General features: G+C 28.6%; 1 protein-coding gene across 1 annotated transcript; it reads right to left on the bottom strand.

Moving 5' to 3' along the window:
- Positions 1-7488: 7488 nt before the first annotated feature.
- LOC148227150 (chaoptin) lies at positions 7489-80731 on the bottom strand. Its single transcript, XM_088201457.1, has 7 exons — positions 80522-80731; positions 63358-63719; positions 28512-28666; positions 18264-18411; positions 17893-18003; positions 12877-15869; positions 7489-8832 (listed from the first exon to the last, which is right to left on the bottom strand). The coding sequence occupies exons 3-7, from the start codon at positions 28654-28656 to the stop codon at positions 8540-8542; spliced, it is 3690 nt and encodes a 1229-aa protein (XP_088057583.1). The 5' UTR covers positions 28657-28666; positions 63358-63719; positions 80522-80731; the 3' UTR covers positions 7489-8539.
- Between the last annotated feature and the right edge of the window lie 23746 nt (positions 80732-104477).

The following is a 104477-nucleotide window of genomic DNA, read 5'->3' on the forward strand; positions in this document are numbered from 1 at the left end:
AACAAAAATAACTTTAACTCGGTCCGGTAAAGGTTAACGTCTTGCTTTTATTTGGCGTTTATGCCCGAAGTCCCGAGTTAGAGCGGTTACTATCAGGTATAATTTTTTCATAGTTCCATAGTTGCATAGTTCCGGTCGTCAGCTATGTTAGTGGGTACGACGGAGAAATTTCTTTTGTGTTTTCTGTTCGACAGTCCCGACTTATCTAATTTATGGCAATGAACAATATGAAATATCAACAAAAAAAAATTTTAGGTTTTATGACTATGCAGTTGTAGCGTAAAGTGTTGTCAATTGTTTATACTGATCCCTCAGCTTAAAATATAAATCAAAACAATTGTGTGTTTTTAAGGCATTTAACGTAAAGTCAGTTCTTTGCGAACAGTTTAGCTCCAGAGTGAAAGGGATTCACCCAAATACATCTTCGAAGGATATAGATTTAAATTCTTCGCATTAATCAGAAGGAGTAGAATATTGTATATTGTTAAGAAAAAAAATCTATTCAAGAAGAATTACAAAATGCTATTTTGTCAATAGTCGCAGGAAATAAGAGAAAAGCAGAGATGGGAAGGAAAGAAGAGAACATAAGTGCAAAAAATTTTATATCTATAAAAAGCGAACAGATATAAATTAGAAGCCTTATCCAACGCGTTAATGACAATAAGACCAACATCAACAGCAACGGAAAGGGTTTTTTCCATAACGGTAATAATAAAACCAAAGGTTAGCAGTAATATTAAATTCGAGACACTTTTTGCATTATTGTTTTTAAAAAGTATGTTTGTGAAGTTAAAATAATTGTAAAAATGAACATACTAAGTATTTTATTTATTTATTTATATGTGCACGAATTTGAATAATAGCTATTTTGGTACATTTGGTAATTACTCGGAAGTACTCGAGTACTCGAGTATTTTAAAATTTTAATATTCGATACTCGAGTAGTTGATGGTTCGAGTAATTGGAGACTCTAGTCGTGATGAATATATTGATTTCAATTGTGTCGAACTATTAACCTCGTTGTAGTTTATTGCTATAACGCCTGTCATATCAACGAAATATTTACAATAAAGAATTTATATTATTGCCACCTCTTTTCAAGTCCATGTTTATGTTTATAAAATAAATAAATAATATTTTTTATCAAACGTGACTTAAAGTAGAAAACGGTTCTATTGTTTGAAAGGGTTAGCGTAAAAAGCACATATTTATATTTGGATTAGAGTGTTATTTGGTTTGTTTATATATATAAATACAATTTTTTTTTAGAGTAAACCTTTGTATTCCCGTTTAATTATATTGAATCAGAAAAAACAAATATGAATAGATGGCGAAGTACATAATTATACATTCATATTTTATGTATAATGTGAATACTATTTTTTTACATTTAATTTCTGTACGCAGCCATATTTTAACCGGCCGAAATGAAAATTTCATTTAAAAAGAAATACCTGTACATTTTCGTGAATTATATATTTTTTTCACCGCCCTGAATTATGAATACATAACGAAATAACTCACGCGTCAGCCGCAATTTAATACGGCGGCATTACCATTTTCGAGCACTTACATCAGATCCTATATAAGCGTTATGATCCATTTTATGTTTTACTACTCCCAATATCTTCAGCCAACGAACGGCGTACATCTTTACGCGTCGATTTATCGCCGCGTTTATTATTTACAGCTCTTATCGAACGGCGACGATAATATTTTCAAGCGATTTTACAAACACAATGCTTTTCTGCCATATAGAAGAAAAATAGATATATCCTTATATTTTTGTAAATCAATACCAATGCAATATTATACACACATATGTGTGGATTAAAGATTCACTGATATTAACTTGTTCAAAGATCATGTTAATAAAACTAAATGACTTAGATTGTTAAACAGAAAGGAAGCTGCATAATTATTTGAAAACAGTAACGCGAATAATATATAACTCTTTTTCATTAGTAAAAGTCAATCAATGGCATCATAACTTTATATCAGGTTTCGATCGGTCGGTCTTTGAAGTTATTCGCCACCGGCCGACATGCCTGAAAATGCTTTTAGTAGCCGCCCGAAACGGATTAATTTACTTAGTCCTTATATTATAGTATGACGCGGAATGAAAATTACGATTACGCTCAGCTAGAAACTATTTGATAAAAATTATATAGCAATATCAATAAATTATTATTTCCGCAATAACCCAGAAAGCAAAATTAGCGTAGATGAAATTTTGAAGTGCAAAATAATTTTCGCGATTCGTTTCTCGCCGCGGAAATTTTTTATCCTGTGTGAAATCTCTCCAGCGTATCCCGGGCCGACGTGAATAAGTTATGAGACGCGATCCTGTCTCGCTCTTTTTGCCTCACGAACCGTTAGATAAATAATGAATTTTCGCACTATATCAAGTATTAATTTTATGACCACTCGCCACGGTATATATAGGTGTATGTATATATACATATTTTAACCCAACCACTAGCAATAGTATCAAACGAGCTTTTTGTTTGATTCGAATCCAGTATTTTTAATGTGAAAAATCGGTAAACTAGCTCCTCTCCTCGTGAATATTTATATATGTGTGTGTCTATCTGTCTATGTTTGCAGACGTGCAGGTAAATATTTAACAAGTTGCATGCTAAATCGTAAAATGTAAATTTGCATTATGCTGTTACATAATAAATATTTTATGTTATGTATTTATTGCATATGAGAATGTGTTTGAATAATAAACATAAAAAATAAACTAAAAACTTTATATTTCATATCTCAACAAGTATAAATTAGTATCAGTAAAGTAACCTCAATTTTTTGATAAACGTTGCAGCATTAAATTCTCGTAAAATCAGACCAAGCAAAAATTAAGATGATGGTTAAATTTTGCACAAAAAATCGCCAAATTGCCATTAGAACTATGGTAATTGCATGTTGTGATGTAAAATATTTTTTAGATCAATAACCTATATTCCTAAAAAATAAAAACTGTGTTCTATTAGAAATGATTTTATCAAATCAAAGATAAAAACTTTAGACGGCTCACAAAATATTTCTGAGGGTTTAAAGCAACATTTTTTTTGTTTTCGAGAATTTTTTTTCGCCCTTTTTTGCTCAATCGTTTCCTTTTTATTATACTTGGTCTACAGTATTGACCTTCAAGAAAATTCTTAATGGTCAGTACTGAAGATATGGCTTCAAAAAGTACTTCTGGGCCTTATTTGGCTATTGATTTGATTTTGAAGGGTTGCAGTCAGTCTCGCTGCTTTTCTAAAACATATTTTTTATCCAATACTCAAGAAGTAATTTTCTGATCTTTTGAAATGCACAAAATTCACACCTATTCATAAAAAAATAATATTTATATTGAAAAATGGAATACTAGTAACAGTAGAAATCTGTGGATTATGGAAATTAAAAACATTTTTAGATTAGTGCAGATCTGTCTAGGATGCAATATTATTTTTCTATTTATAAAATCTCACTTTTTGTCTACTTGAATAATCTATCTTAATTTTAAAGATCATTTAAATATATTTTGTTACAATTAAATTACAGATTCGCTTGACCAAATAATGATTATTTGTATTGTACCAAGTCTTAAATGCATATATTAATTATTGAGTATTCGATTAATTGAAATATTGCTATTAAATTTTGCAAAGTCAGGAAGCATCCTGATATATTTTCCTAAAATATTATGTTAAAAAGCATATTTACCTTTTATAAAAGTTTAGTAGCCTAATTTATAATATTATAACGATTTAATAATACATACAATGATATAGTTATAACGATTTAATAATACATACAAATTTTTAACGTTTGTTCGACAAATTATTTTTTTCATAATATCTTTCTAAATTTTAAGTGCATACATAATTTCTTTCGTGGTTTTCAATTTTAGGATGAAAAATAATGGGGTGCTCTTTAAGTGGTCTTTTAATTTTTTTATACATGTTTTTATTCTTACCTCTTACGTTTTTAAATCATATAATAAGCTTTAGTTCTAAAATCATAGTTAATTTTTGAACCTCATATGTGTATTCCATACATATCAATTTTAACTCATTGATATATGGTTTTTATCGATTTTTGAAATACTGTTACAATATATTTTTTATAATATAATTTCCCAAAAATGGGTGCTTTATTACGTAATATTGAAAAATTAGATTTAATAATACAAAAAGAAAAATATTTTTAATAACAAATCATAGTAAACTTATAAGTATCAGAAATAGTATAGGTGTGTGCATATTTATTAAAGTAAATTAAAATAATAAAAAATACTCAAATCTTATTTTTTTAAAAGCAGATTTTTTTATTCCGTCTAAGAAGCCATAAAAGCTAATGCATAATTTTTATCTATGCACGCGCATTTAAGCAACGTCTTTTATGTTTATATTGGGAAAAAATGTGAAAAAAAAAAAAATTTAAGATAATAATAAGTCTTTTTCTGAAAAATTACCATTAAAAGACATTTAGGATATATTGCCCTTGTAATAACGAATAAATTTGCGATGAAAAAATATCACTCGAACGCAATGATACTTAATGCTTACGAAGAAGATAACTTACTGTCTGATTTTGAAAAATACACCAACATCATTCTCAAGTCAGACCAATATATTTTTTTATAAATATTCATGATTCGATTATTTTTTAATGAATTCATTAACTGTATCTTATTATTATTTAGTCTTTATCAATATTACTTTATATCTTGCTACACTTTATATTTATATAATTTAATATTTAATAAATAATCAGAGAGCAGTGTATTATTGTCATGTACAACATGTACAAGGGTGCGATCGGGCAAAAATAGAATTCTGGGCAGTGTTCCAGCGGTCGTCATACACTTACAAGGAGGAAACTTCTAAAGCAATTCTTATCAGGTAACGAATTCAGAGTGCTCCTCTTGACTCGAACCGGTTCGGAAAACATAAGTAATTCATCCTGTCGGAGCAGGGGTCTTCCCCGGAGACGTAACCTGAATAGCAGGGCCTCGATACTTGAAAAACTTCAAACTGTGATCAAAAACCATAAATCATAAGTTTCGGGAGATAAGTCTTTCGGTGGACGTTTATTATGGCCACGTTCATCTTCTTGGAGTCTCGTTTTTTCGCTTTATTTTTTGTGGCGCTTTCGATAATCGCGTTAATTTATGGGAAACTCTTGTAAAGATAATTGTTTTAATATAGCCATTTTATAGATATAATCAAGTTCAAATAAGCCACTTTTAATATATAGTAGAATTCTTAGCATTATAATTTTTGATTACATTAGAGTCAGGACATTTATCTGGTTTGACTTTAGTGATAAAAAAATATTATTTATATAAATTTTATTATAAAATTACTACAAATAGTTAAATATAAACATCATGTGAATCTAATCCACGGTCACATATGGCCCTCGTTGCCTACTGTTGTGAACCACAAATTCTGGCACAAACTATTTTCTTTTTTTAATCCAGGACGTATTAATATTGTATATTGTACATGTGATTCCTCAAATCAGTGCCTGATAACATTTTCATGCACGATAAAACAGTGTATAAACATAGAAGAAAAAGCAGATATTAGTACTACACTATGGCCAGAAAACAGTATAGATATGAAACAACTAAGGAACAATATTAGAAAATAATTAAAAATATAATACCACGTAGATGAAAAATTAAATAAAAAGTAATTAAGTCAAATTGTATCTTAATATTATAAAGCCAATATGTAAATATTTTAAATAAAATTATTACTGATATGATACTAATTTAATGAACGTGTAGTTTGAGCTTAATAATTATTTTAATTTAACATTACACACTGAATAAAATATTTTTCGAGTGTCTTCTTTTAAGGATATGTATATATTACACAATATTTATTGTTTCTTATTACTTATATTTCCTCAAAATTAATTATATTTTTTTAAATGAGATCATTTGAAATCATTTTGTCGCCAGCTGCCGTTGAATCATCACGACGCAGTTGGTTTTATTTTATAGATTGATCAGTCAATATACTGTTCTTTAAATATTTATTTTGCCCCATTGAAAAAAATTGAAAAGACAAAATTTGCGGTATTTCGTACTGTTTGATAAAAAGCAAAAATAGTTACGCAGACTGTGAAATTTATAGACATGAGTGCTTTTTATTAAATTAAAAGTGGTGATATTGAAGGACAATATTACGTCAGAAAGACCCTTGAAATTAGATTATCGGATTTTGAAGTCTCTAGTCGAATTAAAATAATTTAAAAATTATCTATTATCTATTGTAGTCTTGGGATACTGTAAAATATTATTTATATAAAAGACTAGAAAAAACAGTAACAAGAAATTTGGATTTAGCACAAACTTTTCTTGGCAGCTATTAATAAATTTATTGAATGTAAAAATAACGTTTTCTTCGCTATACCATAATATAAAAATCATAAATATTATCAATAAAATAGTTTTTTGGTTTTGTAAAGCATTTAAATAAAAAATCAATAATATTTTAATTAGAATAATCTCTGTAGCATAAACAATTAAAAAAAAGCAAAAACCAGATCGACTATATTTTAAAAATTAAATCTTTTATTAATTATTGAAGTAGAACTATTACTTGAACTCGTAGTTATATTTTACATATTTAATATGCTCTTTATTGAAAACAATATTGTAAATTTGTTGTAGCTTTTAATACAAACCCTTATTCAATTCATTATAAAATCATATATGCATCCATATTTAATATTTTAATACACATTTCATGAATTAAAAATTAATTGCTCCTCCAATTTGTATCAAGTAAAATTTTAGTATGAGCTTTATTTAAATGTATGTATGTAAAACAACTCAAATATATATTTAACATTTATAAGAGAATAATAAAGATTTTTTTTACTATTAAGTACATTCTATCATACTAAATGAATGTGTTATATATGTTTGCATTAAAGTAAGTTATAATATATTTTAATCGACCTTTTCATGTATTCTATTTTATTTGCATGAGGTATGTATGATGTACATATATCATGTTTCAAATTAACTTAATGTAAAAATATCACAAAGTTCAACATATTATGTAAATTATTCACGTGGGCAATATAAACATTAACGTTGCTAAAAACCGAGAAAATTAATGAAGGTACTGCGTATGTTTCTAAAATCCCACATAATACGATAACAATAACAATTTCGTCTCCTTAAAAGCCTGCCGGTAATGGTTACGTCGAATAGCTTGTTTTCGGATGCCACCGTTTCGGATTTGATCTCACAATTTGAAATTCCATTAACGTTTGACATATATTGTACACATGCTAGTCTCTTGTTTCATGCCACATTTACGAAAAGAGCAAAGGGTGAAATTTGTTAAATAAATGTTTAAAAAAACTTGATTATAAAAATTGTAAAGTGTTGTCTATTATTATTATTTTTAGATTACATAATTAAAATAAATAAATATTTAGTTAAGAACGGGATGAAATAAAATTCGTTGGTTTATTTAGGTATTTTTTTTATTTTCTACTTATCTTTTATGCTTCATCACGAGTTTTTAAAAACATTTCTTTTCTAAAATATCTTTGGCTTCTTACAAATATATATGATATGCTTGAAAAGGACATCCTACAATAATCTCAATTAATTTAACACTATATCGGATTAGATTCGTTAAAAAGTGATGTACAAAAAAACTATTAAATATTCACGTTTTTAGACCGATCATCACAATCATACACTTAACCGCGTGAACCGCACGTAATATACTCACAAATTCACAACAATTGTCACTTTGTTTTTAAAATCACTAATTGTGGTGTGATTTCGATTCCAAAAATATAATTTACAATATCTACAATATTTTATTTTTATTTTCTTAATAACAAAATATGACTGATAAAACATATATGAAATAATTCAACGACATTAATAATTGTGCATACTTTATTTACAAAACATGTATTTCATACATAGAAAAAAGTTACTTTAATATATGTATTTACAATATGGCTATAATAGGGGTTTTATAAGCTCGTTGAAATAAACTTCACTCAAATCATAAATTTCACACTTAGAATTGACATTGGGGTTTTATATATTAAATATAATATAATACAAATTTCGATGATCGTGTTATTATGTATACAAAGAAAATCTTATATATCACAAATGAGCTTTCATTGAAAATGATTACTTTGGCAGCTTAGAATATAAAGAATACCTTAAGTACGGATGAAGGGCGGAAAAATTGGCCGGCGAAAATCCTGTTTAAAAATTGTATGGTCTCCTTTGTGCCGTAAAAATATTTTCATGGACATATAAAAACGAAACGAAAAGATTAAACGGAAATTTACATATAGTACATACACATATAACTGGAATTGTATTATATAAAACACGCACGCACGTTTTTTTATTAATCACAAAAAATCGCGGAAGAACTAAATCTTATATTTAAATCACTTTGTTTCGATCACAAATCATAATCAAGTGTTCACAAAATACAATATAATTATTTTACCGTGTTTGGTTCAGACTTTTTTCATATATTTAATGTATTAAAAGTGTCGTTAGAAGGTAGGGGGCAGCCATCAGAGCCAAGGCTGCCACTGTTGGTGCTGGGGCTGGAGCTGCTGCTGCCAAAGCGCTGGCATGGCAGCGAAGATCTTCGGGATAGAGACCGAGAAGATTAGACGTTCTTCCCGAACCGTGCCACATGCAACTGACCGGGGGACAGTTTACACCGACGCTGCCAGCTTCCCGCAGCCATCTCCGGACCCATCTCCCCAACCAAGCGACTGCACAATCGCAAACCAAGGGATTGTCTGACATGGATAAACCTCCTGTAAAAATAAAAAAAGTAGTAAATACACGAATAAGATGACCTTTAAAGTTCGTGTTTGTTACATAAGATATAACGTAGCTATATATCTGTTGAGTTGGGTATAACTTTATGTTAGTTTCATGAGTTGAAACTCAAATCAAAAGGTACAGACGCATATAATAAAATAGGAAAAAAAATACAAACTCATTTATTTTTTATTTTATTCACCATAATTTTTTTTTTAAATAATAAATAGATTCCAAAAATAAAACATAATCTGCAGATCTCTAATGAACAAGCATGTTTTACTTATGAAAAAAAAAGAAAGAGGTTAGAGAAAAATCTAGATTTTATTTAGCAAATGATGGTTTATAAATTAAGCCAAATATTCAATTCATCTCAGAAACGAATACATGTTTAAAAAATAGATTCCGCACGGTAAATTTTTTTTGTAAAAAAAATATTCCACTATTTTTAAACTGTAAAGTGTTCGATGGCGATTTGTTCTTTCAACAAGAATATCAAACTTTTACGACAAATACACAATACAGAGTCATTTATAATTCATCCCTGAGCAATTATGATTTTTGTTTAGGGGACTGCAGGCAATATTTTCTCTAAAGATTATATGCAACTAGAACGTGTAAATACTGCATTATTAATAAAAAAAATATGAAATATATCGTTGTAACAAAACAAGCGTGACCCCAATGCATTACAACGGGGTAAATCTGTACCATTTAAGTAATCAGATATAATGAATATTATAATAGTATTTACCACTAGACTGGGAATCATTGACAGCTATATTAAAAATCATAAATTAATATATGTAATAAAATTTATAACTGGGTAGAGCCTGTTTTTTAATAATAGCGCATTTTTTATAAATTAAAATTTGAGTACCGCTGCCGTGGCTCGAGCCCGCAACTTTAGAATTACTAGTCTGAGACGTTACGCACCCGCTATTTCATCCCTAAACTTACTTTAAAATATGCCAAATCAGAGAATATTTTTTAATAGTGCAAGGTAATGCAACACACATAAAAAAAAGTTTGTGTACTAATATAAAATAATTCACTTCTTCCTTCATATTTTACTGATATTTTTCAACGAACTGTGGCTTTTAAATTGGCGATAGATAATCTCATAGGAAATAGACAAAAGCAGACGTCGATAAATTTCTCGTCTCGAAAGGAAGTTTTATAAAAACGGTATCTATAAACTTTTATCTCAATTGGAACGAGTTATAGAATGTGATTTTATTGACTAAAGCTTATTGTTAACAATTCTTGTCTTATTTTATTTTCAACAAAACTTTTTTATTATCTGATATAATATTGTTTTATAATTCTATAATTCAATTTTTAAAAGTATATATGAGATAAATTTTATTTAGTAAACGAGAGTATAAATATAAGAGGTCAAGTGTATATGTATTGCAGAAATAAATTAATAGAAATAAATTAGTATATTTTAAGGAGAAAGTATTAGTGTTGCAAAAAGCAAAATTATTATTATTTAATAATTATTGTAACGATTTATAAAATAAAGCTTAATTTTTTGTATAGATCAGTGTTTATTATGTAATTTAAAATTAAAATATTAAATCATTTTATTAAGTTGTTACTAGATAATATACCTACATTAAATGTATAACTATTAATTATAATTAATTGTCAAATTTTAATTATTTAAAGGTGTCGGTATTTTTGATAATAAATTGGATATTTGTGTTATAATAAAATATGTAATTGTTATGAAATATGAAACTAATAATTTTAAACATCCAACCGTTACAAAAATTCAATCATATTTTCAGAACTAGTATACCTATTTTTTTTACATACTCTTAATGTTAACATTCTAATTTGTTCATTTATATTTATTTTGTTAGACATTTGCAAATCATATGCATTAATATATGGAAATATATTACTTTATTATTACATCATAAATATATTTTTAAATTTCCATAAAAAAATATTAAAAATAGTTCTTTTTTCTATATTGCAAAAATATATTATATATAAAACTTGTTTAATGAAGCAGATAATACAATAATACACAAATTGCAAAATTTATCAATTAGGGTAGTAATAAACATAAAAAGTAGGGAAAATGTGATTGAACGTTTGGAATTTTTAAATGTGAGAGAAATATTATTAAAGTATATTTTCGTATGTAATTATATTAAAAATAGAGATAATTAAAGCGTTGCTTTAATTAAGGCTTAGATAATAGTGTAAAGACATGCATGTTACTGTTTTAGAATCCTAGGATAATCCACCAAAATAAACATTTTGTTTTTGTAAGAGAATAATTAAGCACCTGATTGATATAATATATCTAAATATAAATTATATTCTCTTGTAATAAATTGAATATATATATTTGCTATTATTAAAGTATAAATATATGAATAAGCTTCTAGTTAATATATATAAATAAATTTTAATAAATTACATATGTATCATTTATAGCTATGTAACATATAAAACCGAAAATGTATGTATTTATAATCATATATATTACAATAACTCCTCTTAAACGGTGAACAGTACCAACGTGACATTTGTACATATCATTCTAGCCGCTATATCTAGGTCAACTGCCCTATTTTAATCTTTTACGTTTAAGTTTACTACGTGACGACAAGAAACTAAAAATATTGTATATAGCCAAGTATTAAAATAAATTTGTTATATTAGGATGAATAAAATTAAATATAATCAATGAATAATTAGTTTTAATATATTCCAAATAGGGATTATGTGTTTTTTTTAAGCCCCAGAAATTAAAAAAATAGCTTAAAAATCCAGACTTGTGATATTTATATAATATTTCGTACATCTTCAACGCGTTTCTGGAATATCTATCACGAAAATAATAATGATTTATTGTTAAAAGCTGGATGTTATTTAATTATACCAACATTTTTTATTTTATAAATAAAATAAATGTTTTTCTAAAATACAAAAAAAAATACAAAAAGATATAAGTGAAAATTCTTATAATGAAATTAACGCAAATAACTATTAAGATTTAATAAAGATTTATTATTTATTACATCAAGCAACACTTCTGGGTATCTAAACGATGTGTAAATCGAAGTATCCATCCCATCACAAATCTATATGGATAAAGCTTTAAATGCTCTTGATTTGAGAAATATATAAACGACGAGTAATATTGCTATTCTAAGAAATAGTCTACAGTGAAGATTTCTATGGAAGCATAGATGCAATGACGTGTCTGCAAAATAATTGTAAAGTTTTCAATGAAAAAGTTTAATAATACGTATATTATTACCAGTAGAATTTAAAAAAAAAAGTCGAAAATAAAAATAATGAAATAAAGTGATATTTTATTACTTTTTATATATGCTTCATATAACAAATACTGTTATTAAAAATATCTAAATAAAAAAAATAATATATAATTAACATCTACAAATGAAAAAATTGCCCAGATAGATTTTCAATAAAATCACAGAATCAGGAAATTGGGATTTAAAAAAGTACTGAGAATCATAATTCAATAGTAAGATATTATTTAATGTTTTAGTATTATTCTATAAAAATGACTACACTCTATGGATCTAGAATAATTTAGCTTAGGTCGTAGAAAAAATTATAAAAAATTCTGAAATAAAAATAGTTGTATTTAACGACGGTCTTAAAATAAATATAGAAAGTTGTAATAAATGTATAAGATACATATAAATTACTTCGTATAAATAATTAATAATTAGCATTTTTTGTGTCATTGTTATTGTAAATAATAGTTCTTAATACAAATTGTATTATAAATAATAATATAGTTTTTCTACTACAGCGTATTCAGCCATTTATATATTTACAAAAAAATTTGTATATACACCAACTTAACTCTAATGACTTTATAAATTGATCTATTACTTCGATAACAACTGAAATTTAAATGCAAAACTTCGTCTAGTAAATACCACAATTTCAATATTGAATGTTTCGATTGTTGTATAAAATCCACACGAACTTTTAGGTCATCTAGCTACTCGTAAATAATAAAGTTTCCAACTCACCAGCGACCAACTTTGTAGCCAGCCTCTCCCAGGACGTCGTGTTTGGATATAGCGTAGCCGGACTCAGCGCCATGAAGCGATTTCTGCTAAAATCCAATGATAGCTGAGGCACTTGACCTAAATTTCCCAGAAGTCCCGGCGGTAGCTCTCTCACGTTGGTATCTCGCACTTGCACGCCGAATTCGTAGAGCACTTCAGCGCCTTCGAAAGCCTCCGCGGATATCTTCTTCAAACCCCCTCCAGATATTTCCAAATGCTTCAACTTAGGCACAAACACACCGCTCAACTGATCACTTAACACCTCGTCATTAACGTGTACGTGCAGCTTTCTCAACCCTGGCACTTCAGACACAATATCGCCCAACTGATAGTCTTTCACGTGCTTCATAGTCTCAGTCCGCAGAAACGCTAAGCTTTTCAACGGCGCTAACGTGTCTTGATCAAAGTTGCTCAACTTATGTAGATTGTTCAAATCCAAATGAAACAAACTCTCTAAGCCGTAAAAGCTCTGCTTGGTTAAGTACTGTATCGGATTTTTGGACAGATCGAGCACTTTTAAGTTTTTAGTGTGTTGCCACACATGAGAAGGGACCGATGTGAACGAATTTCCTTTCATGTACAAATACCGCAAATTTCCCAGATCCTTAACGGCGTTTTCCTTCACATTGTCGATTTGATTAAACGTTAAATTCAATGTGGTGAGATTCCTCAACGGTACGTTGGGGAACGTTTTTAAACCGATGTTCGAAAGACTCAGCGTTCGAGTAATTGGCAAATAATGAAGTAACTCTTTGAAATTCGCCCGGACTGGATTCGAGCTGAGATCTAATTCTTGCAAATTGGCTATGCTGTTAAACAAATTATCCGATAGAATAGATAATCTGTTGCTACTTAAGTCCAAACTTAGAAGGAACGGAATCTCTTGAAACATCGTGCTATCGATGCTCTCGATGCTATTGTGACTCATGTCTAAGTATCTTAGTGTAAATCCTATTTGAGAGAACGCCATAACTGGCAGTATAACGAACTCGTTTATGCTCATATCGAGATGCTCCAGCATCGTGTTTTTAAACACGTCTCTCGGTAGCGATCGTATGTGATTTCTTCTTAAGTTTAAGAATCTTAAATTATGCAAATTCGAAAATTGCTCTACGGATAACTGCTCTATACGATTGTGCGACAAATCGAGAATCTGCAATTGGTTTAGGCCTAAGAACGCTCTTCTCCTCACCGAGCTTATGTAGTTATTATCTAAATTTAATATTTCTAATACGTCCAAATTTACAAAAGAATTCGTATCTAAGTGTCCGATTTCGTTATAAGACAGCACTAATTTTTTAAGTCTTTTGGCTATTCTCGACAAGAACACTGTTGGAGTGTCGGCCAAGCGGTTGTGCGAAGTATCAAAAGTCTCAACGTACACGTCTCCTCCGCTTCCGTCTAGCCAAATTATTTGATTCCTACTTATATTTAACAACAATGGCATTTCTATGTCAGACACGTTTTGAAACGCCTTCGCCGAAAAGTCCTTCAGTTGATTGTTCTGCAGATCGATCTTAAGCAAGTTGGGTAAGTCCGCAAAGGCGCCTTCCCCCACGTCAGTCAAAAGATTTTCGTTTAACGCTAAATGTAGCAGCTTTTGTATGTTTTTAAACGCTCCGCTGGATATATTTTTTATTCTGTTATCTGACAAGTCTAAGACTTGCAACTCGGCCAGATTCGCAAAAGTATCGCCCTCTATAACTTCTAAGAGGTTATACGAGAATTTTATCTCTTTTACGTCAGCTAGCGCCGTCGTGTCGAAGAAATCCGGCGGTATAGCAGTTATCCTATTGAATTCTAAACTTAAATATTGTATCTTTTGCAAACTTCTCAATGACGAAGACGTTAAAGATTGTATGTTGTTATTATCTAGTGCGATCCACTCGAGACCGTTCAAATGTCTCAAAACATCTTCGGGAAAATCGTCCCTATACATCGAAAATGACATCTCGAGAATTTTCAAGTTTTGAGACATGTTTTGAAACACTTCTGGGTGCACATAGTGGATGTCGTTGAAACTCAAACTCAGTTCTTTGAGATTAGGCAGCGAAGAAAACACTCCGGAATCCAGTCGCGTTATTTTGTTGCTCCTCAAATACAAAGTCCTTACAGATTCTCCCCACCCGTCAAAATCACCTTCTTCGATGTAAGCTATGAGATTGTATCCTATGTCTAAATGCGTCAGACTACAGTTTTTGAGGGCCTCCTTTGGAACGGCAGTCAGCATGTTTCCGTTGAGCGACAATATTTTTATATGTTGCGGAACGAAATCAATAACAGCTATCTTATTGGACGGTAAGAATAAATGCTTTAGTCTTTTCAGAGACAAAATGGCTCTCGGAATGGTAAACAGCTGATTGTGCTCCAAATCCAACTGCTCCAACGTGTGCTCTAATCCTTCGAACGCCTCGTCTTGTATAACTTCTATTTTGTTATAAGACAACACTAATTTGAAGACGTTCATCCCTTTGAAAGCGTATGCGGGTATATCCCTCAAATAATTGAGCTCTAAACTCAAATGCCGTACAACTAAGGTATCATTAAACATATTACTATGCCAGACCTCGAGACCGTTATCTCCCAGCTCCAACTTTTCCAAGTTCTTGTGGTGCTTGAACGTAATGTGCGGTATTCGTTGTATGAGATTACCTCTGAGGTTGAGCGTTTGTAGATGATGGAGGGATACGACCAACTCGAACGGAAACACATCCAAAAGGTTGTTGGCCAAATTGAGCGATTGCAAACTTTGCGGCAACGTCTTTTTGGCTATTGTGTGTATCTTGTTGTTGTCCAAATCGAGTTTCACTAAGTGTTTCAGCTGTGCCAGCGAGCCTGTTGAGCCGATGCCGGGACCCGGTGTTAATTCTACTATGCTGTTCCCACTTAATACCATACTGGTTAAAGAGTCTTTCATGCTGCCCCAGTCACCGATGAGAGAAACGATGTTGTTGCTAAACAAATAAAAAAAATATATTAAATTGTAATATTTAATAATAATAATATATTGCATCAAACAGTTGTATTAAAAAATAATGAGATACATTTTCTGGATATTGATTGTAAATAATTTTAATATTTATTTATCGCCCTAACTCTTAATAAACATGTATGAGTGGGTCTTATGAAAATCAGTGACAATATTTTTTTATGTAAAAGTTGGCAGGACCAATCGTAATCGTTACGTCATAAGTAGAGTCTTCAATTCGAGTAATCGAGTACTCGATACTCGAGTATTTTTGTCTATTTTTCAAGTACTTGATAATCGAGTATTTTTAAAATTACTCGATTAATACTCAAAATTAAAAAATTTTGAAATATTTCAGAAACAAAAATAACTTAACTAACCGGTAAAGGTTAACGTCTTGCTTTTATTTGGCGTTTATGCCCGAAGTTCCGAGTTAGAGCGGTTACTATCAGGTATAATTTTTTCATAGTTCCATAGTTGCATAGTTCCGGTCGTCGGCTATGTTAGTGGGTACGACGGAGAAATTTCTTTTGTGTTTTCTGTTCGACAGTCCCGACTTATCTAATTTATGGCAATGAACAATATGAAATATCAACAAAAAAAAATTTTAGGTTTTATGACTATGCAGTTGTAGCGTAAAGTGTTGTGAATTGTTTATACTGATCCCTCAGCTTAAAATATAAATCAAAACAATTGTGTGTTTTTAAGGCATTTAAAGTAAAGTCAGTTCTTTGCGAACCGTTTAGCTCTAGAGTGAAAGGGATTCACCCAAATACATCTTCGAAGGATATAGATTTAAATTCTTCGCATTAATTAGAAGAAGTAGAATATTGTATATTGTTAAGAAAAAAAATCTATTCAAGAAGAATTACAAAATGTTATTTTGTCAATAGTCGAAGGAAATACGAGAAAAGCAGAGAAGGGAATGAAAGAAGAGAACATAAAAAGAGAGTTCAAAAAATTTTATATCTATAAAAAGCGAACAGATATAAATTAGAAGCCTTATCCAACGCGTAAATGACAATAAGACCAACATCAACAGCAACGGAAAGGGTTTTTTCCATAACGGGAATAATAAAACCAAAGGTTAGCAGTAATATTAAATTCGAGACACTTTTTGCATTATTGTTTTTAAAAAGTATGTTCGTGAAGTTAAAATAATTGTAAAAATTAACATACTAAGTATATTATTTATTTATTTATATGTGCACGAATTTGAATAATAGCTATTTTGGTACGTTTGGTAAATACTCGAAAGTACTCGAGTACTCGAGTATTTTAAAATTTAAATATTCGATACTCGAGTAGTTGATGGTTCGAGTAATTGGAGACTCTAGTCATAAGTAAATTCAAAACACTAGATAAAATGTATCTGCGTCTCCTGATTTTTTTAAGAAACAATGTTTTTTATTGTCAACGTAAATAAATAATATTGCGTATCTAAACAAACGTCCATCAAATCGTTTTAATACTTTAACAAATGCACAAAGAAATGTATGGTAAATGCTTAGGAATCAAAGCCCATTATGCAGGTAAATTGTCCAATAAGATCTTTATTAGACAAAAACAAAGAGTTTGGAAGGGCGAGGACTGGAAGTGACGTTCCTCTCCCCTTATGTATGTATGTTAACTAGAATATGAACCTACTACAATCAATCATGTACGATTTACTTTAGTCTGAAATTTCATCTAGAGTTTATTTTATTAATTAAGCTTAAGATTAAAAATTAAATTAAATGTAATAAAAAAATTACATTTATTTATCAATAAATTATTTAGTTGCATCTCAAAAATATTTTTTAGACTTCATTAATTTATAATAAAAACACAATTACTTCAACATGCTTATGCAGTAGAATAAAAATTTATAAAAATGTAAATTTATGAGAAAATAATTGCTTTAATCAAATATAATTATAAATATCATACATAAGCTAATGGCTAATTTTCAATTGATATGTTAATATATCAGTCATTATTTTCCAATATTACCCATTAAAAATACTCACTTTTGAAGATTAAGCCAATTTAATATCTTGAGAGCTTTCAACGGATAGAAAGGTATTTCTGAAAAGTCGTTATAGCCTAGATCCAGCGACGACAAAGTGTTCGACATCGAGCTGCAACAACACAAATAAAATAATACATATTAAACAGCCACAACAATAAAAAATGGGAAAATACCGGAATTTTATTGCCCACCGCCTTTCCGCATGATTTATGTGAAATCCGCCGGTTTTCCGACAATATCCATAGATCTTTGCGTTCCGGCGTGTTCAACAATTCCGGTTTCCTTTATAACGAGCGTGAAATGCATAAAGCGAAGAAGCGTAAAAATTCGCGTTTTCGCCGCCGAGAGAGAACACAAGTGTTAAATTACCTGAAAGCTTTGTCTGGTAGTCGGTATAAGCGGTTTTCTGGTAACGTGAGGGATTGTAGTCTTAATGCGTCTAATGCTCCTCCGTCTAGTCCGAGAAGACCAGCGCCAGTGATCTCCAGATGAACAAGACCTGAAGTGGCACTCATTTCTGTCAAAATAAAAATAGCAATTATTATTTAAGAAATACTTTAAAGTAACTAAAAACTATTTTTAGAAGTTTATTTTTAAAATAATATTTTTCTGGAATTTTTTATATTAGTATTTAAATATTGTTTCTGAACCACTCTGTTTAAATCATATACTCTTAGAAACAGCATAGAAGCAAATATTCTCTCTTGTCTATCTATTATTTTGATATCAATTAATTACCTTAAATAAATAAACACATATCATAAACACAATCATTATAATCAAATAATTTAATCATTTATTTTGGCAAAATGTAAATATAACTTTTTTTATATATTCCGTAACAGTTCAATGTCAAGGTTACGATCGTGAAATATTTGAGTGATGGGATAATTTAAGGCCTCGACCGATTTATTATGGAAGATTTATTACCTCAGAATTTGCTTCAATCAATCCGAGTAAATCTGTTTTGATAGACGTATAGCCCGCAATGTTACATTTTGTAGAAATATAATAATAATATCGTATACATGAAAATATATATAAACATCAGTATTGTATGCAATAAAATAAAATTATGTACTGAATACATTTTTGATCGTTAAATTTTATTTTTAATGAAGTTATTATTTATGAACAGCGCTTCGATGATAATTTAGTTTATTCCGTGCAAACGAAGAAAGTTTCACTGAAATATATTTGTATTTTTATTGTAAAGCCAGAAAAGAATAGAGTAATGGACTTCAAATGGCAAAATTTTAAAGCAGAGTGGGGTGTAAATTATAATATTTTTAGGTCAATATTCACAATAAATTTTAAGGATAGGTAATGACGAACTTCGAACCCCAATTTGATATAATGTTATTAAAAAAATCATAATTAACGCTTCGTGGGAAGTCATCTAAGCAACTATTTTAACTTATGAAAAAGAAATAACAACTCATTTTTACAAAATGCTTAATAACAATAAGAGAAAACCTAATACCACGATTTATTTTAAAAACTTCATTTTTGTACGAAAATGATGCAGTAGACAACGCATCACTAAACCGTCTATAAAGTAGCGTAAAAACCATTATTGTAATTTACATCTTGCAATAAATAACTTTGAAATCGTTCTATCTTGCAATTTCACTTTTAAAAGCGTGAAATCCTAAAGCGATGCAATTGGATCACGAACATTTTCATATGTGATTCGAAAGAGGCATTTCAAATAAAAAGCGTAAAAGTCTGTCACATCTACTTACGACCAAGCCATTCAAATGATTTGAGATTTTTAGTCGATTTGAGACCACAGACAACCAGACCGAGACCGAGAACAAAGAACAACAAATTCGAGCGAACTCAGCGAATCATACAGAGAACATCACTTCTCCACCAGCACTCAGTCAACAAAATATGTACAACTCCACACTATATATCTGTGATAAATTAAACGCAATAACAATAAACTGCTTCCAGCTTTTTCTAGCGTCTATATTAGCTACAAATTTACATCCTTCGGCCTAAAAACCCGAAAACTTATTACTATAGACACGAATTTTGAGAAGTTTCTGATAGATAGCAATATTAATATTTGATTTAAGTGAATGTCAAAATCATGAAATATGCAAATAAAAACATGAAAGCCAGATTACGGTTTTTTATTTGGTTTTAATGCTGTTTTCTGGCCCACCAAACTGACTGATTTAGATTATTGTTACAAACTTTTTATCTTTATTTTCCGAATAGCTCTTGTATAATCATACTTGAAATTATGTAGTGTTTGCTTTAAGATTATATTATCTTGCACTACTAAGCATAAAATGCAATTATAATAATTAAGACAAACTAGCAATAAAAATATTTTATGAGTGCTTCAGCACAACTATCACGGGAACAGTTTACTATCCATTTTAACACGTTAATCATACTAAATATGTAACGGTTTATAGCTCCAAAGCCTCCACCTTCGCTCTGACTATAAACCACGATTCAACCTTAATACCCTTTGAGAGTTCATTGACATTATCTACTATTATAATATTATTAGGAAAATCCCAATTGTCTCTAGCGCCGGCCATTAATACCGATTCCGCATTCTCTTCTTAATCACCGCATCTTCTCAGATTAACCACGGCGAAATTATTTCTTCGCGTTCACGGATCAATTTTCCAATGTCTATGATTAATGTTTTAAATTTTGGTTATACACAATTTATTGTTGGATATTTAAGGAACGGCTGTCGGTGTTTAATTGCAGCTTACCACTAGCTAACCGCACATTTCAAATTAAGTCGTCGCTGTAATTAAGCGAGGCCGAAAAGGTCAACTTTGCGGCGCGTACAAACGTGTGTGGTCTGCTTATAAATTAATGGTAGATTAGTATGTTTGTTCGTTTATATTAATGTGCGTATTTATTAATTTGAGCGATGGTGGTTTGTGGCCGAGTATTTAAAATTTCATAGCTCGTATAACGAAAACATAAATGAAATGCAATAATTTAGAGCTTATCAAAATTATTCTAAAATAGAGATATTATAATGAATGAAAACAGTAAAAATGTAAATTACCACTTAATTAAACTGTTCAAAATTTGTAATATTTAACAAAATCCAAAAATTGAATTATTTATATTGCGATCAAATATAGAAACAATTTGTACTTGTTTTCAAGAAATATTGTCAGTTATTTGTAATAAATTATTTATTCGCATTTCGCTCTACGCTCAACAATAAAACTTATTTTATTATTTAAATACAATTAACTATCTGAGAATTGAAATTTTATGTCAAGTCGCAGGATCGTTAAATCATATTTCCTGTATAATATCAAAACTATCGCTAAATGAGATTATATCACGAAACTTTGCTTTAGAAATAGTTTATTGCTTTCTATGAAATTGTGCCTTAAAAATATTAACAACTTATTGCTGAGGTTTTAATACAATAACAATTCATAAATAACTTGTTGTTATAAAAAATATATATAAAGAACAAAGTAGCAAAATTTTTGGTCATGAGCTCTTTAAACTTTATCAAAGTTCATGCATAATGGAAAATAATATTTGATAAGTAAAAAGCTCTGATTTTTTTTAAAAAATACTATATTCTCGAGGCGACCGGTGATAAAACATTAAGCATATTTTTACTGCTAGATGCACACGGATAATTTCACTCCCTTTGAAAGAAGTTCAAAGAGCATTACTACAGCCATGGATAATTTAAAAAATAAAGTCTTAATGATACTTATCTTAAAAAAATTAAAGAAGACAATTAAACGTAATTTTTATTGAAATTCTGCATATTTATATTTGGGTTAGAGCTCGGCAATATTGTGCAGCTGGGTAAATATAGACCTTGCTCTTCAAAAAAGTCGGAATAGTGTGGACCATAAGGTCTAGACTAGTAACCCAAATGCCGCGGAATCCAGCCACGGCAGTAGACTCAAATTTTTATTTATAAAACTGCGCTACAAAGTAATATATAATAAATATAAATTATAATACACATAATACCTCATAATTAATTATAATGCTGTGACCGATTCTTTTACGTATTAATTGTGTCTGATTGACTTATCCAGTTAGTACAGATTTACACCGTTGTAACACATTGGGTTTACGCTGTTTGCACAAAAGATATTCTCACAAACCGATGCAATCTTTCTGACCAATTAATGCCTCTATTTCAAAACATAATATGATTAGGAAAAAACTATTATATAGCATTCATCATATATGACATATCTTTCTGAGACTATGCTTCTTCATAAACAAGATAAAACCTTGTTAATTATCGTACTAAAAACGACTCAATCATGTGGACTATGCTCAAAACTGTTCTTGACAGTTTTGTCATAATTTTGGCGTATGTAGACCTATTCTCAGTCCAGAAGCAATTTCTTAGCATGTGTTTTAATGGCATGACAATAGCACTCTACAGTTTATTGACAAATATCAACGGATTATTAACGCCACATACCATTTAAGAAATGTTTAGAATATTTTTAATTGTATATCAATGTTCTTATCAAAACAATCATGCCCTGTACTCATTCTAGTACTTTGCTTCGCTTTGATTCCATGGTGCTACATACTAGCGCATCATATAAAACTATTTGCGCTCCGTGTAATGAAATTAATCTTTATTGCAAACTTTGCTCGATGTTAATTATAAGAGGATTTTACTATGGCATTATAATGTATTTGGCGATGCTTAAAGGTAGCCGGTTGTCAGTGAACCACCTCCACGTCGACTCTGAGTCCTTTTGCGGTGACAGCGACGGTGAAACACTTTAAGTTCGTCAGCATATAATTAATATTCTGAGTTCTCAGTGGCCACATGTATATCATAGATTGACACCGCAGATTATTTTAGAATACGATTTCGCTACCGAGCTTAAACTTAAGACCTTTCATAATATAAAATATATCCACTGAGCTGTAGCGTAATACTGTTAATTTAAATTCTGTCTTAAACAGTCTTACCTTACATGTTGAGCTCTATCCTCTAGTCAGTCAATATTTTTGGCACACAGAACCACCTAATCAAACTGCTACGTCTCAGCTCATAATTCTGAGCAAACGTCATACGCCTCTAATATTCCCGCACACGTCTTTCGCATCCGTATAATCGCACATAAATTAACATGTCACAAAATCCACTCCGGATTCGCGTGTCTATCTATCTGCAAAGGATTCGCCCATGCTACACATATAGTACGCGTTCATAGAGGAATACATGAATAAATTTACTACGTTCGGATATCCGTCTTGCCGGTGCTGACGAATAAAATAAAATAAAACGCAGCAAGAACACGCGTCTAATCCATTAAACCGCAACGAGGTGATAAAAAGAGATTTGTTATTTTTACGGTTATTGCTGTGTAATATATTATTATATGGACGAGGGGCGTTTGAATAGTGTGAGACTTAAATAGACGATAATTACTTTGTAGCAATGCATCCTACGATAAATTTCAAACCATTTATACTATGAATAAATTAAAAAATATAATTCATAAATAGTTAAAATATGATAGCATACTAGAAAATATCGTGGAATTGTAGTGATGTGCCATATATAAAATTGAAACTTAGTTCAAGTGCCTTACTTTGAGGCATATTAAGTCAAAATCTCTTTTGAAAAATATATTAAAAACAAAACTACGTCACAGGCTATATAAATAGAAAGGATAGTAAAAACCTCGCCACTAAGTAAATCACCTAGCATTAATACTACAAAAAATATGAACGCAAAAAAATATTAATTGCATATTTTTGCAACATAAATAGTCCACAAAATACGTGACTATTACATTAGAATAATATGTAAAATTATGCATCAATAGAAAAGAAGTTATTTATACTTTTTAAATATTTTTCTGTGACTAGTTTATGTGATTTTAATATCCTTAATAAATATTTTGTAGCAATTCATACATAAAAGTAGTCAAGATACACGGTACATGCGCGTCTGAAGTCTTGTGAGCGGTGCCCGTGGACCTAGCATTCATCTATATAGCTATATGCCTTACGCACACAAGGGTATATATACCGCGGCACAAAACCAAACTAGACACACTCAACCTACACTACTATTTCACATACATCTCCAGAACACGCGATCAAGAATAAGTACCAACAACTTCAAGAACGACCTACAGACGCAACCATAGATCTACTGTCTACGCGACTAAATAAAGAGGGCAGAAACGTAAAATGGAAAACCAGCGTTAAATATCTGTGTTTACACCTGGACTCATAGCTTAAATTTATTAAACATATTTTAGAACTTTGCTTTAAAAAGCTTGCTGTCATTGCGGCCCTTAGACCGAGATTGAATAAAAAAAAAGCGCGATAACCATAAAAAATATAATTTTAATTTATAAAATATCAAGAAGACCCATTTTAACATATACTACATTAAAGTTAATTCTAAGAATGAATATTTTGCTTTTCAATTAAATGTGTTAGCTTAGCATATTCAATATATTCAACACACGTTTGTATTTTAAAAGCATGTTCATTGTCTATATATTAATAAAAAGTTTTACCTAATTTAAATTCCATATCTAATTTATATTTTAACTGCCATATTTATTTGACACATAACTAATGTAAAAGTGCATAAAAAAATCTTTAAGAATTTAATAATATATATAAAAAAAATAGTTATTAATATTAACCTTTTACGATCTTTTTGTGAGTTTTTGAATACCGCTCAAATAAAAACTTTATGGTTGAAAATAAAAGAAATATTGACTCTAGTCTTATTATCGCCGTATTTTTTCCCCCTATAAATACTTTTGTAGGGAAATAAAGTAACGTAAAAGTTAGGAGGAGCCTGGGCTTTTTAATTGATTAAATTTTTTATAACGGCTGGTAATAAATTTTCAGTTAAGAATTAGAAAAAACATTTTTAACTACTATATACATCAATAATATTTATCCCATACGCATAAAAAATAGTTGTGTTAAAAATTTTAATAAACTTTAAAAGTTGCCAATTTTCTACATGTTACTCCTTTCTTTTAGGTCTTCATATTTTAAACCGGTTGATATTTAAGAATAACTCAAAATAAATACATAATTAGAATTAACACGTATTGTTATTATATTATTTCAAGAAAAAGAAACATAAATCTTTAGCTCTATATTTTTGCAGTGAAATTAACATAACAAATATTAAATAAAACTATTTTTTATTTAAATATAAATAAATATTAATAATAAAAAGTACTGTAATATTTTACATGTAAATATTTCTATTGTATGTAAAAATGTTTAAAACAAAAATATGTAAATATGATTAAAAATTTTATTTTATATTTTTTAAATAAATTTCAATGTATTGTAAAATTTTTATAAGATTAAAAAATCATAAATCAAAAATTAAAAACCCCAAGACTCAAAAATATTCATTCATAATATTGTATAGCTTAAAATAATAAAAGCGTTTCTGTAATATTATTGTGAATTATTTAAAAAGTAGGTATTTAGAAAATAGTACTAAAAAATCAGACAAAAAATTGATATATGTATCTGTGTATATAAAAAGCTTCTTCAGCTTACTGATCAAGCAATAATAGAACTGACAGCTTATTTAAATGATTAAACATGCACTTTCAAGAAAAAATTAAATAAGCAATATTGTAAAAAGATAAGTAACTGACGATGTAGCGATAAAAAATTGTATCTAAAATGTGTACTTTTAATATTGTAAATATCAAAATATAATATGCATAAGTATTATTTGTGTTGATATAAGATATTAATATTTCATTAAACACAAAATAAACTTTTTCCTACGAAATCAATACGATGTATTAAATTTTTTTATTATTGACAGATACGATCATAAAAAAAACAGTTAAAGTTTAGTTTAGCTTTGTATTTTTATAATTAAAAAAATATTTCAAGAAATTGTCTCTAGAATTAATTACAGGAAATGTATATTGAACGTGAATTTGAATCATAAGTCTCACTTTATTAATATGTTCATATTATGTTTAATTTCTATAAGACAATGGACTGAACCAGAGCCGTGAGCTCAATGGCTGTAGCTGAAACAATTTTTTTATTAAATACACCGTTATTAAAATAATAGCCTTAATCGCATGGTGACATTTAATATTCGTAAGCTTTTAATTAGTAACATAGATCTAGATTTCCTGATGTTTAGTCACAAATTATTAAATTTGTGAGGTCAAATTAAAACCTACAGCAGCAAAAAACTTACATTAAAATAAATATATAACCTAAAGCTGTTTTTTTATTAATTATAAATTAATAAACGTTAGATTTTATTAACTCTTTATAAGTTCATTGTATCTAATAAAACATTTTTCAATCATAATCGTTTAATTATTTAAAATACTTTTTTTTATAAAATAAGTAGAATGAAGCCAAAGCAGTTAATGCAAAATTAATTGAGCTACAAACTCCTCAAACAGCCCTCCTTTTCTATATACGTTTTTCAAGGCTTGGCTAGCGTGGTTTAAGGCCGTTTGGCTGAGCCTGGAAAAAGCTCAGGGACAATTAACGAGGTAGGCAAGCAGGCATTATACGAGTATAGGTGGCGATGGGGGCCGACGCCTTGCGACTCTGCCCTCCTTTATGCACTTTATATGAAGCGCCTTAATTGCACCTGGCACGGGGCGCCTCTGTGCGTGATGCTGTCTCGAGATGCGCTCAAAACGAGCCGCACACTGCAGCTTTAATGGAGTGACGCTATTCGATGAAAGCTCTCGCGGGAGGAAAGCTCTCGCCTAGCAGTGTAATTAACGCTTTCGATTACGATATTAAGCAAAACCCCATATAGGTGACATAATATCGTCGTATTACATAATTTAAGCCCTATTATTTTTTAACTAATCATTTTCTATTTTGCTAATTAACACTGGTAATCTTTGCATTTTTTAAATATGTATGTAGACAAAACAACCTGTAGATACACACAAACGACCAGTATAGACACGAAATGTGTTTATGGCTTAAAAAAGATAACCACTCTGGCAATCGGTAACAAAAGTGTAGAAAACAATAGTACTTTGCGCAGGGTAGAACGCTTTGTCTATTGATTTGTCTACGTAATATGTTCAATTATTAACGCAATTGTTTAATCACGATATCTATCTTTCATTGTAGTTAAAAATACACCCTAACTTTCGATACATGTTTTAATGTGTTTGAAATGATTGTTAAATTACGTCTAAATTATAATAAATTGTGCAAGTTGTTTAACTAATCACATTTTTGTCTATATTTAATGCAAAAAGAAACATTTTAGAGCATTTTAGACTTATTATTTTCTAGATTTTCTAGGCTTTAATTTTAATATTTTTCATTTTCAATGTGTATTTTATTTCCTTTTTTACGATCGTGTTATTACTCAACATCAACTTTAAATGATAAACTTGACTTTCTTATTCATTTAACTCAAGGCTGAGAAGTGGACCCGCAGTGTGTACTTAACACACTTTACCCAACCAAGGTTTGACATTTGTCTATACCCACATAAAGAGCTCAAAATTTATGATAGTATGGAAATTTTGACTTAACCCTCACAGAATCATAACATGAAATATCAATTTCTCATTTTGATAAGATTATATATCCAGAAAATTTTCAATTGCCACGTATCATATACTAATATATTAATAAAATAATCATAATATCTTGATTAAAGGATAAAAAAACAATTTGCTTTTCGCGAACATCATTTGCCTAAACAGCATCAACCAAACAGACTAACAAAGCACATATCTGCCAATTTTAATATGAAATAATGTTCTGGTTTTAATATTGCTATAATATTTGATATTGCTAGACATTTTATGGTTTGATCTGAAGATTTAAATTTATGTTGTTTCAATAAATAATACATTTTAAATACCGGGTAAAATACCAGCTTGTGTACTACAGAGAAGTATACTCTTCATTCTATATACTAATGATATTCCAATTTAAAAAATACCAAACTATCAATGACGCTGACAACACTGCAATCTTAATAAATTCTTATAGTCTTAACCTATTGCAGTTTAACTACATAAATCTCTTGAAAATTTAAAACAATATTATATTAAATAGAGAGTTTCAATGAATCAAGACAAAACAGAACCAATAATATTTACAAAACGTGGACAACCCTTGCCTGCACTCATTAAGAGTGAACAATGGCATACCATGGAATGAAAAGAAAAAGCTTAATACCAGTGTGTATACTTGGACTCAAGACTTAAATTCAACAAACATATATAAAGTTGAATAAAATTAGCTATTCGACTCATTCAAAGCGTTTTGAATAAATCGATACTCATTTTATTAGGATAGAATATTAGTTTAATTTAACTAATTTTACTTCACCCCAGTTGACGCCAAATTTAGCAATTAAACCGTAACTGGATTATAATATCACATCTCAGGCGTCAATTAGTCAATTAATTAACCTATATAATGCCCTTATTCCATCACATACATTCCGTCCCCGAAAAGCAATATAAAACTGAGTGGTTCTGTTTGAAGATAAGAATATTTTTTTATTATTATAATTTATAAAGTTAAAATTATACTTAATAACAAAATCATAAGATTCTGACTCAAAAAAACGTGGTAAATCGATTTTATGCTCCTCACCTGGTAATTTGTGGAGGGGCACTGCTACGCAGGATATCTCTCTGGGACGACACCAACACAGGGAGTTGAAAGTGCAGGGCCGCTGCGCATGCGCACTCGCACACAACAGCGCCGCCCAGCACAACAGCGCCGTCCAGCGACGCATGCCCCCACTTCTGTAATAAAACATAAAATTTATTTTATTTTTATTTTATTAGCACATCTAGAAGATCTTGCGCACGATCCGATATAAATTGTTCTAGCTCTTTATATCAACCGTCGAAAACATCATTGTGTCTGGCAAGCTTTTGGGTAAAATGAGCATTCTCGAGTGTTGACATTCTTGCCGCAATGGTTAAGAATAAGGGACGCAATCGCAACTTTTTAAGACAAGCATCAAACCTCAGCAATTTCAATAAATGTTTAAGTAAATACACGCTACGTTTAAAATGCAAATAATTTCTTTCTAACGCGTTAAACAAAAAAGTCACTAAGATACAAATGCAGATATGATCCATACTTTATTTTGTAGATGTATAAGATAAATTTTTTCTGAATTTTTTTAACTACAAGAAATATTTTGTTACACTGTGATTTCAAAAAATGGAGCTACAAACTGAATGAAAAATTAAACGCGCTATGCAATACAAATCTGAACATCATTGATGTTTTTTTAACTTTAGCGATGTGCTTACTATATCTACATCCTTACTTAAATGTCCCTCCTAAGTTCTTGACAGAATTATTTATATTTTAATCACATCCGCCTAATTTAAAAAATATTCACCCAGGCAATAAAATTTGAAGTAATTGCATTTCACAAAAAATTTGATGTATTTTTTGTATTTTTATAAAACAGTAAATCCGCATTTGTGGAAATATTTTAAAATACTTTTATAATAAATATTTTGCATTAAAGCCGTAATATTTTAAAAACTTAAGATCAGAAAAAAACATTTTTCCATACAGCGTTGAAAAAATGTTTAAGTGCAAATTTACATTTGAGATATTTTACTAACAAACTTCTGTCTATTAATAAAATACCTTGGTTTAATTAACCACACAAAAATAATGATGTTTATTAGAATTTTTTAATTGATTATTTACTCAATTTAATGACAAACTATAAATTGAAATTGTCACAGTATAAGCTTTAATTTATTTTAGTGGTCAGCAACATATTTTATTGGCATATATAGATGTCACATTGAAAAATGGATAAAAATAAAAGAGCCACATAATAATTTAGAAAAAAAATTGCTTGAAATTTATTCAGAGCAAGAAATAATAAAATTAAAAGCACGTTAAATTTATCAATTCAAAAGATTCTTTTAATGTTTTATTGGTTTGTATGTCAATTAATTCCAGCTGCTAATAATCAGAAAGTTTTTTATAAAAAAATTATAAAGTGCTTTGATTTAATGGATTCTAAAGATACTTTTATCAACATTTTTTACTTTTCAAAAAATACCTTTAAAAATGAAAAATTATAAAGTTTCTCATCTATTGTGTTACTTTTTAATAATTAAAATGTTTTATTTTAAAAGCTTTACCTTTTGAAAAGGTTTTATCAAATAATTTTTTTTATCTTTGAATCTTACATGTAATTATTATTCACAATATACAAATACTACACATGTATAAATTTGTCTGGTGTGAGCAAATACATGAGCTCAACGCTATGTGTGTGCTTTAGATGGCTAATACGGCACGCAGCTTTAATATCAATAGATAGGACAAACAACCAGAGTAACATAAATTATAGAACGAAAAATATAGTGGTATGAATAGATATGAGCAGATAATCTGTCATTATCTACAAGTATTTTTCCATTATAATTTTTAAATATTTTATATTTTCAGACATTAGATTAACGATAAAATATATTCATAAAATTATAAAAATCGAGACACAGTTTATTTAATACATAATTAAATGTTTTTAAAAAATAAAACAAAATAATAAATAAAGTAGTTTTTATGTAATGTAATATTTTTTTATGCACACGCTGAATTGTTTAAACCATAATTAAAAATTAGACAACTTTTGAATGCACTAATATTGACAAATGTTTAGACTTAAAACATTCTTAAACCCTTTTTGTCAATCCAGCAAATAAATGCAGAAACTACAAAAAATGTAAATGATTTTTTCAGAAAAATTAGAAATATAAATTTTACATTTCTACCTTAAGCATTAGTCTACAAACTACAAAATGTGATTGAACTGATACGTTTTAACCCTTCTGGTCGTCGATTACGAATCTTGAAAGACAACACAATTTATAATAATATACTGCAATTTTTACTTATTAAAAAATATAATAGGACCAGATTTTTTGTTTAAAGATTGCCATCTAAGAACCAAGCTTATTAAACGCTACAATATGTTGTTTTTTATACTGAGGTAATGTTTTTTATTGTGCATGTTAAACAAAATTTTATTAGAACCATACCAAAAATGGACATGTAAATAAATAATAATCAAAAAATATCGGTCAGCTCATTTAACCCGTTGAGTGCCATAGAAGCGTTAACAAGCAGCAACCCTCATCGTGTCGAAAGCTCGTTTATTTTTATTTTTTAACTGGGCACAAACATTTATCGCACTCGTCGAGCCGAGTATATTCTGACATCTATGTTGCTTCCACAAACGTAAAATGTTTCATGAAAAATTTGACGTGGATGTGCCATATTTTCAACGGTACAGTGACCACAAAAATAAATGAATACACTCTGACACAAAGACAGAAAGATGTAGATACAATATATACATTTATTGATTAATAAAATTATAATTTGGGAAAAATCTTACGGTTTATTTTGATATTTTGGCAAGCAAGCAGGTCAACAATATTTAAAAATACAAAACTTGAATGCGCTATTGAATCCTCAAAGCGTGTATTTTCAGACACTTCAATAAAAAATGTGTCTTACGTAATAAGTCTTAACTTTGCATGATTAGACCAAGATTAAAAATAAGTGTTTTTCAGAATTCACTATTAGACACCTATTTTTAATATTTTAATTTAAATTATAATATGTACGGATAACTTCAATTTCTTGCATATTAGTCACTATGTTTTATATGCTGTTTTTGCTGCAACTTGACATGCCAAAATATTTTTCAGAGTAACAGTAAGGAACCGTCTTCTGATTAATTGAAACATTAGAGAGCATTCTCATCGGTTTGTAAAACTTCTTTGCTGAAATTTGATACGCCACTGTTGTGTCAAGTCTTCTGACTTTGTTATCAATCGCTTATATGTTAGCAAATGTTTTCTAATTTATGTGCTTATTATCTTTATGTTGCACCCACTATTCTGTATCACATCCGCACATCTTGCGGTCTCTGATATAACCATTTTCTTATTGCACTCTGAATTATCGATCTTAAAGATATAACTTTAACAGCAACTATATGCCTCCGGGGGTGATTTGATAAGTTCAAAGCTTAGCTCAAACGTGTCAAACTTTACCAAAAGCTTGTGCCATGTACAGAAAGTGGCGCAGACGTTCTATTTGAGCTTTATCGATGTCATTGTTTATCCTATGCACCTGGTTAATCATAGTGTCACTCTAATATGAGAGTGACAGTTTTTCATTTGCAATTATGGATTTTAGTCATTAAACTCTTTTTACTAAAATTAATTAATTAATTAAGTTATTATTATTAAATTTAAAAATAAAAAATATTTTACCATACTCTACCTACATCCACATAGATATTCCTTTGCCGCAACTTCCGTGAAATGTGAACTAGTATGAAATTTTATTTGATGCAAATTTATGTGCGACGAACGGAAAAAACGAGTTTTTCTACTTGCAAATTTCAGCCCTGCATATATCATGTCAAACTTACTATTTATGAATTCAATGTTATTTTTAAAATATATTGTACATAAATATAATATACTAAGCTTATATTTTACGGAAATTATTAAAACCACTCTTATTTATTTATGTATATAAAAAATCTACAAAATAATATAAAAGATGTGTACAAAAAAATTTAGCCTATAACCCATAAGATGCGTAAACATGCGTATACACAAATCTGGATTGCTTCTAACCTGTTGCATAAGGTTTGGGTTAATGTTCCCCGTTTTAACCCTCATACAAAATGATGGGGAAAGTGTAACATCTGATCATTTGCATCAGATCAAAGTTCAAGCATAAGAACATGTAGAATGTAGTGAAATATTCTAAAATATTTTTACTTATTTAATATATTATGAATTATAAAAAAAAAATTTTATAATAAACCCCTTTGACGAGCGTCACTTTAGAAGCTGTTTACTTCCGTTTTGAACTCTCGAAATAAAAGAAAAGGGAGGTGTATGTATATGTGCATAAATTTTAACGAACGACAAACATTCTTCAGAAGTGAAAAGAGATTTAAACAAGCCGCGGAGCTTTTCGTTCACAGCAGAGCGGACACGAGCGCCTCTGAGTGGAATTAAGTCTACGAAAGCTCTGTATATTTCGTTAAACGGAGAAAAAAGCCGACAATACGCCTAAACACACGGCTCGAGTCCTTTTCAGTATCGCAAGTTTAATCGATTTCACGGAAGATTAAGAACGAACCCGATATACTCAACCTTCTAAATATATTAATTATAAGATTTATTTATTGACCAATATTTTTATTTAATTAAAAAAAATCAAAGAAAATGAGAATTTATTACACGATTGTTATGTATAACATATCTTAGCCAAACAAGTATTGTTTTATGTCTAGTATTGTACCAAATTTTATATATTATACTTTTACTTAAAATATAAACAAAAAAATAATTACCAAAGTGAATTTCCACGTCCAAAGCCTAAGACTATTTATACACTAGTTCGTGCGTGTTTCACTCACAGCCCGCGAGTATTATGATAATATTTTATTTTTATATATGTACATGTAACGAAGGCACAAGTAAGGAAATATGATGAATGGAGAGTGTAGGACTAAGTACAATGGAGTCATTGCTCGAATAACGATGTCCATGAATATGCAAATTGATTTTCGAGATATGAATTCTTACATCAGCTGCAAATCGAAATATTAATGTGAAGCTGAAGAACAAAGACGCGACTGTCTGCTAGACATATTACGATTCGCCAGTCCTCAGAAGATCAAACTGATTTTAGTAAAAGTAGCTTATTTCATCAAATCACACTATGAAAAAAATTAACCCAAATATATTTTTGAACTTTAAAATATTACTTTTTGTGTGACTTTAAGTAAAAAATCATCCGCCTCCAAAGCTGTTTTAAACAGTGACAGATTCAAATTGAAACTATAATTATAAGTCGCAATAATTTGATTTACTTTAAATATTATCTAAAAATAGAAATGTATATATCACATAAGCAAATCTCTACAAATGCAAATTAAATCACAAAAATTCTTATTTGTAAATTTTTAATAAAAATACAAAATAAACATTAAAAATAGTAGATAAGTTAAACATTAACCAAATAATAACTTTATAACTTTAACATATAAAAATATTATTATTTTAATAACTTTACTTCCCTAACTCGTCATAGACATATATTTTTCTTTCCTAAATTAATATTAAAACTTTAAAAATATTTCAATAAATGTAATTTTTATTATTTCTAAAAACGCTTTCATAAATTTTATGTTACGTAAATTGTGGTTTTTGTTTGGTAATTATAAACTTTTAATATGCTGGAATATTATAAACTAACACATTGTATGTGTTAGATTAATAATATTATTTGATTTTATTTACGATTAATAAATGAAATAATATATTATATTAACTAATGTATCTTTGTAGCAATTCGTTGCTCATTATACCGAAACTATTGCAAACTTCAAAGCTCAAAAGCTTTCAAAGCGTAATTAAATATTTACAACGTTGCCCCAATTACATGGAAGCTAACGAAACTTCTTCAGATTCCTTCGGGCTAGTCCCACAACAAGATAATATAAGAAATTTATAAATTTTCCTAATAGGATTTTTGCTTTTGAAATATCAATAAAATATATATGTAATATATATACACATATTATTATTATTATTATTTAATACATGCATTATCATTTTAACTCAAGAAAAATATTATATTTATTTAACAACTTTCAGTAAGCTATGCTATCTAGTTGTAAAGCAAATATTTCACGACATAATTCTAATTTAGTTATTCAATTTAATAAAAAAAAAACATGATTTTGTCATTAATCGATTGATTAAAGTAAATTATACAGTCATGCGAAATTTAAACCTAAAAAAATACACTTTTAACTACTTCATAATTTAATTATTCTATAAATCATAACAACCTGAAATAAAGTGTTGGATCTTCAAATATAATTTAAAATAAATAAATATTCCTTAATTTAAATGACGCTTTTGTGATTCTTCCCAATAATATTATTACGATCAATATTTTAAAATAGATTTTTTCTATAAATAATTTATTTTTATCAGCTAATATTTTTTTTATGCTTCACTCGTATTATTGTGACATAAAATTAACGATGTGAAAATCATTAAAATTGAACGATTGTTTATCATCATATCAAAGACATACAAAAATTTTTTTTTAAACCACTGGATGGGAAAAAATTAAATTCTTAATTATCGCCTTTAAACGTGGCAGTTAATTATATGAACAATGAATAATGATTAAAGATCAATATTATAGACCGTCTCTATAACTAAGTATACTGAAATTAATAATCAAGATTAGCATAGTAACAATTTGAAACAAGATTTCGACCGGTTGGCGTATAAAGTAATTTTTCACCGGCCAATTTTTTATTGGAAACAGCATGATATACGACTATTTTCAGCTGTCAAATTTTAAACGATAGATAATACGACTATTTTAAGTAATATTCCAATTAAGTCACAACATAGATAAATATAATGTTGATCTCAGACACAAATTTTACTGCAAAAATCTCTTTAAAAATTCGTAATTAATATATACATCATACTGAACACAGCAATCTAACTAAGAGTCGGAGTCGGAGTCGTAAAAAATGAGCGACTCCGAGCATTTTTTAAATTATGAAATTTATGAATTTTTAATTGCGTAATAATGAATGTGTATAGCGTATGAATATTAAACGTGTAGAAAAACACCAAAAATACCTGATAAAATTAAAAAATTTTGAGTTGGAGTCGAAGTCGGAGTCGGAGTCGGAGTGGAGTCGTGTTGTTGGTAAATATCGAAATCGGAGTCGGAGTCGGAGTCGTGTTTTTTTTTAAAGACTCCACAGCCCTGTCAAATAGGCTTAATTCACGGCCATATATAGCCCTCAAAAACACATGATTAAAGAAATCCAAGACCGAGAACTCTTCAAAAAACAGATTCTTTGCCGGAGGATACATTTTTTCTTTTAAAGGTCGCTAACCTACAAAATAATCTTACAGTTTCAACAGAAAATCCTACGTACTGGCCAAAGAATCGAATAAAAAAACATTATCTTATAGACTTCTGCATAGTAAAAAAAATATGAACTAAAAATAACAGAGCTGGATTATGTTTTAATAGTTCACCCTAATAGTCTCCAATTTTTGTCACAATAGACAGTAACGTTATAGTAAAATAAAAAACACAACTCTAATACAACAACAAAAATAAACTTCAAACGAACGTTAAACGAAAGAATAAGTTGTTCACCAAAAACTATTAAAGGTACATAAATTGCAATTTATAATGTTAATAAAATTATACAAGATGCAGCATTGAGAGCGATAACAAAAAAAAATAAACTGCGCCAAAAATATTTAAAACAAAACCTTCGAAAAGAAAAGGCTTAAAAAATGTCTGAATAATCAATCATCTCACGACAAAGCCAAATTAAAGCAATCAATGAAAAAACTAAATACTAAAGTAAAAATCGAGGCAATCCTATACTATATTAAAAACCAAACTGCTACAGAATCCACCTGATACTTGCTTTGGAAGATAACAAAGAATAAGAAACCCTTAAAAAATATTTTTCACAATCTGATTTAATAACGGAAAATGAGTGAAAATGTGAAAATTCAATATATGATTTTTTAAATGCATCTCTTCAATTCGATAACAATTTTTTTTAATCTCAATGAAAAAAATAACCAGTTACCAGTAATATCAAAAAAAAATATAAAATATTACTAATAAAAAAAAAAATTCAGGTAAAGAGGAGCTTAAAAATAACCACCTGTTTGGACTTAGAAATAAACACTTTACAATAGAGCAAGTGTTTATAATAATAATTATTTTTCATTTTCTGTTTATGTTATATATTATATATATGTTTAGTTTAAATTTGTTTGATATAAAAATTATCTATTGAGCTAAATAAATTAACAAAATAAATATTAAATATATCTTTTGGTGTGCCCCAAAAGAGCGTTCTTGGACCGATGCTATTTTGTTATTTCACGATAACACAACAAGAATTGTTATATTTACCGGCGATACTACAGTAATGGCGTTTGATGCTGGCTCAAAAATAGCATGGAAAAGACTGCAAGAAATCTATTAAAAGTCTGGCTCTCTAAATGACGAATCAGAGCTAATGAAACTAAGTCCATGTTACATTTACACTGAACAAATGTACTTGTCTTTTGGTATCCCTAAACAGAAAATGAATACTACAAAGAAAACCCGAAAAATATCATGGAATTCATCTCGACGGAAAAACTGGTCTGGAAAATTTAAATTTAGAACAAAAAGGAACATCTGGGACTTCAACTTTTCAGGCTTATCGTTGAAAAACAAAATGATAATACATAACTTTGTCATAAAACCAGCGTGGTTTTATGGAGCTTATATTTGGGGTGTGACCATAATATTTAATATCAATTTACTTGAGAGATATTAAAATAAATTCCTGATTTGTTCCTAACAATTATATATGAAAAGACTGCAACTGGTTAAATTTCATTAACCCACCTTTACACGCTAGCAAGTAATCTGCTAAAAGATAATGCTATAACTAAACGTATACTTAAGCATGTAAATATGTTCGAACTAATAAATAGATTTAATTAACATAATAAATATCACGACTACCAACAAAAATGCAACTAATTAACTTATAATGAGATATATAATAACCTAATTAAACATACTATAATTATATAGTAATTTAAAAAAACCTATACTGGAAGACTTCCTACGCGTTATTTTTATTTTTTCTCCTAACCACCTACTTGCTGGAAGATATCAAGTAGACAGACTGCATTTTGATAAAATAAAAATAAATATATATATATATATATATATATATATATAAATAAACTATTATAATACATCAACCCGAGGCGCTTCTGTATTTAAATGTTAATAGTAATTTCACACTACACACCCGATATCCACATTACCAAACTAGTTTGTTTCATAGACAATACATAATAATCGTCATTGTAAGCACATAATACTCGAGCGTGTGCGCAGAGAAAGACACGTTTTGTGCCATTTTATTATCTGGTTTAAATTTCCCGGATAAGCCCGGGGGGCATAGTGTATATGTACGTTAGAATAAATTTATATAGTACGCCCCGGTATACGTACCCGGTATAAATTCGAGTTGCGTAACGCTCTTTGCACGTGAACGCTCCGTCGTGTGTTCGGTTCTACCCCAATTAACATCGGGCCCAGTAATCGATGGTCGTTCTACATAAACGAATTTGGGACCCCGGAATTGGTTCCACCGACGACGAGGACCCACTAAAAGCGAAATGTACACACGCGCCCATACGAAATTTATATAACATGCTCGCACGAGTATGTCTCGAAGACAGGGACGTAGTCAAAATTATGCCAAGGTAAGGGCTTCAACATATTATATCAGCTATTTAGTATGTATCTTGACACGTGTATATAATTTACACATTAAATATGAAGTGTAAGTTTTATACATTTTAAAAATAGCATCTCATATTACGAACTAAATGTGCCACACTACTCATAACAGTGAATATGGTAATGCTTGGCAATCGAATATTCGATTATGAACCTTACTTTTGATGCTCTACCGATGACTAAATGTCACGTATTTTTTATCGATCGTTGGAGTAAGCTGTGACGAATCGCTGACAATGATAATTGAGAAGCCATAAAAACGGCTATTACGACAGTCATAGAACCGAGAGGTTCGAAGAATAAAAACGTCTCATCTCCAACGTTTTAATTTTTATAGTTGCAGTGATTAATAATGGATTTTGAAACTTTGTGGTTATTGTGCAATACTGGGTGCTCTGCATTGTTGTGCAATACTGGGTGTAAAACAGTTTATTATCATTCGCGTAATGTATAAATTCCTTATTTTATTTTTAAAAGTAATTTGTCGTTACTGAGCTTTCTAAATTATTGATTAAATCTCTCAACAGTAGCATTAATAAAAGGTAAAAATATTACCAAAGCAAGATTTGATCTTTAAGGATTTTTTTCAATGAAATTATAGCAAAAAAATAAATCATTGGTATATGAAAATTGAAAAATATTGTATAATGTTCAACTCCTTGTAGATAATACACATCCATCTGATTAGATAAACAGAACATATTCTTTGCTACTGAACTCGATAAACGAAAACAATGCCTCTGATCAATTTGCTATCATATGATATGATTTAAAGCATATTTTTTTAATATGATCAATTTGATATACTGTGCATGAGATTTGTACTTGTAACATTTTATACAAAAACGGATCCACGATTAGATTTAATAATCGTTTCAGCATACAATGTGATATTGAATAAGGTATTAACATAAATTTAATAAAATAGTCAATAGAAATACGATACTAAACTCGTATACTTAGTAATACTTTACAGCTCAATGGCTTCATTACGAACTAAAGTTTGATGTAACAATCTATTTAGTAATGAATAAAATGCCATCAATAAAATATAGACATATAAAAAATGTGCTCTCAAAAGTAAAGAGCATATTGAATGTTAATTAATATTTTTTAATTACCATACAGACACAACAGAAACATTAATACTATAACGGTTTCAAGTATGAATATTTTACCAAAAAGCTTATTTAACTACAACCCTGACTGAGATGTCGTTTCCACGCATTATTATACATATTGTTATTGGCCTTTTGAACGGTGGAAAATCATGTTATTTGACAGAGATCGATTTGCGGCATAATGTGTGCTACAAATTCAGCATTGTAACAATCTGATGCATAATTTTCGCGTGTCAGATTTAATGCGGCGAGCGATTGACTGACGTTAGATTGATTAATAAATTGAGTAGTGCGGTGAATTTGATTATCGAATTCTAGGAGCTTATAACATAATTACAATTAATAGTTACATACATTAATGTAATGTGTAATATTATGCTTGACTGAGTTTGAACTATGTGCCCTTAGTAGTAATGTTTTTACCATTAAATAATTTTATTCAATATAAATCTATTTTCGCAGTAAGGAAGGCATATTTTTAATTACACTTTAAAAGTACAGGGATTTTAATTGTAATACTAAAGTTTATTTTAAAAATGCTTATTTACTATTCATAAAGTGTTTATATAAAACAAATTTAATAATAAAAAACAGGATATTTATATTAGTATTTGCTCATAATATATATTAAAATTTATGTAGTACAATAGAAAGCATGTTGAGAAATAAATTATGTCGAAATTTAATCGACTTACAAAACTGAACAAAATGAAATCATTTGCGTCACGCGATTATAATTTAAGTTTGAAACTATATAAAAATAAATAATATAAGTTTCAAAGAGTTTATATTATATTATAATGAGCGGCTCTCGCATTTCTTCAGCAGCCATCTATTTGCGCTTTCACATCCAGGGTTTCGCGTGGTGAAATTATTATATAACGTTTAACATTAACAGTGAAATTAATGGTAAAGGGTGACATATCTGCTCTTAATGACTACACCCCGCCCAAACACTTGATACAAATAAATTTAATCTCTAAGTATTAAAATTCGTTGAAGTCGAGTATAAATAAATTTATTTTATAATAATGTATAATAATATTGATAAATATAAAAAGACATACAAGGAAAAAATCACATGGCATATCCCTTTCGGGGGTTTCATAAGTATCTAATAGGCCCTGTGCTCTTTAAGTAATTTATTACTGACAACAGCAGTTACACGTTTAGGTTTTCTAATGATTTAAAATTCGAGTTTAGTTGTTATTGATGTCTTTTATCTTTTATATGTTTACAATGTTTTTTTATCATTATCGCTTACACGTATTTTTCTATCATCATCGTTACAAATTTAAATTTTTAAAGTAACTAAAAACAAGGCAAACCTTATAGTGTTTTTGTTTGTTCGAAAATGACCTCCAATTTATATAAAATTGTGCAGATGAAACCTTCACAGACTAAACTATTTTTTCTTTATTTCCCTCGACTTTCGGACGTTCGACTTTCGCACAATTCGCTATTTCGCACATTTAAAAAAAACAATTTTTTTAAATTATATTTTTATTTTAAAAAAAAAAAAAATATAAACACGAGTGAGAAACGGATAAACTTGTGTTAATACGAACAAAAATAAATCAAGGACTCATAAACTTCACACGATTCAAGACAAAGATGGAAATTATTAGACGTTCTGATAGCGGTGAATCTTTTGCTTCAATCGGACGTTCGTATGATACAAACAGGTCTACGATATGTTCAATTTTGCGAAATAAAAATATAATTTTAAAAATATGTTTCCAAAAAAACACAGCAAAAAAATCATAGATGAAATGGGAAATCTTTGTCATCGTGGATCGATGACCAACATCAAAAAGATGTCCCTTTGAGTATTTCAATTATTCAAGCAAAAGCTCTTAGTCTGCACAAAGATTGGAAGGATAGATTAAAAAAAGATTTTAACACGGTTTTTCAAGCAAGTAACGGTTGATTTTACAATTTTAAAATGAGGTATTCTTTTCATACTATTAAATTTACAGAAGAATCGGCTGATGCGGATAAAGACGCTGCAAAAGAATTTATTTCCTAATTATCCAAAATTATTGAAGATGGAGAATATTCCTCTAGCCAAATATTTAATGTATATGAGACAGATTTATTTTGGAAAACTCTTTAACAATATTAAATATGAGTGAAGCCTTCACGCACCTTGACAATTTTTTAAATATTATGGAAGATTGTGATCCCAATGGAGAACGCATATCTCAAGTGCGTAGGGCGATCAATAAAAACATAGCATGTTATAAAATACTATATGAAGAAAAGAAAAAGAATAGTGAAAAACAGTTAACTCTTGATAACTTTTCAAAGGAAACACCCGCAAACCCCACTTAAACGTGTCTCTTAAACACCTCTTAAACATCTTACATTTACTTGATAAATAAATATTTTAAAATACACACAATATCAATTTTTTACTTCCCTCGACTTTCGTACATTCAACATTCGCACACATTTTTAGGAACCAATTATGTGCGAAAGTTGAGGGCCGCCTGTACAATAATTTACAAATTTAAATTACTCGAACTTAAGACTATGTATAACTATTTACCTAACTATAGACCTAAAGCTTCTATAAAAATAATTTATGCCTTTAGAGACATAGCAAGATGTCATTATTCTAAAGCTTAGAACAATTATATATAAGATATGAGTTAATATGATCTCGCGTAATATTTTAATTGTATTTTTGGTATACTGATAAAAATGTTTTAAATTTTAAAGGTTACAAATACGTGTTATATATATTTTTTTGCTTTATTTATTATTTAATACTAGTGTTACGTATCGTATGCTATAAATGTATGTATGTTTTTCTTAGTAATGCACTTTTCTTAGTAAAGCAGATGTCGCAGCAAGACTGACCTAAGTTTTGCTAAATGTTTAATGAATATAATTAAGTTTGGAGTCGAAATATTCTAATACGTTATATATTTATTTTTATAAAAAAAAACGCAGATAAAACATAATGCATTTTTTTATAAAAATAAATATATAACGTATTAGAATATTTCGACTCCAATCTTATTTATATTCATTAAACATTTTGTGAAACTTAGGTTAGGGCTTGCTGCCACAACAAAATGGATTATATTTTACCTGCATTTTGTTCTTAGTTATATTATATAGTAATCAACATGTTTTTTGTAAAAATATTTTTAACTGCAAAAGTGTGTTGAATACATTGCAGGATAATATTGCAACTGAGAGTAGCATTCATCTCTCAAAGTATTTTCTAATGTATTGAAAGACTGTTCTTGTGATTTATTCCCTGTCACTGATATAAAGCGAATAGGGAATTGAAAGGCAAAGTGTTATGAATCAATGGAAATCTGGATATATTGTTCACCAAAATAGTGATTTGATCATATGTGTTTAATGCCTTTACAACTAATACACAGTTTCTGAGAATCCAAATACTTTTAAACGTAGGAATAAAATTTTTTAACTTCCAGGAATCGAAACACTCACTTTTGCGAATCTCGAGAAGATCTGAGATTTGTATATCTTTTATTTCATATTTTATTTATAATTAGGTATTATTAGTTTATGTTTGTAAAACCCAATACTTAATCAATAACAAATATTTAATTGACAGACATTCTTTCTGTTGTAGTGATGTATTATACTATGTAGTGAAATTTTTGGCTTTCCTGTTTTAAATATAATACAATGCCATTATTCATGGTATTGCATGCAAACCGTTTAAAAGCTCGTGGAGAATTTTAAAAGAGAATTTCGAGCGCTCTCGAGACAATAGGCCGTGCTTCGCAGTAATATCATATAATTACACACAATGGGTGTTCCTCGAATGAAAAAAAGAGAAGCAGCGTCGAGAAGTGGTCAAATATGGTCGCTCACCATTTTACATAATGGCGCCGAAAGTGTTTGGAGGGAGCCATTAAAATTTTTCCCGTCCGGATTTGTTTGCGAGAAAATTCGGGCGAAAGTTGCGCCGGGAGCTTTTAGCAACGGTTAAAGAGCGAAACTTTGGCAACAAAGAGCTTTCGATTGATATATTATACGGCAGTTGTTAAGACAAAACAATAAACTTTAAGGCTGTGTGTATATTTTCAAGCCTTGTTAAGAAGTTTCATCCGCGCGCGCGCGCATTTTCACTCATACGCGAGAGATTTTCTTTTGTTGTTTTGGTAAAGTTTCGAGCGTTAGTCGTTTTCGCATTGCCGAGACATAATTCATATGCATATTTTGGAACGCTTATCATACAAAGGCGCCAAATAAGTGTGTGCATATATTAGCAAGTTTGCCCGTTTGACGCGCTCTCATATGAATTCATTCGTTTATATCATCATCTTTATATCACCACTTTCTATTCCTATGTACATATATAATATGCTTGAATTTTGCTTCGTAGCCTTTCGTGTCGGTTGTGGTTTACATTTTACAAACAGAATAAACACGATAAAAAGCGATAACGCAAACAAAGTGAGTGTTATAAATAATTATAATATATTATTTGTTTTAAATAAAATTTAAAGACCTTTTCTGAACTACACTTAGATATACTAAATATATAGAATAATTCAACAAAAAAATAAATGTGTTATTGACAATAACGTATAGCTGTACAGAAACCTTTAAAAAATACTCTAAAAATAATTTAGACTTGATGATAAAAAATACATAAAGCCAAACCCACAAGACATAAAAAAAAACGTCGATATCTAGTGACCTACTAATACAACATTAAAAGAAAGTTCATTTCAAGCCCTTTTTACATGTAACCCGTTTTGAAAAACTATGTTACAACAAATAAAAACACGCTCTGCTTTTAGCCCTAACTGATACTAAATTATATATAAATACATATAAGTTATGTATTGTTTCTAATATATATTTTTTTAATATTTTATTTAATTAAAATGACCTAGTTATATGTTTAATAATCTAACATATACACAAGATTCAGATATATATTATATTATTATATATACAGATATTATGCGCTTATACACTTATTATACACTTGATTACGTATTTATCGGACGTAGAATTTTTTGTAAATATTTGTTTTCCTAATAGTTTCTAAGCAGTGGCGTAGCTATGGGGGGGGCGGGCCCCGGGCGGCACTTGCTTGGGGGCGGCATATTCGCGATGGGATCATCTAGTGTGGTTCTTAACCCTGAATGCACTAAAACATATATAAATCCACGAATAACAAGAGCTTAATAATAACCAATTTATTATTTTAAGAAATGCTGATTTTATGACTCTGCAAAAAATGTATGAGGGGGGCGGCAATTTTAAGCACATATCCTAGCTACGCCACTGTTTCTAAGCCATAAATTTGCGTAAACTGCTAGTGGTTTCATATCTCGGCTACTCTCTGGTGACTCGAATGGCTTTTCTAAAGCAAAGTTTCATATTTTTTTTTGTAAAACCTTAGCCATCAGAAGAGGAACAGCTTGTCTCTTTAATCAAGTTGATCTCCCACTATTTAGAGCTGATGAGGCGTTAATTAAATTTGCAACGAAATTTTGTAGCGACTAGCTTGTAAAAATAGGGTCGTAAAAACTCCTACGCACGTGCTAATAAAACATCGTTTTAGCGGCCTGTCCAAAAGTAACGAAGCACAAAGGATCAGAAATAAATATTGTCCGAAAACAATTAACGCAAATACGTGATACATCGTGAACGACAAAAGTAATGAAATATTTTTAATATAACCGCAGCAAAAATAGCCAAATTCTAAATGACTAGAACAGTGAACGTCACTACTTCCACTTTTTATCTAAAACACACGTACGCTGAACTAACACTATCATACTGTGATATGTATTTTGTGCGAAATGGGCCGAAATATTTATTTCTATTAGGATGTGACACAGACGAAAAATTTTAAAATAAGCATTGCCGCTTCAACAAGAACAAGCGAGACAATGAATATTCTTACGCGCGTGTATCGCTTCTCCCTCGCATACATCTATGTATGTAATTTATATCACTACATAAAAATAATAATAAATGTTTTTAAATGCATTTTTGTTACATTGTTATCGACCTCTGCTAAACTCGCTAAAGTATACCGATACGCTGCAGTAATAACCGTTATTGAAGCGCATGTAGAAACAAAAACAACACAATCTAGCTAAAAAGAGATACAAAATATGATATTTATTTAAATCTATTAAATATATACTAGAGAAAAATATTTTTATTATAAGCAGAAAAAATACAATTTTTATTTATGTAAATATTTCTATATCAATATGCCCAAAAATAAATTTCACGGTTAAATTTCTAACTGAAACACAATATCGCGGATTTTCTCCCGAGACGCGCTTTTGAATCCGCTGAAAGATGGAAGTACTCGCGTTTATTAAAACACGCAACGCTATAAAAGTGTATATGTACCATGTACGTATAACGCACACATATCGGATACGAAAGAAAAACACGAGAAGAAAACCTTTTGCATTATTCGGCGAAAGACTTTTTCGGAGGAAACTCAATTGTAGGCTTACACACGGGCCATCTGTTTTACCGACAGTGGCTGTTTGTAAACTCGGGTCTGAGAGGCAGAGAAAAAAAGCTCCGCGGAAAATCCTCGGGCGAAAAAATATTTTAGTGCCCGCTCTTCTTTTATAAGAGCACGTATTTGAATCTTTTCATATTTTTTTCGTTCGACAATATTACGCCAATATACACATATCATACGTTTGTATAGATGTGGCTCTGTTTTAAAAGGTATCGGAATAACTTATACTTTTATTGTATCTGGATTCAATGTTTCCTTGGTATTCACTTATGACTATAATATCTATAAATAGACATTAGTTTTTTTCGAAATAGATATGGTATATATATATATATACAATATAAGCTTTTAGAAAAAAGTCTTGACATGTCAAATTTTTAGCTAGCTCTTGAAAGTTAAATTTATCATATTCATAATGTGAAAAAAAATAAAACATAAAAAATTAAACCATTATGTTATGCAAACATCGATTGGCTGACCAGGCAATCCGGTAGGCAATAAAGCTTTCAGCTGCGCCTTGAGAACTTGCAGACGTTAACAAATCACATAAGTCTATATTAGTAAGCACACTTCTTACAATAAACCTTCCCATCTCTATATTGTTGCTAGGTAAATAAAATAAAATATTATCTAAAATTATTAAATATATATTTAATAAAATAGTTATTAGGTTTCAACTCTGTATATTAGTAAAACAAAAATATTAACGTCTTATAGTACAAATAACATCACAAGTAATAAACAATGAATTTTATTAAAAAATCATATATTATTAGCATTGTTTATTTTGTACTCTAAAAGCGTTTTTTTAATAATTTATTAATATATATGACATTTAATATAAGAACCCTTCAGAAAAATAAGTTATGAACGCTCAAGATTGATGAATTCGTAATTGGCGTACAAGCTGTCGTATTTTATAATATAAACACATAAACACAAAATAAATACTTAATGTTTTCACCAGCGGAGAAAAATATAAACTCCAGATGTTTTTTTATGGTTTAATAACATGTGCTATATTAAAATACTGTCCAGGCAGAAAATATAAAAACAATGTTGTTTGTTTGTTTAAATAAACACGTTAAAAAACATTGTTTTCTAAAAAACGGATATTGCATTTTAAAGTTTATATACATAATATATATATATATATATATATATATATATATATATATATATATATATATATATATATATATATATATATATATATATATATATATATATATATATATATATATGCTAAAAAACACGAGCTTTTCCGCATAAAGTTGATTTAAACCCTTTGAGTTTAAACTGACGTGTACATACGATGTGCGCTTTATTTAGCTTTATGGCAAATTATATATGGTTCCTCGTTATATTTCAAGGAAACTAATTTCACAACATAATATGTACTTTGAACTTTTGTACTTTCAACAATGGTTTAACTGAGTTATTTATTACATTTGATGTTATACCTGATTCATTTAAATGATACGAGTGAAACTAAATTTAACCAATTATACAAGCTTTGTTTTAATTGTATTTAACACATTGTATAATTAATTAATCATATAATTTAATTATTATTATATAATAAAATAAATAATAATAAAGATTTTTAATATGCTTTTTTTTGTTAATAATCTGATTTTACTGTTTTAGTTTGTTTTTATCTAAAGTGACCTAACGAAAGTTTAATTATCAAACCACCTAAATTTTTACCAAAATTTTAAACATTTCACAAAATCTTATAAAGTTTTTAAAACTAAATGAGTAAACATCTAAGAAAATAGCTGAACAAATATATTTTTCTTCTAGCGCTTTTTTTATTAAATCAGTGATGCGATGCACCTGATCGATTGTAGAATATGAAAATCAAAATCACTGCTGAATAATCAGAACTCAGCTCAAGGCTTTACTATATCTAGGTAGCTGTTTGCCACCTTTCTGAAAATAAATAAATCAAGGAGGTCTGTCATTTTTTTGGCCACTGGTCCAATAGTTTGATTTACCAGTTGTATGAAAATCACATTTTAATTCCCTCGAAATGCCGCATCGGGTGATACTTTAAGTCTAAAAATAAAAAGCAAAATCTCATGGATCAATTATTACTATACTGACGGGTCAAATGCCGATCCATACATTGGATGGCTCTCTTGGGGATTACGGTATGATTTACAGTATCGGTTATTTTTTTCGGGCGGCGAAATATGAAAAACCAATTTTCGCGTGTTCGGCATAAAACGAGAATTAGCAATATATTTTTATTTATTACTGTGGGTGGCGCTGCCACTGGAAATAATTGAAATAAACGGCGGATTTGCGGCCATTACGAAAATTGTCAATCGTTTACCAACGAAGCTTTCGCCTAGGAAAACAGATTTATGAATCACGAGAACGAGAAATGCTTATTGGATACCCGAATGCATAATGTATGATAAGCGTGCGTGATTCATTATTTAAAATGGAGCCGTATTACAAATTTACGTGATAATTTTCATTCCTGTTTTAGAAATGGAAATGCTTTTTAAGCTTAAACCTTGTAAGTTATATAATATAAACTCAAAAATATGAGTATTTAAGTATGCGTTACTTATTGCAATAGCCTTTAATCTGTAAAATTCAATATAATTCCTAATAGCAATTTTACTACAATAGTTTTATTTTAATAGATATATTCTGATATTGATCATCAAAACGGAAAAAAATCTGTAAGTTTCAAAATGTTATCAGTTTTGAAAAGGGTGAATACATAACATTAACTAAATGCGTTTTTAAACCGCTACAGACAAATTGCCCTTTGATTATATTGAAGATTAGTTAGTAATTCTTCTAAAACTAAGAGTTCTGAAAGGCTCTATAACTTCCTAAGTCTACATGTATTCTAAATTTTGTAATATATATTTATATTAAAAGTTGTGCGATAAACCAAAATCGATTCGATGCATGAAGTTATACTCTATTATAACAAAATACAACAAAAATTCTGCAATGCTTTTTACCATTTTTTTTATGAAAAAAAAAGAGTTGTAAACATTTTTTTTATGAAAAAATGTTTATTACACTTATTATTAAAAGTTGTTTTTTAGTTATATTTTATATAATATATATATATATATATAATTAGTATCTTTATAAGACCATAACATATTTTATTAAAAAAAATTGTCAGACCTCGGTTATTTGGATGATTTAACTCGGCTATTACCGAATTATTTGAGCAATCGTAGACAATTTGTGACCTATGGCAATTGATTTTTGAAAGAGTATTTTATCTAAACTTGGCCCTCTGCTCTTAACGTTATTTATTAATAACATAAATACGGCAATTATTAATTCAAGTTTTCTTCTGTATGCAGATGATTTTAAATTATTAAATGCATTAAATTTTCTGCGGATTCCGTCTCTTTATAAAGTGATTTAGATTTTGTATGGAGATGTGCTTCCGATAACCGTCTGCACTTCTGCAACTGTTGAAAATTGCCATACTGTGTCATTTTCTCAATCCCATTCGCCATCAGTTTATTTTTACGATCTCGGTGGGAACATTTTGCATAGAGAAACTTCCACTAATGATCTCAGAATCACTTTTGAGAGCAAGTTCGAAAGACACTGAATATATGATTCATTGTATTTCACTACATTAATGGTTTTGTGAAATTTTACTGGTTAAAAAGATAGCAAGTATATATTATTCATATCGCTGGAAGGATTGAATAGTTGGTTAAAAAAATATAACTCAAACATTGTGGGCTAAAAGGTTTTTTTAATAACTTTACAATTATAATTGGGTATTGACTAAACATTAACAGTCGAGTTAGACTTTTTGGACTATTAAAAATACATTTAATTGTAGAGTAAATTAATTTCATATAAAAACAACCAGTGATCAATATATTTTAAAAAAAATTAACGATAATATATCCAAGACAAATAGCATTTGCTTTATTTATTTGACTGAAAAATAAATACAAGTCATTCCTTTCAAACAGACACTTTAAAGCAGAATATGCGAAAAATACTTTTATACAAGAAAATGTGGAATTTTATCGCTAGTAATAAGTTGTTTTTAAATGCTTTAACTGTAATAAGTTTACATAGCTTTTACAGACACAAAAAAAATATTTTTTATATAATAAAACCTACAATAATATATACATTACTTATAATCGCTAAAACTATTTTTTCAACGAGCATTGAATTAAGATATATTGAATTACTATAATTTGGTTTTAACCTATTTATTATATTTTTATGGTTTAATAATTTGTTGTCATTTGTATGATACAATCTTACAAAAAAAGCCTAAAGTAAAATACGAACAAAAATATTTATATGTAATTTAATAAAAAGGCTAACCTAAATCATAAATCATTGTATGAGTTAAAAAATTAACAAAACGTAAATAAAAGTTTTATAAATTAACTTCTATTTTTATTATATTTTATTATTCGTAGAAAACAATATTTATTTGTAATACACAAAAAAAATTAAATAATAAATAAAATTATCTATGAGCTGCTCGAATATATTGTTGTATATTTTTTTGTGTTGTGTATTTTAAAAAATCAGACAATATGATATATCAATTAACAAAAAAATATTAGAATAGTACATAAATAATTGTAAATCTATTTATAATATATATTATTATACTAAATGTAATTACTTTGTAACATTATTGTTACTATGTGATTGATATTTTCTATTCTTTTTTTTAACTATAAAAAATATTATTTCCAAATGCCGTTTAATCTAAAATACAATTCGCTATAGTAAAAAAATCATATCGTTGAACTCATAATATAATGGTCTTTAGAACATGAAGATATTTGGTATAAGTTTTAGTTGTATTAAAATTTGATATTACTTCTAAATGACATTCAATTAAAACAATCAATAGTATAGCTTTTGTTACTCCACACCGAGCAACAGTATTCGAAAATGGATCTGATTTATTATTAGTATAATAAAATTTAAAAGTTTTTATAATAAGCGCGCTTCTTAATAAATATCAGACAGCAAACCCTTTAGAGCAAATTACTATTTTTCGTATATCCTGTACTTAAACAGAAACAATTATTATCAAGAATGTACATTTAATTTTTGACAGGTCAAGTTATTTCTTAAAGTTTTTTAAATAGATTTTTTTATCTATTGATGATAAAAATATATTTTTTTTAGGTGTAAGCTTTAATATCTTTGGTAAAGTTGGCCAATTTACATTTCTTCATCCATCAATTTGATGCTTTATACTTTTTTCTATTAAGGAAAATTATCTTAACTACACGCAAATAGCCATAATATTTCACCCAATGTATATCCTTCAATATAAGCGATAAAAAATATAAATTTACGGCACGTCCTTTAAATTTATTTTTATAAAAGAAATCATCTATTGAGTGCGAGTGGCTCGTACGGATGTGTGTATGTGTGAAATCTTAATTCAATTGAAAATTGCTTGGTATCGCGAAACCCTTGGGCGTCGAAATGGCGCGTTATACGTGTATATGGGGGCCTTAGCTTGCGTTATGTCGATGGGAGAGTGCGCCCAAGAAAGGAGCGAATGCTATTATAAAAATTTATAAGGGTCAAAGGCTGAAAATTGGGTGCGGATCGGGTGAGCCTTGATCCTGATTTGTAATACCGCTCGCAGGGATGCATCTGCCCAGATGATCGAGAGGATCCGATCCATAAATCGAATCGCTTCTGCGAAATAGGATTAGGGGATGATTAATCGGTTGAATATATTGGCGATGTTCGCCTAGAACTGTAAATAATTTAACATTAAGTTAAACATATTTATACCCTTCAGAAATTATTTAAATGATTATATACAAATTTATTAAAAGAATTTTCCATACATGAGTTTGCCTTTATTACTACATTTTGACCGACCTATTTTCAGACACTCCTAAACCATTAAAAATATAATATTTTTCCCTTTTATTTCTCGTTCCCTTGATCTAGATTTTTATCAATCAAACGTCTTCTTAAGCTGTCAAATTATAAAGATTGTAAGGCCGAAATCGAAATTAATCATGCGTCAAAAAATTCAAACAGAAGCTATGACTTAATCTTGTCAGAATGATATATCACGGCTGCGTAAAAAACTCATTTTTATTTTTATGGATCATAAAGCGTCAAATGATAAATAAAAAGCGCAGACAATGGTAAGCAAATAACAAATGGGTGATACAGCTCTTATGCAAATAGGTGATGTCGTATTGAGCCGTTAATAAATTGTTCACATCGCTGAAGAGTTATCGCCTTTTTTCCGTATGGATAAATATCTGGATGCTGATACACAATTCAGGCGTTCCTTGCTATTCCGCGAATATATCAAGCGCCGCGATGTTTACGGACGACATTTTTCTTTCTAGTAACACATAGGGTTGATAATAAAAAAATAATAATATAAATAAACGTCACAACATGGTATATTTTTATCCATCCCGTACGAAAGTAATTGTTTCTGCAAACGTGTCTAATTTATACGACAAATACGGGTGCGAATAATTTACTTGTACCGGGCACACAACGTACTACGTGCTCATGTATTGAATAAAACATTTCGCGCGAAATGGCCGTCCGTGTCACGTGCCGAATAATCTCGGACGACTTCGGTCGCTGTCGGTTTCGGTGAAGTTCTTTAATTGTGCAGACTATACCAGTGCTCTTTGAACTTTATATGTGATGTTATTAAAGATTATTAAAAATAATAAAATCTGAGCTAACTCAACCAATAAATAACAATAAAAATATCTAGTTAAGAAATACTTTTTAATCCCATTATAACACACAGCTACACGTTGGTTTAAAATATTAGTTTACTAATTAAATACTAAAACTATATTAAAAAATATATATAATTCAAGAAATTTATCGTCCTTTATTCTCACACTCACTAGCTACGGTACCTCACGACAGTGAGAAACTGACAGATACTAAATTATAAATATAAGTCTTGTATTATACATATGTATATAGAAATGTTTGAGGACTACGTTTTGAAATTTCATTTTTAATTATCTGCTATAAGCAGATGTATAAAGCTTTTTTTAAAAGTTGAGAAATGTGAGAAGTGCTTTAATTTATAAGAAGAAAGAATTTCGTTAATAATTGGACATGAGATAATCAACTCCCTTTGAGTAATGAAAAGCACCAAAAATGATTGTGTTTAATGATAAATAAAAGTTGTCTTGATAACAATGATTTTATGAGAAGTTTTTTTAGTATCAATGATTTTGATAATTATTTATAAACATTGTTAATGTTTATATTGCAAAGGTGTATCCTTTGAAAACATTATTTTGTATAATTGAATTGTTTGCTTATTAAAAATGATTTTAAAACTGAAGAATAATTTTTTTCGTAAATTTGTTTTACGTTGAATTCTACTAAATTTGTTAATTGTGTGTGTAAGAAAGACTTTTTTGAAGAATAATAATTACTAAAAGACTTTTCTTATATGCATAAGTGATTATTGTTTAATTGTAACAGAATAATAATATTTAATAAATAAAAAAGTCTCACTAGTAGCGACTACATTTTTTTTTAATTATTACCATATTTTTTAAATGTTTATCAACTACTATTGATTTACTACTTATAGGAAAAGCACTGCTCCAAAACAGTCCCCTAAATGTATACCGTTGAGAAATTTTTAATTTGGCAATGTGTTCAAACCAGTGGCGCGGCTATGGTGGGGCGGAGGGGGCGGGTCGCCCCGGGCGGCACTTGCTTGGGGGCGGCATATTCGCGATGGGATCGTCTAGTGTGGTTCTTAACCTTGAATAACAAGATCTAAATAATAACCAATTTATTACATTAAGAAATGCTGATTTTATGACCCTGCAAAAAATGTATGGTGGGGGGGTGGCAATGGGTGGCAATTGGTGGTATCGCCCTGGGCGGCAGATACCCTAGCTACGCCACTGGTTCAAACGACTTGTATTGAACATATTGATGACGATTTTAAAAGTATGTTGTAAAAATTATATTGTGGTATCATACTGATTTGACGCAAAGTTTTAAGCTAAAAATAGAAAAATTCCGCTTACTCTATTTTTCCATCATCCAAGTAACCAATTACGATTAATAAAAATAATATGGTCGTCAAAAAATATTATTTTATGATCTATTCTAGATCAAAATCACCAATTAATTTTGATGATAAAATAAATATCGCACAAAAGTGGTAACAGAAAACACAATCCATAAAGCTTCTATGATCTTTGGATTTGTCTTGCGATAAATAAAAATCTCATGGCTACTGTGTATCTTGTATAATAAATGAGTGCGCAATACACTCAAGCAATCCTCTCTAGTCTGATTGCCAAACAATGCAACCGACTCATTTTTTAATAGATAATAGATAAGTGACCACAATGGTTTTATTTATAAGGTGGCACTTGAGAGACATATTCCTGCTTCATAAGAAAGCGGACGTTAAATAGGACGTTAATTGATAATACAGCGCTATTTCTATTTTTATGTTTTTTTTCCATTCAATCAAGCTTATGTTTAATATCAAATTATATGATTGACACTTGCTCACTCGAAGAGAAAGATTTAAACACACACTTTTAAGGTACTTTTACATCACTACTGCAATGATTTTTCTACTTTTTGCACTACTCTGCCACTACATTGATTATTTGCTTTATCTATAATATAATATATCAGATCCATCCGCCTGCTATAACATTTATGAACAACCTTGAATATTTCGCATTTGACACTGCCGCCCGATACTGATACCCGAATTACTTTCATATAATGCAGCGTTTCACTATTTAATAAATTGACACAACTCGAAAATGAAACCGAAAACTTAATTTTAAGTAATTAAAATAAAATAAATATTTTTGTCCCTGTAAATGAGGCATATATTAGGTAAGCTATTTTACATGTAATGCCACAGAAATGTATAAAAATAATATAAATTTAACACTCATACATAAGTTATTATCCTTTTAGATATATAAGAATCGACTCGCTTGACCCCTAGGGAACGCATACCCTAATTTAGAGACCACTGCTCTAAACCACACTTTTATCGGTCATCTCATAATTTTCGGTACTTCCTTCAACGGTAAAGTAAAATTTAATATTATGCTGCTGATGTTGAATTATTTAATTAATAGTATGCATATCGTGGTAATTAGGGATATGCTGAGACAACTGTACAGGGAATTGAAAATCAATGGAGCGGTTGCTACCAGTGGCGGTTTGCATTGAGAGCTGTGGCGCTTTATACTCAAAAGAGTATAAATTACAAATATGTATATATAAATTGATTACGATAAAGAAATAAAAACAATTTTAAATTAAAGTTACTCTACTAAAGAAATAGCAAGATTTTTGTTTTGATTTCTAATACCAAAAATGTAATTAAACCTATAATTAAAACCTAAAATTAAATTCAGTATTGAATCCAGAACTTAGCTTTAAAGGCATCTAATATATACTATAAATAATATTACAAAATATGTTTTCAAATTATTTTGCTTAAGCTTAAAAAAGTCTATCTGAATTAATTTACTTAATGTTTTTAATGAAAATGTAAAATTAGTTGCGGAGTTAATTAGATATGTAAATCACTTTGGTTTACTTATCAGTTTATTGAATTACTATCGTAACTATTTTAAATCAGCGGTTTATCTAACATAACCAAATCTGAACTATCATAACAACAATTAACAATATATAATACTTATGGGAAAAAATAATAATACCTAATACAACAAAGATAATTAATATAAAACATTACACACACAATACAGTTTAAGCTATACGACAATAAAACGTGTACGTAAATGTAAAATAAAAACTTTTTTTATAGTTCACCGTAAAGATAGTTGTATTCACATATGTACATATGCGTCCAGCCAAATATGGAATATGTATATATATTTGCCAAGTGTTAACACAACATAATCGCATGTTTATCAAAACAACAGTAACATTAAGCCATTATTTTGGCTATACTACTTTTTTGTATGAAATTTTAAACACTTTTTATCAATTTGTAAAATGTTTTCAATCTCGCATTCTAACACTCAGGAAATGAGTCATTATAAAGCCATAAAATTCGTTGAGTGTAGGAAATAAAATATGTAAATTATGTAGGAACTGGGTGTCGAACTAAATACTTGTAATAACAAATTTCAAAGTTATGGCTATTTATACATCCACTAAATTATTTCTAGGATAACGGTATATATTTCGTGGGGAAAATTGAAGAACAGATTCTTTTTTTTTATTTTCATATATGTATATATTTTTTTGGATCATTAAACTTTTTAAAGATATTATTTACATAAACTTTTAATTAGAATACTAATAATTTATAAAAATAAATTAAGTAAACTTTGCTTATTTATAAATATTTTCTATCTAGTTTAAAAAAATAAATTTAAGTTAACACAGACAGTAATATTAACATAATATAAATTAAAGAGAAAGATAAATAACCTTTCACAAAAGGAAATAAATATATTAAAAAAATGCTCTGTAATTATTTTTCATGATTAATTTAAAGACTAGTTGAACTATTTACTTAACTAAGGACAGGAACTATTAACACGTAGCTTTTAAGCAAGATGTGCTTTTATGACACATTTTATGTTTATACTTTATTTCAAGCTCTTCTTTAATTTACATCAGGCAAGCGTTTTTTTACTACTTAGTGTATTTTTTCTCTTACATATCGGTTCTATGACCGCAATGGCAGCAAGCCTTTTGGACCCAAGATCTGTGATATGTTAAGTGAAAAGCTTGAAACTTTGGCTTTTGTTCATCGAAGTTTTTTTATGATTTTAATATCGTTTAAATATGACTATTAATATCATAGAAAAAATACCTGACATTTAAAATACATACTTAAACTTCCTTAAAAATATTTAAACACGTGAAAGCTTAAGCTACATTTTACAATGAATAAAATATATATTGTTGTACAAGACTACATTTTAAAATAGAAAAAATAAATAGCGAATCTATATGTATTTTTTTGCCATAGAAAAAATTTTAACCTTTGTCGCTTAACCTTCAAAGTGTTCAATACATAAGCTTTCACACGAAAATTTTAAATTATATATATATATTTATTAAGTCATCGTTGAAAACACACAAATGTGTACGTTTGCCACAAGTTTACCTCATTCATACGTGCCTACGTATATCAATATACACCATCGCATTTTAATACTTTCGTTCACATTATGTTTTAGCTAGATAAAATATTTCGACACAGCACGCCACAGCACGAAAATAAATTTTGGTTGACCGCGACTGTACCACTCTAGATCGAATGTGATACGCGATTACATATTAATATTAAATTCCATGACTTTTTTTAATCTTATGCGTGTATAAAAACACACTAAGGGCGGTTTTTCCAGAACCGTATAAAAGTAGCAATGAAAACACATTTTCCTTTTACTAGACACACGAGAACAGTTAAATTATAATTATTAAAAGCATTTATCATGGACTGCACGAACAAATTACATTACCTTACATGTTGTTTTTATTTAGTTTTTTTATATATATATATATATATATATATATATATATATATATATATATATATATATATATATATATATATATATATATATATATATATATATATATATATATATATATATACATATAATACATGTGTAGATTTACTCACACAATTAAATGAAAAAACATGTGATTTATTTTAAGATCGATTCTTAAAAAGCTCTTCAAACTTTTTTACGTTCCCTCATCTAGAAAGTTTGTAACGACATTCGCGTTTAACTAGTGACGTTCAAGTTACAAGCTTCTCATACTAATAAAGCTTTCTTTACAAGTTTCGAGAAGCCACTTTGTGTATATTTTCAATTCCGAAGAGCAGCTACTCCCAAACTTGAAATCGATGGAATCCAATTTAAATCTACCAATTACTATGCTAATTAATAAATTTAAATAAATTTAAAACCAATACATATATAAAAACTACAAGAGCTTGTATTTTACTAAGTTTAGCCTATTAGGACTTGCATGGAATGCGACCAAAATAAAAAAATCAGTGATATTTCTTTCACAAAGAGTACCTAATTTCGCATTGTATCCTAATATATGTATACTTTTTTTGTGCTAGAATTATAAATGAATTATTTATTTTGTAAACAGTTATTCCATTAAGTTTAGTATTGATTTAAAATTATTAGATAAAAAAAAATTATCACGACAACGCCCGCCCATACAGTAACTTTGCTTGCGCTTAAAATATTTATTACATTCCCCATATTCAATGTACTTGACCTTTTTTATTTTTTTCTAGTTATTGATTGTTTTTTTTTTCTTTCAATTTATAATATTTTCATTTTATGATTATTTGCTTCCAAGCTGGAGAAACTATATAAAAATAAAATTAATTATAAAAGTCATTATGAAACTCAAGAACAATAAGTCGCCTGGTAGCGAAGGGATTCTAGCACTACGAATAATACTCCTTCACAATGCGGTTAAGTACCAATGCAGATTTGCGGGGTTGATCAAATATTATTTTTGCGACAGATCCTCTTAAATGCAAATGAGCTCAACAAAAGACGCATATAATATTGTCGTTGATTTTAAGCCGGCTTATATAAAAAAACTTAAATTAATGAAAACTAGTCAACATAACAATGAAAAAAGTAGATTCTGCATATAAATATAACTCTCAGTTGAATTATATTTTAATACTTTTAACGGGCTTAGACAAAAGTATGCTTTCGCAAATTTGATTTGTATTGATATAGTCCTTGAAAAGATTTTCTAGTATCCTAAAATAATTAGTAATTCAGGTCAGAATAACGTAATCCTTAAGGTCTCAGACTGGTAACCCAAAGTCCAAGGGTTCTATCCACGGCAGTAGACTTGATTTTTTATTTGTAAAAATGCGCTAATAATAAAAACAATCTTCCGCTTTAAAGTGACATATATTGATAACAAATTATATTACACATTCAAATTGATGTCACTGATGCCCCAACTTTCAGTTTTTTGCTTAACTTACTTACAGGTATTTATTATGTCTGACTGACAGATTAAACTTGTTGCAACGGAAGATTAAAAAATACGCCGTTATAAAGACATTTAAGAAGCTACAGCGTGCTATGAAATCAATAGAACTACATATGAATACGAATGTTTGAATACACGTCATCAGCAACTGGCGCTGCGTGGCCAAAGGTCACCCCAGAATGTAGCTAATAATTTTATTTTATTGCAGAACTATCAATTATATACATTGTAAGTGTTGAAAAGTAGAACGATGATATACTGTATATTGTATAGTGCAATAAATACTGAAAGATGGATGTCGGGAAAAATAAATTGGATAAGTGTGCAAGAAACTGTGAAATTAAATATATGTTACGTGCATACTTTTGAGTAGGATTATAGCTTGATACCAATTATTTTTTTATTAAATATTTAATATGTAAAACATTAAAAATTAAACAAATATTAGAATGAGGAAGACAAAAAAGTCAGTGAATTTGCCGACACATAAAAAATAATTCTACTCAAGAGTACTATTTTATGAATAGTTTCTCCAGTAGACCTTGTACTTTTTCTGTTTTATACTAAATCATTAACTGCGTGTACTCATCTAATGCGTACTTTTTCAGAAAACATACCCTATTAATATAAAGTAGTATAATAAAACAGTCTTCGAGAAAGTTAAAAGCATCAGAGATGTTCACATTCGTTCCAGATTTACCCTGTATATAGTATACCGTAAAAAAGGGGTAAGCATTTCGAAAGCCATAATCCCGATGTTCCGGTTCATATCTTTGATTGCGGCCAACGACCTTGAACTGCGGGCGCAATCTTTGAGAGAGCTCCAACTTTCTCCGGCGAGAAATAATTTTATGTATCGAGTTTCGAAATCTTGTGCGAGCCAAAGAGGGAGAAACTCATTGTGTAATTAAGTTAGGGGCGGTAAGCGAATCGAATAAAATAAACACGCTTATTGTGTGTTGTTATTGCGAGCTCGCTTTTTGGTGTTTCTCAGAACGTTTTTTGATTGAAACGTTTGTTTGGATGATTGATTATTCGACGTCGTTCAAAAATCAAGGTTATGTCGCCTACGAGCGATTACGTATTTTTTATTTAATATATAATAAATTGATTCTTTAGATTTGCGCATAAAGCCTTCGAAGAAGGAAATAATGGTGCTACAAGAAAAATGTAAATAGCATATTTCATTGTATTACGGTCAAAGTAATACAGCTTAAATTTAATTAATCCCTTTAAACAAACATCAATTTATAACAATTACAACTTATCAGTTAATCAAGTCACTTGCATATTTTAAGCGACTCTCTTTGACTAGAACTACCCTAAAACATTATTGTATATATCGTTATTCTTGACTTTTATTCGTAAGAATATGAAAAGTATTAAAATCTATGCTAATTATTAAAACCAAGATATAGGCAAATGTAAAAAAATTTATTGATGAATACCTTTGATTTAATTTACTAGGAATAATATTTTTTAACAGGTTTGTTATGATATTTATTTTAATTAAATTAAGACCAAATGTTTAAAAATATCTATGCTTTCTCGGAAGCTTCTAATAGAGTTCGAAAGAATTTGAATGGCGAAAAGTTGTTTCCAATTTTCACAATTATAATTTTAATCAGCTTTATATTTGCTTTGGTAATCCAAAAATTAGCTAAACAAACAGATAAGAAGAAACCGCTCGACATGAAAATCGGCAGATTGCAAAAATCTATGGGGCTTTACACAAATCACCACAAAATTTGCTTATCAGTTAAAATAAACCTCGTTTTTATCAATAATCTAAATAAGTTTTTCATCTTTATCTTGTTCGAAATATGTAAAATGTGAAATATCAACAGCTGTTATTAATATTTTTTTTGCGATTTATAATTACGATTACGATTATCATGAAGATATCTACTAAATAATATTTTTTTATAATATAATAATCATATACTATAACATATATTTTTTATTTATCAAAATTTTCCGGTAAAATCAAGAAGTGAAAATGGGAACTTTCATTTCTCGACAAATGAAAAACATCGAGAAACTAAAATGTCTAAATAGGCTGTTTTGATGCTATTAACAAAGTTAATTATTTTTTATACATTTACATTTTATACACAATATTTCCAAAATACATTCCTGAAATACTGTGTACTATTAGTACAGAGAAATTTGATTTCTATGTACTAATTTGAGAGTAAACATATGCTCTATAATGCTACTAAGAAATTTAGATCCAGTTGCTACAAAAAAACACAATACTAACTGACAAATTAAAATTCAAGTTATTAAATATTAAAATTTCTACCGTTTTGCCATGTTTTTAAAACTGATTTAATTTTCTATACATTTCTTTTTGACTATGACAATAAATAAGTAAAATATTTTTATAAGATATGACTTGATAAGATTGAAGCATCTAAAATGTCTTATATGTTTTGTCAGATGAAAATAATTAAACAATAGACATCGTCAATGATAAAGCCAGAAACAAAATCTACTATATTATATGAATAATAAAATAATGCTCCTTCAAAGAAAGACGACAGGATACAGCGAATGTAAATCGTTTCATTACACTTCCAGGAAAAACGTAATAAGTCTTTGAAAATATTGTATAATAGAGAAACGACAAGAATTATCGCGCTTCTGTGAACAACAAGAATGTGACTCTTCTTTTCCTTTACATCTTTAAGTAATAGAAAATTGATTCGATTTTTTGATGTTAGTGAGAATACTTATTGGAAATAAAGTTGTAGTCAATTTTTTTTAATAAGGTCAAACATACATATAAGAACAATTAAAAAATAATACATCATGGTCTAATTCTTATTCCAGTACATAATCAATCATTCCTACAAACGTTAATTAAGTTAATTATGCGTATAAAATTATGAATTCATAAACGACTTTCAATTTTTTTAGATTGATTGATTGTTATTATAGGTACTACAATTAACCCCTAATATCCATTACTCAACATTCGTTCGATGTATTATATGTTTAAGTATTATCGTAACATTAAATATAAAAAAATATATAAATTGCCCGTTAAGCTATAAAACATTTTACATTTCAATTAAACATATGGTTAACGATGTTAGTAAATTATAATCACAAGTAGCTAGTAAAAGTAATTGATTTTTTTTATTAGACTAACAAAATATTTATTGCGTATAAAATATAGATTTTTTAGACGATGACCATTAATTTATATGTGTATTATAAATATATATTTTGAAGATTATTGCATAAGCAAACTGAAACACAATAATTTAAGATCATACAATAAATTACTTGCGATATGTAGACGACATAGTACTCCTGAAGGAATCTATGAAAGATCTTTAGGTTCAATTGAAGCAAAACATAAAAGATTTGTAATACACGTTACCGCTCGGTAACTTCGGCAGTTTCATTAGCAAAGAATTACTATCTGATTTAGTTATCAGAGAGCAGATTAATATGGCTTAAGCCCAATTATTGTTCTAAATATTTACATTTTATTTAACATAAAAGAATTGAAGCTTTAGAACTGTGGTGCAATTGCTGAATCGTTAGAGTGTCTTAAATTAAGCACACAATCAACAAATTCGTCGTTTCTTATAAATGGAAGAATTATGATCCTTATGCGCGTTATAAAAAATATAAAAAATGTTCTATATCATATTTTATGAGCAGTTTGAAGTTAAAGATCTCAAAAAATATTAGGAAATACAAAATTGAGGTACTATATCGCGTCCTACAAACAGAAAAAAAGATTCTCGTGGGTAATGAAAAATAAAAACCTTTCTTTTGTGCAAAGAGATATGCTACCTAAAGCTTTACGAATATAATATAAAAGCAATACAAGTCATGTATGACCTTGTCTCTTCCTAGAAGCAAAATTTCACTTAAATGAATTTTCATATCACAAAGAATTTATACCAACGGAATGATTAGTGTGTTAAATAATATTATCATACTCAGATACAAATTCGACTATATATTGTCACTATTTTTAGACTCTTTCTGTGACTATAGAATAACTGCCATTATCATACTCATCAGGATGAATTCCGATATTAAAATAATATTAATACTCGCCATATAAATATATATTGTGTTCACAAAAAATAATATTAAACATTGTCAAAGTGCACTTGTACAGAAAAATATAGGGTCCCTAAACTAAAACCTTACAATTGAATAGTAACCTATTAATTATGTAAATATTTATTTTATCATATTAATATGAATATTTTAAACCTTTAATCAATTGATACAGTCAACTACGGTTGGAATCTGGCCCTTGTGGCACTCGAAGACAAGCTTTCCTTGGGTTGGGTGTATATGTTCGTAGTATATATAATATAATATAAATTTGTGCAAATGTATCACTGACCTTTTTGTTTGTTTGTTTCATAACACCCTACAGCATCAGCAGCTGGTCCTCCTCTATTATCCGGACGATAATCGGCCGCTCGGCATATTACTTTTCACATGGCTCGAATCCCAAATGTGCAACTTTACTCTGAACACACAACAACCGACACAGTCCCCCACAATTTATTCCTTTTAACGCTTCAAGTCCTCCCAGAAGCGGCGCCGATATTAGCACAACACATTATTATTAGGCATATATATTATTATTATTATTATTAATTCAGTTAATTGCGAACACTCTGTTGCTGCCTTCTGGTTTATACTTTGGTTAAATTTTCAGCTTTGGCAGATTTTCAGATTACAGCAGCATTTCGGCACGATCTGAAATTCAAATAAATACATTCGTTTTAGCGTTGTACAAAGCGTAATATACAATTAACTGATTAACTTATGGCACGCATACATAAAATCAAAATGAATTTAAATACTGGCAAAGTATAGAACTACAGAATAATAACAATTTCTTTGCAAAGTAATTTATATTATCCATTGAAATTATCTTTTTTCAGAATGATTTAATTGAATACTACCATATTATAACCGTCACTATAGAAGTCATAGAATACGAGTTATTAAGGTATTTTTTTAAAGAAATAATAACACAGGTCTTTATGTGATTTTATGTAGACGTCGTATATACGGATTTTGAGAAAGCCTTTGACAAGGTGTCGTGGGTTATTACTTAAAAAAATTCAAACCTCAGTAGCTGGAATGATTTAATTTTTTTTACGTTTATTCGAATTATTAAAGTGATCGTAGACAGTTTGTAACTCATTGCTGCTGATTTTCGTATAAAAATTTCACAAGGATTGCTCAAGAGTCCAATCTGAGCCCTCTGCTCTTTGGGATATTTATTACTGAAATAAATACGGAAGTCACAAATCGATCGATTTGCGCAGGTTTGCTATTAGAGGTTTTAAAATGGATGCAAAAAAAACCCTTGTCCAGATGTGAAATTCTGATGTCGTGAAGTTACGGCTGAAAATCACGACCTTATACAACTGCAGGTCAAAGGTTGAACCAGTGACATCACCAATGGAACGAGTCCACTTTTTTTCCTCTTGAGTACAGGAAGATTATAGACTATTCAAGCTGTCATTACGGCCATGATCAGTATCTATTTGAACACACGTTATAGCGACTACTAATTTGTAGAGGACAAAAGATACAAGTTTTAAGAGCACTGCCACATCTTAGGCATTTGAGAGATTCTGCGAGGCTCACAAGATCTGCTCTTTTGCTTTTGCACAAATTTTACTTAATACACACTCTAATCAGAAATTTTCTGAGATCTCACGAGCTCTCCTTTTGGTTTGAGGAACCCTTGTTTTAGATTTCATTACGATTATTTATCTTTCTTAGTGGGTGTGGAACGCGACTGTGTGCGGCCGCTGCTGTCGTTTACAACAACCCAAGTAGGAGGTCAGGTCTAACATCGATCTACATGTAACACGGAATACTCTTTGCCCATAATTTGTTTTTAACTATATGATATATTACAACTTTACCAAAGATGTTTTTTTTTTTAAAACATTGACTATGAGAAAGACGTTAATTTTTGTGAGCAAACTAGTACTAAAAGACTAGATAGATAATCAATAAAATACTAATAATATACCCATTCTCTATTTTTAATGTCACTATGATCTTTGCCTCTGCCACATAAATATTTCATTATTGACCAACCTCATTTAAGTGCCCAGTTCCAATAACACATCTAGATATCAATGCTGTGACAATCTGTATTGTTTCAGTGTATCAAAAACGCAAATAAATTATTTTTGACTTATTATTCGTCCATTATTTTGAAAATTAAGCACATAAAACGTTTTGCAACTGACATAATTTAATCTAAAAAATTAAAAACAATAAAAATTTGTGATTTTAAAATTTATCACTCAATTATTGTTAGTTTAATAGTTAATTAAGTAATAATACTCCAAAAGTAATCATTGATTTAAAAATTTGCAGTGACCTTCTATAAAAAATCATAAAGTTTCACTCGCAAGTTTTAATAATGCAAAAAAATCAGTTTAGATAGGATATTTTAAAATAACACTAATCACTATAGTATAAAAAATATAAAGATAATATATAAAAATACTGAAGCATACAGCATTAAAAATAAATATTTTTGTCTGATTAATATATGATAATATTCAAGGAGCTTAACTAAATTATTTAACGCCTATAACGTCGTATATGTATCAAAGTATATAGGTTATACAAAATAAACTTATAAATAATTTTAATAATATTTTATAAAATCATTTCATCAAAAGTCATAAAAAATAAATGTCTACCCCATTTCCATTACTCAAATATGGATTTAGACTCTTTAATATATTTATAAAAAAAAATCTATACAAATGGGTTTTTTTCACTGGTGTCATGATTTTAAAAATTTTAACCAGCACTATAGACAAGTGGTACTAATCTCTGACTATTGACCTGAACGGTTCGATTTGATTTCTATATGAACCTCAGAATTTTTTTTAATTCTATCATGTCGGGGAGATCGGAATTACTGATTATTATATAATTAAAATTCCGATCGGTCATCACAGATGAAGTTAATTTGATTTTTTCTTATCTCACGGTTGAATATCGTGACGATTAATGAAAATCGATCAAGGTCCTATATTATTAAAAGTTATTTAATAATAACTTCTTCAACTCATAAAAAATATATTGTATGTATTTAAAATCAAAAAAAATCTTATTGTGAGATCGTTGTCGTCATTGTTATATTTCATTTACTTTGTACATAATTAGATTATAATATCTGATTACTATATTGCAGCTAAGAAACGCTTTGCTTTGATTTTTCATACGAGTAATTTACCATTAAATATATCAAATAAATCTTTATACTGACATATAAAATGTTGAACGGCAATTTATTTTACTTTTTATATATATGCTGCTATCACACATTGATAACGTTTTATCAGGATCGGAAAGTCTTCGTTAAAAATGAATGATTTGAGAACAAAGCAACAGTATGGTATTATTGTAAATCAATGTTAATAATCACAAAGTGAAATTTTTGTAAAAACAATATAATATATTTCTAATATCGTTTTTAATGATAACTTTTTAATATTATCTGTAATAATTTACCATAATAAAAAATTCAGTTCTTTAACAATAAAATCTTTAAGATTATGCTATTAAAAAAATATAGTCTTAATATAAAATATTTTTTGCTTAATATTTTTTTACTCAATAATTTATTAAATTTCTACAAAATATATCAAAACAGCGTCAATGTTTTTAAAAATAATAAATAAATTTAAATTGCAAAACAGTACATAGGTTTCCTATATTTTTGTTTTTAAATTGGATATAATTTAAAAAAACTTTGCTGAATGAAAACTTTTCATGTGTAAACTTATAAAGAACGAACAATTTTCTTTCGTGCAAATTCACAATATGTGAACACAATATAAGATATATATATAGGTGAAAAGAATACACATTCTGCCAACTCTTGCTAAAGACATTTTGAAATGCAAATAAGTATATATTTTAATAATAATATAAATGCTAGAGAATATATTAATTTACTAATATTATATATATAATAATTTATCAACTATTTTTTTCTATAGAAATATTACATAACACAATGAAAATGAATGTGATTCAAGGTTTAATTAAACAATTTAATTAAAAATTTCAATTTTCTAATTAATTTTAATTGTAAGTAAAAGACAAAGATCAATTATCAACCTTATTAAGATCAAAGAAAAGTTTTTTAATAACAATATTATTATTATTTTATTTTAATTAAAATTATATCTCAAAAATATTTGTCATAAAAAAATAATCCCATTTAAGTAAGATTGTTGTAATTTAAATGTAAATCATTTGTTATAATTAACGAAAAATATTTTACGAATATGAGATATGAAATGCTTATACGTATTAAATTGTCGTTGAATCGCAAATTGAATTATTAAAACGCTTACACAAACGATGAGATGAGCTTTTATGTCGAAACTCGATTTGCTTATTTAATTTACCGAATTTAATCGGTTAATTGACAATTCTATTACGGGATGACAAACAAAACGGAGCACCGAATTTCGTTAAGCGAAACGCGAATAAAAAACATACCTACGCAAATCGAAAGCGGCATTGTTTTAATCATATCCAGAAGCGGTTGAGCGGTAAATTCGCTTTCGCAACATTAGCACTCAAACTGACACGGTTTTAATTAACCGGTTATTGATTGTATTTTCGGGTGAATTTATTTCAAATATAAAATACCCTATAGAAATGGTAAACGCTTAAATTGAACTCAACCAAATGTGTAATGATTTTAGATATATATAGACATTTCGATTTTAAAATTACAATATGGTTTCGATTGCTAATCCAAAAAATTGTAATATATTATGTAAGGTACATCAGGGACCACTGGCAACTGACAGCAAGTTCAAACCAATAATTAAAATTATTATGTGTTAAAAGCGCCATAAACCAATGCTAATAGTTTTTAAAACACGGCGGCAAGTTGCGAAATCTTTGTGCGACAAGTGCCATTATGCATCGTACACGTATCAGTAAAAAATTCTATGAGTTTTAGTAAATGCATCATATTCATTCATTTAAAAATTTGCACAAATACTATTATATATTATGGACACAATATGGCACTTTGTGATGCAAAAAACAAAGCAAAAGGTTGCCAAATCTTCAACTTTTTTAAAGTAATTAACGTTCACACAACACAAAAAAAATTAGAATGGGAAACAGGCAATAACAAAAGCAATTTCACCTCGCAAATATTTGTAATTTGCCATTGCAGCAAAAAGTGGGCGAGCACTAAATCTCTCTTAGATGTACCAAGCTAATACAAATCTGATATATCAACATTCTTATTTGAAACTCGCTTTCGCAAACACACATTATTTAGAATTTTTATATGAGCATGAACACAAAACGGAGCCAGTAGAGTCGATCATTTAAATAGAGAGACCGATAAAGCAGCCGCTTCCCTCTTTATGTCAACTTTCGTAACCCAAACTTCTTAGGTAACTGGGTCGTTCAAAAGTAAACAAGGCTATGATAACTTCATACATACATACCAATAATATTATATAGACTTTACCATATAATTTTTTTTTAAAAAGTGCTCCCAAATTTAGTACGATATTTTTTTAAATATATATATATATATATATATATATATATATATATATATATATATATATATATATATATATATATATATATATATATATATATATATATATATATATATATATATATATATATATATACTTTAAAAACCTAATGTATGTTTTACATTTAAATACAGAAATCTTTTGACTAATATATAAGAGAATAGCAGCTACTTCAACATAAATATTATTTTTACACGTATAATTTCGACTTAGCATATACTTTTTAAAACACCCTATATAATATAGACACGTAGACAAATAGATTAGTTAATTGGTTAGCGTGTCGTTCTGGTAAAGTGACAGGTCATATTACATAGCGGCTGGAATTTCGCGACACAGAACGAACATGATATTTATTTTTTAGACAAATATATTTTTGCGTGTCGAAAGGATAAAAAAGGAAGCTTCAATAACTATGTCACGTAAGCGATGCGAGATGACGGTAATAGCTATTTGTACAAATGCGACACAAAAAATTTCTTATAAACGTTAAGATACGTGAGAATTTGTTTTAATTTCAATTTTCTATCTGTAAACATTCTTTAATGTGCTGTACATGCTTTAGCAACTTGATTTTTTTTCTGTTTAATAGCTTTATTCATGGATTTTTAATTATCAGTTCAAGAGCCAGTAATACACTCAAGTATACAAAATACATAATTAGTAAGTTAAGATAAAAAAAACAGACTAATCCAAGTCATTTTTTTATTTGATAATTCCGATAACATTGATAAACAGAAGTTTTACTCTTGCGCTACTTAATAAAATTAACCAAAACTTCTAAGCCTTATAAAGATACTAAAGAAGAGCTGGCTGGTCATGGTTTCAGACTCATATTCAACTCAAACTTATACAATATATTTTTATAAATATTTTCAACTTCAATCTGACTATTAATAGAAATACTACTTTAAACATTTTTAGCATTTCACGAAAATTTTTGACTCTATTGAGAAAGTATGCAATATTAAATTATACAAAATTCAATATTTTATATTCTATTCTGCCCTAAATTAAGCTCAGTCAATAAATTTAGAATCCTTTACAGGTTTCAATCCTCATATGCGAGTGGTTTGTACACTCAACGTTTTGTATTATAAATTTTATTAAAATGTAAAAATAATTTTCAATTTGTGTTACATATAATGTTCGTATTTTTCCATTATTGGTTTACAAGAGGGTGCCTAAAAAGTATCGATTTACCAGCTTGCAGAAACATTCCTTGAAAACATTTCGTTTAAAATGTCAATTGCGTTATTATAATATATTGGCTGGATGGTGAAAGAAAAATGTTTTGTGCGCGAAGAAACGCGTGTGTTTCGTTTTTTATTCAATTGAACACGGGAGAATTGTATGGGGAAATGATGAAAATTCTTCCCTTGCAATAAAAGAAGTTCGCATGCCGAGGGCCGTTTCGCTTCAAATTTGATTAATTCGCTTCCGTCGGCGGCTAAACATTTTTTTCGATACATTTTTAATAGGTCCCGCGGGCGAAAGCTCTGTTTAACGCAGGCCATAAGGCGAACTTTGGAAGCTCGTAAAAACTATATGTGTCGATCGATAGTTGACGTATTCAAAACGGCGGTGAAATTATCGAAATGCGCCCTAAGGCATATTTAACCTTTTTAAAATACGCGGCTGAATACATTAATTTATTACGAGAATGAGCTTTTAGTGGGCCTTTAAAAATCAAGCTATTAAAATTATTTAGATTTACACTGATATACTTAACGACATATAGAGTGCCATATTTAGTATTACTATGCTAATTATTATTACTGCATTTTTATAAACACATAAATTTACTAACCTAAGGATTATTTTTTATGGTGCATTGCGTTTATTTTTAACACATTTTCATAAATAAATACATATTGTTATTTTAAATAATCGAGAAATCAGTTTTGTTAAGGGATAAGTAAGTGACAAAGTTTAATTATAACAACGTTATGCCTGCAATGTGTACTGAAAACAGCCGTTTAATAATTGTTCAATATGAAGAAAACTAAAAGAAACAGCGCGCATGTGTACCGAAAAAGAGAGCAGGTAACTGCAGAATTAAAAAACTTCTTTTTAGGCTGATAAGATAAATTAATCTCCATGATAAATACGCTAAAAATAAATATTTTTAATTTATTTTTATTTTTCTGTACATTAAAAAAGATCTAAAAAATCAAGATAAATAGTTGGGAAGACGAAATATCCTTACGTAACAAACTAAATTTATTTAAACCAATTATATTTGTATCGTTATGCTAAAGTTTGTCAAAACATAAGGGTGAATTGTGGTGTTGTGAACTGCATATAAGTAGGTTAGTTTAATACATATGCTAGATTTTACTTAGATCAGTATAATGCTATAAAATTTTAAAGAATTCATCTCTATGCGATCCTTAAACATACGTATATTATGTTAGTAGTCTATACTAGGCTACTTAATATTTTTATACGCGTAAGCTATTTTATTGTTAATCAACTTACGTTAAATATTGTTAAAAAAAACATTATCATGAGCAAAAATATTCAATATTGCATTTACCAATTAATCATTGAATTCAAAAACATACTTACTAAGATAAGTAATGTTTGTGCAATTATTTTATGAGATAATCTTAAACGCTACGAAAAGTAAAAACTGATTTTTGGTTTTATTAACGTGAAAAATTTAAATATTTTAATTGAAATAAATATTCTGAAAAAAATTGATATATTTGTCAGCTATTTTATTGTAGCAAATTTAATTTTTGAAACGCAAAAATTAAATATTTTAAAATGTATTAACCAACTTTTTTAATTCTGTACGATTCTATCTTAAAATGTTTGAATATTTGGGTTAAATGTTATTTTAAGCAAACTTTTAAAAAACTATATATCATCTTATTTTTGTATTTTAAGTAAAAGCTTTTAAAAATATTTATAATTGCGTTAAATAAATTCACATAAGGATATATTCGTAAATATTTAGCAATGCTCGAAAAATACTTTTAAATTCACTTTCAGCACTATTATGAGCTACCAAAATGCTATTATTGAGCTAATCATAACTGAATATTTATTTGAGATTCAATAGTTTTAAACTTGTCCTATAAAAATAACAAACTCTTTGTTCGGGTAATAATGGATAGTGGTCCAAATTTAGCTACATTTTATTGTAAAATATAATACGCTAAGATACTATAAATAAGCTGCGGTACCTCGTGACAGTGAGAAACCGACAGCTGTTGTTATAATTTTAAAACAATATATAATATAATACATTAATTGTTTTATGTATCATAATATTGTAATTTTTTAAATAAATGTATATATGTCAATAATAATAAGCTACTTCAATACACACATATATGTGTATGTTTGTATAATTAAAAAACACTGATCATTTACTTGAGTGCTTCTACGAAAACTAAAAATGAATCCAATTCCATGATCTAAACAATATTTCTGTTACTAGCTATAAATTAATTTTCAAGCACATCGTCACAACATCTTCCAGATTGATTGACTAACATGTCATTGATGATGTACTTTTATAACATTTTACAATACATATAAAGAATATTATATTGCATTTAAAATTACGTAACATACTATCTAAAGGTACATTATTTATTCTACTTCGTTTTTACGAATTAATTTTATAATACAATCTTTATTATTAATTCTAGGGCATAAAATATGTCTAATTAGATAACTATAGATCTTTTGCTACATATTGTATTAGACCGTTTATTTAAAGTAAATAAAAAAATTGTATTGAATGCTCACAGTAAAAATATCGAATAATTTAATGAAAAATAAGATAATATATACGTCATTCAAAGCACAAATCTTGTTTTTATTATGTTTGATTATGTATATATTATGTTTGAACATAAACCGCCTATTGGTTGTAAACGTCAAATGTAACGACTGAACATGAATCTTGAAATGACAACCGTATTTCTCGTGGCAAGATACAAAATATATACATTCTCAATCTGATATGTCGTGTCTGACATGTATGTGGGGAAAATAGAATGCTCAATTTCCAATATACTTTGCTTCAAAACGTCGGACGTTGTAAAATTTTACGATAGATATCCGGGACAATTAACCTAATCAAAAAGTTGGGTATCACGCATTAGTTTTGTGTGTGTATTTTGTAATGTATGTACGTACATATATACATATGTATTTCATTTATTATGTATTTACGTTGTGAAAGCACTTTGCGTAATTGCCGCTTAAATTGTCTGTCCATAAAAAATGTCCGTCAAACGAGATCTTGTTTCACTTTTCTCAAGATAAAGTGTTTGCAAAACATCTCTCGAGTGTACGACGCCGTTTTTGAAGACTTTTATAGCCGCTGCGGCTTGGGAAGAAATATTACAATGTAAAAATTGCACATAAAAACGTACATTCGAGTTAACGTCTGGCGTTTCAAAACGACAAAAATTATTAGAGCGAAAAAAAATAAAATAAACGGTCGTTTAATCGCCTTTAAACTTAACGTTGGACACATTACGCGATATCATCAACATAAAGACGATATAAATGATATATCATTAAGCTTTTTAGAGTGTAAATATAAATATTCAAAGCTGTATTTAGCTTTTAGAGTTGGGATGTTAATTACAAACCATGTCAATTATTTTTTCATGAACTATTGTACATCGTAAGTTTGAATATGTGTACTGCTTATATAAGATTTAATGCCATGTCAAATAAGATAAGTTAAATTACCACGAAAGATACATAATATTATTATAAGGCAAATATTAAATGTCTTACAATATTTTCAAATATTGTTTATTAACATCCTTATTTTTAGAAGGGATACAAAATAAATATTAGATGTTTGTAACTGAAAAATATGTTTACATTTCGTTCAAATATTCTAGTATGTTTATCTTAGGAGCGCTAGGACTCATTGAGTTTCTGTAAAAATATTTACCTAATAAATCGTTTTGAAGATAAACATGTCTTTTAATTCTTATTGATCTTTAGTAACTAGCCTTAAAACAATATTGTACTTTGTTATTTTGTATAGTATTCCAAAACAAACATAACATTTTTATTTGGCAAGAGAAATCTGACTTAATAATGAGATATGTATGTATATGCAGAGATATATACCTTCAATTTATCTTTTAAGTGAATAATAAAATAAAAGTAATAAGACAATATAAATAATTATTAGGCGCTAATTAGTAGGTTTTTCAAATCTTATGCGATTTATGAAAAAAATGATATACTAAATATAGTACTATTATTTTTCAATTTAACTGTATAACAGTTGATAACTTTATCATTAACGAAGCAGTTGAGAATTTTTAAATCATTTTAAAATAATTTCATACTATACAAATATTTTTTTTTAAGAAATAGAAGTGAACTTGAAAATCTTAAGGTATATATCTCTGTTTACAATAAACAAACAAACAAATAAGAAAAATAGCATTCGGCATTGTAAACCACGAAGAGACAATTAGTATTTGCAATCTATAACAAAATTATTTTCTGTTATAAATAAGCAATTGAGTAAAAAATATTAATCTAATCAGTTTATATATAAAGCTAATATTTAGTATTATAGCTAATTTATTTATGTGGGTATAAAAAATAATAAATTTAATTTTACCTGTCCACTGAAGAAAGAGTGAAGGGGCGAAGGACGAAATAACACTTTTAGTCATTTGGACAATGCCACCGTCGATCAATCAAGAAAATACTGGGTCGTGAAACGAAACGAAAGGGAAAAAACTAAATCGGCCGAGATTTCCCATAGGGTTGCGAATGAGTTAAGTAAAAATGTACCTCGGATAAGGGTGCGATAAAATGGAAATCTATTGTCGCGGCAAGTGTTGATTGACGTTGATCAAATAGGATATTTCTGTTATCGGCGACCGTTGTCAGAATTTACAACAATCTTACTATTACACCCGACGAATTGAAGCTACGTATTTTATGTATTATATATACCCGGAAATAAGTACTGACGTTGCTATTTTTACCATAATAGTTTATTATATATTTTACATATTTATAGAAAATATCAAAAGAATAAAACAAGATCAAGATTTTGAAATTTTCTGAAAATATAATAAACAATTTTTTTTATAAAATATAGATTTAAATATATTTGGTCTAAATGTAATTATTCAGTCAATTCTTGAATTGAGCAGTAATAGCTACTTAATCCTTTTTAATCTGTAATTAATATTAAATGGTATTTTTAAATATATAAATTATCTACAGTATAAAATATTGTTATTCTTTTTAGAATAACGTATCTTTATTTCAGATTATTTTTTAAGTGGGTGTTGTATAAGACACTGACTTTTGTATTATTTCAAACTAAGACATAGTATAAATTTATTATTTTAATATAAACTATAACATTTTTAAACGTAAAAGTCATACATTGTTTTTTTTTATAATAACGAAGCTATGTATATTCATTCGAAAACTTTTTAGTATACCTAAACTTTTCTGAATGCGGACCAGTGTTTTTTGTAATATTTTTGCGCCCACACAATATTGTTTACAAGTAAAATTAATAACCATCTCATCAAAAACCGCGCTTTAGCATCCCAGGCACGATTTATATTATTTAATTTATAATACATTTAAATATCTTTTAATAAGACTGTTTCAAACATACCCTATGCTAAAAATAGAATAATAAGTTTACTTTAGCATTCCTATTTTTCATATATAAATATATATAAGCTCTAAAATATGCTTTCGTTTAAACTAAAAAAACTAAAATATACATACAAACATATTTAACCCTTTGCACTCGTATTTTTTTTTTGGTTGGGGTAGCGCCAGCTCGTATTTAATTTCGAGACTTTTTTTATGTTCAATTTTTGGAAGTAAAAATGAAATAAAACATGTTTTGATTAATCTTTTTACAAATTAAAATTAATACAGCGAAAGATTGATAGTTTGTCAGTATTTTAGTTAAAAAAAAATTAATTAAATATTTAAAATATATTATAATTTAAATACTTTAATCGGAAAATAACTTTTTTTATTGTACTTTTTTAAATAATTTGTAAAACGTTAACCATGAAACTTAGAAAAGAATAATTTATTAAAATATGTTCACGAAGAATTGTACTTACTATTCACCAAAAATAAATGACATAGTATTAGGTATACATAGTATAGGAAGGTAAATGTAATGATGTTTTTAGATGATTTTTCGTCCATCGCAATCAAATGCGCGGTAAAACAAATAAATGAATTATTTAAAAAAACAGCTGAGTGCTGTAGCGGCAGGGGTTTATAACCATTAAGAAATTTGTAAATAGCTAGATGTCATATGAATTCTGAATAATTAAAATATTGGACTGTTTGTATTTTTTTTGCACCTATCGTTTATTATCTTGCGCAATGCGCTTATTATCTTGCGCATCGCGCTCGTTCTATAGCGTTTAGCGCTCATAACATGGATCAACAATTTGCGTTCATACAAAAAAATAATGGTTACAATAAAATTTAATCAAGATTAAAATTACAAAGAGCACAAGTTTTTTACTTGTTGTTTTTTTTTCTTAGTAAAACCTTAGTTTTTAGTTTTTTTAATTGTTGTTTTTTCTTGGTAAATAGTTAATATATTCCCATTAACAAGTTTTAGACTTTATAGAAAATCAGATTACAATAAACGTATTATAAAAAATAAAAAAATATACTGTTAGTTAAATAAAACATATATCAACATATAATAACGTTTAAAAACACATTTAATACGAAAAATTGTTATGCACCTTACAATAAACAAAACACAAACAATATGCACATCAGCACATATGTTTTAAGCAAAAGGATACATTTTGACGATATAACCAATGATTTTTAAAAGCAAAATTTAACACTTTTGACGCTAAGTTTCCGATAATGAGATTCCAAATAAATTAAAGCGAAGGTCCATATATAAAGGAGAATCTAGATTAGGAAATATGGTTCTAGGACACTAACCGCCTGGAAATATACCCCTTGGACAATAACCCCCCGGCAAAACTTCCCTGGACATTGACCCCCCGTGCTAATAACCCCCTGACAATTAACCCACCATGCAAATAATCCCCCTGACAATTAACCCCCGCCACGTATAAAGATAATACAGATATTACTTAACACGTCTCGTGACGCTCTATTATACTTAATAAAACATATACTGACGCCATTACCAAAGTTTAGCTGTATTATACATACATATGTATCTAGCCTAATAATATTTTTTATTTTTTTTAATACTCTTTATAACAATTTTGCTCGCACCGGTCACCGGTACAAAATATACAATACGTATATTTTCTTCGTAATAGTGTTAGTTTTATTGATATTTTAAAAATTCTGTATTTTGCTGAATGAAATAAATTAGTATTGATACTGATTATTCGTATTAAACATTATTTTATTAAAATAATGACCATTTATTATAAATAATAACAACTTATATAAAATACTTATCTCTATACGTGGCGGGGGTTAATCGTCAGGGGGGTTATTTACACGGGGGGTTAATTTTCAAGGGGCTATTTGTTGGGGGGTTATTTGTACAGTGGGTTAATTACCAGGGGAGTTTTGATAGGAGATATATCTATCCAGGGGGTATTTGTCCTGCGTTTACATGCACTTAGGATAGGAATATTTAAAATACGAAAAAGAAGGCCAAATTAAATTAGATATTTTTTAATATATTCACTGTCTATGGCAGAGGTCAGAAAATTACGGCCAAATCCAGCCCTCTGCTTATTTTAATCCGGGCTGCAAGTAATTGTTAGATTTGACATATAAAAAAATCAAAGTATGTGCTATAATAGAGCGGCCAACCGTCGAGTTAAGGAGCTAGCTAGGTATCACCTTATAAGGTGCTCCTATTGCTTTGTATTTCACCGTGACGTTATGCACTTTAAATTTGACAGCATCTTCAGTGCCCACGTAACGCCTTTTGCAATACATTTGAATATTTGAGAGAAATGATAAAGCTCATTTTAATTTTGCTTCCTGGCCCGCTGAGCTTAAAATATTTACAATCTGGTCCTTCACAAAAAAGGTTTGCCGACCCCTGGTCTATGGTGTTACACGAGCAAAATAACCTTGTCTATATTCTTTAGTCATATGTTTTACAGAGAGACATTCAAAACGCGTCATGGCGATTTTACAACTTTATATTTAGATTGTCTTGTATAACCGGAATGTCGTAGTCCTTAAGGCGTTGAATTGATATCCTAGAGACTATCGGTTCAGGTCCCGCAGCAAACAAAACATTTTAATATTAAGAATGCGCTATTATTAAAATTAAGCCCTAACTGCTAAGCGACATCTATTGATTGTAAGCTGTAATTATAGTTAACAATATATAATAGATATCACTAATTTACAAACTGTGTTTTATATTTTAAGTGTTGATTATGTTGTGCATAAACGACTTTTACCAATAGTTTTTCAATGACGCATATTTGAGTCATCCACCTTTAGAGTGTTAAATATGGATAAATTTATATAAGTGTAATACAATCCTAAAACTCACTGAAAAAAATATGTTTTACAAGACTTTTAACCCTTTCACCGCGGATGACTTCTATAGGTGTCATCAAGAAAATCGCCAGTACTCATTAGACATTTAAAGGTGGCGTAAGCATTTGAGCCTAATAAAATGGCTTTTTAGTATAATTTAAGGCTGTAAATCAATTATTTGAACCATAATATTTTTAAAAATATGGCATGAATAGGTGCCCCCACATATTAACAAATTTCGAAATGGCGCTCAAAAATATCAGCTGTGGTGATAATATAAATGCAATTGGGACCAGGCCCCACCAATTTTTTCGTACATAAAAACAAATAGGTGGGGCTGGTAAAGTTTTATTATATTTTGTGAAAATGATCAAATTTTATATTTAGACAAATATTCTACAAGTTTTTCGTATGTATTTGCCCATTTGAGGCAGAAATGATAAATATTACATTGTTTTTTTTGTGGGGATCTGTTTTGGATTGGCAGGCGTTTTTACACCTAGAGCGAACCAGCGTAGTTTGGCCTCGTGGCTTTATTTTTGAATTTTTAAGTTTTGAATTTATTAAAACAGTTCTAAAAATATAAATAAATTGATCATAAAAAATTTTTACATTAAAAGATTATCCTAAAACTTGAAACTTTAAATACTTGTACCAGATTTAAAATTGGTAAAAATAGTCTTAGCATAAACGCATACTATTACTGTCACAGTAATAATATCACGGTTAATATCGAATTCATCGTCACGTCCTTAAAAATTCAATATTATATCGTCATTCGTAATTATATGGATAATTTTTAAAAGAAAATCAATATATGTATTTATAAATAATTAAAACACAGATTACTAATTCTGTTTTACATAATTTAGCTATTTACTAGCTCGAAAATATATTAAATGTTTCGAGACTAATATTATCGTTTGAGTTGAGTACCCAGGTCGATAGTTGTCAATCGCTCATTTTATTAGTGCGAGCGAGTAAGCGAGCTCTGCTAGCATAACGGCATCTCGCTCTTTTTTCCGTCTTAAAAATTTTATTTTTATTTCATAACAGACACACAATATAAAGTAATAATTATGCACAATTAGAGCATATGATCCCGTTCCATCCCATATCATAAAAATATAGATGCCCTTAGAAGGAAAAAATCAGTTGTAAGGCAATAATTGACAACCTAAATCTGTCAAGTCTAGCGCGATGCCGTCCTAACAGCGCGCGCTTTGACCATGTTCCGATGAAAAATTTTACAATAAACTTACACTTGTAAATTTAAGATTATTGAGTTATTTGCATAAGTTAAAAATTCAATATTACTGAAATGTGTTTAACAGAAGTCTTTTTACTATTAATAAATTTAAATTTTCAAAATTTGCTTGAACACAAAGCCAATAAATGCATTCAAAGTTTTGTCGACATATTGTCGACGTTCGAGTACAACGCTTGAAATACGATGTCGACACATAGTCGACTTACGAGCGCAAAGGGTTAATATATTTATTAATGAATATATAAATCAAAAGCTTATTCAACGTATAAACACAAAATTTTATTTGTGGGGCAAAACTATTGCTATACGTTATATTGTATATTTTCTTATATATTATTAAACTTCTACTAGAGCTACTTAAATATAAATTTATGTGATATAGTTTAAGGTGATTTAAAATAAAAGTGGAAATGTATTAAGTGTAATCTTACGTTGGACCATTTTAATTTTTAATATTAATTTTTATGAATCTGTATACGAATACAACACTTATTATTAGAGCTTAAACAAAATAATAAAATATCGATTAACTCTTACATGTTTTAAATTGAAAAAACCCTGATTGACCTAAATTTTTACTATACACGTATATTAAAATTTATCAAATAAAAAAAAATATATTTTCAATAAACGAAAATGAACCATTCTTTTACTAATGTTCGCCGATGATATTTTAGTTTATTGTATTTATAGAAGTAGTTGAAAAACATTTGAGATTGTATTTTAGCTATATACTTAAAAATAATTGCAAATGAACAATAAAATAATAAGTCTAGAAAAATATTTTCTCTGTCTAGGATTGCGATTATTTAACTATTACGCAACGATATATGCTACATAAAACGGATAAAATGGACAAAGAGATAAGATAATTATTAAATTGAAATATATAAAAAAAATAGATATGTTTATAGACTAATTACTAAAAAATAAATTTAAGAATACTTTGATATACAAAAATGAGATAAGGTAAAAATATTGTATGGAGTGATAATGTAGAAGCATCTTTGTGCTATATTATATTTTTTTATATTATATCTGTAATTGTCATCGGATGCCATTGCAATCTCATTTTTGATTATCTAAATTATTACAATTTAAAACATTGGTTGCGTGTTATTCAATCATCTCAAAAGTCCGCGACTTACAAATCAACTCGACATCCCTTGGCCTCCCACGCAGCATCCGTGGTAGTCACACCACAAAGATCATATCATTAATTCATCGTGCAACACAACAGGGCGTAGAATGTTTGCCGCATGTTTTCGTACACTTTGAAAATTCAAGTCACGCAAAACGCACAACAACTCTCAAACAAAAAGCAATGATCCAACGGCACACGGCTCGCGACGAGTTTCCTCTGGCGCGGTCGGACCGCGACTAACCGTCCACCTAACAATTTCCCCCGTTTTCACCTATCCAGCCCCCACCCCTGTGCCCATTTTCCGGACTTTCCCCCGCCTCCGGTTCTCCCCGGCGCCAACAATCCACCTTGCGGTTAATGGTATTCTGATGATCGCGATACACCTCTTGTTTCCGTTTAACTCGGTCCGAGATAACACGGTGTTTTTTGGGGGGATTTTTTCATTGAAGGAAAAACTGGAAAAACAATAACGCCGGCAGTCAGCGGTAGCGAAAACAAAGAACCTTTTCGACGAAAAGGCTGTTAAGCTCCACAAGTTGACCGTAAAATTTCCTCAAAAGGACTTTAACAAACAAGAACAACGGCAATATCGAGCGTCCGGGTCATAAACGATGCGGGAATAAGAATTGAACTCGATTGTAGGTATGATAATAAGATTACCGAATCAACTATCTATCTAGTTTATAATACTGCCTTTAGATGATTTTTATTTTATTTTGTAGCATTTTAAATAGAAACAATATGTAAATGTTTTCATAAGGGTGGTCTACTGCCATTGAAAAAAATACTTGCAGGTTTTATAAACCCAAAATCAATCCTCAACAATCTGTATTTATATAAGGAGAGTACAGTTAGATTTATCTAAAATAATTTATTTAGATAAATTCTGTAAAAATAATTTTGCAAGGCAGGTGAAACAGTCGGTAAGAAAAGTTCTTTTTTGTCAAATAAAATAAATTTACTAGTCATATAATACATAGAAGATGAGCTGAAGTAACACATTTATTACCCAAATTGAATGACCTAGCTTGATTTAAATTAATCATTACGATATTCATCCGTGAGATTAGGAAAATCTAGGTAAACTAAATCTGTGATGATCGATTGGAATTATATTTATAAGTTAATCACTAATTCCAATCTCCTCAATACTAGATTATTTGCGTAAATTTTTTTGATAAATATACATACACAAGGTACCTTGATTTACGAGTATAATTCGTTGCGGAAATGTGCTCGTTTTTCAAAGCAAATACTCGGTCCTAAAACTCAAAAACATAGTTGAAATTTTTTTAATTTTTAATTTGAATAAACGTCAAATAATTATATTATTTACAAATAAATGCACAATTATTTAAGGGTATTTATTATTATATAAAGCTACAAAGATATTAGCTTTTGTGTTTAAAACCACTTAAAAATATTGTTTAATTGTAAATATTTAATACCTTTTTTTTTAATATATTAATAATTTAATCGAAAAAAGCTAACCAAAATTTTTAAGGTATATATTAGTTATCATTACTAAATATTCTAAAACTATCTGATTTAATCCTAATTTGTACTGAAATATTTATTATATATTATATAGTACCTTAAAAATTCATATGAATGAAAATATTAAAGCTGTTTCAATTAATATACGTCCAAAAAAATTTTAACTTATGTATTTATTGTATAATTAATTAACATTTTTTTTTTGCATAAGAATAAAAAAATATAATTAAATATCGCAAAAACTAATTCAAAGCATTTATTAAGATTTTACACCATACCTATTTATCGTTCTATAGCTTTCTATGGAAACGTTTTCTTGGAATCTTGTTCGTATTAAAACTTTGTTAATTGAGTTTTAAACGCAAAATTTTCTATATCACTAAACTTGTATTGCAAACATTGAATTTTGCCTAATGCGATTATTGAGAAATATTTCTTTGAGAAACAAAAAAAATATCCGTTACGTTTTGTTAACATAACGAATATTATATGATTGTAAGATTTGCTCATAAACAAATAACGACGCTATTACCTAAACAATAGAATTATAATTTTACTTATAAAAAAAGTTTTCTTACAAAATTTATTATTACAAAATGAGGAGTTTTATTTGCTTTTCAGCTGAAATGCTTTTAATGGAGACAGTAGCCTTTCTTCGCTTAGCGTTCACGCAAGTTTGGTCGCGTATTCGAACAATCCCTCACATTACAAAAGAACTTTGTAAACACCCTGTAATAAGAACGCCAAACTTATAATGAATGGCAAAGTTTGACCCAAAGTATCAAGAATTTATTTCAAATTCAACACTAAGACCGGAATCGTTGCTTAAACTTTATGTTGATAAAAATTTCATAATCGTATTATGTAATTATCCTTTTATACAAAAATGTATTGTAATGTAAAAAAGCAAGTTTTGAAGTATGGAAAATATTTTTATTTTGCAATCAAATAAAAAACCTCCACACAAAAATTAAATTCTACTTGAAAAAAACATTTTTTACAAATCACAAATATGTTACAAGAATTACATATTGTTTTTAATTTGCAACATAAAAATATTGATCGACTATAACTATTATAATACTGAGTGAAAATTGTGATTAATAAAAAAATATCAATTTATCGTAAAAATAACCTTTACTATTTACTTAATATATTTACGAATAAGCTCTGTTTAAACTAGATATTCTCTCAACTTATAAAACAGGTAAGAAAGCAATTTATTCCCACACCAAAGATTTTTATCAGAGTGCACGAAAATTTCCATCGTTCTTTGAGTAGGGAGAAAGTCTTACTCAAATCTTAAAGTTTCATTATTTGAGTTTATGATGCAAAATTTGCGAAGTAGTACTTCCTTTACTGTTTTAAAATTACACCTTATAAAGTATTCGATGGATATATTATTAAATCAAGTTAAGAAAGAATTTTCAAGTAGATTTTTTTTAATATTATTTTTATGTCTTTCTGAAAATATAATTCTTAAGGAAATTGATCATTTTATATATTTTGCTACAATAAACTATTAATGCTAAAATAAAATTTAATCTAACATATTTTCATTATTTTTATTAATAGTTTTGTAAATAAAAAATAGAAAGATGTAAATAAAAAATAGAAAATTTAAATCAACAGTAATTCGAGAGATGTACGAAATTTAACTCTAACACAGTATCATTTTATTACTATTTTACGGTATTCAAAATTACTACATAGTACTAAAACATAATTTGTCAAGCATATAATTATTAATATTATAATAAACGAAAGCACAGTGACACAATGCTACAATGGTTATAAACACCTTTTTACATTTTTATAAATTTAAGTTGCACTATATATTTTTTGAGGTGAAAAAGTAAAATAAAATTAGCTAGGTTGTATACAAATAATAATAGCAATTAAAAAAAATCCCTTGCCAAATAATTTTCAATTTGTTATAAAATATTGAATTTTAATGCATGTTTTATAATATATATATTTCTTAGAATTTAACATTGTTGTTGCTTTTAAAATAACCGGTAAAATCCCCATCTAGAAATCCTGGAATAGAATCCATAGTAATATTGGCTCAATATCTTGCTTGTATATTAATATAAATTATTTAATGTGATAAAGCATTACAACCGCAATTAAAATCAATTCGACTTCTAAAGTGATAACAAGAGAACGATCGCTAATAACAAGGGATGATAAAAAATGCTAATAGTTATGCAAATCGGCGTATTCCTTGGCACCGAGTTCTGGTTTGGAAATCCTACGATTAAGGGGTCGTGCGGGAGGCTTAGTGCCCCCTTAAAACGCTTGGACTGCAGTCGGATCGCGGTCTGGGGGTAGCTCTTTAGCCCCGGGGGTGGATGAGGGTTTTAGCGCCGAGGCAGGCTGAGAAGACACTTCAAGGCGCATAAGTTCGGGGGTGGGTAGACTAGGTGCACGTATAAGGAAAAAGGCGCACGCCGACTACGAGCTACTACGTACGCCAGGGATATGATTGAAGGATTTCACGGTGCAAAGTCACAAGATGAAAATCTTAATTTCCTCTCGTGACGCGAATACTGCTATGTACAAGAAGTCTTCGGAATGAAATCCGCGCGGAGCTTTCGGTACTATATAATATTATATATATGAATTTTCTTTTGCAAGCGGGAAACAACGCACAAAACGCAATTTATATGAAAAACGGAAATGTAAATAAGCACGCCCATGCACAACCGGTTCGTTTGTTGCGATAATTCCAAAAAAATATATACCATACATAATATATGTGCATTTTGCGTATATAAATGAGATCTTATTTGCGAACGCGAGTTTGAAGATTTAAAAACTTTTTTACCAAATATACTACTTGAGTAAGTACCATTACGATTATATTTTTATTGCCTTTTTACCAGTAAATATTTATCCGTTGTGCTTTTTTCAAGCGTTTATTACTTTGAACATGTTTTAAAAAATCTTGAGAAAGAAATAATGAAGCTTACCCATTTATTCAACGCTGATTTACTTTAGACTTTACTTTGTACTGAATTAACTACAACTTAAAAATTTCATAAAAAGAATATCACTAAGATGTTTAAACTTTACCACTAGAACCTCAAACATAATTATCCGCTAGATAATTTATGATAATCAAATCAACCAAATATATTAGTAATTAAAGTTTATGGAAACATCTAATCATTGGTATGCAATCGACCAATAAATTATCTGAATTAATAAATGGGGATACTCGTTGGCCGGTTCTTTGTTATGCTGAAGCACCGGATTGTCCTGAAAGTAAATAGAATGATTTCTAAATGCTTCCTAACGTTGTGAAAAAAAGGATCGTGATTGAAGAGGATTTATGATGCGTAATCTCGTTCTAAAAAAGAACAGTCCTTATAGAAGTGCACCCTCTTAATATCTGGCAACACTACACAATTACTTTTTACGCGCACTCTCACAACACACGCGCGTCTGATGTCATTGAGACGTGCGCTTTTGATCCTTACCAACGTACGTGGTAGGGATACGGCAAGCCCATACTTCTGTGAATGTCCGTTTATAACATAGCTGGAAATCACACACTACACTCCACTAATTATCTACGTTTCTACTATTTTTATACTATTATATAATATTGTGTTTTTGACCTTGGACTTCAGCATCACCTCCAGAAAGCTTGAGAACCGCCGTACCGCCGACTTAGCAACACAACCGAAAGTATACAATTTGAAAAAATGAGTCTTTGGTGTCTCACCAAATATCAAACTAATTGCACACTAGTGAGTGAATTTCATGTTATTTTGTAGCGATTAATTTATAAACAAAAAAATAACTATACAGCTAATTGTAAAAAAAACACGGTAATTTAATTCGTTACATAACTGCAGTGTTTGGATTATTAAATATAACTATCATTATTCGAAAACCTTTATCTAGCAATGACGGTGAACGCGTTATTTGGTAAGGTACAACGGTTTTTGTAAATATTTTTTCAATCACAACAGTTTAAAAGGATAAAGGAACAATTTGTGCAATATTAATATATATGTCTGAGATTCTAGTGACTAGATAAGAATGAAATGCTACTGCTTTTTCTAATATTCTAAGGGTGGTTTTAGTGGATTTGTAGCTCCGCTTGGTACGAGTTCAACTAAACTATAGATATTCCAAGTCTAAAACGAAGCGGTAATTCTAGATTTATTTTTTGAAGGATCTGAATAAAATGATTAAGTATGGAAGTTTTCTGATTTATTTCTTCAGCAAAAATATTTGGCACTAATTCTGGTTTATATTAAAATAAGACCCAACGGTTTTAGTGCACTGGCTTAAAAATTAAAATGGGCATTTAATATTTGTTCGTTTAGATACGCCTAATAGTTAATTTGTTATGCCGACACATAAAACTTCGATTCCAAATTAATGTATTAGTTTTTATTAAAAGTAATAAAATAATAGGCACAGTTATTTCCTAAACTTTATGTTAGGTAAGATAGAAAATATATTTTTGTAACAGTAGAGTTTTTTTATTGATAAGCAAATATCTTAAGACTTTTAACGAAAAATCTAGACATCCAAAAAATTTTAAAAATTATTGAAAATCTTTCATTGTCAAATTACAGGAAGAACAAAAAACCGGTTTAATCTGCTCAGTTAAATAGCTTAATTAGATAAGAATGTATTTGATTTTTTTGTTAATTGCAGCTTCTTTTAAACAACAAACAATCAAAACATATATCAGATTATTTAAGTATACTTTTTATTATATTTAATCCACATAAAACTTGTAATGCTATTATTTTAAATATAATTTTCAATGAAGTTAAGTTTTATTTATTCATAAAAATAGTTTTACCTATAAATATAGCTAGTCAATTTACAGTTACAAAATTTTTCTAAATTGTAGGAATTTTCTCAAAATAAATTGTCTATCCTTAGCTCACAAATATTAGTATATAAATAAATTTAAAATATTACCTACCACAAATTATAATTAATGCATCTTTAGTATACTACTAGAAGCTCATTCCCACTCTATTTCTACAGCGTATAATGTATCAAGTCTCAAAAGGAACACAGATTAAAATGCACTCAAGCAACACGGCACACACAAGAAGCACATAATTAAACACGTCTGATCATTTCCATTTCCAAGTCTAACTTTTCTGCACGAAAATTTCTAGAAAACTTTATCGTACGTATAACGAGAACATTTTAGTTTTAGAACAGTATTTTTAGAAGCAATTAATCGAAGGCTATCATTTTTGCTCGATGATCAATAACGCGTACAAATAGCTTTCGAGCGAAACTAATGTAGCAGAAACGAGTCGTAAGCTCCCCTTTCGCAAGAAGTTGATAAAAGTTTTCTCTCAAAACGACAAACTGCGAGACAGCGGGCGCAAGGTAAAAGCAAGTATTACAAATACTGCTGTGACATTTTCAATGGCATAGCTTAGTGTATTATTTCTTTAATAATTAGAAAATAATAATAAAATATGTAATGCTTAAAATCGTGTCAATTCTTTACATTGTCAAGTGAGAAAGTTGCTTAGTGATCCATTTTTTTATGTAAAAGTATTAATTTTAAATACCATACCATTCATAAAATCACTTCCTCACTCGTGACCAATATCATGCAGAATGCTCCTCCAGTTTTCTCTCAATTCCGCTGCCCGGAGTGCTTTGACCATTGAAGAGCCCATTTGTGTTTTTATTTGGTTAAACCAGCGGTTCAGAGATTTTTATTTTATTATTTTTTTTTTTTTTTTATCAGAGATTCACTATGAGCCGTATTAGTTCATTACTAGAAAATTTTCAATACCAAATATGTACGACCTAGCTCGATTTAAATTAATCGTCATGATAATCATCCGTGAGATAAGGAAAATCTAGGTAAATCTAATACGTGATGATCGATCGGAATTAAAATTATATAATAATCACTAATTCCGATCTGTCAGACACAATTTTTTTTCTACATGATAATGGAAATTTCTACATAATATCAAAAAAAATATGTATTTTCTTTATTTTTTTGTAAAAAGAGTCAGTTTATCCCATTGCGTTACAATAAAATGAGCCTTCGCCTTTTTCAGGCGCATGAATTTTTTATGAAATTTTATCTAAAAATAATATTTAATGTTACACCCCTTTTAAAGAAATTAACTTTTTATAGGCTTCCTAAACATAAAATTGAAAAATCGGCAGTTGATAGCACATTAATTAACAAAGTTTTTACATCTGAAATTCTGTAAATTATTGCAAAATTAAGAAGTAAAAACATTTAGGTATATGTAGATAAATTAGATAACCCAGTAACCAAAGAACTTTTAAGAAATAGCGTCCATTAACTTACGAACATTTTTACCGGGTGCTTGTTATTTTTATATTTCCTCACAATTTGTAAAACCGCAATGATTTACAGATTATGAAACTAGGGGGAAAAGCTACAGTTTGGAAAAATTATCACAGCATTAGCTTATTGCCGTCATTAAGTAAAATATTTTAAATATATTATAATATTGTGCTTAAAAAATTCCCTGAGTAATAAAATCATAAACGAATAAATCTGATTTTTTCATTTATAATACTTTGTGTAAATTGAAAATGGTTGCGATGGTTACAAACCAGTTTATAATTACTTAATAAAATGTATGTTTAAATGCTTCTATTTTTTTTTGTTAATAATATAATTTGCACTCACCAAATTTTTCGGCGTCCGTTTTCTGAGTACATCACTGTCACTAACACATTTATTTACATAATTACACTTTTTATTATTAACACTTTTTATGTATTACAATACATAATTTTTGAGTAACACGTATAAAAACATTCGTCAATATGAAGAGGAATTTCAAAAATATAAGCTGCATCTTTCCTTATTCCACGTGCAGAACAAACACGACATTTTCTTCTCACGTATTTTTCCGCACTTTTTATTTTTATTGGCTGATGATATTTTAACTTATATGAAAGTTTTTCTGGTGGATCGACAGCACTAGAAACCGGTAAAATGTCTTCAGAATAGATAGATTTTACTGAATTCTGCATCCACTTAAAATAAAATCTTTGAATTTAATATTTCTGTTAGGAACGAAATAAATAATGCGCATGGAAACAAATAAAAACAAACTTCTTTTTTTATCCATTCCATTGTTTTTTTTTAAATATTGTGTAACTATGGAGCTTTAATTTTATATTTTTTAAGGATTTTGGCAGACCATTATTTTATATATAGGATAGTTCCACAAAGTTCTGTTTGTTTTCTGTAAAAATTAATCTTTTGCGAGTAAAACGCTTTTACAAGAATTGGCAACATAATTCCACTTGTCCAGATATTGATTTAGCACATGCATCACTGTGTTTACGAATCTTCCTGCATTTCCGGTGTATAATTTAAAATTATAAATATAACCAGTATCTAAATCGCAAACCATTCTATTCAATATTCCATATTTGGTTATTTTTATAGGACTGAATATCCAAAAAATAAGTCTACCTAACCATGGAATTATTCTTTCAATCGTGAAAGGCTCTGCTTTGGCTTGTCAACATTATTGAATTTGTCTAAAAAGTAATCAACAATTGGTTTCACTCTCGCCAGCCTATCTGTAATATTTTTAATTTTGTCTAAATCTGTTTCTTGGCGTTTTTGTATTTGTAAGATGGTTTCCAATAATATATTTTTTTTCCCAAACTATTATTTTGACATCGCCAATAAATAAATTGGTCATTTCTTCAATGCTTGCACTATTGTTTGGAAAAACTTATACCACTGGACCTTCGAAATCTTGATTATCCCTTGTTGTATCAAATTCACTCTAATCTTCTGGGATACGTACAATTCAATTAGAATTCTTTTAACAATCACCTTGCAGCTTTGGACAATGCGTCTTCAAAATTTAAAAAAGATTACATCTTTTCGTCCATTTTGGAGTGATTGAAAATATTTTTTTAAATTAAAATCACAATCATCATAGCAATCTTCGCGATACGTTTCGATCAATAGTTTAGAAGAGACTAAATATACTGCATTTTTCGATTATAAAATGAATTTTTTTATCTGTGTGGAATTACCAAATTCGGGGCTCGTCATATACCTTACTAGATGAATTCTCAAAAGGTATGCATAAGCTGATAAGATGGGATCGGTAGTGGCGATTTACCCTTTTAGAACAATATTGATTTTAATATACATATATTATATTATATTTAATAATATATTTATGTGCAAGTTTTTTTTATTTTAATATATCACCTAATTATATGATTTACAGATTTAAATGACATAATTGACAATTTATTTATGCGAAAAATAATAATTATATGTCTTAGTTAATTAATAAGTAATAGGAAATTTACTAAAATAGATAATTGTTTACAGTTTATCTGAACTTCTATGTGTAGATATTAATAAAATAATATCTCTAATAACCTTGTCAAACTTTTTTTATTTTTTATGGTGTTAATTTAAGTGAAATATTTTTTTCTTTGATTTTTTTTTGATTTTCGACAGGCAAATTTTGGTCTGAGTCGCAATCTACACTTTGATAAGCTATTATATTTAATGTAAAAGATTTTTACCTTATCAATCTTTATACGCCTATTATCAATTTAATTTTTATGTTTATAACCAGGTATAGAAATATCTTATATGTTGTTTAAAAAATGTATTCCTAATGGAGAAATTATTTTTTACCCAAAATTTCACTAGATTTTCTCCTCTATCGTTTTAAACGCCAATATTATATGTCTCAGAATTTTGCTTTAATTTTTTTTTTATTTAATTGTTTTAATTATTTTTACTTACATGTACATCTTCTAGAAATGAATACAATAATATGCTAGTTTTATCACTTTCAAGGAAATTATGTTTGAAAACTTTTATACGGCATACCCGCTGAATGCCATTTAGCTATCGATCACTGTTATCGTTCAACTTTTTCACAAAAAATAACAAAACGAAAGCTTTCCATTCACACAGCGTTATGAAAGTTGCATCCGACGCCTGTATTTGGGGCAAAGTTAAAACTGAATTCCCCACGAAAATAAACCTGTAGATAATCCCAATGTAAAATTTCGTATGCATATGTTTCATATTTTGCATTACGTTACACGTTAATTTAAACAATAATTTGCAGAACTAATTGTGTATATAAGAATCTCATATATCTTTTATTAACCAAAAAATAAATAACTCCCTAAAAAGTTACATTTATTTTAACAATTTATTTAGATAATATATAATAGCTAATTTTTTATACACTAAACAAATTTCATCAAAACAGAACATTAAAAAGAATTTTTTTTTTAATGCACGAAACCCGTTTTTGTGGATTGCCTTAGGAGTATCATTATATAAAAAATAACAGAGATAATAATAAAATGTTTTATTAATCACGTTGAATTGCCACAGCTTATTTTTACACTACATATTTTTTCCGCTGCAATCTAATCTTTCGAATAGTAACGAATTCTATGCTTCCTGTTAATGATTCTACATGTATTATATTTCGATTATGCGTTGCGTGTTGGCTCACTTATATTAAGCTAACGAGTCTTTGAATAATTTAGACATGACTAAAATAAAATATTATTTTCATTATTTCAAAGACGGCCCAATAAATAAAAATAAATTGTACGATATACGAATCTATATTATTTGAAACTTCAATATGAAACGACATTACATTGCTTTGTAGAAAATATGAGCAATAATAAATAAAAAATTGTTTCAAATCACCTTTCGATACATTCTCATATAATATCTTTCGGTGTTATTATTACAAATATGAAAAATATTGTACTGTATATATATATTTATATTGTACATTATTTATTACAGTATCTTTCTCTAAAGTCCCATCGTCTGAGAGGAGATAAATAATAATGAAATATTATACGTCGTTCAATAATATCTATATATTAAACGATATTCTTCGAAACGTCTATAATAAAACACAAATACAATAATATAAATACATGCGTTTAAGTAGATGTAAGTACATAATACTGTTTTGGTTGTTGTGTCCAAAACTTTGGCTGGGACAAGTTCTGACTCAAGACACGACCCTCGTCTATACTCATTAGACGCGATCAGGATTGACATTAGGTTTGTGCTTATAAATAAAATTTAGAATGTGGATCGAGTATCGATAACAAACTGTAAACAACATTATAAGAATATATATTCGTTATTTATGTCAATATAAAATATTATTATTATTAAAAATAAATTTTAAATTCCGTCGGACCTTCGTTTTAACTGTTACAATCGAAATATAATTTTGCCGGACAGTCCTGAGGCCATTAACTTTATTGTTTCATTCTTTACCGTCAGATCTGACAGTTTTTGACAGGCTGAGAAGTCGTTGCCCATTGTTTAATTAAGTAAGCAAGTTAATACGAGTAGGGAAAACAGGAAACTTGTCAGGACGTTTTATGAAATCAAAGCGGGAAGAAGCAGACGCGTGTCACCCCAGGGGGAGCAATAAATCACACAGGGAAATTTCCGACTACCCTTCTTGCTCTTTTGTCTCTTCGGATATATAATACGCGTGTGCGCGTGTCAAAAGTGTCCTTTCATTAAGTATTAATTCATGTGTATTGCGATCAGACAGGAAACTGTGCTGGGCAAAAGATCCGTATCCGTAATTTAAGATGTTGAGAATATATCTAGCTAACTAAATAAGATATACTTTTATATTATTATGTAATATTTCTAAAAAAATGTTAAATTGTAATTCCAAAATAAATTAATAAAATAAAATAATGTGATTTTAACAGAATTAATAATAATAATAAATGTGATTCTGGAAATACAAATTATAGATTCCTATTCAAGAATAACAAAGTATCATAGAGAAGATTAATAACTGAGCAAAAAGGGTTTTTCATAAAGCAGAGCATCCCGAAAGATTTTTCAGACGTAGTTTACGTAAAAATGATTTCGTGATGCCAAAACGTTTTCACGGAATTCATAGAAATAATCTAATGACGAATGAGATCGAAAAAAGTATATAATATGTCACTTTCTTACTGACTAAAAGGCAAAAGGTTGACAGAAGGCCATATCCATGTAAAAGGAGTTCGTAACATATCGAATGTGTCTGAACAATTTAGTTAATTATGTAGATGAGTAGTATGTAGTAAAAATACTAAATTATATAATTAAGTATAGTTAATGGTTGCTCAAAAGTACGTCAATAAAACCTAAACTTAAGTTATTAAATAGTGAGATGAATCATAAGGATGATAATGACAATTATTAAGCAGCTTTAAATATTTTAATTTAAAAATTACTTATAAAAATTATCTTAATATACACAAAAATACATACAATATATTATTCAACATTATTTAAAATATTGTTGAAGCAATTTTTACCAATGGAGGATCGGCTTACAAATATATATTTCAAAAGCGATGATATGTGTTATATTTTACATACATAAATAAATATATAAAATGGTAATTCATAAAAACTTTGGAATATTTTAAGCATACATATAAATGTAACAAATACGATATTCAATGGGAATTATCATCAGAATATTTTATAAAAAGAATAAATATATTCACGAACTAAACTTAAAAATATTGTTTTCTAAAATAATATCTGTAAAAATATTTTTTATAATTTATACTGTAGCTTAAAAATTAATTAGAAATATTTTAAACAACAATGTTTTGGCGTTTCATTAAAATCAAAAAATAAATCGAAAAAATACCCAGTATTACACAATACTTTTAAAACCGATTAATAATCAATAATAATTGCAGAATAGACATTAAACATTAAAATCCATAAAACACACGCTTAAAAATATTTAAATTTCCCTGGCATAAAATTACATTGTTTTACATATTCTTTGTAATTATCAACTCGATCAAACACTAGACCATGTTTTAATAAAGGTGTTGACTTTCACAAGTGTGGTCAGTCGCTAATACGCTTGACTATAAAAAAGCTTTTTATTCACTTAAGCTTCTTCAAAGGACCAGTTTATAATATTTAACACTAAGTCAACAACTCCTGGATAAAATTATTTAAGAGATTCACTTACAAGAACATGACAATCAAATTACTCTTGAATAATTAATAACAACATACTTTCATATCACAGCAAAGACTCTTAAGCACGATCAATACAAATATATAATATAACATTAAAAAATCAAAATAATTTTATCACTCAAAAATCATATGTAATCTTTTGTATTTTTAAAATATTTTTTTTAATGTTTTTAAAAAAGCACACAATATCCATAAGCTTTTAGAAAGGTAAGACCTTGGGATTATATAAATAATTGCATTAATAAAATATTATTTAGAATTATTATTAATAATAATAATAAAAAAAATTGTATCAATCGAATATTAATTGTTTTTAGAGACGATGGCTATATTTAAGAAATTGGGGTTGATATATTAAATAAAATGTTCTATAGCACTTAATTGTAACTTAATTCGCATTATTTAATTATGATATTTTAAATTAATATAGATGAAGACTTTCACAATTCTTAATAAAAAAAACATATTAATTATAATTAATAGTCTGAGTTTCCTTTAATTATTCCGCAGCGCTCTGTTCATTGTCAGTCGGCCAATTGATTTCCATTGTTGATTTTCTTACAATGAACCGTGGCACACCGATTGGGAACCGGTGGAAAGAAAGCCCAATTATAAGCAAGAATGCTCTTCGGTATCTTGAACACCGTCGAAAGGGAAAATCATCTCCTTGTTCCGGAGCCGTTTCAACATTTTCCAATTACGGATCACGCGAACTGCGGAATTACGCAAAATTATGACAAGAAAAAAAATATTACACAATATTCTAGAAACATATTAAATTTCACATCTTGTTATTATAACAATTTTTATAACGAGGCAATTTTATTTTTTGTTGAAGATAATATACGCCGCATAAAGACCGACCGTTGCGAGTAAACAATTATTATTATTTAAAACTCGATAAAAATATTATGATTGCATTTAAAAATATATTTATATTGTATTATATTGTAATACACAGCGCCTTTTATTAATAATAAACAAATAGAAGATAAGACAAAAGCTAAAGGATGCACAAGTAGACACTTCTGTCGTTATCCTTGACTTTATAATAAGATGAAGGAAAACACATTTTAGAATTATGTAAATAACGTATAATTCTTAAATAAAATTAAAATAAATATAAAAAAAATAGATACATTTTAAAGAAGACGTTCGTTTAGTGAAACTTTATTTTAGAAAATGGTTCTGGCTTTAACATGCATCAGAAGAGGATGTAATCGTGATTCTCGAAGCCATTCGGGAACCCAAAACTTGAATTTTTTTAGAATAATTCAATTGTCAACAACACCCTTCAGTAGTTCAAATAAATACTTAGGCATAAAGAACTTTCTGATATAACTGAAAGAAAGATGCTGGTATGCAAGAACGAATAATAAATCAAATAAACTAAATTATAAATCCTGATTCAAGAATGCTGCGAACCAAATTGTCACGCAAATAAATTAAATATATTCCTAATAACAAAGCTGAGCATCTTGCAAGATTTACGGCAAACTGTTAACCAAAGCACATTTCCATAAAGAATTTTAATCACTCTGTATAGAGATTAAATCTGCAACAAATCGAATGCATTTAAACAATTTAAAAAAACTTGAATTTGTAACTACCGTATTTACATCATTAATAAATAACACAAATATCAGAGAACCCATGTACATACATACCCCAATAGGGTATGTATTCTAAAAATAATAAAGAGAACTTCAGCGTTTGATTAAATTTATATAGTAAAATATCTTAATATATTTTAAGTTAATAATAATCTAATACCTATTTTAAATTAGATATTGTTAGTCGCCTCCAAAAATATTCTAGTTACCCAGCCGTACCTTTATACTTTAACTATACTATCTTAATATAGCTAAGATTATATTTTTGTGTCTAACTTATTGCGTAATATTTTTGCTGTAAAATATTTTAATAAAAACGAAATTTTAATATTAAAGACATAGTACTATTATAAAATATAAGGGTGAAAAAACTTTTTACATACACACTAATATGTATTATAATAGCACGATTTTATATGTTTTATTTTACGTCGTGTTTTACGACAGTCGTATACCTCGGTCGTGCAATACCGATTTCGTTCGGATTAGACTTCGTCTAAATATAAAACCCACTTTTATGTGTCCTGTGCAAGCAGTAATTGTTGTTTTGTGTACAATTTATTTATTTTATGGTTAGGATAAATGTATATAATAGAAAGACGTGCACTAATTTGAACCAGCATCTGTGCAGCTTAAAAATAAATAAAATTTATAATATGCATCACAATCAATCACAATCAGAAATTAAAATATAATATGTTTACTAGACTGTCGCTAACGAGCAAATTAAATTAAAGTGCTTTAGAATCTGATTTATAGTTCAGCGAGGCGTACGAGAACGTTAATTGTTATACATGCACTAGTAGCCATGAATCTATACAAATAATAGAAGCGCATATGCCTTTATTTTATCTCCCTAATTAATACATAAGTGATCTATCAATTGACCAGTACGATTAAAAATATATTACTCTATAACCTGGTTCTTAAGAACAAGCGCTAAAAGAATGTCGCTGTTTGGTTTTAACGGACAAAATTACATACCTATGGCAATTTTACATATTCTATAGCACAGTAGCCCAAAATTTTAATAATATATTTTTATAGTCTCACATTTTCACATTAATATGATTGTTTATATTAAAAACATTTGTGTTGCTAGTTGTAAATGTAATCTTAATTCTATCAGTCTAAAGTTTTTTAAGATGAGTTAAGAATTAAGACATGTAATACTCTAACTAAATTATATATTCCCCAACTTTTTCTATAATTATTGAATAACTGATGGATTATCAAATGAAATGTGTTCCTCATAAAAAAGTCGAGCATCTTGAAAGTTTGATCACATACGTCGTTTACGTGTAGAGAGAATCACCACTTGCTCTCAAAAGTGATTCTGAGATCTATATTGGAAACTTCTATAATTTGGCTAGAGAAACTTTTCTATAAGATATGTTCTCAAAAATTTAATTTAATTAAATAATTAGTATTTTTTTTACAATAATACTATTATTTATTAAGTATTTTGTAATTTTGTTATAAGATATTTTTTTATTTTTAAACTAAATATAGAAAATCAGTTAGAAGCGTTTTAAAAATATTTCAATAAGAAAACGGCATAATGTCAACTTTATCTAACAAAAATTTCGTGGAAAGGAAGGAATACAATTTGTATGCAGGGACATTTAGATGGTATCACATGAACAGTGTTAACAAATAGTGTAGGGAAGTTGTTGAAGAGTGTAGTTCACCGAAAGAAACACACACGCATCACAAATTTGCGGAAATTGTGACTTATTTTGACGCTTTTTAATTAGTACCTTTGTAAAAGAATCTATATTTAATAAAGGTAAATCTAGGTGAACCTAATCTGTGACAATCAATCAGAATTATAAATATATAATAATTATTAATTCTGATCTCACAGACGCGATAGAAATTTAAAAATATTATAGTCATTATGTGATTCTAACCCAGATCTTTCATGTCAATAGTCAGCGACTTATACCACTTGTAACTTGATATTGTATAAATTGACGAGTACAAGGATTAGGCGCTATTTATATATATTTTTATAGAGTAGAAAATCAAATTTTCCATCTTGATTTGGTATTTGCATCAGGAAAATGAAACGCAATGGAAATTAGAAAGATGCTTGAAAATCGCTTGAAAGAATTTGATATAATATTAACGACGACGTTATAGCCTCAACAACCGACAATGGTAAAATTAATATCTGAATCATGGAATACACTTGGACGGCATAAATGTACTTTATAAAAAAATATGAATTAGCTAATATAGACGTGGAAGATGAAAATGATGTTGAGGTTTTGATGGTTTTTTAATATTAAGATTTATTACATGGGTATTTTAATTTTTAAAAAATATGTTTTATACACTTAACATAAAATTTAATTTAAAAAATAGAAATAGTCAGGGAATTGGGATACCTAAGTATCTATAAATAATTATCATTCAATTACTACCCAGGAAAATATATAAGAGCTCTCTACTTTGCTGAATGTTGTGTGGTAATTTTTAACTACTGCTGTACTTTGAGTGGTCGCACTATTCAATCGGTATTAACACTGCTAATAATTTATAATTTTTTATTGAACATCAAAGGTTTTTGTTTGATTTACTGTAGTAGTACCACTATACCCAATATTTTCCTATATATTATTTTTCTATTTCCAGTGAATATGTGTAGTGTAACGGTATCCAAATAATAATCCACGTGCCATTCCCAAACACGAAATATAAATCGCACAGCAATCCCATGGCGACTGACCCATGCTGAATAGATTTTTCATACGCGAGCAAACTTTAAATTCTTGGCGTGCACCTTCGGAAAATTCCGAATCGTCGACACGGCACGCGCGACAATAAACGTAGTAACACGAGAGGGTGAGTGTTTGATTTCCGGTACAAGTCAGACTGAGAAACGCTGCTTGCTGCACCAATCACGGACAACGTGTCTGAACCCACTGACCCGTGACCATTGTTGTCATCAGTATGTAGCATATTTTCCAAGCCGATAGAACTTTTCACTGAATCTATCCTCGGATGCGAGGCCATGCTCACGGGACCGAACATAAACCTTTAACATTGTACGATTGGAAACCTTCAGATGTTTATGGACTCGCAATACGCTACAAATATGTACCATTTTATAAAATGTTTTGTATTAAATCTAAAGCAGATATTTTTTCATGCTACAATTATTTACTATAAATGTATAACTGTACTCTAAATTAATGTGTATTTGGAAAAATGGAATGCACATCTGTCTATGTATATACCTTACAAATAAATATTTGTTCTAATTTTGATGTTATAAATAAGCACAACTTAAATAAGTAATTCTTTATAGTCCAGAATTTAAGATTTTTAGCAGCAAAGGGACAATGAAATTTATGTTTAAAAATGGGAATTTTTTTCATAGACTTTTTCATCAAGACAATTGCATTTTATATTCTTTGAAAGAATTAAATAAAAAATAGATTAAGTAAATTTTTACTCATAAAGCTATGCATATTTCTACAATCGAACCTAAACGATTGCTATTTTTATTTTAAATAAAATTTTCATTTAACATTTAGCTTCCTAAAAAAATCCACTGTTCGTTTTTAATACAATAATGATTATATCACTCCCTTTTAACTTAAAAATTAACTTTGAAATAACACTATCTTAAGTTTTAAAATTATTGTTTTACATCACTTAAAATGTATACCAATACAAAATAAAAATGTATGAAGCCAAAGCATGATTCAAGAATTCACTTCATTCTGGGATTTGTACAAATACAACGAAAAGAGAAAGTTTAGTAATCACAATAGAAAAAAAATATTAGTATGCTTGAAAAATATTGTCTTTTATTGCCATTACTTTTTTGTTTAAATATTTACTACTAACTATGGTTTGTCGGTTTTTAAAAACCTGGTTTAAATATTAGAATAAATATATAAAACACAATTTAATATTTAACATTTAAATTACACAATTACTTCTGTACAAAAATTTTAAATCAATTAAATGTCCAAAGTTGGGATTCAAAGAAAAGAAATGGAAATTTATTTTCTCAACTTGATGAATACTTAAACCATTGACAAATCTAACTAGTATACGTTCCTTAATTCAAATAATACCATAAATACAAACTTATGCAGCGAGTAATAAATCAATAAATACACCTTAATAATCCAAAAAGAAATTAAGCAAAAAAATAATTATTTGATTAAAAAATTTAATACGTATTATTATGTCATTAGCCCTTATTGCTCCACATCACGTTTCGATAATGCCACGAATACATATTTATTTATACATTATTCAATTCCTTTTTACTCCGGGGAAGCATTACAGGATTAAAGCCATAAATCTGCGTTATTAATCTATCAATCCACGGGTTAATCCTACTTGCCAAGCACCCTATACATACTATAAGCTCCGATTAATGGTCATTATAATCAGATCCTTTAAATACAGAATCAGATTTCATAGAATGGATATCATACGTAAAATGATAAAGCACATACTGTTATTATTAAGAAATAATCTGGATATAATTTTCAACATACAACATAAACTATTACTATTTTAAAGACAAAAAACCTCACTAATATATTTATACATATAAAATTATTAATTTTGTCAATAATTCTTTCTATGATATAATGTTGTAAGCACTTATGTTATCATCATTTTTAATTTCGTATTATATTAAAATACATATACTTATTTTTATATGATACATTTTGCTGAAAAGTAAAATAACCCATCTCATACAATTTGTCTGAAAGGGTCGCTTTAATTTTTTGCCCGTTACGATATTTTAATCTCCTAATACCACCGATGTTTTATTTTCCGTATTAACATATTGCTGTTGTTTTTAAGATACGGCCACTAAAAAAATAAAACTTTAATATAAGCCGAAAGCACCGTGCTTTAAAAGTTCAGGAATAAAAATACACATTTTTCGTTCTCTGTAACCAAACAAGATTAAATTAGTTTTAATGTATTATGTTATATGCATTTTTAAATAAAATTATAAAATAATTTAATACCATTTATCTATTAAATTTAGTTTTAAGAAATCACAGAATTTAATTTATATTTTTAATACATTTTTACTGATATATATGGGCAATTTTTTAACATACGATACAAGAAAAAATCGTTTTCGTAGAAGTTGTCTTAATTTTATTATATATTTTTTTGTAAATTATTTTGAAGGTTCAACTAGAGGCATCTATTCCTTTCAAATTAATGTTTTAAGTCCAAATTTTTTATAGTAGCCTGATTCTATATGGAAAATTAATTTGGCAGCTGCTTTATAAGATACATTTAGTTTATATCGCACAGTTGTTCCAAAAAAATTAAATTAATAGCTACGAAAATAATACACACAATTGCAACGTATTGGGAAAACTATCATCATAATTACATTTAATATATAAAATAAAAAAAATAATCAACTCTTCACGTCTGCTTTTATGAAAATCAATAATAAGCAATAAATTCCGTTTTTAATCAAAAACCTATTATAATACGAGATTTGTCGCTCAAATAGTTTTCAATTAAACAAGAAACGTCGATTGTGCAAAGTTTCGCATAAAGCGAGTCGGGTGTTTACTGGCGAACGGGCTGTAAATCTCGCGAATTCAAACCTTATACTACAGTGTGGATAAAAAATAGAAACGAAAGTTCGAAAGAAGAGTAATCAAGTACGTCGACGTAGAGAGGCGTAAAAAAGCACTATATTTATGTGATACATGTTTATTCGCGATAAAAACTTGCGCCTCCAAGTTACAAGAGGGAGTTTTTCGTACAATGGCGATATATCAGAACGCCGATGGCATTGTTCTGCTACGCCATACCACCAGGACTTTGTGTGTGGTATTGTATATTACGGTACGGCTATTGTGGCTATTTAAAAATTTGCATTTTCACGTCGATGTGTGGCATTTTTAGTGTTGCGTGACGCGTCCAAAACCGTGTACAAAGAAATTAACTCGATATTGCAGATCAATTACGTCATTAAGTACATATACGTCAACATATTCAATAATAATAATAATAAAACATTTATGTGTTTAACAGCAAATGTTTAACATAGAAAAGTTAAATTTCTTCTTACGTGTTTTAATGCACCCAACAAAAACCAAGCCATTATTTTTCCTTTTTAGCTAATTATATATATATACATGTATATAAGTTTTAAAAATATGAAACTGTTTTTTGAAACTGTTTTAAGCACCCGCACAATTAATTTAGATGTCATTTGAACAAATAAAAATAAATGCCAACTTGTCTCGAAAGTATTGTCTAACCATGATTTTGGGCTAAATAAATGCGTCAAGAAATGTTAATATTTTACAGACCATCTTTTAGCATGTCTGTTTTTAGACATTAATCACTTGTAAGCACTAATAAGATACTACTCTTTGTTTGGAAAGGATGTACAATAGACAATGCGTTATACCCTGCGCAAAAGGACTATTATTATTCTTACCCCTTTATTAACAATCACCAATCTGGCAGTTCTACTTTTAAGGCATAAACATATTATGTTGATGAGTCTAAGAAACGAATCAATATCTTACCAACATCCTTATTTGCAATCAGTCAGAGCTGTCTACACTTGGCGATATTTAATCACAGAAGTGCAGACAGAGTGAAAGTCAGACGGAAAAAGACGCTCCAACGATTGAACAAAAATAAGTCACAGCACGAACACAGAGGATAATTCAGAATTATCACAGGATCACAGCTGACAATAATTTAACTCGACACTCCAGCGAAAACTCTGTGACTTTCAAGACCAGCTATTTCGACCCCACTACTTGATAATTTATATAAGTGTTTGTTGTATTTTATATATGCCTAATAAAAATAAACTGTTGCAAGCTTTTTCAGCGTGTATTTTGACTGTGAAATTTTATCCTTTCGGCCTTAAATTTAAATAAAAACAATGTTGCTTACAGAATAAAAAATGTATTTAAATCGACCACATTTATATTAGACTTTTCTGGGAAAATCAAAAAATTGTTTACAAATTTCTAACATCTCGCCATGTTTTTGCTTAAATAATAAAAGAATACTCTCAAATAAGAAACCTTTCAGAAGGTGTTTGTGCCAGATGTTTGAAAATATACATATTTTCCCAGAAGGTTGAAAATATGTTGATGCAACCAAAATTTTTTGCGATTTTCTATTGCTCTAACCGGCCGGCGGCTTTACCTTTGCTTTGGTGATCCAAGAAATTACAAATAGGAATCGGCAGAATGCAAAATGATTTAGAGCTATTTTTATTTTTTGATAATCCAGCAAGGTTTTTTTATATTGTTTTTGTAAAATAGCAACAGCTGTTATTGGTAATTATCGCACGAATATTATTAACAGCCGAAGGGGCTTTAAATTTTTTATTAAAACAATTGCAAAATATCAATTCTTAGTTAAGCTCGAAATTTAAATATGGCAATTAAAGAGAAATTATATAATTGAAGAAACCAGACTTTGATGTCAATAATTTAATATTTTCAAAATCCTGAATCTTTCACCGGTCAAAAAAAGAATTACTTCTTTAGTTATTCTTCAAAAGCAGAAATGTGTAAAATAGGGAAAGAAATTATTCGCATAGTATTTAATCCCTCGATGAATTCTAAGGACTCTTGCGAATTCATTGAAGAAATTAAAAATGTATTATTGGCGCAATAATTAGAAAAAAATTCAGACTTGTAAGAAAATCAACATCTTACAGATTAATGGAGAAATATTTTAACCGACGGCCAAGAGAAAAAAATAATTTACAGTGCCTATTTGAATCCTTGTTGTCGATTAAATCAACATCAACATAAAATGAGAGGACTTCTTCCATATTTAAATTTAGTAAAATAATGCATTAATCCCAACGCTCTTATAAAAAAAGCAGTAAGATACAAATACTCTATCTTGGAGAAATATTTCAGAATTTGAATTCTCTATTATAACATGAACTAATTAGTTTATATAAATAAAAATATATTATTTATAATTAGATCATATAAATTAAAAAAAAAAATACGCAACCCGTTATGACGATTCTCCCACCACAGCAATTTTTTACTACTATTTATACTCATAGCTTAAAAATGTTATATTTGTATATATCACATAAATCATCGAAAAATGTATTTGTATTTATTTATAGTACTGCTATATTTTTTCAAGAAACATCTCATTAATCCAAACGAATAAAATGTAATTATTTAATGGACTATTTTCTAATAAATCTTTCTCAGAAAGCTCTGTCCCTTTCAGCGATACAATTCGTTGATAATTTTGTTAAACTCTCTGTCATCGCTGCCATTATTTGCCGGCAATATAACTCATTATTAAGTTTAATTGCAATGACCCTTGTTTCGATCGGCAATAACAGACTTCCTTCCGGCGAACTTCATTAGCTGTACAAACCAGACGACTTGGCCAAATAATTGATTAACTTAGCTATACCGGATGTTATTTCACAGCAGACAGCTCGGGGAGTCTCCGCTTCGTGTCATTTGCAAAACCACTTTTAGAGAAAATAAGTAATGGAACATATAGCAATCAAAACATATAAATAGTTTTATTTGGGTGGCCTTTATTTTATATAAAAATGTGGCACATAATCGTACATCTACAAGACGACCCATTTTATTCAGATATTAATTTAAACCTATTGTGCTATAGACGAAATTTATTATATATACATACATATATAAATAAAGATAATTTAATTGTATTATTATTAGTTATTTTATTTAAATATTATGTAAGATCCAAGTAATGAATATTAAGAATTTAATTGAAATATTTCAAATTTCGCT

This window comes from Plectrocnemia conspersa, unplaced genomic scaffold (assembly GCF_051122295.1).
Source record: "Plectrocnemia conspersa isolate PC_06_02 unplaced genomic scaffold, ASM5112229v1 ptg000013l, whole genome shotgun sequence".
NCBI lineage: Eukaryota > Metazoa > Arthropoda > Insecta > Trichoptera > Polycentropodidae > Plectrocnemia > Plectrocnemia conspersa.

Bases quoted from the DNA above. Each gene is read 5' to 3' on its own strand.
- LOC148227150 (XM_088201457.1), bottom strand. From the start codon at position 28,656: ATGCGTCGCTGGACGGCGCTGTTGTGCTGGGCGGCGCTGTTGTGTGCG. The intron at 18,412-28,511 runs GTGAGGAGCATA...TTATTTTGACAG, and splicing joins GCCCCTCCACAAATTACCAG to AAATGAGTGCCACTTCAGGT. The intron at 8,833-12,876 runs GTGAGTTGGAAA...TTATTTTTACAG, and splicing joins GGCTACAAAGTTGGTCGCTG to GAGGTTTATCCATGTCAGAC.